This window comes from Saccopteryx bilineata, chromosome 2 (genome assembly GCF_036850765.1).
Source record: "Saccopteryx bilineata isolate mSacBil1 chromosome 2, mSacBil1_pri_phased_curated, whole genome shotgun sequence".
In the NCBI taxonomy this organism is placed as follows: domain Eukaryota; kingdom Metazoa; phylum Chordata; class Mammalia; order Chiroptera; family Emballonuridae; genus Saccopteryx; species Saccopteryx bilineata.
The window spans coordinates 227,123,850-227,266,908 of NC_089491.1; the positions used below are offsets into that span (position 1 = coordinate 227,123,850).

Here is a 143,059-nt window from a genome sequence, read left to right on the forward strand (position 1 = left end):
ATTTAGCCAATCTCCTACTGTGGACATAGGGTGTCTACAGCTTTTGCTATTATCAATAATATGCTACAATGAATAACTTGTACATGTCATTTTGCACATATGTATGTATGTATAGCAGACAAATTCCTGAATTTAGAATTTTGGGGTCAAAAGATACCTCCATTCATAGTTTTGATAGAAATTGCCAAATTTCCTCCACAGAGCTTGTACCAATTTGCATTTAATGTAGGGGGGATCTTGTATTCACTGATTACTAGTATATGCTGGAATGGTCAGTGAATAGTATCTTAGAGCAATTTAAAATTTTTTTGTCATGTAAGGTGGGACATTTTTTTTACATGTGTAAAAGCCAGATGTTGTAGGTGTATGTGTATGTGTGTGTACTCCCTGTACATATCCTTTGTCCCTTTTCTATTCTTTTTCTTTTTATAGAAGCATTGGAGAAATTGGTCCATGGTAATATGAATCTCAAATATTTTTTCTCAGATTTTCATTTGATTTTTTATTTTTTTTTTACAGAGACAGAAAGAGAGAGTCAGAGAGAGGGATAGATAGGGACAGACAGACAGGAACAGAGAGATGAGAAAAATCAATCATTAGTTTTTCGTTGCAACACCTTAGTTGTTCATTGATTGCTTTCTCATATGTGCCTTGACCGTGGGGCTACAGCAAACCGAGTAACCCCTTGCTCAAGCCAGCGACCTTGGGTCCAAGCTGGTGAGCTTTGCTCAAACCAGATGAGCCTGCGCTCAAGCTGGCAACCTTGGGGTCTTGAACCTGGGTCCTCCTCATCCCAGTCTGATGCTCTATCCACTGTGCCACTGCCTGGTCAGGCTCATTTGATTTTTCACTTCTTATGATGATTTTTGTTATGTAAAAAATTTTACATTGTGAAAATTATTGAACTTTCTCTTATGGCTTCTGGAATTAATGTTTATTTACAAAAGATCATCTTCATTCTTTGTTTGTATAAATATCCCTCTCTTAATTTCTCCCAGAATTATTATAGTTTCATTATGATTTCAATCTCTAATCTGTTTGGAATTCATTTTAGTGAAAGATGTGAGGTACGAATCCAACTTTTCTCCCTATTGATTACTCAGTTATCCCAATACCATTTATTTTTATTTTTTTAAGACTAAATTTATTCAATTTTTTTTTCAGAGGAGACAGAGAGAGAGGGAGAGAGAGAGAGAGAGAGAGAGAGAGAGAGAGGAGAGAGAGAGAAGGGGGGCAGAGCAGGAAGCATCGACTCCCATATGTGCCTTGACCAGGCAAGCTCTGGGTTTCGAACCAGCAACCTCAGTGTTCCAGGTTGACGCTTTATCCCACTGTGCCACCACAGGTCAGGCCAAATATCATTTATTTAATTAGCCATTTTTCTTCCTCCTTTGGATTTAAAGTGTTCCTTTAATCATATACTAAATTTTTCTATGCCTTTATGTCCACTAATAATAGACTTCCTGTTTTATTCTATTTATTTCTTCTGTATTCCTGCACTGGTACCAATTATTTCAGCTTCATAATATGTTTGTAGATCTGCTCAGGTTAGTTCTCTTCATTATTTTCTTTTTAAGAAAATTTCTGGCTGCTTTTGCCTATTTTTCCTTGCACTTGCACTTTTTTTTTAAGCGAGAGAGAGGAACAGGAAAGGAGAGGGAGGGTGAGGAGCATCAATTTGTAGTTGCTTTCACTTTGGTTGTGCATCGATTGATCTCGTCCGTGCCTTGACCAGGGCTGAGCTAGTGTCCCCTTGTTCAATCCAGCAACCCTCAGGCTCAAGCCAGCGAGCCCTGGTGGATGATTCTCATGCTCACACTAGTGACCCCATGCTTATGAGCCTGAACTCAGAGTTAGCAACTTAGGGTCTTTGGGCCAATGATCCCAGCATTCTGGGTTGATACTTTATCCACTGCACCACCACCATTCAGGCTCCTTGTATATTTTTAAATGAGTTTATGTGGTTCAAAAAACAATCCAAGTGTCGGTTTCTTGGGGATTGCATTAAACTTATAGATTAATTTACAATTCACAATTTATGCTGTTGAATCTTCCACTTCAAGACCTAATAAATGTTTCCTTTAGCTCCATGGCTTTACTCCTTTGGTAGTGTTTTCTTCAAGAAGCTTGTATGAAGTTTTTCTTCTACATATTTTATTAGTTATTGTAAGTGGAATTTTATCTCATAACTGATAGTTTACATACATAAAGATATCGATGTCAAAGTCTACATGGATGTATACATATTCACTTTTTTTTCATATTAACTTTTATTGAATTTGATTGCCTTTAAGACAATCATCTGCCTTTTATTGAATTTGATTGCCTTTAAGACATCATCTTCAGTTGGCCACAAGATCCACCACCCCCAATTACATTAAATGATTCATCTGCTTCTAGAAGGAATTTAGATTGCTACCTTGGATTAGATTAAGAACAAACAAAGTAATTGGAAGAGAAACATGTGGAACAATATCTAATCAAATGCCAGTTGGTTAACATGGTATCTTTAATATCACATGAGGAAGGAGCTCGAGTGCAGAGTGTGCAGTAGTGCACAGTCACGTGCTCACCCTCTGTACTGTACTGAACAGTGTGTGGCTGTCCAAGTTCCAGGAAAAATTAAGGATGACTCCAGTGAAGACCCAATGGGCTGCCCTGGCCGGTTGGCTCAGTGGTAGAGCATCAGCCTGGCGTGCGGAGGTCCTGGGTTTGATTCCCGGCCAGGGCACACAGGAGAGGCGCCCATTTGCTTCTCCACCCCTCCCCCTCTCCTTCCTCTCTGTCTCTCTCTTCCCCTCCCGCAGCCAAGGCTCCATTGGAGCAAAGATGGCCCGGGCGCTGGGGATGGCTCCTTGGCCTCTGCCTCAGGCGCTAGACTGGCTCTGGTCACAACAGAGAGACGCCCCGGATGGGCAGAGCATCGCCCTCTGGTGGGCATGCCGGGTGGATCCTGGTCAGGCGCATGCGGGAGTCTGTCTGACTGCCTCCCCGTTTCCAGCTTCAGAAAAATGCAAAAAATTAAAAAAAAAAAAAGACCCAATGGGCTGTCTTCTGATGCTTCAGGTAGATTGAGCTGACTCTATGTATCAAGAAGTTCTGGGAGCAGCAGGAAGGAGTGGTGAAAATAAGCCAAGCAGAGCATCCTCATGGGCCTAAAGAGGGTGGTCAGTGGAACAGCATGAGCCTCAGGAAGGTGCTGAGAGGGATAGAGTCCAAAGTTGAGGTAGAAAACTCACTCCTCCCTCAGCCTCCCCGTCCTGAACCCTGTTTAATCCTACAAAGTAATTTATTCAAAATTTGGTTCAGGAACAAGGCAGGGGTGCCCCCTTTCACAACTCTTATTCAACATAGTTCTGGAAGTCCTGGCCACAGCAATCAGACAAGAAGAAGAAATAAAAGGCATCCAAATTAGAAAAGAAGTAAAACTATCATTATTTGCAGATGATATGATATTGTATATAGAAAACCCTAAAGTCTCAGTCAAAAAACTACTGGACCTGATAAATGAACACAGCAAGGTGGCAGGATATAAAAGTAATATTCAGAAATCAGAGGCATTTTTATACACCAACAGTGAACTGTCAGAAAGAGAAATTAAGGAAACAATCCCCTTCACTATTGCAACCAAAAAAATAAAGTACCTAGGAGTAAATTTAACCAAGGAGATTAAAGACTTGTACTCAGAAAAATTATAAAACATTGATAAAAGAAATCAAGGAAGATACAAACAAGTGGAAGCATATACTGTGCTCATGGTTAGAAAGAATAAACATCATTAAAATGTCTATATTACCCAAAGCAATTTATAAATTCAATGCAATACCAATTAAAATATATACCAATGACATACTTCAAAGATATAGAACACATATTCCAAAAAATCATATGGAACTAAAAAAGAACACGAATAGTCTCAGCAATCTTGAAAAGGAAGAATAAAGTGGGAGGTATCACACTTCCTGATATCAAGTTATACTACAAGGCCATTGTACTCAAAACAGCCTGCTACTGGCATAAGAACAGGCATATAGATCAATGGAACAGAACAGAGAACCCAGAAATAAACCCACACCTTTATAGACAACTGATATTTGACAAAGGAGGTAAGAGCATACAATGGAGTAAAGACAGCCTCTTCAGCAAATGGTATTGGGAAAATTGGACAGCTACCTGCAAAAAAATGAAACTAGACCACCAACTTACACCACTCACAAAAATAAACTCAAAATGGATAAAAGGCTTAAATATATACTGTGAAACCATAAGCATCTTAGAAGAAAACATAGGCAGTAAGCTCTCCGACATCTCTCACAGCAATATATTTGCTGATTTATCTCCACGGGCAAGTGAAATAAAAGACAGGATAAACAAATGGGACTATATCAAACTAAAAAGTTTTTGCACAGATGAAGACAATAAGAACAGAATAGGCCTGACCTGTGGTGACGCAGTGGGATAAAGCGTCAACCTGGAACACTGAGGTTGCCGGTTCAAAACCCTGGGCTTGCCTGGTCAAGGCACATATGGGAGTTGATGCTTCCTGCTCCTCCCCCTTCTCTCTCTCTCTCTTTCTATCCCCTCTCTCTAAAAATCAATAAATAAAATATTTTAAAAAAAAAGAATCAGTCTGAAAAAAAAAAAAGAACAGAATAAAAAGACAAACTACACAATGGGAGAACATATTCTACAATATGTCTAATAAGGGGTTAATAACCAAAATTTATAAGGAACTTGTAAAACTCGCCTGACCAGGCAGTGGTGCAGTGGATAGAGCGTTTGACTGGGATGTGGAGGACCCAGGTTTGAGACCCCAAGGTTGACAGCTTGAGGGCGGGCTCATCTGGTCTGAGCAAAGCTCACCAGCTTGGACCCAAGGTCTCTGGCTAGAGCAGGGGTCTCAAACTCAACTCAGCATGTGGGCCGCAGAGCAAGATCACAGCCATTCGGCGGGCCGCACTAGGTCTACAAAAGGCAACTGTTACGCAACACTTTTCTCACTGCAGTTGAAAACAAAAAAAAATCAGTACAACAAGCACAATCGTACATGCAGTTTACTCAGTGTCACAAAACGACCAGAAACTGTAGTTCACATCACAACTGCTGTTAACTAAGCTAATACCTAGCTAGGATGCTAGAGAAATGAAAAATACAAGTAGGCCCCTAGGCTTACTTAATTTTATCCAAAATATTTTGAACTTCGTGGATTAGTCTGTGGGCCGCACAAAATTGTTCGGCGGGCCGCATGCGGCCCATGGGCTGCGAGTTTGAGACCCCTGGGCTAGAGCAAGGGGTTACTCAGTCTGCTGTAGCCCCACAGTCAAGGCACATATGAGAAAGCAATCAATGAACAACCAAGGTGTCGCAACAAAAAACTGATTGATGCTTCTCATCTCTCTCCATTCCTGTCTTTCCCTATCTATCCCTCTCCGTCTCTTTAAAAACAAACAAACAAGAAGAACTTGTAAAACTCAACACCAGGAAGATAAACAATCCAATCAAAAAATGGGCAAGCCTGACCTGTGGTGGCGCAGTGGATAAAGCGTCGACCTGGAAATGCTGAGGTCGCCGATTCGAAACCCTGGGCTTGCCTGGTCAAGGCATATATGGGAGTTGATGCTTCCAGCTCCTCCCCACCTTCTCTCTCTGTCTCTCTCTCCTCTCTCTCTCCCTCTCTGTCTCTCTCTCTCCCTTTCTCTCTCCTCTCTAAGAAAATTTTAAAAAATGGGCAAAAGAAATGAATAGACACTTCTCCAAAGAGGACATAAAGATGGCCAATAGGCATATGAAAAAATGTTCAACATCACTAATCATTAGAGAAATGCAAATTAAAACCAAAATGAGATATCCCCTCACACCAATCAGAATGGTGCTCATCAACAAAACAACACAGAATAAGTGCTGGCAAAGATATGGAGAAAAGGGAACCCTCCTACACTGCTGGTGGGAATGCAGACTGGTGCAGCCACTGTGGAAAACAGTATGGAGATTCCTCAAAAAATTAAAAATCGAACTGCCTTTTGACCCAGATATCCCACTTTTAGGAATATACCCCAAGAACACCATAACTCTGTTTCAAAAGGAGAAACACACCACCATGTTTATGGCAGCATTGCTCACAATAGCGAAGATCTGGAAACAGCCCAAGTGTTCGTCAGTGGACGAGGGGATTAAAAAGCAGTGGTACATGTATACAATGGAATACTATGGGGCTGTGAAAAAGAAAGAAATCTTACCTTTTGCGACAACATGGATGGACCTGGAAACTATTATGTTAATAAAATAAGCCAGGCAGAAAAAGAAAAATATCACATGACCTCACTCATTTGAGGAATCCAATGAACAATGTGAACTGAGAAACGGAATTAAGACAGAGGAGAGAGCAAAGGGACCAGAGGAAAAGAGGACAGAGGGAAAGGGGATGATAGGATGGGATAAAGCTGAAGGGAAGGGAGGATGGCGCTATGGAGAAGGGGGCAAAGGAGATGTTGAGGGAAATACGGGGGAGGGGCGATGCATTCGGGGCCACACTAGAATCTATGTAAACACAATAAATTAAAATCAATAAAAAAAAATTGGTTCACTATCTTTCCAACACTGCTTTGGGAAAGTAAATCAATCTTTATACTCTTCATTTAGCTATTTACTGGCTGTTTGCATTTGCCAGGCACCAAAGGAACTGAAGATACAGGCTCTGTCTCTTCTATAAAAGTAGTGCTTCCCTTTGGCCAGGGATGGGTTTTTATCCAATTAGGTGCTCTAATGGGGGCCCTGGCCGGTTGGCTCAGTGGTAGAGCGTCGGCCTGGTGTGCGGGGGACCTGGGTTCGATTCCCGGCCAGGGCACATAGGAGAAGCACCCATTTGCTTCTCCACCCCCCCCTTCCTCTCTGTCTCTCTCTTCCCCTCCCGCAGCCAGGGCTCCATTGGAGCAGAGATGGCCCGGGCGCTGGGGATGGCTCCTTGGCCTCTGCCCCAGGCGCTAGAGTGGCTCTGGTCGCGGCAGAGCGACGCCCCAGAGGGGCAGAGCATCGCCCCCTGGTGGGTAGAGCGTCGCCCCTGGTGGGCGTGCCAGGTGGATCCCGGTCGGGCGCATGTGGGAGTCTGTCTGGCTGTCTCTCCCCGTTTCCAGCTTCAAGAAAAGAAAAGAAAAGAGAGAGAGAAAAAAAAAAAGGTGCTCTATGGGGCCAAGCTGTGACTGAGTGTCTCGCTGTGCCTGAAGAAGTGTAGAAAGAAGCAACAGTGAAGAGTTAGGCTCTCCCATCTGTATATTTGGTAAATAGACCAACAAATGACTTGAGTAGGACTTTGCTGGGTTAAAGGAGAGGAGAGAATCGTTACTAAGCAGATAAAGCAGCACAGTAAGAAACGCCAGAGATAAGAATGGTTGGAAAAGACAAAGAGACACTAGAGAGGCCTTTCTGAAGAAGGCCTGAAAGCTCTATCAGGCCCCAAGAGTCATTATTACAATTTCAATTTAGGGTAAGATAAGTGACTTCTTTTTCTAGAGCCAAGACATTAAGGGCAAATTCCTCCTCACTTTTCTACATACATTCAGCTTCTGGCTGACTTTAGGGGTGGGACCCCAGTGTGGGATAGGTGGCTCATTAACCAGATAAGGGGGAGCCTGGCTATCTCATTTTATACTCACCATATTGTTTAAAAAATATATTGTGGTTGCCTGACCTGTGGTGGCGCAGTGGATAAAGCAACAACTTGGAATGCTGAGGTCCCCTGTTTGAAACTGTTGGCTTGCCCAGTCAAGGCACATATGACAAGCAATCAATGAACAACTAAAGTGAAGCAACTATGAGTTGATACTTCTCACTGCCCTTCAACTCCCTGTTAAATCAATAAATAAAATTTTTTTTAAAAAAATAAAAAAATGTTATTGTGGTCCTGTATACAGAACACAAAATGTACTATTTTAACCCTTTTTGAGTGTACAACTGACAATAATGACATTTATGTTGTTGTGCGAGCATCACCACCACCCATCTCCAGAACTTTTTCATCATCCCAAGTGGAATCTCAGTGCTCATTAAACACTAACTCCCATCCCCCCCTTGCAGCCCCTGTCAACCACCATTCTATTTTGTTTCTGTGAATTTGACTACTTCAGGGACCTCATATAATTGGGATCATACAGTATTTGTCCTTTTCTGACTGGCTTACTTCACTTAGGATAATGCCCTCAAGGTTCATGTGTGTTGTAGCATGTATTAGAAATTCCGAGCCCTGGCTGGATAGCTCAGTTGGTTAGAGCATTGTCCTGAATCACAGCAGTTACCAGTTTGATCCCCAGTCAGGGCACATATAGGAACAGATGTTCCTGTCTCTCTCCTGCTCTCTCCCTTTCTATAAAAGCAAAAAAAAAAACAAAAAACAAAAACAAAAACACTATAAAAAACCCAAACAACTCACAGATTTTAAGCCAATGCTCTCAAACTTAAGCATGCATTAGAATCAGTTGAAAGGCTTTTTTTTTTTTTTTTTTTTTGTGGGAGAGACAGAGAGAGTCAAAGAGAGGGACAGAGATAGGAACAGACAGACAGGAAGGGAGAGAGATGAGAAGCATCAATTCTTCGTTGCAGTTCCTTAGTTGTTCATTGATTGATTTCTTATATGTGCCTTGACTGGGGGGCTACCGCTGATCAAGTGACTCCCTTGCTTGAGCCAGCGACCTCGGGCTCAAGCTGGTGAGCCTTGCTCAAACCAGATGAGCTCACGCTCAAGCTGGTGACCTCAGGGTCTCGAACCTGGGTCCTGCACACCCCAGTCTGCTGCTTTGTTCACTGCACCATTGCCTGGTCAGGCTGAAAAACTTCTTGAAACACAGATTTCTGGGTCTTAAATCCAGAATTTTCTATTCTGTAGGTCTGGGGTAAAGCCTGATAATTTGCATTTTATTTATTTTAAATTTTGAGACAGGAACACTGATCTATCTGTTCTTGTATGTGCCCTGACCAGGGATCGAACCCACATCCTCTGCACTTTGAGGTGAAGCTCTAACTAACTGAGCCATCCAGCTAGTGTCCTTTCTTTTCACTACTGAATGATACTCCACTTCATGTCTCCACCAAATTTGGTTTATATTATACATTCATCTGTAATGGCCAGTTGTGTTCTTTCTACCTCTTGGCTATTGTGGATAATGCTGCCATGAACACAGGTGTACAAATATATCTTCAAGACTGTTTTCAGTTCTTGTTGGTGGAATTACTGGAGCATGTAATTCTATATTTAACTACTTGAAGAACTGCCATACTCTTCCTAAATCCATGGTATTTTAAAGTCCATTTCCTTTTTTCCCTTGGTTTAAAGGTGGGCTTTCTTTGATTTAGATGGAGAACCACTTAGAAAGAGCTACTTGTATAACAAGAGAAGCAGCCAACAACCTTCCATCTTGCTGGCATCCTCCTTGTTTCCATGAGAGCCCTCCCCTTTGTGATTGCACTGCTCTGAAAACCAGCATTTCCCTGAAAGTGGCCCAGGAGCACTGACATAAAAAACAACTTGTTACAGATTCCTGAATGTCACCGCACCTACTGATTCACACCCTGCGGAGAGAAGGGGAGGTATTCTGCAAGTTGAGCAAGTTCTCCAGGTGATTCTTGTGCACACAGGTGCGAGGGCCCCTGCCAGGAACAGCTGCTTTGCTCGATTCTCGCTGCAGCACATACAAGGTAGGGCACATACAAGGTAGATTTCTAACTGCAGGGTTCTCCTGATCACCCTGAACAAGGCCTGGAGGGTGCGCTTCACTCGGAACTGTGAGCCAGCAGAGCCAGGAACTGAAACCTAGGTTGGTCTCGCTCTAGAGCCCTGTGTTCTCAGCCCCAGTGCTGAAAGTCAAACAGGAAAACCTCGAGATGGCTGCTGTTGGGTAATGCATGGAAGACAGTTTCTGAGATGACCCCACCCGCCTGACTTCCTGCTAAATCAGCTTGTGCTTGAGGGCCACAACACAGAGGGGGTGGCTCCTACCTCAAGGTGTGGCGAGGTGTGTTTTAAAAGAGAACAGGCTATATCTTCCAGTATTTGTATGTTATACCCCGTTAAATTAGGAGCTGAATTGGCTAGATTTGTGGAAATAGTTGATGAAGTTTTGAACAAGGAGCTGGGAGACCAGACAGAATCGTATGTCCTTGGAATTAAGTGCTCTGACATAAGATAGTGCCTTCAACCAGGTTCTATTTGCAATTTAATGAGACAGACACACAAACCAGGGAATGTGCAAAACACCATCAAAGAAGAGGTGGTGCATGTCCTTCATGTGGACATGGACCAGTTAAGGAGCACACCCATCCTATACCAAGGGGCAAGTGGACCTTGGCGAAACCACTGTATTAGTATTTTATGTGGATGACCAGGGTTACATATTTTGTTAAACCATAATCATTCCATACCATGAATTCAGTCATCTTTGACCAGACTTTGTGCTGTCTCTAAAGTTCAGAGTGAAGAGAATCCCTTCGAGCCTTGTTCAGAGTGGTCAGGAGAACCCTGCCACTGGAAATCTGTTGCAGTGAGACTTGAGCAAAGTAACTATGGGTGCAGAAGAGCCTCCAGTGGAAAGTAAGTAAAAAATATCAGAAGTGCTAATTTTGTTTTTCCTCATAGGTTAAAATCTCCATTTCCTCTTTTATGACATACACAGTGTATGTTGGTATTGAGGTAATATCTCCATTTCCTCTTTTTCTAAAAAAGTTTTTATTTGACTTTAGAGAGAGGAAAGAAATGTGAGGAGCAGGAAGCATCAACTCGTAGTAGTGAGTGCTTCCCATATGTGCCTTAACGAGGCAAGCCCAGGATTTTGAACTGGCAACCTCGGCATTCCAGGTCGATGCTTTATGCACTGAGCCACCACAAGCCAGGCTCCATTTCCTCTTTTATGAAATATATAATGTATGTTGGTACTCGGGTAAGCTAATGTAACATGCAGGCTTATAGATATTGGGGGTGAGAACAGGCTTCATTTTTATAAATGGGTACATGATTAAAGCTATTTATATAGATCATAGAGGTGGCAGAGATGATTAATTGCTATAACCCAAAGAGGTAGTTACCATTGATATTCCCATTTTACAGGTGAGAAAACCTAAGCTAGGACATGGGGGAGTTGACATTGGAGCCTGTGTCCTCAATTACTGTGGTATACACTGACAAAAGAGATTTAATGTATGCCACATCTGTAAGACTTCTTCAGTGTCCAATGAGAAACAGGGATGCGTTGTTGAATCCCTTCTATTTAAGATTTCTCTTGAACAATTAAGGATTAAATTACGTATGGTATTATCAGAGACCACTAAGTTGTTTTAGATACTGGAAAGAAAAAAAATGAAAAAACCTGTAAATCTAAGTACAGATATAAGAGCTGCCTTCCGTGGCACTAATGATATGAATAAGCTCTTAGTTTGGTTGTAAATTTTGGTATATAAACATTTAAACCCACTTGATGTTAACTATTTATAAATGAGTCCATGGTAACTCCTCACAACATGAATTATAGGGAAACGCATAGTACAAGCTACATAGAATTCATAATTCTATACTTAGACACTTAAAATGTTAGTGGCCAAACTTGCAAATGTTTTCAAAGCTATCTCCCAACACACAATTTCCATGTAGTTTTTAACACCTGTTTGTATGAATATTCATATGGTGCCTTCCGATCCTTATATTTAGTTCTTATTTGGGAAACCGAGTGGTCCTGCGCTCCCCAGGTCCTCTGTGGGGCTTAGGACACAAACTGCTCCTGCTCTGCACTCAAAAGGATACACAGCAGGATGTCAGGAGAAATGTAACCCGCTGTGTCAGTCAAATCCCCAACACTGTTATCTACACAAAGGACGACATGAGAGCACTCATGAGGATAGTAAGCATCATCTGGCCAGGAAGTGATCTCATGCTCTGGTGGCTGAAAGGGGACTGGAGACAGGCAGGTCTAGAAGGCAAACTGCAGCAGAGGCAGGGCACCCAGCCAGGTGCTAAATGGGGCAGTTGGCAGAAGACGAAAAGGCTAGGAAACAGTGGGGTGACACGCTGCCAGGCTAGAGAAGTCTGTGCCTAGAAAGGGATTACTCTAATGAGCAGTGATGTGTGCACAGTGGCAAGGAGATCCCAGAAAGGAGAGGGGAGAAGGGAAGAGTCCCAAGAATGAGTTTCCCTGGTGGTTGTTTCAGGCACGCCTGTCTCTGTGACCACGCTGACTGATTTACGATAAATGGAAAGTACTGGCAAGGTGCGTTGTGGAACATACCTAAGGTGACAGCTGTCAGAGCTCTGAAAACTAGGTGTTCTTTACTCGGCTGAACAGTGCAAACACGTGATTTTAATGGGAAAGAGTTAAATATACTCAGATAACTTCTCCAAGCGCCCACCACTGCTAAACAGTCCACTGTAACGGGCAATTGTTTTCAGAAAATATAGTTTGGTTTTAAAATGTAGCACTAAAATAATCACTTTAAAGGACATACATGTGAGGCCCTGGCCAGTTGGCTCAGCGGTAGAGCGTCGGCCTGGTGTGCAGGGGACCTGGGTTCGATTCCCGGCCAGGGCACACAGGAGAAGCGCCCATTTGCTTCTCCACCCCACCTCCTTCCTCTCTGTCTCTCTCTTCCCCTCCCGCCAGCCAAGGCTTCATTGGAGCAAAGATGGCCTGGGAGCTGGGGATGGCTCCTTGGCCTCTGCCCCAGGCGCTAGAGTGGCTCTGGTCGCGGCAGAGCGACGCCCCAGAGGGGCAGAGCATTGCCTCCTGGTGGGCAGAGTGGCGCCCCTGGTGGGCGTGCCAGGTGGATCCCGGTCGGGCGCATGCGGGAGTCTGTCTGACTGTCTCTCCCCGTTTCCAGATTCAGAAAAAAAATAAAATAAAATAAAATAAAGGACATACATGTGAAAGGTTAAAAAATAATATTCAGCAAGTTAAAACTTTTAGACAAACATCCTGAGACAGACTTGTGTGCTTGCATCAACAAAGAAAACCTCACTCTCTTCATACTTTACTTTGACTTACAAGTTTTTTGCTATCATTAGATGATATATTAATTTTATTTTCTTTACACAAATTGAGGAAGAAACATATAATTCAATACAAATATATTACAAGGCATTTAGGGAGGTGTGTTTTGTTGCCCAGCAGAAAACTGTCTGAAATCTGCTTTCAGAACTGAAACAGACTTGTTTGTAAAAGCGTGCCCGGCTCTCTCCTTGTTTAGAATACATCCTGGTTTCCGCTGAAGGGTCAGCAAACGGATCAAATTGTCTTACAAGGTTAACATTCCAGATGTTCCAAAAAATCACATTCAATGCACTCCTCCAGTTGTTTCAAGACCCTTGGGCTGTCTGTGACAGGAAACTCTAAGAATGGAGGTCCACGAGTGTCGGTGGGCAGTTTATTTTGGGTCTTAAAAGCACAGTTTAACGTCTTGAAGAACGGCATCAGTTGCCTGATGCTGGACACAGAGTGCTGGCGCAGAAGAGGAAATTCACTCTTCATGGTGATCTCGTCAGAGCCACTAACTTCCTGCAAAGAAAACCCCCCAAAAGCCCCATAAAAACAATATGGCTTTGCTAAGGGCTTGAAATTCAAGGGAAGCCCGTGCAGGTGGCAACTCCTAGGAGAAGGATCTTTATGAAAAGTGCGTTATCAGCACTAAGGACAGCAGCATAAACGCAAATGCTAGGTCTTCAACTGATCTTTTCCATTCAGATTTCATCCCTCCCACCTCCCGAGGCCCCTGCCATTCCTCCCACAGTCCCTTCCTCTAAGTAATAAACTTCTATACAGTGTGTTATCCAGGACGCCTTACCTCTTAGCAACTGGGATGAGAATGTGACATACGAATAAAAAATAAAAGTGAAATTCATAACTATCCCCAAGTTGTAACATGTAGATGAGAAAAATTTTGAAAATTATTCCCGGCTACTAAATTCAGGTGGCATCTTGAATACTTCACTGACCTCTTCTCCCTTCTTCCATGAATATGTACAGTTAAGAGGAAAACACTTACCCCATATTTTAACTTTAGAAGCTCTAGAATCCTGACAGTGTGGGGCTTGCACTCCTGGTGACTCCCCTCCAGGTCGGACAGGAAGGCGGGGCCCTCTGTGTCCACTTCTGGAACGAATGCCCACCTGTAACTGAAGGAGAGAACCCAACGTGTCAGCATGCTGGCTCAGAGCTCACTTAAAAAAGATTCTCCAACAGTTTTATTGGGATATAATTCACGTATTATACAATTCACCTGTTTAAAGTGTACAATTCAATGGCTTTTAGTATATCACAGAATTATGTATGCATCACCATAGTTAATTTTAGGATATTTTCTTTAAACTTTTTTTTTTATTTTAGAGAGAGAAAGAGGAAGAGAGAAAGAGAAGGCAAGAGGGTAAGAAGAGGGTGAGGGGAGAAAGAAACATCGATTTGTTGTTCTACTTATTTATGCATTCATTGGTTAATACTTGTATGTGCCCTGACTGGGGATCAAACCCACAACCTTGGCATATTGGGACTATGCGATAACCAACTGAGCTACCTGGCCAGGGCAAAAATATTTTTTCTTTCTTCCTTTCTTTTAATTGGTTGATTCCAGAGAGACAGAGAGGGGAGGAAAAAGAGAGAGAGAGAGAGGAAAAGAGGGAGGGAAAGAAGGAGAGGGGGAGGAAGAGAAGGAGAGGGGGGCAGAGGGGGAGGAAGAGGGGAGAGGAGAGGGAGGGAGAGAGAGAAAAAAGAAAGGGAGAGAGAGAAAGAGAGAAAGGGAGAGAGACAGATATTCATTTATTGTTCCACTTAGATGTGCATTTGTTGGCTGCTTCCCGTATGTGCTCCGACAGGGGATGGAACCTGTAACCTTGGCGTTTCAGGACAACACTTTTACGGACTGAGCTAACCAGCTGGGGCCAAGAATATTTTCATTACACGCAAAAGAAATTCTGCTCAGATCCCCCCCTTAATCTAGGCAACCACTAATAACATTTCTGTCTCTACAGATTTTCTTACTCTGGGCACTTCCTATAAACAAAATCACACAATATGGGGTCCTTCGTGGCTGGCTTGTTTCACTTAACACAATGTAGTCAAGGTCATCCATGCTGTAGTGAGTCAGAGCTTCATACTACTTACTGCTGGAGATTTCATGCCATGGACAGAACACGTTATTGATCCATTCAATTGATGGACAGTTGGTTTGTCTCCACTTTTTGCCTATTATGAATACTGCTATGCATATTCAGGTACATCAGAACCAACTTTTTAAAAAAAGCTTTCTTTTTAAGAACAGTTTTACGTTCCCAGCACAGCTGAACATAAAGGACAGAATTTGCATACACCCCGTTCCCCCAAAGGCACAGCCTCTCTGCTATCCTTACAATCAACGCAACTACACAACACGTCATCATCACCCACAGCCCACAGCTTACCACGGGGCTCACTTTTGCCTGCTGCTAAGCATTCTGTGTGTTTGGACTGATGGTATAGTGACATGTACCATCAGTATAGCAACACCCATAGTCGTTTCTTCTCCCCTATACAGAGCAGTTTCACTGCCTTAAAATTCCTGTGCTCTGCCGTCCTCTCCCCTAACCCCTGGAAACCTCTAATCTTTTTACTGCCTTCACAGTTTTTCCTTTTAAAGAATGTCATATTATTGGAATTGTACCATATATAGTCTTTTCAGATTGGCTTCTCTCACTTAGTAACATGCATTTAAGGAGAACACACTTTTTAACCACAAATACGTCTACATGATTACTCTCTTTTGTGGAATGGGATAGAGAGAAGTGGCATCAGGGGCCAGGCATAAAATTAAACGTATGAGCAGCTACGTTAAGCCTACAGAAAATGTAAGCCAACAGGGGCAAAGTGAATTGGAGGTGGTATGTTCCACTTGTTTAATTAAAAACAAAGACAAAAAAAGTCTACACAAATGCAGCGAGGCTCACTAGTACATCACTCCTATTTTATAAGCATTTGGCTGCTAAAAGCACCTAAACACACACACACAACACACACACACACAAAAGCAGCACCTAAACACACACACACACACACACACACACCCATAACACACTACTATGTGCCAAATTCACAAAATCCTCGATGTTGCGAGTCATCTGAACCTTGGTGTGCTGAGTGGGCTCATCGGCCACTATATAACTGTACTGTAGTTTCTCAAATACTGTGCAGGAAAAGACAGTGTAAATGCTTAATGAGAAAGAAAAGTCACCCACTTCAAAGAGATCACATGATCTTATCTGACTTACATCTGAAATAACGGCATCTTGTCAGGTGGAAAAGAGAGTGCTGTGTCCAAGAATTTGCAAGCTGATAAATATAAGACGAGTTCACTCTGGGACATCTCCCCTATCGAGGGCCCATTTGCATCAGTGACTGAAACTTTCAATCTGTTGACTTTGTTGCTGTTTCTATAAATTTGCAAAGAAACTCTTGTTATAAACTCATTCACATCTGCTGTAGTCCATTTGCCTATGCAAACTGGAACAGCATGAAAAGCTGAGCCTCTCCAACTCCATCTTGTTCAAGCCAGCCTTGTTCTCATGGCCTTCAGGCAAACAGCTTCTTACATATAGAAATACCAATCTTTAGAGGAATCCTGTTTGTGGCTTGAGTTTAACAAAAACAGCCCTTACCAGAAATTGCCTCTCCCAGGAGATATGTATTGTTCATCAATGATTTGCAGGAATCTGGTAACTGGACTCACATCAACTAGTCAACAGTCTAAGCACAATCTTTCTCAGACCCCTTACGGTGCCCAGATGTCTACAGTTTCAATCGCCCCTTGCCCCACCCATTTCCCTTCTTGACATAAAAGAAACCTGAAATTTGTCCTTTCTTAAGACAGATGTATTTGAGGCACCAGTAAGTCTCCCATCTTCTACGTTGATCTCTTAGTGATCAATAAACCTTTCCTTACTCCAAACTCTGATGTTTTGAGTTTTGGCCTTATGAAGCACACATACTGTGAACTAGTAACATAATGACCAAAAAAAGGTTTTCCCTTTTAAGAAATTATCAAAATAGGTGGTCCCTTCATAAGAACTTCAAAAAAATGGTATTTGGTTTTATGTTAGGTAACCCTAAATCATAGTGATGTCCATGAGCCTTCACAGACGTGCACAGACCCTCACCCACTTACCTCAATGAGTCATCGTCCTCTTTCAGATAGTCCTCAAGCTGTATGAATGTCTGAAGCTTAAAAATAAAATGTGAATTCAAGTTACTATTTGAGAAAGATTAAGCCTAGCTTAATTTCTAAAATTTGTATGTCCATAAAAAATAGCAAATAAAGCAAAAGAAACAATCAACAAATGAAAAGACAACTTAATGTTAAAGAAATCACAGGTCCAAAGTGGCATCACTTATGCTAAAGTCCATGACACCAAACTTTGATTTTTATTTATTTATTTGTTTATCCATTGACAGAGAGGGAGAAGGGAGAGTAGGGAAGGGGGAGAGAGAGGGGGAAAGAGGGGGGGAAGAGAGAGAGAGAGAGAAGCATCCACTCATTGTTCCATTCAGTTGTGCTCTCATTGATTGCTTCTCATACGTGCCCTTACTGGGATTGAAACTGTGGCCTCAGTGCACCAGGATGATGCTTTATCCACTGAGCCTTAGATCTTCATCCCAAAACTCCAAGGTTATGTGTTTGATCCCTGGTCAGGGCATATACAGGAAGCAATCAACGAATGCAGAAGTGGAACAATAAATAAATGCTTCTCTATCTTTCTACCTTCCTCTCTATGTCACTCTAAAACCAATCAATTTAAAAAATAAATAAATAAAAAGATATAACTGCAGTTTCAACCTCTTCCAAAAACATAATCTCAATCAACCAGTCTAGAATTTTCTGGTCCACAGCAATGAGATACTCTGTCACCAGGCAGTCTACATTTCCCAGAAGAAGAGGCGATCTGCTTGATAAAACTCATTCTATTCTGTGTCCTGGAATCCTTTCTTCTCTTTTGCTAATAGCTTCCTTGCCCCACCTTATTCCATATATAAATCTTCCATTTTGTATAATCCCTCCAGAGGTATGTCTACCAAATTGATTGTCTTCTGCACTGTTAAGAATTTCTAGAGATAATGTCTGGTTCTTCCTGGTCCAGAGAGGAAGACACCCTTACAAATAAGGATTTCCCCTACGAATACAAATGCCTTTTACAAAAGGTAACTTCTACTTGGTTTTCAGAGCTTCTCCCCTGTTAGCTGCTTCTTAAAATTAACTTGCCTAAAATAATACTGAGGACAAATATTTTGTAGTAACAAATTCTGTTCCCTTATAACAACATGACTCCAATTAACACCACTGTGTGGTATATATGAAAATTGTTGAGAGGAAATCCTAGGAGTTCTTATCACAAGGACAAACTATTTTTTTTTTTATCTATCTGAGATGGAGATTAACTTAACTTACTGTGTTAATCATTTCACATATATCATTTTACAACATATATAAGTCAAATTACTATGTTGTACACTTTAAATTTATGTACTGCTGTCTCCCAATTATATGTCAATAAAACTGGAAAAATATTGAAATAGCAAATAATGATAGAAATGTACACCTAAAAACTATGTGATCTTATTAAGCAATGTCAACCCAATAAATTTAATAAAAAATATATTAAAAAGCAAATAAAAATACAGTACTAATTAATTGGAATAACTGACATTTAGGAGATAGAATATGATTACAGGGCAAGATATTCTTTTTTTTTTTTTTTTTTTTTGTATTTTTCTGAAGAGAGAAGCAGGGAGGCAGTCAGACAGACTCCAGCTTGAGTCCAACCAGGATCCACCCGACATGCCCACCAGGGGGCGATGCTCTGCCCATCTGGGGCGTTGCTCTGTTGCGGCCAGAGCCATTCTAGCACCTGAGGCAGAGGCCATGGAGCCATCCTCAGTGCCTGGGCCAACTTTGCTCCAGTGGAGCCTTGGCTGCGGGAGGAGAAGAGAGAGAGAGGAAGGAGAGGGGGAGGGGTGGAGAAGCAGATGGAAGCTTCTCCTGTGTGCCCTGGCCCGAAATCGAACCCGGGATATCCACATGCCAGGCCGATGCTCTACCACTGAGCCAACCAGCCAGGGCCTACAGGGTAAGATACTCTTAACCAAGAGCTGACTAGTGCTACCAACTTGACTGGAAATTCTGCAGATAAAATTAGACGTACAGTCATGCCCCCTAGCAATGTTTCGGTCAATGATAGATGCATACACAAAGATCCCTCTCACCCTATTGTCCTCATACTCATCATAATGTTGTAGCTCAATGGGTTAGTTTTTGGGTGGTTTTTTTTTGCAACTCAGAACAATTTTATTCAGTGGACTCAGAGTCAAGAAGTCACCACAAGAATTATTGACAGCTTAATAACTGAACGATGACCAGATCCTGGTCCATGGCAAAACGGTTCTTATACTCTGAGTGCGGATGCTGCATCTGGTGGTGAACAGTCACTTTTACGGATCTGAGGAGTAAACAAACTTACTGCCCTGCCCACTGGGCAGTAAAGAATACTTAATTATAATACACAGCTGGGCTACAGGTATAGGTATTTAGTATGCCCTACCTCTTATTGTTAGAGTCCTCTTCCTACTTATATAAACAAGTTCACTATAAACAATACACTGTGGTACGCCAGCAGCAGCCTCATACATCTTATGGTCACTGCGTCTCTTGATGGCATAATTTTCTCTTGTGCTTGATCTAATCTTGTGTTGTTTTATACCATAAAGTGCTGTATAGGCTTGTAGCCTGGGAGCAATAGGCTATCCCACACAGCCCAGGTGTACAGCAGGTTACGCCATCTAGGTTTGTGTAAGTGCCACTGTGATGTGGTTCACACAACCATGAACTTGCCTGGTGACTCATTCTCACAACGGACTCCCACGGTCAAGCAGCGCATGACTGTACATGACATAATATTATTCCTGAAAAAGCAATTTTAAAAGCTCCAACTTTGCTTTCAAGAATTAAAAACTTTGGCCCTGGCCGGTTGGCTCAGCGGTAGAGCGTCGGCCTAGCGTGCGGAGGACCCGGGTTCGATTCCTGGCCAGGGCACACAGGAGAAGCGCCCATTTGCTTCTCCACCCCTCCGCCGCGCTTTCCTCTCTGTCTCTCTCTTCCCCTCCCGCAGCCAAGGCTCCATTGGAGCAAAGATGGCCCGGGCGCTGGGGATGGCTCTGTGGCCTCTGCCCCAGGCGCTAGAGTGGCTCTGGTCGCAACATGGCGACGCCCAGGATGGGCAGAGCATCGCCCCCTGGTGGGCAGAGCGTCGCCCCTGGTGGGCGTGCCGGGTGGATCCCGGTCGGGCGCATGCGGGAGTCTGTCTGACTGTCTCTCCCTGTTTCCAGCTTCAGAAAAATGAAAAAAAAAAAAAAAAAAAAAAAAAAAAAAAAAAAAAGAATTAAAAACTTGTGCCTGACCAGGCGGTGGCGCAGTAGAATAGAGAGTCGGACTAGGACAAAGAGGACCCAGGTTCGAGATCCCAAGGTCACCAGATTGAGTGTGCGCTCATCTGGTTTGAGCAAAGTTCACCAGCTTGGACCCAAGGTGACTGGCTTGAGCAAGGGGTCACTCAGTCCGCTGAAGGTCTGCAGTCAATGCACATATAAGAAGGCAATCAATGAACAACTAAGGTGTCGCAATGAGAAACTGATGATTGGTGCTTCTCATCTCTCTCCGTTCCTGTCTGTCTGTCCCTATCTATCCCTCTCTCTGACTCTCTCTCTGTCTCTGTAAAAAAAAAAAAAAGAATAAAATACTTGTACTTACTAATTCAGAGACCATTATTGGCCACAATGAAGTCAAATGCTGGGGAGATATTCTTAGCAGCAAAACTCTGAAAAAAAGAAACATCTGAGCAGCAACTAGGGGTGTCTGTCCAACTCTGAGATTGTCTGTCAGGCGTTCTAAGGAGAGAAGATTTTAAAACGTCACACAAACAGGCAGTTTGCTGTTTCTCAGCAGACAAAAAATTTAACACAAAACTGGCATTGTTTTGACATTTCACAACCACCCAGTTTAAGAAGCGGGTTTTGGGAGAATGCCTTTGTGCCCTGGTCCACCCCAGCCCTCCTCTCTATTCTCGGCCTTTGCTCAAGGAAGTGATTCCCAAGTCCCATGGTTCTCACTCCCTTGCCACAGCTGAGGAGACAGACAGGAACTTTTGGATTAAGCCAGAAATCCACTGGGTGATCAATGGCCATCTAAATTTTCTTCTAAGAACATAAATTGCCTGACCAGGCGGTGGCGCAGTGGATAGATCGTCGGACTGGGATGCGGAGGACCCAGGTTCGAGACTCTGAGGTCTCCAGCTTGAGCGTGGGCTCATTCGGTTTGAGCAAGGCTCACCAGCTTGGACCCAAGGTCGCTGGCTTGAGCAAGGGGTTACTCGGTCTGCTGTAGCTCCACGGTCAAGGCACATATGAGAAAGCAATTAATGAACAACTAAAGTGCCACAATGAGAAACTGATGATTGATGCTTCTCATCTCTCTCCATTCCTGTCTGTCCCTATCTTTGTCTCTATATAAAAAAAAAAAAAGAACATAAACTGAGACATAGAAACCAAAGACAGTCCTTGGCAAATGATGGGACCTTGCGACCATGCAGATTGGTTGGCAATGGCACCACATTTTGGTGGTGGAAAGGAAGAAGTGGTGTGAGTGATCAAAATAGATTTATTCAATAAAGTTTCTATTTGATGGCCTTGACAAAAAATTTAATTTCTGCAGGGAAGGAAATGTTGTGGGCTAAACTCTGTAGCGACTAACAGTCTTTCCCACTTGCCTACTGAAATAATTGAATAATTGTACAATGTGATTTTTCCCCTATAACTTAAGGTTCCTTAGGAATATCAGTTGTCACAGCAAATAGCAGACCTATGGTCATGCCAGTTAAGATTCGCTGCAGCCCATTAGCAGTGAACTCTTTCTCTATTTTGAGCTTGCTTAATTGGGTTTTTGCTTCTTGCCTTTACAGGCACTCTGATAAATGAAGGACCCTATATAGCTCAAACACTTGACAAACACATTGGCATTTTAAAAATAATGTTTATTTTTATTAATTTTAGAAGAGAGGAAGTGGGAGAGAGACAGGAATATCCACCTGTTTCTGTATATGCCCTGACCAGGGATTGAACTGGCAACCTCTGTGCTTTGGGATGACACTCTAACCAACCAAGCTATCTAGTCAGGGCAAACATATTGGCATTTTTAAAGAGTAGCTAATGCTTCTGGTTCCAAACAAGATGCAATTAAGTATATTACATCCCATTTTTCTTTCTAATGGGAATTAAAAAACAAAAAACACCCTTGAACAGAATACATAAACCAACTATCAGCAAACTAAAAGGTAAAGGACATGTGGCAGGACTGGCCAGGAACCTTGGGACTTAAGGAATGACCTGAAGGTAAATTCCCTGGCTTCTTCTTTGTAATTTAATTGTTATTTCATTCTGTCCCGAGTATCTGAGAAGGCCGTAACCTGGAATGCCAAAAGTCTCAACTAGAATATGAAAAGGTAACCAAGAGACACCAATGAGAGATGACACGAAGGTTGGACTTACTAGAAAAGGATTTTTAAAGCTGCTGTCTATACATACTCCAATAATCAATTACAGACACTTGAAACAAAGAAAAAACAGAACGTCTCAACAAGGAAATAAAAATACAGAAAAGGGCTAAATGGAAATGTTAAAAGTGAAAACTATCACCACTGAACTAGAAAAGCTCACTAGCCCTGGCCGGTTGGCTCAATGGTAGAGCTTCGGCTCAGCATGTGCATGTCCCCAGTTCGATTCCTGGTCAGGGCACACAGGAGAAGCGCCCACCTGCTTCTCCACCCTCCCTCTCTCGGTTCTCTCTCTCTCTCTTATCTATCTACCTCTATCTTCTCCTCCCATCCTGCATCCATGACTTAATGGAGCGAGATGGTCCTGGGCGCTGAGGATGGCTCCATGGCCTCCGCCTCAGGTGCTAAAAAAAAATGGTTCCAGTTGCAACAGAGCAAGGGCCCCAGATGGGCACATCATCGCCCCTTAGTGGGCTTGCTGGGAGGACCCCAGTCGGGACACATCGCCCCCATCACTAAAAAAAAAAAAAAAAAAAGGAAAAGAAAGGCTCACTGACGAGCTCCGGGCCATAATGGAGATGACAGGAAAGAGAGAGGGTGAAACAGTCAAGAGAAACATCAAAACTGAATAGAAAAAAAAGACTGGGGAAAATGAATAATAAATCCTAACATGCCAATAATTACCTTAGAAGCAAGTCGTCTAAACATGCCAATTGAGGGACTGGTAGAATGAATTAAAAGAAAATGACCCAATTATACGCTGTCTTACACAAAATGCATTTCAAATATAGTAACAGAAGTAGGTTAAAGGTGAAAGGATGGAAAACGTTACACTATGCAAACATTTTAAGAAAACTGCAATGGCTTTAGTAATATAAAACAAAATAGACTTCAGAGCAAAGAGAAGTACTAGGGTCAAAGATGGATACTACATAGTGGTAAAAAGGTCAAGTCAACAAGAATATGTAATAATCTTAAATGCACCAAATGGCAGAGGAGCAGAATACATGAAATAAGAACTGCCAGGACACAAAGGAAAACCGGCACAAACAGCTGTCGCTGGGATGCCAGGTCTTCAACACCCCCATCCTGTAACTGCCAGAACTGCCAGAGAGACATCAGTGAGGACAGAGAGGATGAGCAACACCAACGTCCACTAGCAGGATCTCGTCCACATGACAGGACGCTTCACTGGAGAGCAGCAGAACATGTACTCATGAGTGCTCACAGAACATTCACCAGGACAGACTGGATTATGGGCCATGAAACAAACTTCAATGAATATAAATCCTATAAAAAGTGTTCTTTGAGCATACTGAATCAAACTAGCAATTAATAACAAAGATATTAGGAAAGTCTCCCAAATATTTGGACATTGACAAACAACTTCTAAATATGGCACGGACTTAAGAGAAAATAAAAACACAAAGAAATGCATGAAAACAAAAATACAATACATCATATTTTGTGGGACACAGTTAAGGTACTGCTGGGAGGGGAATCTGCAGTGCTACAGTGGTTACATTATAAAAGAAAAGGCTCAAATCTATAATCTAAGCCTCTATCTCAAAAGGTTAGAAAACAAACAAAATAAACCCAAAGTTAGTACAATGAAGGAAGAACAGAAACAAATGAAATTGAAAACAAAGCACAATAGAGAAAAATCAATTGAACCAAAAGCTGGTTATTTGAAAAGAACAGTAAAACTGATAAACTGCTAGCAAGATGGACAAACAACAACAGAGAGAAGGCTCAAATCAATTAAGAAGAAAGGCTATCTCTATAGATCCTACAGACATCAAAAGGAGAATGACGTTTGAATTATTGCTTAAATAGGAATGCAAAATGGTACACCCAGTCTAGAAGTTTGGTAGTTTCTTATAAAGTTAAATGCACATTTATTGTAGGACCCAGTAATCACACCCTTGTGTTCACACTAGAGAAATGACAACTATATCCACATAAAAATGTGTATGTGAATATTTATCAAGCTTAATTCATCATAACTGAAAACTGGAAAGAACCGAAACATCTACTAGGTAAGTGGGTCAACAAATTGTAGTACGTCCATGAAATGAAACATTAATTACCCATTAAATAGGATCAAACTCTTGATACACCCGGGGATGTGCCCCAACTTCCCTTTGGATGGACTCAGAGGCATTATTATGCTAAACGAAAAAAGCTAATCCATAAAGGTTACATACTGTATGATTCCATTTATGTAACATTCTCAAACTGACAGAATTAGAGTGATGGAGGACAGATCAGTGGGTGCCTGGGATGAGGGTTGAGTAGAGGGTGTGATTCAGAGATAGCGACACAGGGAGCTGCCTTGTGGTGATGAACGTGGACGAGTTCTATACCCTACCTGTGGTGCTGGCTACAGGAATTTGTAGATATGATACTTTCAAACAAGTACACACACACACACACACACACACACACGCACGCAAACATACACCAGAAGAGAGCATGTAAAAACTACTGAAATCTGGATAAGTTTCTGGCTGAGTTATGGTTATAGCCCCATGTCAGTTTCTTGGTTTTGGTAAAGGGCTTTGCTTATGTTAGAGGTCATCCCAGGGAAGCTGGACAAACATCACACAGGAAACTGGTACCATCTGTGCAACTTCTTGTGAGTCTGAGTCTGTTTCAAAATAGAAAGTACTTTTAAAAAAAGTGGTTTGTACATATAGGGCATATTCCTCAGTGGTACTTCATATAAGAGCAAAAATCATGAAATATTCTTTAGCCAAGATGATCTATATGTTTTAGAATCCCTAAGTTTCTTCAATCTCTAATACCCCTTCCTTGACTGGGGATAAACCTTACAAGCTTAGGGAGTCTTTGTGAGCAGACAGCTGGAGAACGCCCTGAGCCAGACTCCTTGCACACCAGCTCAGGCTGTGAAACCTGCTTTAATCTCACCATGTCTCTGTTTCCCACCTGTGAGACTAGTACTCAACCTGCCTCAAGGGGCACCTGCTGAAGACCACAGCCCTATCACTGGGCACAGGGCTCAAATCTCAGTCCAGGTTTTGCCAGTTAGTGGCAATACAACGTTAGGCAGGTGCTCGCCTCCAGAGGAGAAACGTCGGAACTCCCCTGTTTATGGCCTTGTGGGCCAGGCCTACACTGTCACCGTGGTCTGCAATGTGAAGCTTTGGGACGCAGTTACTCCCTCCATGGGCATCGCTGCTGCAAGGAGATCAGCCAAGTGTCACAGGACTCTGTCAGAGATTGCTGTGAACCCTACTCACCAGGACCTTCAGGAGGCTGGTCCTGTCAACAGTCCTGGGGACAATGACAATCCAGAGGAAAGGGGTTTGCAAAGTGTCTGTTCATAAAAAAATGAAAGAGGGTAAAAATGCCTGTTTTCTTAAACATATAGTAGTTTGAGAAATTCAGCACTGGACCTATCCAAAATGGAGGGTAGTTAGAGAATACCTCCTCCACTAAGAGCCCAAAATCCTCCTCCTGTTTTAGTATTATGCTGATTTTATATACACACATAAATATATATTATATATGTTGTATGTACAAATAGGATATATAATATAAATAATATTATATTGCCCCTTCTTCTCTCTCCCTCTCTGAGGCATGATTTCTTGGAATCATTGGACACTTAAACCCTGCCAGGGTCAATCTTCCACACGCCTGTTTGAGAATGGCTGTTGTCTGTCTGTTCTTATTCTATTCACCCCGTACTGCCTCTTTAGCTCTCTGGGCCTCACCTCAAATTTCAGGGGTGTGTGTAACAGGAGAGAGGGGATAAGGAACAGGTGTTTGCTCTCAGAGGTACCCTCCCCGACATGCTCCCTCCCTCCTGCATCCCTCCTCTACTGAGAGAGCCGACTCCATGGGGCCCGCAGCCCGGTGCACACAGCAGGGCCACAGACATGGCACATGTACTCTAGGAAAGCGGTTCCCTGTTCTTTTTCCCTCCATACTGTGCAGGACAGCAACAAAGTTCAGCTTAGACTCTGCACTCAGCCCAAGTCTTTAGAGGGCTGCTGTTCCTTTAGCTAGCATGCCCAGTCACTCCCTGATCAAATCAGCCTCCTACCAGCAACTTGAGAAAGGCTTTGTCCAAACCTGAATTTTCACTTTCGTAGACCTAAGGCAGTCAAGACACAGTGATGTGACAGTCTCCTCTGTGTTTTGTGTTGAAATCATGTCAGTTGAAGTGTAAAGCTATTTTATTATTAAAAATATAAAATATCATATTAATAACTGTGAAAGCTATTACTGTTTTGAAAGACCTTTCAAATAGTTAATCAAGTAGAGAAGTAGGCTGACAATTAGTACTATTAGAGCCATTAAAATGACTTGAAGAGCATGTACTCTGTGAGCTGACAGATATTTATAACAATTTTTTAAAAGGGCAGAGTAAGAGATTTATATCAAAATTCTTCTTGGACACAACCCAAATACCGTTTCATTGGTGAACTGGTAAACAAATCACAGAATGGAATATTATTCAACAATAAAAAGGGAATAGCTAGTGATGAATACAATAGAATGAATGACTCTCAAATATATTACACCAAGTCAAAGAAGCCAGACTCTAAGGTTATCCACTATCTAAAGACGGAACCATATAAAGAGAAAGCAGTTTAGTGGTTGCCAGGGGCCAGAAGTCAGGGGAGGGGATGACTACAAAGGGGCATGAGAGAACTTTCTGGGGTGATGGATATGTTCTGTCTCTTGACTGTGGTAGTGGTGGTTACATGAGTGTGTTTGTAAAAACTCACAGAATTGTAGAGCCAAAAGGTGATTTTACAGTATGTAAATTATCCCTTAATAACCTGACACCCCCAAAAAAGGATTTACACTATAATTCTAATATTTACAAAATTGTTTGTTATACTAGCCTACATAATAGCAAACAAAAAAATCCTTCCAGCTCTGGCCAGAGAGTTTGGTTGGATGGTTAGAGTGCCATCCTGATACACAAAGGTTGCTGGTTAAATCCCTGATCAGGGCACATGGAAATGGACTGATGTTCTATTTCTTTCTCTCTCAAATCAATAAAATTAAATTTTTAAAAAATCCTTCAAGAATCATATGAATTTATTTGATTCCATATAGGGCTAAGTGTTTTAACAAATACACATTCCTACTTTCAAATCTTGGAAGAGGATGAGTTAAAACAGAGTGTCTGCTTTGCCACATCATTATTTCATAAGGAGGGAACAAGACCTTCACAATACCTTCAAAATCATATACAATATCCACAATAATTCATTTCTGAGGCAAACGATACAGTGAGTATGAAGAAGAAAATAAACTGTTATGGATCCCTTCTAAGATGAATAAATAATAAAAAAAATTAAAAAATAAAATAAACTGTTATGGAAAAATGAGGTACTTTTTCAAACTCTCGCTTGCTCCCTGGCCTGCGCTGGTGTTGCAAACTCGACATATCCTGCCAGCAGGAGGAAATCTAGCAAAAGGCACTGCTGAGAAAGTGCTGTCAGACTTTTAAAAACTGCCTAATAGAAACTAACAGCATTATAATCACTGATTTTTAAAGTAAAAGTTCAGATCTACTGATCTGTTTTTGAAGTTCTTTTATAGTAATCCCACTGAGTACTTTGCACCATTCTGCCAGGCACTGTGGCCCATCTGAGCCCCTCATGTCTGTGTGGGTGGGGGTGGGCTGGGGGGGCTGGCCTTCTTACCTTGTATCACGGGAAGGTAAAGGTGGTATTGATCGAGTTCGCCACTGAACACGGCAAAAGCCTGGCGCTTTAGCAGCATGGCTTTCTGCTCAAAACTTGAGAATAGTTTCAAGGAACTGCTCTGCATGTCTAGAGCAAATATAGGAAATAAATTCCGCTTAGTGTGAAAACTACAATGAAAGGTAACTGATAAGAAATTTATACTAATGTAATTCTTATTTTCCCTGATGAAAAAACTACGATCTTGATTAAAAAAGGGTATGTAGTTATTATATTTATTTGTTTATAAAAATACTTATTTCTTTAATGATACTTAATGATAAGGGATTAGAAAAAGATGAGACATTGAAAAGCTTTAATGAATTATGTGAAACTTATCATAACTTTCAAAAGTATTTCTCCACGACAAAGTTATAGAACAGCTTGCTAAGACATCCTGCCAATGGATGGCACTGCAAAGGCTCCCTCCTCTAGTCCTGGCAGGTTCCACCCAGCACAGCACTGTTTGTGGCGTGAAGGCACCACGAAGGTTGAAGTGCAGTTCTGAAGTACATGGTCAAAACTGATTACGGTGGTGGCGTTGGGCCCTTCAAGTGTGACGTTATGTGCTAGTAACACAGAACTTACTCATTAAATCTTTGAACATTGTTTTCTCATGAGTCAGAAGATGGTCAATAATGGACTTCCAACTGGATATTAAAAAAAAAAGGCAAAATTAGTTAAATACCCAAAAGAGGACAGTCTGATTAAAAGCATCAAGAAAAGACCATGCCCCTTTAAGATCTACTAAAAACTACTTTCTGAAAAGCTAGTGAAATTAATAGCTTTTATAAGAGGGAAAGCTAAGCAAAATCTTTTCATTTATAACTGTAACACAGGGAATAAATAGCGGAATGAGTAACACAGGGAACAATGAGTAAGTCCCAGCTGGCCATAAAAGAAAACATAAACTGTCAAGGCACTCTGGCTTTTCCAAGGGTTGCCCTTGCACATGCTCACACAGGAGGATGTTCACACACTCGTGTTGACAGGAACAAGTGGGAGGCAGGGAAGACAAACATATCTTCAAGTAGACTCCCTGGGAGGTGAGCGGGGTGAGAGCCATTGGGCTCTGGCATGGCAGGGCAAGCTTCCAGGTCACACACAAAAGCTGAACAATCCCCACTCTCTACCCCTGCCATGAATAAGGCCACATTCAGCCACACCCGGAGGACAGTCACTGTGGTATTGTTGCCCTCAAAGGAAAAGGCACAGATGTTCACCTCGTGGCTGTATCTCATTGGCTGCAAGGTCTCAAGGAGAACTCGTGAGTGCGAGCTGAGAAGTGAGACAGGGACAGCAGTGCCAGGCCCCCGTCATGCCAAGGTAAGCAGTGCTACACCAAGACCCTCCGGTGCCCCGCAGTGAGCTCCTTAGGAACAATATGCTCTTAATGGAAATTCTTTTGATTAAACAAAACAGCACCTCTGTATTTTTAAGACTTAATTCCTTCCCTATGAACACACAGCAAACACTGGACTCTGACAGAGATGTCCTACTAATGCTAACTCTGCTCCCTTGCAGATATGAAATTATTTATGGAACATGAAACACTTTCTCCAGTTGGAGATTCTGGGGACGTTTTTTCGGGACAGCATTTCTTACTGCATGCAGGACGTGTCCATCTGAAAGAAAGCAGGATCCAAGAACAGTTCCACGACTTCTTTCTTCCAGGACCGTTTCGTGTAGGCATAGCCGCTCAGAGAGCTCAGCAGCTGAGCGCCGGCCCGGAAGCTGGGAGCATTGTAGGTGCTAATTGTGGATGGGAAGAGAGAGGGGGCTGGTCAGACTCTGCCCAGAGTCAGACGCTGCCCAGGGTCAGATGCTGCCCAGAGTCAGACGCTGCCCAAGGTCGGCTGCTACCCAGAGTCAGCCAGTAGGTGCTTCTCCCACAACCTGCTGTCCTGTACATGGGTGGGATAGAGTGGAGAGACATTACCTGTGGTTGCGCAAGTAAGGAAACACGTAATAAAGCAGGCGGGAGATCAATGGCACGGCTTTCTCCTTTTCGTCACTTCGATAAACCATGTCCAGGAGAGATGCCACAACCTGGAAGAATGGGATCGCAATAAAACAAATCTTCTGAGCCAAGTGATGGTAAGACATTTAGTTCTCAAGGTATATAGCGTCTAACAGAAAACTCCACAGTGCAGCTTGAGGCCAAGACTGACTTGAGCTCACCTGGGACAGTGCGGCCCATATTCACTGACAACTGAGGAGGTGGGCCTTCCCAAAGATTCAGGACGCAGTCCCTTCCATAAGAGATGACAGTCAGGTGTGTACTCACCTCTGCCAGGAGAGAGAGAGCTTGCACACTGTACACAGAGGGGGCAGACGCAGACACCATGGTCGAAGCAGCAGTAGCAGCATCTGTTAACAGAAGAGGCATCTGTGTGGTAACCATGATGGACGAGTCATCATTTATGCCCTCATAAACATGAGTCATAAGTTTCTATCTTGTATACTTATACTAATTATGTATATAAATTATACATATTACTAATTATGTATATAAATATAACTTAGGGATTCCTCTCTGTTAACACGCTCAACTTTGGCAACTAATCATCTGTATATTTTGAATAAATAAGTTAACACCAACTCACTGTCTTCCTCCCCTTTTCTGTTCTCACCATCATTCTAGGAACATCAGCCTTTCCTTGGATGACCCATCTAACATCTGGCCTCTGAGATCCTTGACCTTTTCTCTTCCAACAATCGTTGATTCTGCTCTAGCTATTGGAGACTGCAAGCTGACAGGGTCCTTGCGGTTTAGATTTTGGGGGACCGAGGTGTGGGAGACTGGCAGTAAGCTGACAGTCTGCCAACCTCCACCTCGCTTGCTTAAGTTGCTAAAGCCTAAGTTTTTCCCCACACCTCCATGTTAGCTGTGATGCTGGAGTATTTCTACTTGATCCATCCCCACTTGTTTGATTAAGTTGCTAGAGGCAATTTACATGCCCTTCCTCTCACCTTTTGTTTGTTCTGATGTTGGTTGATTTCAGTTATGCATGGTGGGGGGATTACTGTTATGCCTTAAATGGATTCCAGTTAATGCCTCAGATGTGCGACTTTGTATCAGAGACTTCCTTATTTGCATACAGCTCTGCATTATATAATAAAGCAGACAGGGGGCTTTACTTTGCTCTGGCTTGCCATCAGCTTGCAGAGGCCTACCAATCCCATCCTTTTTTTCTCTCTGAGTGTATTTTTTTCATTCTGCACCATTCTCACTCAGGACCTGGACAATTACTAGCTGCGCTGGTCCACAGCATCCAGCTCTGGCAATTCTTGAACCCTTGTACAGACCTCCAGTCCCTGAGTCTACCACTTTAACTACCCATCAGTTCCTCCAGGCCTTCACTGCTCTACCTCCTCATCCACCCCCAATGGCCTATCATCGACCTCGCACACATCCTTAACTCTTTCTTCCCTCCCCCTCTGAAGTTCCTACCCACACAAATGCGATGCTGGCTGACCCCAGAATCTGCCCACGTAGTTTGGTTGTTTTGTGTGGCTAAATGCTCTGAAACTGATCCTGCTTTATTTCATGAGCATGAATCTTGAAAGAGATCCAATGCTACAAAATAATCCTACCACATACCCTTCAGCAGTATGCTGCTTTTCTCTCTGCAACATAATTCTTTCCCATCCTCTCTCAGTAACCAATACTACCCCTCCCTTTTCAACTAATAACCTCACTTCCTACTTCACTGAGAAAATTACTGCAGTAGAGTGGGAATGCCCTCATAGTTTGACCACTATGAGTTATTAACTGGAAGCATTTACCACATGCACTGCACCTTGTGTCCTGTTGTAGGAGACCTGTCCCCAGCTCCTGTCCAAGAGCAGTGACTCCATTTCTGATATTAATCTCAGCTCTGTGGCCACCAGGGCTTTGCGTTCTCATTACCCTTTCTCTCTCTGGGATTAATTTCTTCCTATCTGATGTAACATTTCATCACTACACAAATACGCTTTGGCATGCTCCCAGTTAAAAATGAAAACACAAAGAAGGGCGTTCTTTGGTCCCCAGTTCTCCTTGGTCACTGCCCTACTGACAACTGAGCTTCAAGGATTTAGTGCAGACCCTGCCTCCTGTTCCTCGTCTCCCCTCCTCTCCCCCACCCCCTCCAATCTAGGGTCCACCCCAGTGACTGCCACATTAGCAGGTAAGGACAGTAGTCTCTGTCCCTATCTCACTCTCCTTCTCAATAGCCTTCTGCTGTGGTCCCCCTCCCCCTTGAAATACTTCCCCCACGGTTTCTGGGACGCTGTGTTCTCAGCGTTTCCCACACCCCAGTGAGCGTGTGTCTTTTCTGGTTACTTTTCTTTTCCAGATATCTCCAATGAAATCTGGGCAAAACCTGGCTCAAATTCACTGTCCAAAGTGTTCTTGCTTCAATCTGCTCCACCTCAATAAACTGCTTAAGACAAAAGCCTAAGTCATCCTTGAAGGTCTTTTTTTTAAAAGACCATGTCCACCTGCAATCCATCGGCAACTTCTGTTGACTCTGCATTTAAATCAGTCCACCTTTTCCCTACTGCCACAGCCTCCAAGCTGAGCCGACAACTTCTCTTCCCAAATCACTGTGAAATCCTTTTAATTGGATTCCAGTTTCCGCCCTCACTCCATACAGCCTGTATGTTCACCGCAGCCAAAGTGATGTTTTCTGAAGACTAAGACCCCATCACTGCTCTACACACCTGAATGGCTTCCCACAGCAAGTAGGATGCAGTCCAAGCCTGTGACAATGCTCGATGTCAAGCCCGACAACCTCTGGCCCCCACTCCCTCCCTGACCTCTTCCACTAGTCATTAAGCTCTGGCCACGTTGGTTCTCCAGTTTCCTGGTCTAAGCCACTCCCACCTCAAGGACCTGCCATCCCCCTCCAGGCAGTGTCTTCCAGGGTCTTTGCATGCCTGCCCCCTCACCCTTCTTGGGGATATGTTCTATAACATCTCAGGTGGCCCATGTCCCCCTCCCAGTCACTATTTATAATATTACTTTGATTTCCTTAGACTAGAAAGAGACACCTAAAATTCTCTTGGTAATATACTTTTTAATTTTTGGTCCTTAAATAAACTTTTGTTTGAAATAATTTTAGATTTTTCAGGAGAGTTGAAAAGATACCTTTGTTAATTTAGCTTTGGACTATCCTCTTCCACGCCCCCCTCCCCAAGAGCAGAGGCCCCGCCCACTGTTTGCTGCCGTGGTGCCTGTGCCCAGAACAGTGTGTGGCTGCACACCAGACATGTGCTTACAGGCGAGGACCAGCATATCCACCGCACACAAAAGCTTTCAGATGAGAAAGACATGCCACTGTGAAGTCCCATTCCGTATCATGAGTTATGAGGCTAATATGTATACTTAGTTTGCTCAAGACGGAAACAACATATAGTTGTGATACAAACACTCAGGTTTTTGGTACTCTATAACTTGTGAACTAAGTCTTACTGGGAAATTCAAAAGTCATCTCAAACTTTTGAATGTTATGATTTCCTAAAAAAAAAAAAAAAAAAGAAAAAGAAAAAATCAGGTAATTACTACAGTATTATCTTGAAGTAAAAGTTAATTACTGCACAAAAGCCAGGCCAATCACCAGATTGGGGACAGTGAGCACAGCAGGCTGGTGGTAGAGATGAGGTCAGTCTGCATCCATACACATGACAGAAGCACCTGAGGGCAAATCAGCCAAGGGGATGTAAGAGCCCTTTTTCTAGACCCACAACCAACAGCATAACCATAGCCTGAGAAAGCCTAATGGTTGGTTTATACCAGCCAATGACAGTATACTAGCTGCAGTATCTTCATTACAGAGTACAGTTCTTTTTCTTATGCAAACCACTAAACTGGCTAGCAAGCAAACACAGCAGAAGTGATGGACGGTGCTACCATGGTTTGTCTGGCACACCACCCTCTCTCCTCCTGAGAGAAGGGCCCCCTTTCAGGTGGGAGCCCATTTCTCACAGCACCGAGTACCAATCCTTCCTCCACTGCTTTGGTCAGCCGTGTGGCCCCGCGAGCCAACCGGAATCTCTGCATGGAACTTAACCTCATCTGAGCACTGGTGCCTGCTATGCCTAGAACCAGATAGCAACACGTGGGCTTCTCACAGGCAAATGGTCTTGTGTTGCTTTTGTTTCTGTCAGTCTAAAACGGGATTCTGATACTTGAAGGAGCAAAGAGCCCTGACTTCTCCATACCTCTTCCCACATATAGTAACAATCACAAGTTCAGCTTTGTTTCTGCTGATATAACTACTGCCAATGATAGAGGCAGAGGTAATAAGATAGAATCAGTTTTTTACCATCTACTTTGTGGCAGACATTGTGCTATTGAGAACATAAAGGTTTTGGGGGGTTTTTGTTCAATGTAAATAAAACTGAGACCAAACTAATTTTCTCATCCGGTGTTAAGCAATATTGGACTGGATATACTTTCCTGTCCTGTGTTAAATAATACCGAGAACTAGCAAGGATAATTACTTGCTCCAAGATAGACTTACTCCTGAAATAATAACTATAAACCAATAAAAATAGTTGGCCCTGACTGACTGGCTCAGTGGTAGGGAATCAACCCAGCATGCGGATGTCCTAGGCTCACTCCCTGGTCAGAGCACACAGGAGAAGGGACCATTTGCTTTTCCTCCCCTCCTCCTTGCCCTTCTCTCTCTTCTCCTCCCACAGCCATGGCTTGAACCACATGGTTCGATTGAGCATGACGGCCCCAGGCGCTGAGGATGGATTCATGGAGCCTCTGCCTCAGGTGATAAAAATGTAGCTCAGTAGTGAGCATGGCCCCAGATGAGCAAAGCATTGGCCCAGACAGGGGTTGCTGGGTGGATCTCAGCTGGGGTGCATGCGGGAGTCTATCTCCCCTCCTTTGACTTAAAAAAAAAGTTAACGTATCAAAACGAGTAACGTGCTTAGCAAGATTCGCTCTGGCTCCTCACCTTGTGCTGTGCCCACAAATCCAAAGGTGTTTTAGAGATTATCTTTGTCCATCCCAATCAGTGCCCACACTGAAAGACCTGGCACAGACAACTCAGTCTTTGCCCTACTGGCCTATAAATATCCTCCTCTCCCAATCTCCCTGTTGAGACACACTCCTGTGACTGCCAAGTTTCTCCCTCACTGCAGGTCTAACAACCTCAGGTCTGCCTGATTGACAGACTTATCTGGTGATCTCTGGGGCAATGGCAATGGACAACCTTGTAGACAATTGCATTTAATTCAGGCTCTTCAAGAGTATCTGACTGATCAGTGGATCTCGGAGTAGACAGGCAAGTCTCCCCACGACTTTCCTAGGAAACTTTACCTCGTAATAAAACTGGGTATGCCTCGCCTGACCTGTGGTGGTGCAGTGGATAAAGCATCGACCTGGAAATTCTGAGGTCGCCGGTTCAAAACCCTGGGCTTGCCTGTTCAAGGCACATATGGGAGTTGATGCTTCCTGCTCCTCCCCCTTGTCTCTCTCTCCTTTCTCTCCCTTCCTCTCTCTCTCCTCTCTAAAAAAAATGAAAAAATTAAAATTAAAAAAACAAAACAAAAAACTGGGTGTGCCTTCCCTTACAAATCTTCACATCCTGGGCAATGATGAAACACTGGGTCCCGAGAGACAAGGGTGTATCAGCCAGAAATGAAATACACATGTAGATGCCTGACAACAGTTTGTTGGTTTATTATTTCTTTCCACAGTTCCATTAAAAACAAACAAAAGACAAAAAAAAGCAAAAAAAAAATCCTATACATTCTCTCTTTTTTTTTGTGACAGAGACAGATAGGGACAGACAGGAAGGGAGAGAGATGAGAAGCATCAATTCTTTTTTTTATATATATATATATATATATAAATAAATTTTTATTTTAATGGGGTGACATCAATAAATCAGGGTACATATATTCAAAGAAAACATGTCTAGGTTAACTTGTCATTCAATTCTGTTGCATACCCATCACCCAAAGAGAGATTGTCCTCCGCCACCTTCTATCTAGTTTTCTTTGTGCCCCTCCCTCCCCCCCTTTTTTTGTATTTTTCTGAAGTGAGAAGCAGGTCAGACAGACTCCCACATGAGCCCAACTGGGATCCACCCAGTGTGCCCACTAGGGGGCAATGCTCTGCCCATCTGGGGTGTTGCTCCGTTGTGGCCGGAGCCATTCTAGAGCCTGAGGTGGAGGCCATGAAGCCGTCCTCAGTGCCCGGGCCAACTTTGCTCCAATGTAGCCTTGGCTGCAGGAGGGGAAGAGAGAGACAGAGAGGAAGGAGAGAGGGAAGGGTGGAGAAGCAGATGGGCGCTTTTCCTGCTTGCCCTAGTTGGGAATTGAACCCGGGACTTCCATATGACGGGTTGATGCTCTACCACTGAGCCAACTGGCCAGGGCCAAGAAGCATCAACTCTTTGTTGTTGTTCATTGATTGCTTCTCTTATGTGTCTTGATCAAGGTGGCTACAGCAGAACAAGTGACCCCTTGCTCAAGCCAGCAACCTTGGACTTGAAGCCAGTGACCTTGGGATTCAACCCAGAGATCCCACACTCAATCTGGCGACCTCGGGGTTTCAAACCGGCATCCTCTGCATCCTAGTCTGATGCTCTATCCACTATGCCACCACCTGGTCAAGCTCTCCTTCCTTTTTTTAATCCCACAGGTTTTTCTATCCCTAAGACCTATCCTGGGCAATTCCTTCTGCAGACTCTATCTAGGCTCAGTGAGGGATTAACACAATAGCATGTCACTAGCAACACTGCTAGTGGAATCCTACTGTTTATCATACACATGACTAATGTTGTGAGAAGTAAAAGCAGACTCTACTCTTCAGGGAAACCCTGCCGGCCAGCAGTGGCAGTGTCTGCCCCTTCCACACCTACCACACAGATCTTCCTCGGTGTCCGAGTCCTCCAGAGAGACCTGCGGCTGTGCCTTGACCTCCAGGTTTCTGCTCAGCCAGCTGGTTTGTTCCAAGGAAGAACCCGCAATGTTCGCCACGGCTTCTAGGATTTTTTGAGTGACTTCCTGAGAAGAATCAGGAGCAGGAGGGAAAAAGGTTCGTTGAGAAAAAGAATGCTAAGTGCCTAAAAGAGCACCACCCAGTAGAAATGCAATGCAAACCATCACTGTGAGCCCTCTGGGTAATATATAAAATTTTCTAGGAGCCACATTAAAAGGTAGTTGAAAGAAACAAGTTGATAATATTAAACCCTATGTATCCAAAACAGTACTAACATGTAATCAATAGAGAAATTATTAACAACATTTTGCATTCTTCTTTTTGGTACTGTCTTTGAAATCAGTGTGCATATTACTTAAAGGATATTCAGCTCAGATGAGCCACATTTCATGCTCCGCAGCCACATGTGTCTGTGACTACTGTATTTGTTGACCAAGATAAGAGACAGAGTATAAAGAGAATTTCACACTGTACACTGCAGATCACTTTTCTGGTTTCTCTAGAACCAGGGGTCTTGCTAGAACTGTTCCTTTCAACAAGACATCAAGGAACCTTAAATAAATTGAACGGACTCCAAGGGGGTGAAGAATAGTCATCCACATCAGGAGAGCTCCATCAGAGAAGGATTTGCTCAAGTAGCCGGAATAGAGACCAGAACTCTAGCCAGTTTCTCAGGCCAGCGTCACTGAGCACCACCAGCTAAGAGCAGCTGTCGGTCTGTGATACCTGAAGGCAGAATGATCCCGATTCCCCTGTAAGCCCAGCAGCTGTGTTCGGGCATGAAGAGAGAGCACGCCTGCCTGCTGGGTGGTAGGGAAGGTACACCCTGAGGTCAATGTCTGAAGGGGAAGTCAGCCTGTATGTAACAGTCCTCACAAGGTTTGGTCAGGCACGTGTTACCCAAGTGCTGGGCACAGCGCCTGCACGTTCATGACGCTTCTCTTCTATTACAAGGAAAGGCCGAAGGAGCCACCTCACTTTCTAATGAAGCTCCAGTGTACCTCACTCAGTACTGGCTCAGAGATGGGGCCTGGACAGACCTTTCACAAATCCAGGGATCCTAACAATCAGCAGTAATGCCACCAATGCCACAAAACATCCATCCCAGCTTATATCAATCAAAGCCTTTGCATCGAGAAGCTCTTCCATCAGTGACTAAAACGGCTGAAGGGCAGGGATTTTTCTAACTGTATCATCCCATCTATTTTTAGTGGCATTTCACTCTAAGGACAAGATCTTCCTCTCCTTTGGGTAAGTTCACCTTTAATTTTTAGTACTTTTAAAATTCCCTATGAGTATGTATTGCTTTAATCAGGGGGTGGGGGAGAAAATGTTTAGGGAAAGAAATCCAGGTATAGAGATGGACTCATCCCAATCATATTTCGGGCAGGTCCACATGTGCCTGCGCACAGGGGAAGGGAGGGTGGCTTGGAAATTCCTCAGCAGGTGTGCAGGCTGAACACAAGACCCTTCCCCATGAGAACATCAAGCCATCTGTTTCTGAAGACAGAAATGGAAGAAGCAGAGATCCAGTTCTGCCCAGTGCTAACTACCCCAACGCAGCCCTCTGAGGGTGGATGCCACTCGGGGGGCAGCAACAACGGCTGAGCTGCTCACACACTGACCTGCAGGTCCTTCTGATCCTTCTTGCTTTCCAGGCTGGGGGTTCGCGTCACAAAGTCGTTCAGCATGCTGCAGAGAGACAGTCAGCTTCAGGCTGGGAACGCTGCAGAAATGCAACATACTCCGGCAGGAAATGCGGCCATGCAAGTGCTGGGACAGGGTACCTGAGCAACAGGAAGTGTCCCGGGGGAGCCAGGTTCAACTGCACGGACTCCTTTAACACACCCAGCAACGAAGGGAAGTTCTCCTGCAAGGCTGGTACTGGGAGCCTAGTTCCAAGACACAGGAAAAACACCCACTCGTGAAGAAGTCAAAACAAAATGTTTGTTTATAAGCAGATTTATGTCCGGACAGTTGGGAAGCAGAGGGAAGATGGCACATCTGACTGATTTGTTTATTCTTTTTTCAATTATAATAGACACAAGCTAAATGTTGGTTTTCTGGCAAGAACCTGGAGTCTGGAGACTCAAAATCCTGGGGCTAACAGGCCAGATGTTCCTAGCTTCCTCCCTACAAAATAAAAGTCTTAACCTAAAGGGTTGTCTCTGATCATTTAGGCCTGTCTACATCTAACATTTGGCTTCTCCAACAATGTTGGTGACACAGTCACCCACCTGAAGGTGGTGAAGTGATAGGCCAGGAGTCACCACCAGGAGGCTGATCTTCAGCAGCCTCAGGTCAGCCTTCATGGGGCAGGAGGAGGATTCAGGGTTGTTGCCATTGCCCCAGGCCGCAGGTTCAAGTCCTGGTCCCAGACTTAACCCTGAGCGACCTCAGCAGTGGCCCCTCTGCAAAGGGAGAATGGTAACATCTACCCTGCAGCTGCTGGGATAGCTCACGTCACTTAGGCCACTGGAGCAGACACTCACTGTGGTCACCGCATGTCAGCTATCACGAGCCGTGACCAGCTCCTCTAACTCCAGGAGGAAAAAACTGCAATGATGCTTGTGGGTGAAGAAGGGTCCAGACCTGGTTTGAACTTAACCCCAGACGCAAGGACCCGTGGGATGATGAGCCTTCCCGTGACTGCAAGATGTGGTGAGTGGGAAAAACCATGGAATATGAACCAAGGAGCCTGTACCTGGTTGTCAGATTTACTTACTGTAAAACTCGTGGGCTTCCCTGGGAAGGGGTCTCTGCCCCCTTCACACTTGCAGCTGCAGCAGAGAGTGCCCCACCCAGGGGAGGGGTATGGGAGCTGCACCCTGGAGGTGCCACTGTAAGATCTGAAGGAGGGATCCCCTCCCTCTCTGGAGGAAAGCCTGGGAAACCTGCTCCAGCACCTCCTGTGGCTGAGACAGCCAAATGTGGAGATTAAGCTCAGACTCCCAGGCAGAAGCCCCCCAGCACAACACCCAGGAAAGCCCCACATGCAATCACTTCTCCTTTTTCTGAATGGATTCTTGAATACTTTCCTTTTTCTCCCTGGTATCAATTTAATGCACACTGCCTCTTTGAATGTTTACCAGGCCCCACATGAAGCTTTGCTAACGTCCTGCATTCAGTACACGGATTTTAATATGTAAGGTTAGACATCTGGGGAAGGAAAAGTCAGACTGTCAGCGCGTTCCCACACCTCGGGAAGAAAGGAGGACACCGTAAGGTATTTTCTGAACTAAGACTCTCCAGCAGTCACGGCGAGGACTTGAGCTTATCACACAGTAGCATCTGTACTGGGGAGTGGTCTGGGGCCGCTTTACCTCTGGATGAACACCTGGCAGAACTGCAGCACAGGGATGTCCACAAGCGGTGACTTCTGAAAATCAAAGCAAAACCCATCACACCACATTGGTAGGAGATGAGGCTAAACAACAGTTAGAATTCAAAGTGAAACCTAGTCTGTGTCCTAACAAAGCGAAGCTTTTTAGCCAAAGAGTCTTTAAAATATAGTAACAGACATGAAAGTATCCCCCATGCAGAACAAAAATAAGTGACTCCTTAAGGCCCCTAATCATTAGTGCCCCTTGTATCAGATGTTCGGAGCAATGCCCACCATGTTTACCTACTGTCACTTCAGGCTCTTACCAAGCACACAGGGAAAATTTGCCATGATTAACTAATCCCCCCAAACAAAGAGGGGGGGCAATGTTGACCCGTCTGAATACCTGCAACTAGCTATAGACAAGAGACAATTTAGACCACTAACTCAGCACAAGGAATTCCCCCAAACCCAGCCCAGTAACTTTTCCAAATCTCAAGTGGCTGGAATTACTCAGGCATTGGTTTCCTCCTTGCTCATTAACAGATATTTGTAGAAATTATAGAAGTAGAGCTAATTAACTGACCTGACCACAAAACGTAATTTTGTTATTTGAACAGCCAAAACCCAGTCAGGCTAAGATCATGCTTATTTTTTTAGGTTGGAGGCAGAAGTTGCATGCTTTTGAAGAAACTCGTGATGTGAGGGAACAAAAGCCACGAGTGCCTACTCCATCCATACAAACGCTGTCGCAGAGACTGCTGGCTGCTCACTCGGCAACGCTGTTCATAGGGACAGCCCACCAGCGTGGAAAGTCACCCTCCTGCCCCAAGACTTGCTCAGTCACCATGTGAGTCCGTGCAGGATCTGACGGTCCCTCTATCTCTGCCTGGCTTGTCCTGGGTCAAGTGACTTCCAAATTTGTGTACCAGGGCGAAACGGAACAAGACTACCAGAAGCTTGTGGAGACCTGGGGCCGACCTCCAACTAAACACCGGAGAAGTCACCATGTTCATTTTGTGTAGATTCCTTAAGCCCTTAGGTGGTTCCATAACCTGGTCTCACAGTGTTAACATTCAGGTTGGCTTTTGTCCCCTTTTCCCAATGAGGACACAGGCTGAGGGAGGGCAGGCCAGGATCACTGACACACAAGGCTGACTTTGAGCAAGCAGGTGGAGTGAAGGGCACCAGGGCCCCATGCGTCACTGAAAGGGGAGAAGACCAAGCTCGGCCAGGCCTCCCAGCATGGACGACTCTGCAGAGGGCTTTCCTGGCCACAGGAAGAGGCCCCTTCACAGGAGAAGCCCCTAAGGAGAGCTCTATGCCAAGGCAGATAAGGCCATAAAAACTGCTAAAAATATTTGTGATTGGTTTTCTCACTGTGAAAACTGGCCAAAAAAATTTCTGATTCCAAGGTTCAGCTTTTGCTCACTACCCTGAGTGTGATGTTACTATCTAAAGACAACATTCCTTTTTTTCTTATAAATGTTCACCATGGTAAATATACATAAATTTCCATCAGTGATATTCTGTATATTCACTTTCACATTTTTTGGGCAACCATCACCACCATCCATCATCTTCCCAAACTGAAATTCTGTTCACATTAAACACTGACTCCCTCTCCTCCAGTCCTGGGTGACGACCATTCTACTTGCTATCTCTATGAGTTTGACTACTCTGGGGGCCTCATAAATGAAATCATGTATTTGTCCTTTTAGTGACTGGCTTCACTCAGCATAATGTCTTCAAGGTTCATCCATATTGCAGCCTGGGTCAGGATCTCCTCCCTTTTCAAGACTTAGTAATATCCCACTATACTTATGTAATACCTTTTGTCTACCCATCCATCTGTTGGACACTTGGATTGTTCTACCTTTCACTGTTGTGAATAATGCTGTTGCGAACACTGGTGTATGGATATCTATTTGAGTAAAATATTTTAATAGTCACTTTGTCCATTCCATTTATTTTCACTTAGGGAATCTTTTTTTTTCCTATCTGTATAATTTTAGATCACTTGATAGAAGGCAATTATTTCAAGGTTGGAATAAATCCCTGGTTTCTGTCAAATTAATTATAATTAAGAAAACAGACTGGATTCTACTTGGGCTCCTTCAAGCCCTCTTCACGATGAGGCCTCACCCTTGGCCTGTGAGGACTGAACCTTTCAGCACAGATGACTTGGTCCGCCCCCAACAGCGGGAGACGTGAATGACTCCAGCATGGTTTCTAGCAGCTCAAGGCTGTGTCAAGGCTGAGTTCCCAGGATGATGGGCAGCCCCAAGAACGCCTGCCGAGGAAGCTCCAGGCTGCCAGCCGCTCCCAACCTGCCTTCCAGCATTTATTAAGAAAGTGAGTTATAAATCCTTCCCCTGACCCTTTGAGATGTACAAGCATCTCCTACAACCCAGGAATGTCTTTGTCAGGGGCCTGGGAGCCTCCCTCTGAAGTACCATAACGACAGGGCCCCGTCTCCCAGTCTCATGGGAGGATAGGAGCTTACCTTCCGCAAGGGCACTAGCAAACCCTGATGGCCTAATCACACTGACACTGACGGACTGCCCCTTCGGGGTTTTGTAATTTTTCTACTTCCCTGACTTTGCTGGAGCCCCCTGTTCGTTGCCCCTCCCTGCACTACCATGCAGTTTAAAATTCCTGGTTACCTTGGCACAAATCAGAATTAAGCTCAGCTCTCTCCCCTACCATAGCAGTTACTGAATAAAATCAGTCTATACCACCTCTAACTAGTGTCTGGCATTATCTGTGATGCATTTTAACTGCAAGTTCCTTGAAGCTAGTACCACTTCCTCTTTGTAAAGGTGTCATTCCATTTGTAGCATGGCAGGTACTTGATTGGAACCCAGTACTGGGCAGGGCGCTCTGCAGCAGGGAGCCAAGGACAAGAGAGTGTTCCCACCTTCACAGAGGCGTACCGAAGCCTATGGGGAACATTACACATGCCCTCCCCAAAGCCCAGTAAGAACACCTCTGTTTTACAGCCCAAAGTCCCAGGTGCTCTTGCGACCTATTTCCTTTCCAAACACAATTTTTAAGATGGGCAGTTGAGAACGGCCTGCATTTGTCCAGGGCTCCCGGGCTGCTGACCTGGTCCCCGCGCATCTGCGGCGGCCTCCTCACCACCTCTTTCACCAGGTGGAGCACCGTGTCCGCCTGTAGGGTGCTGAGTGCACAAACCAAGTCGACGAGGGTTAGCTGGGACACACTTGCTAGCGGGACAATCTGCCAAGAAAAATATAAACAGAGAGAAAACAAAAGTAAGAATGATGCACAGAAAGTATTCTGTAACAGCAGCCCCTGGAAAAAGAGATTTGTTTTAATCTCTTAAATATTTAAATGAAAACTGGGTAAAGGACTCGATCAGTGGGAACAAATAGTGAGTTAACCACTTAATCACAAGATAATCAGGATCTAATACAAATTGGAACCAAGAGGTGCATTTGATGACAGGACAGTGAGATGGGTTAGGCTCAGGATTAGATGCCTGTGAGAAATAGACACACTTCACTGGAAGGAAACAGGCTGGCATCAAGACATGGCACCCAGCCTGACCAGGCGGTGGCGCAGTGGATAGAGCATCGGACTGCGACGCGGAGGACCTACATTTGAGACCCCGAGGTCGCCACCTTGAGCGTGGGCTCATCTGGTTTGAGCAAAGCTCACCAGCTTGGACCCAAGGTCGCTGGCTCCAGCAAGGGGTTACTCGGTCTCCTGAAGGCCTGCAGTCAAGGCAAATATGAGAAAGCAATCAATGAACAACTAAGGTGTTGCAAAGCGCAACAAAAAACTAATGATTGATGCTTCTCATCTCTCTCCGTTCCTGTCTGTCTGTCCCTATCTATCCTTCTCCCTGACTCTCTCTCTGTCCCTGTAAAATAAATAAATAAATAAATAAATGCAGAATAGAATCATCATTTAAAAAAATTTTTTTTCTTACCATCATAGAAAAATGTTTTTATAAATTAAAAAAAGCCTATTATTAGATAGCTCAGTTGGATAGATCATCACCCTGAAGCACAGAGACTGCCTGTTAGATCCCTGGTCAGGGCACATACAGGAACAGATCAACAGTCCTGTCCTTCTCTCGCTCCTTCCCTTTCTCTACAATCAATCAAGTAAATGTTAAAAAAGAAAGCCCAGCATTAACTATGGACTTCGGGAGATAACAGTAAACAAGTGGGGGCGTGGAAGGCTGTGCACCCAGGGGAGGATGTGGGGACTCAGTACCTCCTTCCACTTTGCTGTGAATCTAAAACTTCCCTAAAAAACAAACTCTTTTGAAAAAATGGTTGTTTTTTTGTTTGTTTGTTTTGTTTTTTTAACAGAGACAGAGTCAGAGAGAGGGACAGACAGGGACAGAGAGATGAGAAGCATCAATCATTAGTTTTTCGTTGCGCATTGTGACACCTTAGTTGTTCATTGATTGCTTTCTCATATGTGCCTTGACTGCGGGCCTACAGCAGACCGAGTAACCCCTTGCTTGAGCCAGAGACCTTAGGTCCAAGCTGGTGAGCTTTTGCTCAAACCAGATGAGCCCGCGCTCAAGCTGGTGACCTCGGGGTCTTGAACCTGGTTCCTCGGCATCCCAGTCCGACGCTCTATCCACTGTGCCACCGCCTGGTCAGGCAAAAAAAAAATGTGTGTTTTTTTAAAAAAAAAAGCTGTAAGATGGTACCACAACCAGGGAAGGGCCCTGCAGGGGTCTTCACAGGTAGGATAATGAACCACTCCTTATGCAAGGTAGTGGGTTCATGGCAGTTTATTTTCTGAAGTGTACATTTAATAGACACTGTCATCTGCATGCTGTTGAGATGTTAAATTTAAGAGGTTAAACAAAGTACTCTGTGCTCATTATAGAGATGAATAAACAAGTTGGGGTAGGCTCCCTACCCACCCAGCACACAAATTCAGTTGCACTGGGACTCAGCTGCGGCATCTCCTGCAGTTAAAACAGTGAAACTGCTTCCATGCTTTCCTGTATTGGCCTTCAATGTCATCTTTGATTACACATGACTTTGCGCTATTTTCTTTTTTTTGTGACAGAGACAGAGAGAGAGAGACAGAGAGAGGGACAGAGGGACAGACAGACAGGAAGGGAGAGAGATGAGAAGCAATAATTCTTCGTTGTGGCACCTTAGCTGTTCATTGATTGCTTTCTCTTATGTGCCTTGATGGGGGGCTCCGCAGAGCGAGTGACCCCTTGCTCAAGTCAGTGTGACCTTGGGCTCAAGCCAGTAACCATGGGGTCATGCCCATGATTCCATGCTCAAGCCAGAGACCCCGCGCTCAAGATGGTGAGCCCATGCTCAAACCAGAGACCTCAGGGTTTCAAACCTGGGTCTTCTGTGTCCCGGTCTGACACTCTTATCTGCTGTGCCGCCGCCTGGTCAGGTGACTGTACTATTTTTGTCAGGGTTAAGTTTAGCAACTACTTTACATTTTTAACCTCACCTTTGTCTTGCTGTGGCATTTAACTTTCTTCCTGCTCCACACTGCTGCCACGGCGGCTGTTAACTGAACTCCCAGATGGGCTGTCAAAGGGTTCAGAAAATCTAAAATCTTCTGTTGTATAGTCTAAGAAAAGGGGGAAAGGATAAAACAGTTGTGGCAGAGTTGTGGCAGGGATCTCATGTACCTGGCACTTGACCACCTCCACCTGTAAACCCTGGAACAGGGTCATGCCAGTCAGTGTTCCCTACACCAGAGGGAACTGGAACTCTTCCTGGAGGACCGGGGTGTGCGACAGCTCAAGATGCACGGTGGGCAGATGGGGGGACACACAAGGGGACAGATGGGAGGCAGACAGATGGCTAGCTCAGCAGAGCAGAAAGAGACTATGGGATGCGAACTGCCACCCTTGAGCAGACATGAGCAGCCATGAGCAGGGCCGGGACTGGAAGGGAGCCACTCTGTGCATTGTAGGGAATGAAAGGGAAGACCAGCAGGCAGAATGGGCACTGTCCCCATCTGAACCCCTGGCCTTCGCTTGTTTCAATCAGCCTTAGAAGGGCTTATATTCATTTGGAAAGATGTTTTTCAATTTCCAGAAATAAGTACCATGTAACCAATTTTATTAATCAATTCAAAATACACCTGCAACATAGCCCTGGATATCTCTCACTGCTCTCCCTGTCATGACATGTGGATTTTTCTCAGCTCCTGGGGCTGCCATGCTCCTCCCTCTGCAAATCCTGTGGGTCTCCCAACCAAATCCCTCCAACCCGGGTCTCAGCTGAGCCCATCTACCATGGCAAGGCCTCCGCAGGCCTCAGATCAGGTTAGGCTCCTTGGCTGCATACTGTCAGAGCACCCTGCATTTCCTTGGAGCATGATCATCATTCTTTTTAAATTGCTAGTTAAAGCCTGTGTCTGCCATAAGGCAAGGACCTCTCCTATCCTGGTTTATAACAGGGTACGGTCCAGCAGCAGACACACAGATGTTCATCACATGCATGAATATGGCCCTGGCGGGTAGTTCAGTGGATAGAGCGTCAGCCTGGCATATGGATGTCCTGGGTTTGATTCCTGGTCAGGGCACACAGGAAAAGCAACCATCTGCTTCTCCCCACCCTCTCTGCCCTTTTTCTTCCTCTTCCCCTCCCATAGTCAGTGACTCGATTGGTTCAAGCATGGCCTGGGTGCTGAGGATCATTCCATTTGAGTGCATCAGCCTCAGGTGCTACAAATAGCTCGGTACTCAAGCATTGGCCCCAGATAGGGTTGCAGAGTGAAACCTAGTGGAAGCGCATACAGGAGTCTGCCTCACTATTTCCCTTTCTCTCACCTAAAAAATGCATGAATATACTGAACATTTACTACGTCCCCATTGCCTATGTTTAGTGTCACATGAGATACTGAGCATGGGACAGAGATGTCCCCTCCATTCCACCATGGTTTCTGCTCTAGTGAGACTATTGGGATCCTTGCCCAAAGATTTTGTCATTCAGGAAGACCTTAGAGTTATGGGCTCAACAAATGTTAGCTATCATCAAAATGAATCTTTCCAAAAACCCATGAGGTAGGATACTAATAACAGATCCATTTTACAGATAAGGAAACTGAGGCTCAGACAGAGTAAATACCTAAGTGTTTTCTTAACTTTCTTTTTGGAAAAGATCTGGTCTTTAAACAAGTTCCTATAGCAGCTTAAGATACAAATTTCCCTTAGAGGGCACCCCTGAAACCAATAGACATTCTGGAGGCCTATGCATCATAGTATCTAACCTGGGCGTCAGGGTCTAATCCTACTGTTGCTGCTTATCAGGTGTACCCATTCTCTCTGCACCCCAATGTCCTCATCTGTTACTGGGAATAATAACAACTTACTTTGTGGATGAGAATTAAATATGTTAATAAACAGTGTTTTTGGATGCTACCTGGTATTGTGCTTCTAACTGAAGAAACACAGGGAGGTTAATAAACTTGCCCCAGGCCTCAGGGAGCCGCAGAGCCCAGGCAGTCTGGCTCCCTGTGCTCTAAACCATTCCACATAAGCTCTGGCACACCAAGGGAGCTCAGCTGACGTGAGGCATGAGCTTCACACACAGTGATGTGGAGACTAAGTTGTAGGACTGGTTGCTTCTGAGACAGAGATGACTGCAGGAGGGTGAACTAGGCACATTCTGGGTTGTATGTCTCTGGTTGAACAAACCTACCTCAACCCCACCCCCCCAAACCTCAAAGACACCCAATATTCCAATGACAAAGTCTTCTGTTCCACAAAGAGAAAAGTTACTTATAATGAACAAAGTGGAGATTTTCTCTTTTAACTTACTTCAAAGTCGGGTCCACTGTGTACTGTACGTCTGTTTATTTATGTATGCATTCATCTGCAGGGCACAACACAAGCCAAAGGGAATAATGAGACCACAGAGGGAAGGTATCTCACCTTGGTGGTCTTAAAGTAAACAGAAGAGGAGCCCTTTGTGGCTCCGAGGAGGTCCACGGGTCTCTTTTGTGTCTCCTCCTTCCTGAGAATGTTCCAGAGAAGTGCCATGGTGTTCATGATGCGAGGCAGCTCCTCCATAATGGCATTCTTGGCGTTTTTCAGGTTGGTGGGGTCACTTATAGTGGTGGTCTGGAAACAGAAGTGAATGCGTGAGACATGGTCACAGCTGCGGGAGCTTCTCCCACTCCGTGAGCAGCGGCCAGTGCTGGAGGAGGAGGCCTGGCTGCAGGCTCATCTTAGCAAGTCCTGCATGTGCCAGTCTGGAAGGAGAACACTCCCCTGTGCATCTGAAACCACGGCCTTCTTTCAAAGGAAGACCACGTTACAGACTTTCAACCATTCAACCTCAGCTGCATTCTCAAATGCAATGCTAGGTTTGGGTACCTAACAGCTCAAAGGTCTCCCAACCCAGATTTCACCAACACCACCAGAGCAAGTATATAACAGTGGAGAAAAATGAATGCAAACCTAAAACACAGCATGTGGCTTTACATTGAATCCCAAAGGACCAGGACTAAAGGAGTGGCCAGGAGAACAAAACTGCACTCATGTTACACACATTTGCATACATATTTGCACATGTTTGCATAATATTTGCATTATTTACATGCACAGATCTGTCTACACATTTGCATTACTTACACACAACCATTTCTTACTTGCAACAGTCATAAACCAACGAGGACAAAAAAAATATTATGGAAATTGTCTCTAACTCAGAAAAAAATGTTTACCTTTTTATTTTGGTTGGGTTGTTCCAAAAGACAAAAATGACCAATGGCTGTCAGACCTTCCAAAAGAGTGAGAGGGTAATCCGGAGAGATGTTTTCCCTCTTGGAGGTCATGCTTTGGTGAAAAAAACAAGAAAGGAGTTTTGAGAATTTTTAAGAATACTAAAAGATTTTTAATCCTACAAACACAGGAGCCAGAGACGTGCTGCTATCGTAAATAAACTGGGGCTCCCAGTAGGAAAATATTGTTACAACATTGGTAGGCTTTGTGCAACTTTAAATCCATGCAGTCACTTTGGTAATATGTTTTAAAAATGCTTTTAGAATTTCTGAGTGGTTCATTTTTATTTGTTTTGCAAAAAAAAATAGCAGAGTAACTGACTTATCCTGCAACAGAGCCAGTCTGGGTAGCTGTGTGGAATTAAAAATATTCCTTGTTATCCCTCCTGACAAGCCTTCTGATTTGGCTCAAATACCCTCTTGCTGACTTTCACAGCAATCAACTCATTACAAATTGTCACTGACGCAGTATTAATAAATTAAGGGACCACCATACCTGACAGAGAGCTTCGCGGATTCGCTTTCATACTGTTTGACCAGCTCGTCCAAGTTTTTGCAAATCTGGACAATGAAGGGTGTCACTGTCCAGCCCAGGGACTTTCCAAAGTATGGCAAGGATTGCGTGACCAGGCTCACCCAGGCTGGGTGCATGCCATAGCCATAGGCCGGCTGCAGACCTCGCACCACAGCGGACACCAGCAGCCCTTGGGAAGTGAGGGGGTGGGGCTGTATATACTGCATGGCGCTGATGGCCTGCTGGAAGTTGAGTGCCCTCCGCCACTCCCGGGACAGGTCTGGCTGGTTGTCAGCCTCCTCTTGGAGCTGGCCCAGGTGATGCTCCAAGACAATCAGCACCTGCAAGAGCTTCAACAACTCAATCTGCAGGGGGTGCTCACTCCAGATCTGGTCCTGGCCCAAGTTGATGAGACTCTCCTCAAAGAGGCTGTCATCCTGTAGGGCCTGGCCTCGCTCCACGGTGGCCAAGCTGTAGCGCTTCTGGCTCGTGTACATGGATGCTGACAGGGACAGCAGGACAAACTCCTGCACTTTGCACCTCTGGAGTAGGCTTCGGATGCACTCCGTGGTCTTCTCTTCTGCGCACTTGGCCACTGAGACCAGCTGCGTCATTATCCTAATCAAAACCTCCACGCTTTTGACCTGGACGTCCCGGTTGCCCAGCAGGTCTCGGTGGGAGACCTTTAAGTAACAAGGGTAATAGCTACGCAGGAAACTCAGGCACAGGTAGGTGAGCAGCTCGATCAGCAGTGAGTGGGGGCACACGTTGGGGGACTGGGTCTGGAGTTTCCCATAGAAGCTCTGGCCAACAAGGGCCTCCTGGTGGCGCGCAAGGAGGTTGGAGATGAGGTTGAGGTGTGCGGTGGAGCTGGTGTCCATGCTGGTCCTGGATACGGCCTCAATGAACTCCTTAGGGTTGGTTTTGAGCACAGCCTCCAGCACAGAGAAGGCGTAGAGGACTCGCCGGGAGTCATAAGGCTGCAAGTAGAGCAGAATGTGCTTGAACAAGGCCTCGGCCTGCTCCTGCCTCTCCTGCTGCTGCTTCTGCAGCCTGGATGTGGTGAGGGCCTGCAGTTCCACATCGGCCTCTTCGTCACTGGACAGTGACTCTGAAGCCTGGGTCTTATCTGAGTCCACACGCAAAAGGCTTAACTTGGCGTTGGACTTGAAGCTTTCTGCCTGGAAGGCCGCCAGCAAGGCTGAGCGCTTGGGGTGAGCCCTGCCGCCCGTGGGGATGGGTGCACAGCAGCTCTCTTCGTTGCTCAGCTCCTGCAGGTTGTGGGACGGGGAGGACAAGGAGGATGTGTTCTCGCTGTCCGTGTGAGCGGAGCTTGTGTCTGCAGACTCAGTGTGTTCACTGCTGTCAGGAGCAGGAGCGCCACGGGCTGCCCCGTCCAGAAGGTCCATGTAGTAGGGAAGCTCTTCCTCGCTCAGCTCGCTCCCCAGCAGACATTTCTCCGGCTCCTTCTCTACCTCGGCCCAGATGGCTTCGCGGTCCACAGTGGTGAACTGGCTCAGAGGCACGCTTTCTTCAGAGCTGCCTTCCTGAAGTTCGGGTGCTCCACATGCCTCCCTGAAAGAGGTTTTCTTCCTGTTAAACCAACGATGCAAGTCTTCTGAAAATTACAAAATGACAAGTGGCTTCAGAACAAAGGACAAGCTATGATTATGTTAGTTTCAGGGTGATCTCTTAGAGCCAGACAGAAAGATCAATATTAATAAAATTTCTCCCTGAAACTACAGCATCAGAGTCTAGAGTACATGATGGACAAAAGGTAGACAAGTAAAGTGAACATGTCTTTTAAAATGTTCAAGCAAGCAGACAATTTATACATTGTCATGAAATACATAAATACCACAACTTTCGGGGTAAGGGAAATTTTAAAAATGTGTATTTTGTCCCAGGAACTTCCTTTCAAGAAATGTATTCTACAGAAACATCAGCAGAAGGTTTTAAAATTCTAGGAGGATTCATGGAAATGTTAAAGACAAAACAGAAAGCAAACAAAATGTCCACAATGAAAGAACACACACAGGCAATGGACTCCTGTTCCGGTCTGACAAGATCCATTCACACGCACTGACATGGAACAGCGTGCAGGACACATGAGTGCATTTAGGGGAGAGTATCTATAACATGCAGCTGTGGAAGCGTCTGGAAGACTATCTGCCATACCATTAATGTAACTAGCTCTGTCAGCTGGCACTATGAGGGACTCTCACTTGTGCTGTTCTTTATTATTCCAATTTTAAAAACAAACATGTTAGCCCTTCTGTAATCAGAAAATACACATTTAAAAACATTCAGAACTTTTGGCCTGACCAGTGGTGGTGCAGTGGATAGAACGTCAACCTGGAGCACTGAGGTCCCAGGTTCGAAACCCTGAGGTTGCCAGCTTGAGTGTAGGATCATCAACATAATCCCATGGTTCCTGGCTTGAGCCCAAAGCTCACTGGCTTGAGCCCACGGTCACTGGCTTGCCTGGAGTCCCCTGGTCAAGGCACTTATGAGAATTAGTCAATAAACAACTAAAGTGCCACAACTACAAGTTGATGATTTTCACCTTTCTTCCTTAATGACTCTCACAGAAAAAAATAAATAAATACATTCAGAACTTTTGAAAAGGAGCACAAAAGCCACTGGAAGTTCTCTGAACCCAAAGGCTTATTTCTTCTGCATTTCTGATTTTACGTTAACAGAATTTTCTAGTTAGAAAGAACCTTAGAGAGCAGATAGAAAAGAAACCATGCAAATTTTGACGGTCTGGTCATTCATATTTGAATGCACCCTAACCTATCTCAGGCTCAGATCTGAATAGGGACCTGGGGAAGTGCTGGCCTAGCCACCCCAGACCTAACTTCACACCAGACCTCAGACCAAAAGTCTCCCTTTCTATTGAAGGCACTGGCTTTGGAGACCTTTGGGTGGACGGTCTGTTATTCTTGCCTCCTGCCTTACATGTTATTGAACCACTTTCTCCAGCAAAAGAATCAAGAATCAGCTATTCTTATTGAAACATGGATTATTAAATTTTTTGTATTTTATTTTTAAAAACCTGATATTTTTAGTGAAAACAAACTCACTACCTAGCATTTCCTTCCTCTCTCCCTCCTCCCCTCCTTTCTTTCTTTTTAAATTTTACTTATTGACTTCGGAGAGAGAAAGACAAGAACACTGATCTACTCTCCATGTGCTCTGACCAGGGATCAAACTGGCAACCTCTGCACATCGGGACAACGCTGCAACCAAGTCAGCTGTCTGTCCAGGGCTACCTAGCATTTGTAAATGATGGTTCATCTGATCCTTAAATTTCAGAAGTCCCGACAAGTTTACAAAGTACCTTCACACTGTTTCAATCTGGCAAAATCACAAAGCGGGTCTAAGTGCCTTAACTGTCACACAAGCAGCAGAGTCCAGGTGCCCTTTCCTCCCCCCGAGACCTGGGGACACAGAGCTGGCGCAGCTACCAGTGCGGTGGGCTCACCCGCCAAGGTCTCCTGTTTGAGGCAGTGAATGGAGGTCCTCTGGGTCTTGGGCTGGAGCAGGAGCAGGAGCACAGGTTCGAGGATGCGTGCCACGTCCCCAAGGGACAGCGCCCGCACCAGCCAGCCCTGGGCTGCTGCGCTGATGGCGCCATCCGTGCAGGTCAGGCTGTCTAGCACAACAAACAGGGACCTGTGGGGGGAAGTGCGCCATGAGTCAGCGAGCTGCACCCTCTGCAGGACACCCTTGGGGAGTTTCGCCATGCTGGACTTGACCCCAAGAAGACAAGGACAATGGGCTTAAACCTTGGCGTATGCTTGGCGGAGCTTTTAAACTGTTAAGAACAGGTACACACTTGATCTTAGCCAGCAGGCCAAGAAGTAATAAGGAAGGCTTTTAAAATCCCAATCCCCAGTCCTCGGCCCAAGTTTATGAAATCAGACAGTGGGGGTGGCCTGGCATGCAATGAGCTGGCATGTCAGGCTGTGCTTCTGGCCCCACACCCAGAGTTTTGGAAACAAGGTAGTGGATTTTTATAAGACAATGTGCATTATAATGTATCTGCAATAAATTTACACCTCAAATTTATGCTTGATGACTTACTTTATGAGTATATGCACCCAGTGTGGCCACCACCCCAAACAAGACCTAGAACATCTCCATTTCCCGACACACATACCCTCCCCCCACGGGGCACGATCTGAAGGCTCTGCAGGTGACTCAAAGCAGCCTGAGTCTCCTCCTTCCCAACCACATCCCCACCATGTACTTATTCCCACATTCCAGCCTAAATCCACTTAGGGGATCATGAGACCATTTGTTGTGCATCAAGAATGTGAGGTCATGCTGTCCATGTCACACAGGCCACCTCCCCGCCCAACACGGTGACCAGGCATGTCTGCAAAGTGTCCTTCTGAAGCATTAAGGGCCGATGATAACAAAGATGACCTCACCTGTCAAAGGAGCGGTTGTGGGATGTCACTCGACTTCCTTGAATCTCTCGTGTCAGGTGCCAGAGAACGGAAAATCTAAACAGAGCCTCCAGTCTGGTTCCCTTGATGAGGAAACAAACAGGTGTGAGGAGCCTGGTTTCCTTACAGTGCACTGTTCTCAGTCACATTAAAGACAGTTTAAAAACAAACGAGAGCAGGACAGCAGCCGCAGCAGAGGCTGGCCCATCACCATGCCCGGTGTCTGACCTGCTCACTGTAACACAACACACGTTTAGTAAAGCGCACAGCCCAGACTCAGCACTCACCCCTGCCGGGGCCACAGGTAGGCCAGCGCTTGACGAAAAACACAAGAGAATGTGGGATCTTGTGCCCTTCCCTTGGAAGTGATAGGGTGCATGGTTTAGAGCAGTGTTTTTCAACTGTTGGTCTGTGGACCGGAGCCGGTCTACCAAAAATTAGACTTTAATCTCCAGACAACATCGGGGTGGTTAACTCTTTTGCAGACCGGCATGAAATTTCTGGCAGACCAACAGTAAAAGTACTGGCTTAGAGCACAAGGACACCACTGGACTGCAAAGGACAGCCAGGGCTCAAAGGGCCAGCACGTGCTTTATGACTGCAGATGGCCCCAGCCCTGCAGAAGGTTTGCAGGGTCCTGCAAACATCATGGGAGTTTGGGAAGATTTCCCTAGTGAGCCTAAGGTGGACACAAGCCATATTTTCAAAACTTCAAATGAAACAGCTTCTGCTCGTGGAGGCTTTCCCAATCTGACGTCTTCCCAACTTTGGCTCATCAGTGAGGCTGCCCACCGAGCCCGAGTGGCCTCAGCCAGATACATGTAGGTTGGTCCAGCAGTGGGGACCTCATGGATTGGAGGTCATGGCAACAGAGACTTGCCTTGTCAGGGTCCAGGAGGGCGTGGCAAATGATGTCCTCACAGATGCTGGCCGTTGGGGCCAGGCAGTGCAGCCGGTAGAACAGCTCCACACAGGTGACATGGTGCTCCCGGGTCTCCTTGTTCAGCTGGTTCCATAGCACACGGGCCACCCTCTGAGACCAGGGGATACTACGTGAACACAGGCAGCATGGTCCAGCCCAGTCCTGGTCCCAAGTACTGGTTCTACCTATGTTTGCTATGTGAGAATCCTTAATACACCAAGAAACATCACCAACAAACCCAAACCAAACCAGGAACCCAGCAGACGTCATCCAGGCAAAGGCAACGATATAGGTTACACGTGGAGCTTTGTGACTAGCTGAGAAACTCCACTTTCAGAGAGGAAATCAACCAGGTGCAAGAACCTACTGGCTGACATCTTCTTTCAAGAAGTACAAATCAAGCCTTACCACTTGCCTGCGCTGCAGTTCCAGACATGCGCCTCTGGAAGTGGATTTGCAATGGTCTCCCGTGAGGTGCACGCTGCGGCACCTCCCCACCTAAGGTGGGCACAACCCAGCTTTAATCCCACAGACTTGTTTGTTCCCATTTCCGTGGACAGTGCCATGGCAGTCACTGTCACGACATGACTTCTATCCAACCAAGTCATCTCCCAAGCACTGATCTCAGCTCTAAACACATGGGGCCTGCAGCCCTTCCCCACGTCCCAGACAGCATCCACAGGGGTGCCTGACCCCACGGGGTAAGACTCAAAAGCAGGGCTGTCCCCACTTCCGGGAGGGGGACTTCTGAAGGCATTCTTCCAGGTCACAGAAAAAGATGTCTCTGAGATTATATTTTAGGGACATCTTGGATCAAAGAACTCTTTTTGACCCATTTGTGTCTATGTGACAAAAATGTCTTCTCTGCACAGAGCAAATGAACCAACTGGCTCAAGCCCCTAACCAGTCTTTATATTTTACCTAAGGGAATGTGGTTTCCAGTTATCAAGTTACTAAACTCCTGATTCTGAAAACTTGCTCCAAGGGACAGAAACTGTGCCAAGAACCCAAGGCAAATCGAGGTCTCAGCAACCTTCTCTGGGTGCCACCTGAGCCACCACATTCCTTATCATGAGACGACAGCCTGAGGGACATTTTCCCATAAATGGTCTGGAAGAGGATCCCACCTACTCTCTTTCCACAGGAATACCTGATAGAAGTCTGTTTTCTCTGCAATGACCTTCAGTATTCCTGGCACAATGGGAGGCACCGTCACCATCTGTAGCTTGCCAAAAAATGGACTGTACCCGGAGCTCTTGTAACGCTTCATCTTGTCTTCGATGACAAGTGCAAGGGACTGGGAATGGTTGATCACTTCCAGCAGAGTGGAGATAGCCACGTTCTGCAGGTAGCAGTCCGTCCCACAGCAGCAAATAGTCATGAGGGATTTCAGCCACAATGGGAACACAGGATCGCTGGCTCCTGCAAGGAAGTCAACCAGAGAGGATGGGGACAGATAGAACCATGTGAGACTTGCACAGCAAAGTGAAGATTTTAAGACACCCTGAGATCCGGAAGGCCACCTGAACCTCCTGGTGGTGACATGGCGCACGGTCACCACTCAGGGCCAGAGGACAAGGGAGATTGAGCCTGGTTTCATAAGCTTGTCAAATCATTTGAGTTCTACCAATGTCAATCTCAGGGCTTTGAAATAATTCAAAATGTTTCTTTTAAAAATTTACATATAGTAAAATTCATATAAAGTAAAATTCACACGATTGGGTACAGGGTTCAAAATGTTTTATCAGGGCTCTCTTGGTGGCAGGGCACATGGCATTGGCTTTAAAGGGGCAAAAATAGATGGAAAACACCAATTTTCAATGCAATTCCCCGGCTTACGCGGCTGCTGGCAGCCAGAGCTGAGATGCAGTGCGCTGGGAACTTACAGTGAGGACTGCAGGGCAGAGAATCTCTGCCCTGTCCCACCAAACCTGGCTATTTTTCCTCCTTCCCCTTTTCTTCTTCCCTCCCTGCTGTTTCTTCTTTAAAGTGCTCACTATCTGCTTACAGACTCAATTGTATCTGTCTAAGATTCATGTTGAAGCCCCAAGCCCTCGTGGGATGGTTTGGAGCTGGACCCTCTTGGAGATAATTAGGTTTAGATGAGGTCCTGAGTGCGGGGACTTCAAATGGGATGGGTAGCCTTTAAAAAGAGGCATCAGAACCTGACCAAGCGGTGGCGCAGTGGATAAAGTGTTCGACTGGGACGCGGAGGACCCAGGTTTGAAACCCCAAGGTTGCTGGTTTGAGCGCGGGCTCACCAGCTTGACTGCAGGGTCACTGACTTGAGTCCAAGGTTGCTGGCTTGAGCAAGGGGTCACTCGCTCTGCTGTAGCCCCTGTCCCCCAATCAAGGCACATATGAAAGCAATCAACGAACAACTAAGGTGCCCCAATGAAGAACTGAGAATTGATGCTTTTCATCTCTCTCCCTTCCTGTCCATCCCTATCTGTTTCTCTCTCTGATTCTCTCTGTCTCTGTCAAAACTAAAAAATAAAAGTAAAATAAAGAGACATCAAAGAGGGTCCCCCCAATAACTGCAGGAAGTGAGCACCCAGTGAGAAGGTGGAAGGTGGCTATAACCAAGGGGACAGATGTCACCAGAAACCGACCACGCTGGCACTCTGATCTTGAACTTCCAGCCCCCAGAACTGTGAGAAAACAAAGTTCTGTTGTTTAGGCCGCTCAGTCTATGGTATTCTGTTGGGGTGGCCTGGGCTAAGCCACTGCCTACCATGGGTTGAACTGTGTTCCCCAACTATTCTTATGTTGAAGTCCTAATCCTAGGACCTCAGAATGGGACCTTATTTGGAGACATGTTTGATGTAGACATAATTAGCTACAGTGATGTCACAGTAGAGCAGGCCCTAACTTAACAGGTGTCCTAAAAGGGAAATGTGGACCCAGGCATGCATGAAGAGAGACGGACATGTAGAGACCAGAGTTACAGTGAGACAAGCCAAGGAGATACCAGGAGCCGGGAGATCAGAACACATCCTTCCCAAAACGTCTGAAGGGAGTTTGGCCTGGCCCACACACTGACCTCAGGCTCTGCGCCTCCAGGATTGAGAGAAAGCATTTCTGTTGCTGAAGTCACTTAGTGTGCGGTACTTTGCTATGACAGCCCAAGCAGACTAATGAACCTGCCTTTAACAACAGGTAAATCAGTCTATTTACTAGCTATTATGAAGCACCTCTTATATTCCAGACCTTTTAATGGGGTGACACCAAACACTTAAAAATAAAGACCCAGCCTTACCAATCTGCCACCTGCACACACAGCTAATTAGAAACAACAGAAGGAAACGAATGCAGCCTCGCTCCTCCCTGGCTAACATGAGCCCAGCTCCTTTGGAAACATCGGAAGCCTAAGTGCTAGGTGTCCCCGAGAGGGCTGCTGCAGGCCGCCCACTCACCGGGGAGCTGGAAGAGCTTCTCGCAGAGCTGCTCCGTCTCGTCCTCGGACAGGTAGACGGGGAAGGTGGCGCAGTCCAGCAGCAGGTGGCAGGCAGCAGCGAAGGCCTCCCTGCAACCCTCTCTGGAGCTCCCCAGGTCAGCAACCACCTGTTCCACGGCCCAGTCTCCCTCCTTTGTTTGGCCAGGGCTGCTGGGCAAAGGTGATGGCGGCTCCACACTTTTTGTCTTAAATGGAGACCCTCGAACTGTGAACCAGTCTGAGAGCATCTGCTTAAACTGGGGCACGCTGATGGGCTTGGCCTCCCATGAGTTCTTCCTGCCGCCGTGGCTGGGCTCCTCGTCCCGCAGGCCTGCAAGCTCTCCAGCCTTGCTTTCCTCCCCAGACGCCGTTAGCTGGATTCCAAAAATGTTCTTGTGGGCAAAGTTGGCAATTAGCTCCTGGATGCAAAAAAACGTCCTCTGCATACTCCCGCCCATCTTCCAAACGTCATCTTTTTCAGGAGAGACTCTCGGCACCCTCAAGTGCTCAGAGAGCTCCGGCGAGGACGCACTGAGTCCGATCCCACTGTCTTCAGATCTGAGTGCAGGAAACAAAGCGTCTTCATCACCTGGGACCACTGCCCTTGTGTCTAAAATTATTTCATTGTTTTCATCTTTTACTGGATTCTGCAAAAAATGGAAGTTTGTGATGTGCATCTTTTAAGAGCAGGGGATTCAAGTATTAGCCAAACAAGGCAAACTGTAAATGTACAATTCCCGGTTTTTAAAATCCCAATTCTCTGCACTAAGAGAACCCCTGTGGACAGTGTTTAATCAAGTGAAGGTGGCACCCTGGCGAATAGCTCAGCTGGTGAGAGCACTGTCCTGATATGCAAAGGTCAGGGCACAGAAACAGATCGATGTTTCTATCTCTCAATATTTCTCCCTTTCTCTGTCTCTGAAATCATTAAGTAAAAATATTTAAAATAAAATAAAATCAAGACCACACATAGATAGGAGAGAGGTGTCCCCGCCACACACTCCCAGGAGGAGGCAGGCAGACCACCATGCCCTTTGGATAGGCTGGTGGTGAGTTGTTTAGATTCTTCGGTATTAAAAAAGTTAGTGAAAAACAGTTTCTGACAGATTTAATGATGTGAATGAGGAAAGTGGGCTGAAGGTAAAGGCATAAAGAAACAAGAGAAAAAAGCCGGAATAAAGTTATTATACACACACACTTCAATAAAACACATATACACAGATGTGTATAGTAAGTCCTAACTTCATATCATCAGTAGGTTCTGTGACTTTAAGCAAAAATGACATATAAGGAAAGCAATCTTGCAATAGGCTGATTGATATAAACAACAGTTAAGTTCCTATGGCATCTCTGGCTTTTAAGATACCTAGAGGCAGAAAAAGCCCAATAGAGATCAGGGGAACTACCAGCTTTTAGGATATGCCCTTAAAGGCTCCAACGCCCCAAAGGGGTCTCCTAGGATACCATCTGGGTCCTGCTTCAATAGTGGAAAGGAAGGTCATTGAGCTAAAGACTGCAAGGCTTATATGCCTCTACTGTGAGGAAACAGGGACACTGGAAGGTAGGCTCACTCCTCCTCACTCCTCTAAGGGAGGGTTCAGCCCTGCTCCAGCCACCTATGACCTAACCTTGCCCAGAAAGCTGGGGTTTGCCACTGAAGGCTGAAGGTGCCCAGGGCCGTCGGCCCCATCTATGACACTGTAGACAAGCCCAGGGTATTTCTTCCAAGAAGCAGGTAAACTGATCTCATTTGCACAAGGGCCACTTAACTATGTTTGGCCTGAATAGTCAGGTTTTTCATTCTTCCCTCGAAGATCTCTGTTGTGGGTGTTGATAGCCCTATTTTCTGCTGCTTTGCTTAATATATAGTGTTTCCTTTATCCCTCCTATCTCAATGCCCCACTCATATTTCATGCTGGGACCTACTCCTAATTTAGAGCTCTCTTTCCCCCTTTTGCCAACTTCTATTATGAATCTACCTTTGCCACCCAGCTTAGTGTATCCCAAGGTTCTCTTTACCACGCCACAGTCGCAGAGCTCCAGGGAAAAGCTACCTGGTCTCATCTCTCCAGGCAGAGGAGAACAGAAGCTCCATATTCACCCATGCTGCAAATGGCTTCTCCAGTCTACCCGAATCATTACCAGCTAGAAGCAGCGGTCACTGGGACTTGGACATGAGCTGCAAAGTATAGAATGGTGACAACAATTCCAGTGCCATGCGAACTTTTCCTGGATATGGACTTTTCCTGGACTCCTGCTCCCTGTGACAGATCCTACAGACTGAACTGTGGTTGGGTTGCATTTTTCAGGGATTTGACATGGTGATGGGGCCAACTTGGACTTGGTGAACATGTTAAGGACACTACTCTTTTATGGATTCTTGCTGTATTGGCCAAGAGTTTGCTTAAAGGCTTTTAATCACTGTAAAAAAAAATAGAAGGCTGGATAAAGAAGATGGGGCACATATACACCATGGTATACTAGTCAGCTAGAAGAAATGATGATGACATCGGATCACTTACAGCAGATTGGTGGAATCTTGATAACATTATGCGGAGCGAAATAAGCGAATCAGAAAAAAACAAGAACTGCAGGATTCCATACATTGGTGGGACATAAAGTGAGACTAAGAGACATGGACAGGAGTGTGGTAGTTACGGGGGGTGGGGGGAGGGAAGGAGGGGGGGGAGGGGGAGGGGTACAAAGAAAACTGGATAGAGGGTGACGGAGGATGATCTCTCTTTGGGTGATGGGTATGCAACAGAACTAAATGACAAAATAACCTGGAAATGTTTTCTTTGAATATATGTACCCTGATTTATTGATGTCACCCATTTAAATAAAATTTTATTTAAAAAAATAAAATAAACTTAAAGCCATAAAAAAAAAAAAAAGTTCCTATGGCATCTCATCAACGTTATAACAAAACGTAATGCAAAGACCTGCTACTATTTTTGTGGCTTTTCCAAAGTGATGACATGTCAACCTTCCCTCAATCAACCTCTTTTCTTCTCTCACCTGTTACTTAGATAATACAACATTAAACTTAAAATTCCTCAGTACTTAACCCATGGTACTCTCTGGGAAAGAATGAAGAGTATTATGCAATTTTTGAGATCTTTTTTAAATTTGTAGATGACACATACTTAAGCTTTATGTCTTAAATCATTATTAAGATCTTTTTCTCCAATAGTTAGAACAGCTATTGGAGAAACCTAAGATCTTACCTAGCCACTGAAGTAGCAACCTGTCCTCAATCTGTGAGCTGAGACCCAGTGCCGTCAGGCAGACAGGACGCACGGCTCCCAGGAAAGCCTCGCTGTTCAGTCTGTTCACACACCTGCCTGCCACTGTACCAGGCAGATTTCAAGGGCACAATTTCCCAATCCCCAGACAGAGTAGAAAATAAAAATAATTCAAAGACCCTGGACCTCAAATTGCTTGTGAATCTGTGTTAGTCTTTTTGGAGGACAGTTTGGTGGCCTCTCTCTCAATTTAGAAAGAAAGCGGTTTGACTGCAACCCGCTGCTGGGAACTGATCCTCCCGAAACACTCACAGTTGGGAACAACTGTGAATAGCTGCACGGGGACGTGGACGGCAGCACTGCTCGAGAGCGAAAACTAGAAAAGCCTAAATGGCATCAACAGGGAGTGGCTGAAGAAATTCTAAAGCCATACCATGTAGACTACCATGCAGAAATTTAAAAAAGAGTAAGATACCTCTGCATACAGCAATATGGAAAAGTGTCCACTAGCAAAAGCAAAGTCAGTGTGTGTTATGGGTTGACTTGCGTTCCATAAAAAAACAATAAAGTGCTAACTTCCAGTACCTGTGATCATGACTTTGTTTAAAAAGAGGCTCCCAGCAGATGACCAAATTAAGATGAGGACTTAGAGTGGGACCCTAATCCAAGGACTGGTGTCCTGACAAAAAGAGGACATATAGGACATATGGACACACAGAGAAGACGCCCCGGGAAGATGAAGGCTGAGATAGGGGATGTGTCTACAACCCAAGGAACAGCAAGGACTGACAGCAACCCCAGCAGCTGGGAGGAGCATGGAACAGGACCTTCCCTCACAGCCTCAGACTAAATCAATACCGGTGACACGTCCCTCTCAGATTTCTTGCCTGCAGAACCACGAGACAGTAACTTTGTCATTCAAGTCACTCCGTGTGGCACTAAGTTGCTGCAGTCCAAGGAAACTAATCCCTAATCCCTCACTTATATTTTCAAATTATGTTAAGTGAAATAAGCCAGACAGAGAAAGAAAAATATCATATGACCTCACTCATTTGAGGAATCCAATGAACAATGTGAACTGAGGAACAGAATAGAGGCAGTGGCAGGATCAAAGGGACCAGAGGGAAAGGGGATGAGAGGATGGGATCAGAGAAGGGAAAGAGATTAGTGAAATTATATATACTTTTTTTTTATTTTTTATTTTTTTCATTTTTCTGAAGCTGGAAACAGGGAGAGACAGTCAGACTCCCGCATGCGCCCGACCGGGATCCACCCGGCACGCCCACCAGGGGGCGACACTCTGCCCACCAGGGGGCGATGCTCTGCCCATCCTGGGTGTAGCCATTTTGCGACCAGAGCCACTCTAGCGCCTGAGGCAGAGGCCACAGAGCCATCCCCAGCGCCCGGGCCATCTTTGCTCCAATGGAGCCTTGGCTGCGGGAGGGGAAGAGAGAGAGAGAGAGGAAAGCGCGGCGGAGGGGCGGAGAAGCAAATGGGCGCTTCTCCTGTGTGCCCTGGCCGGGAATCGAACCCTGGTCCTCCGCACGCTAGGCCGACGCTCTACCGCTGATATATATACTTTTAACACAGCGTTATAGAGAGCAGGACAGCAAATCCTCGATGGAAGGGGGGAGGGTGTGGGGGGGAGGGGGCAAGGGGGATGTTGAGGGGAACACGGGGGGGGGTGTATTTGGTGGGACACTTGAATCTAAGTAAACACAATAAATTAAAATCAATAAAATGTGCAAAAAAAAATTATTCACATACAAACCAGCCCATAGGATGGTCAGATGGTGGGCCGTCTTGAACCATGAGCTGTAGTTCTGCGCTTGGGCAGGGAACGAACAGGATGTGGGCAGAGGGGAGGGGAGTTAATGGCCATGCAAAAAACTTCTGTACAGTGAGGATTTGAGAATTCCTTTGTAGGTATTACGTACTCATCTTCCAGGCCTCATTCCTAGCTAACCGGCCGTGATTACCCTCCTCCCAGGAGGGCATGAGCTCCCTTCAGCTCAGAACCATTTCAACCGCTCCCAGCACATACTGAGTTTCCACTTGTGGACTCCGCATCCAGGTATGAAGGTGGCATCTGGACCTTGCTGAGCACTTTGAAACATGTCTTCAAAGCATGTGTGAGTTCAGATAAGCTCAGAGCGTCCGTTTCCTCAGCCAGAGGCTGCACCAGGCAGCTGAGCACCTGCGGGAGGTACTGGGTTTGTACCTCCGAGTACAGCTCCTGTGAAATAAAGACTCGATTTAATTAATGAGTTCTCAGTGCACAGTCACCAGGAAATAAGACACCTCAGAATGGCTTGTCAGGAAGTGCCATTCTCTTAAGAGTGTAAGGCAGGTTCCCGTTAACCCAAATCAGAAAAAAAAGTAATATTTCTTTTTGATCTGGAAAAATCAATGGTCTTTCATTCTCTCCTTTCAAGTGCCTTTCCCATTTCTAATAGAAAAATCACTGCCACATTTATTTCTACATCAAGGAAATCAGTTTCCTTTGAGGAAACTGACCAACTACTATAGTTTTAAATAGGAAATACATTTACTCTCACTCCTGAAGAAGAGCAGCCCAGGGTGGTGCCCCACTCCCCGTCTGGTTTACATACCTGCAGCTCAGCCCACGTGTAACTGGCCCGGAAGCTATAACCCTTTTTAAATAAGACACAGAACATACAAGAGGTTACATCCAGCTATGTCTTCTATGCTGGAAGGAACCTGAAAACTGCTGCGTGTTGTTGTAAAACTATTTTTTACTAAGTTTAGGTTTCTTAAACAGGCTGACAACACTAATAAAAACGTAACAGTAAGTGTAGGGCCATCCATTGGAGGCCAGGGCCTTACCAAGGGGATGACATCCAGAAGGAACACGAGCAGGGTGCAGAGCTCCGAGACCGTGGGTGGAGGGCTGATGCTGTTGCCAACGGCGTGACTCTGCTTCGTTGGTCTACAGCAGTGCCAGGAGAGAAAAACAGATCAATTCTCTCTCATACAATAATTTCAAGCATTTAATTTTAAATGAAACTACTTATTCTGCTTCAAATATAAGGAAAGACAGCTTCTACAGTGCCAATCACTAAGCTTTGGTGCTCCGAACCTAATATAGAAGTAAAAAATAAGTAGTGTCTTGAATCTGTTGCCTCTTAAACGGGTTCACTCTGACATGAAGTTCATCAATTCAGATGAGGGTGGTGCATGTCCACGTGGGACCACACCCAGCAGATCTGGAGCGCCGGCACTGGCAACCATTCCAGGCCGCCGACCCAGACCAGAGGCCTGTTCCCAGGGGAGGAGCCTGCTGGAGCTGGTGCAGGCTGCACACCCGTCAGGTCACTGAAGGAGCAATCTGAGACGGGCTCCATGAGACACCAGAGCTCATCCACATGGGCTGCCCGGACTCTCCAGCTTCCCCAGAGAGGCGTAACTCCACAGCTCAGTGCTGCTGGTGGCAGCATAACTTACACCTAAACTGAGCACTTCGTTTTAAAAGAATAGACAACTGGCCTGACCAGGTGGTGGCACAGTGAATACAGTATCGAACTGGGATGTGGAGGACCCAGGTTTGAGACTCTGAGGTCGCCAACTTGAGCGCGGGCTTCTCTGGTTTGAGCAAAGCTAACCAGCTTGGACCCAAGGTAGCTGGCTCGAGCAAAGGGTCACTTGGTCTGCTGAAGGCCCACAGTCAAGGCACATATGAGAAAGCAATCTATGAACAACTAAGGTGTTGCAACGAAAAACTGATAATTGATGCTTCTCATCTCTCCGTTCCTGTCTGTCTGTCCCTATTTATCCATCTCTCTGACTCTCTCTCTGTCTCTGTCAAAAAAAAAAAAAAAAAAGTATAGGCAACTGGTTAAACATAAGTGACAAAGAATATATTAGTCCTCAAAACAGAGTAATTTTTGGTTCATCTAGTGTTGGGAAAATAGCTGTATTATGCTTGCTTGCTTGTACTTTGCCTGATTAGTACATGAGTTCATGGCAACGCCACGTGTGTAGGGTCTATGTAAGGCTACGAGTGCTTGCCCTTAGGACGAATGTCGGATTGCCTGCCCGCCACTGTGAAGGACTATCTTTTTACTGTTCATTCACCTGAGAGGTGGCTTTCCCTGCCTGTTTGCTCGTCCACCGTTGCGAGACTCTATTAGAATGGCCCATTGCTTTCCGGCTCCACAGTTTCTCTACTGTCTGCCCAGATCTGATGTGGACCTGCCTGGCCTCAGTCACCAGCCTTACATCTAGCTATCACTGTACAACTCGACCCAAGTTCATTTTCTCCATTGTGAATTATGGCTTCGTTACATTGGAGTTTATCAGACCTTGAGAATGATGGAAGAATTGTAAATACACACAGCTTGGTGATTTCACTTCTAGGCATCTGCTCTATAGAAACCTGAGCCTATGTGCACAGACAGGACAAAGGTGGGCCCCACAGTAGCATCTGCACTAAAGAAAATTTCAGAGTTTAACACTGGGATGAATGGAGAAAAATGGTGGGGAGTTAGCACTATCCTGGCAGTCACATTTTATTCCTTTAAAAAAAAAAATCTGAAAAGCAATGGCCAACTGTTCTCTGTAAATTCAGCAATGGGTGTTGTGTCTGACATTCTTCCCTGTCCTTTCTTCTATATCTGAAATGTTTCATAATTTTTTCAAAGAAAGCAGACCCTGTAACTCTGAAATGGAACTAAGCTGACCACAATGTAGCTTCAATAACATGGCCCTGCTGTTGTCCACATCTGGTAGGCAGTTAGACATAAGCAGCGCAAGGATGATGGGCCAGGTACAGAAGGCCACCGGGGTGGAAAGTGCTGGGTGCCTAAAAACAGGCAAAACTGAGAAAACAAGAACCTCGCCCCAGGGTAAGCTTTGCCCCACTGGCATATTGCTGATCATGCAGTTTAGATCCTCCGATTTCATCTCACTGGTCATGTGATTTGGACCCTTCCCTGACCTTTCCTCCCCTAACATGTTGCTAGTCATGTGCCTTAGACCCCTTAGAGGGGAAACAAGGGGGCTGGAGAATAGTGCTCAAGCATTAACCCCCCAGGGATAACACCTAGGCCTCAGTTGTGTGTCAGCTCCAGGCCCAGAAAAGCAGCAAAACCAGACAAAGGGAAGCAAAAGCAGCAAAACCAGACAAAGGGAAGCCATGGCTGACCTCAGGACCAGCTGCACTGACAAATGACCTGTCCTGGCGCTGCATAATCAGTGGAGACCACGACCCTAAAAGGATACACTTGGAGAGCTGATGAATATTCTGTTGAAATCCTCCCCTGGAACCCCCCTAAGCTCTCCACTCTTAAAAGTCCTTAGGATAAGGACTCAGCATGTTCTCCCTTCTGGGAGCAAGCCTGTTCCTTCCCCTTCCTCTTTTTCCTCCCCCTCTTCTTCTTTCCCGAAGCATGTTTTCCTTGACCCCCTCTTTCTCCTAAGCAATAAGGGACCCCACGAGACTTGCAACCTGGGAAACAGTGGGCAGCAGCAGCAGCAGCAGCAGCTTGTCCCAGGCTAACCCCGTGAACCTGTCACGAAGGCCTCCTTTTCTTTGTTGGCTCAGTCCCTTCTGAGTGTATTCCTACATGGCCAGTAAGTTCTTGCTTTACTTGCTGCACAGTCTCCTGACTGAATTCTTTCCTTCAAGAAGACAAGAACTGAGGTCTCATGAGTTCACGGGTAACACATGGATCCATCCAATCACAATGAATGTAACCACCACAGGTCTGAATGCCTGCTGGCGCCTGGCTCTAGAGGCCAGGACAGCGTAGCAGGAGCAGCTAGGACGTCAGGTGTTCCTGGGCTCTACGTTCAGCTGCCGCTAACAAGCTGTGCAATGCCACACAAGGTACTTCCTGTCTCTGGGCTCGGCTTTCTGATATCACAAGAGTGGCTACTTTCTCTGGGCTGTCCTGAGGAGTTGCTGAGTATGGCCTGAAGACTGGAGGACGGCAAAGCTTCCAGGACAGCTGCTGGGAGACAGCTAGCACAGAGCTCTCCAATGGGGCGTGGCAAGGGTGGAGTTATGCTGCCTGACTCACAGGACAAAGCAGGGCTGAGTGATTAATCACTCCTCAGCAGGGAGGAGGATGTGGAAGGGGCTGGGCGGGAGAACAGGCTATTCCCAGATACACCACCCCCAGAAATTCTGAGCTGGTGCAATTTGCCAGCTTCAAAGTGACACAAAGCTTATTACAGCAGCTTAAAACATTAATGCTTTTATCTGATGAGTTATACCGGATTTCAGTAAGAATCTAAGGAGGCTGATGATTTCAAACACACACTATCCAGTCACAGAGCCACAAAAGCAAGCTTCTCTCAGAGGCCAAGCCTCTGGGAGAACCGTGTGATGGAAGCAGATTTCATCCGTGACTAGAAAATGCAGAGGATTTTCTAAAGCTCGACTTTAATAAAGAAGCTCCAGAATTATGCGGCAAAGATTACATGAACTGTGTCATGGCAATGTTCTTTTAAATTCTATTGTAATTTTAAGTGAACTTTTTCCAATCATGTAGTCAGCATCCAGCTAGCCAGTACATGTAATCTGACCACAATAAGCAGCTACAAAACAATGAAACCCTCTAATTCTTCCTAAATGTTCATTATCCTGACCTGGATACTCACCTAAAGCAATCCTCAAAACACCTTGTCATATAATCCCAGAGAAAGTCTGTGCTCAGGGAAGTGATCAGCAAATTCACTGTTTTAACAATCTCAGAAGCATTTCTGTTTTCTTTTATTGCACTGTAAAGGAAGAGAGATATTTGTAAATACATCTACAAAAACCCTGTATGACAAGAAAATCATGTTTGAATAATTCATTCTACCATTTATAACTTATTTCATCCTGGCCAGTTGGCTCAGTGGTAGAGCGCTGGCCCAGCATGTGGATGTTCTGGGTTTGATTCCTGGTCAGGGCACACAGGAGAAACACCCATTTGCTTCCCTCTCCCTCTCGCTCTCTTCCTCTCGCTACACCCCTCTCCCTCTCGCTTCTTCTTCCCCTCCTGCAGCAATGGCTCAATTGGAGTGAGGTGGCCCTGGGCACTGAGGATGGCTCCATGGCCACTGCCTAAGGCACTAAGAAGAGCTCAGTTGCTAAGCAACAGAGCAATGGTCACCTAGTGGGCTTGCCAGGTGGATCCTGATCAAGGCACATGTGGGAGTCTGTCTCTCTGCCTGCCCTCCTTCCATTGAATAAAAAAACAAAACATACCTTTTTTCTAGAGAGACTGGCAAACTCAGTTAAAGATAAAAATATCACCATTTTTAAATAGGAGTATGCATGTCATGCTAAACACTATGTTGATACATCTTCTTAGAAATAAGCTTAAGAACTGTAGTAAAAAGAATGTGATATAGGCCTTGGCCAGTTGGCTCAGAGGTAGAGTGTTGGCCCAGTGTGTGGAAGTCCCGGGTTCGATTCCGGCCAGGGCACACAGGAGAAGTGCCCATCTGCTTCTCCACCCTTCCCCCTCTCCTCCCCCTCTCTCTCTCTCCCCCCCCCCTCGGTCTGCTGAAGGCCCGAGATTAAGGCACATATGAGAAAGCAATCAATGAACTAAGGTGTCGCAACGAAAAACTGATGATTGATGCTTCTCGTCTCTCTCCATTCCTTTCTGTCTGTCCCTATCTATCCCTCTCTCTGACTCTCTCTCTGTCCCTGTTAAAAAAAAAAAAAAAAAGACAGGCATCTCTTTCTCTTTTACACACACACACACACACACACACACACACACACTGAAAATCTAGAAAGAAATATCTTTATTCTTGATACCTTCAAATATTGGTATATTCTAAAATCAGCATGTACTGTTTTCTTATTCAGAAAAACACACTACTTGGGGAGAAAAAAAGCAAACACTAAGAATTCTTGGTACACTTATAATTAATAAACCAGAAAAAATTTCCAAGTAATTTTTTTCTTCTTTTAAAATTTTATTTATTGAATTTAGAGAGAGAGGAAAGGAGGGATGGAGGAGAGAGAGATACATCAATCCATTGTTCCACCCATCCATGTATTCATCAGTTGACTGTTGTACATGCCCTGACCTGGGATTGAACCCACAACTTTGGCATATCAGGACGATGCTCTAACCAATAGAGCTACCCAGCCAGGGCCTTCCAACTGATTTAAAATTTCAATATACCCAATGTCAAAGAAATTATATCAAGAGAAAAGTAACAAGAAAGAGGTTGTACTATCTTAAAAAGAACAAAGCAAACCATAGGGCTGATAGATAACTAGACACTTTAAGTCAACATTCTGCCTCCCAAACCCCACTATCCCTTGCCCTAAGGGTCCTAGGGCACATGTCCTCAGGATTTGACACTGCACCCACCCACTCATCTTCTGATGACTGATGTCCCCTGGCTCCACTTCCTGACCCCCCCCCACCTGCCCTCCTCCCTCTAACTCACTACTTGAGTAATCTAGATTCAACTGCCTCTGTTGAACAACTTTTCATACTTGATCAATAGATATGGTTTGTACTTCCCAAGCTAGGGCAGAGACTAGATCAAACTCCTTTTAAACCAGTGTTTTTCATTTTTACACTTGGGGACTAGTGAAATAGGAGAATGATTTCAGGGATCACTAAGGCAAAAATCATCCTGAGCATAAACAAATTCAACTAAGATAATTAGGTCTAGCCTGACCTGTGGTGGCGCAGTGGATAAAGCGTCGACCTGGAAATGCTGAGGTCGCCGGTTCAAAACCCTGGGCTTGCCTGGTCAAGGCACATACATGAGTTGATGCTTCCAGCTCCTCCCTACCTTCTCTCTCTGTCTCTCTCTCCTCTCTCTCTCCCTCTCTGTCTCTCTCTCTCCCTTTCTCTCTCCTCTCTAAAATGAATAAAAAAAATAAAAATAAAGATAATTGGGTCTATAATCTTCACACAACATCAGGATGGTTAACTCTTTCATGGACCAGCATGAAATTTCAGGCAGACCAGTCCGCAGACTGGTGGTTGAAAAAACAGTTTTAATCTCTTCACAATATTAAACAGGGAACAGTCTGTTCACGGAAATAACCTGTGCTGCTTCTACACATTCCTAGCACTTCACAATTTCTGGTAAATGATGCAAGGGAAAAATTCATGGCATTAGGGAGGGGGAAGAAACAGAGGCCAAACCCAGACCTTATCAGCGAATTTCCACTCTGTGTGTAGCTCAGCTGAAGGCCAGCACCGAGGGCATCTCTGCAATAGTAATAAAAGGCCCGGATGACTTCGAGAAACAAATTCCCAACCACCTGAGGCCCTGCAATGAAAAAGAAAATGACCAGACAGAGATTAACAATCCACTTTTAAATCAGTAAATGGCATACACATGAAATGTATGGAGTGACTCTGCATACGTAGAGACTTTTTATACAGTCTAAAATGCACAGAAACATACCAAATTACAGCAATGACAACTTTAGCTGGGGATTAACATCCCTGAAAATCGCTGATATTTTTGTAGAGATTACTATGTGCTGGACACTGTTGTAAGCATTTTGTATCTATTAACTTGTTTAATCCTCACAGCAGCCACACAACCAGGTACTACACGGCTGTCCTGGAAACAGACAAGGGACTGAGGCAGAAGTTAAGTCACTTCAGCCAGACTCTACTGCGTGGAGCCGGACGTGTGCACGTTCCTGTGCTCTTTTATTTATTCATTTGTTTTTTAATGTCTATAGGATTTATTGGGGCAACACTGGTTAAGTATGCTTTAACTATGCATAAACTGCTAGGCCAGAAATAGTACTCAATATAAACACAACTCGGGATTCTCTTAGTCATGAGCTAGAACACCACACAGGAAAACACAAGTCCTAAAAAGCTTATAAAGGCGACAGGAAGAACCTAACAGGCCACGCGCCGGAGATGCAATGTGGCCAGTGAGGCAACTGCAAGGCGGAAGGAAGGACATTTCTGCTGCACAAGCAGCAGCTGGCAGGCAGCAAAGGGAAGGACTTTTACCCACATGCACAGAGGAGTGAGAACAGGATCCAGTTAGAGAGAAGGAGAGCTCTGTTAGGGTATCTGTAAAAAGTAATCAGCAGGTTCATCTTTTATCTACAGCATGAGAATGCCGAATACTTTCTACAAGTGAAGGCCAGTGAGTTGCCCCAGTTAGTGGAGGAGAAGAGGAGGCCGTGGCTGAAGCCTTGGAGCGGGAGGACAGACAAGATTGAATGCCCATCCTGTGCCATCTAGTTCTACACCGTCCACTCCCCAGACAACTAAACTGACAAAGAGAGCAAACCAAACGACCGTTATGACTGGGCAGAAACCTTCCACTCATCCCTTCCAGAAAACACAACCAGGAGCCCAAGCAAATGGCCTTGACATAAAACTCCCATCTCCAAAATGCTAACTTAAGATTTTTTTCTTTGAATACTTCAAGTTACAAAGCAAGCTCTCAAAAACAATTACATAAGTCATTTTGTGTCTCAGACCAAACCATGGCTTTTCTGAGCTGCAGTCCCTCCACATCAGGAGAAACCACTCCTGGAGCCATTGCTAGCTGACTGAGGGCAGGGAGAGGGAAGGGAGGGGAAAGGGGAGGGGAAAGGGGAGAGGAGAGGGGAGGGGAGGAGAAGGGAGGGGAGAGAAGGGGAGGGGAGGGGAGGAGGGAGGAGAGGGAAAGTCTGCACAAAGCACATGGACCTGTAGGTAGCACTTGAGGGCAAAACGCTTCATGCTTTGACTCTGGACAGCAGCAGCTAGAGCAGCCCATGCCACGCAACACAAGTTCATCTGTGCTCCATGAGTAATGTCTCAGGTAATTTATGTCTGAGAGCCATCAGGTAAACAGTAGTGTCTCATCAAGGACAGTGTAGGCTCTGGAGTCCCAGCTCCTGGGTGGCCTCAGGCAAATGACTTAACCTTGTTCAACCTTAGTCTCCCTATCTGTGAAATGGGTTTAGCAAAGAAACCCATCTCAGGGCTGTTGGAGGCTTGGAGGTACGTTTGGAGACATACATTAAATGATGCATGCAAATCACTTTGCACAAAGTAACCACTCAAAAAAATGTCAGCCATTATTATTAACAGCAGCACGAACACACAAGGACCTTCTGACTTGACCAGAAGACTTTTTTCCTTTGTACCATTAGAGCAGGGGTCCCCAAACTATGGCCCATGGACCACATGCGGCCCCCTGAGGCCATTTATCCGGCCTCCGCTGCACTTCCGGAAGGGGCACCTCTTTCATTGGTGGTGAGAAGAGCATAGTTCCCATTGAAATACTGGTCAGTTTGTTGATTTAAATTTACTTGTTCTTTATTTTAGATATTGTATTTGTTCCCGTTTTGTTTTTTTACTTTAAAATAAGATATGTGCAGTGTGCACAGGGATTTGTTCATAGTTTTTTTTATAGTGCGGCCCTCCAACGGTCTGAAGGACAGTGAACTGGCCCCCTGTGTAAAAAGTTTGGGGACCCTTGCATTAGAGTTTAGACCATCCCTACCATACCGAGGATGCTCCATGCCTGTCTCACATCCTGAGGCCACAGGGAAAAGGAAACAGCACCAAGAGCGGGCACAGCAAACAGGGCGGGCACATCCGAGCACTCGGACGACGCTATCAAGCTGAAATCCATGGAGAATATGAGGCTTTTCTTCTCCGTTATGGCGTTAAGATTGTACAGTGAATGGAAACTGCAGCATATTTCTTTACAGCAAGGAAGAGAGGTCACTTTTCTCAGCCAATGCTCACAGGACCACAGTGTGTAAGAGGCCCTTTAAAAGCCAAGCCCAGTTCACCCCTTTCATCTGAGAGGAAAAGAGAGGCTCACAAGACAGAAGCAACTTGCCCAGGGTCAGAAGGCAAAAAAGGTGGAGGAGGGTCCCTTGTTTTCTTGAAAATAAAACCAGAGCTCATCTGAAGTCTAACACCTGGTGGAAGAAGCGTTCCCACAGAGTCAGCACCGTGTGTGCTCTGCAGTGCCCCCCCACTCCGTGCCGCCACACCCAAGAGGAGGTCAAAGCTGTTTCCTAACAACAATGGTCACAGCTTTTAAGTGGTGCCCAGATAGGATAACTCAGTGGTTAACAAACCGCGGCTTGTGAGCCACATGCAGCTCTTTGGCCCCTTGAGTGTGGTTCTTCCACAAAGGGTACTCCACCCTAATTAAGTTAATAACAATGTACCTACCTATATAGTTTAAGTTTAATAAATTTGGCTCTCAAAAGAAATCTCAATTGTTGTACAGTTGATATTTGGCTCTGTTGACTAATGAGTCTGCCAACCACTGGGATAACTGAACTACATAACATGACTAAAGCACTTTGAGATTGTGAAATACCAAAGGTTAAATTATCTTTGGAATAATGTGCTATCTCACCACGTTTTAATTATCTAAAAACTGGTGAACTGTACAGCACACAATACATAACAGGGTTTCTAACAGTACCTGTTATCCATACTGGCACATGATGTATAACAGGGTTTCTAATAGTAGGTGTTATTATATGGCACACAGCATGTAAGTGTTACTTTTTTTTATTCAGTGAGAGGCAGGAGGCAATGACAGACCCCCCCCCCCGTGCGCTCTGACTGGGATCCACCCAGCAATCCTATACCATGCCATGCTCTGCCCAGCTGAGCCACAGCTCCGTTGCTCAGCAACTGAACTATTTTAGCACCGAGTCTGAGGCCATGGAGCCATCCTCAGTGCCCGGGGCCAACTTTGCTTGAATCATTCGAGCCATGGTTGTGGGAGAGGAGGGAGGGAAGGGGGGAAGAGAAGCAGATCGTCACGACTCCCGTGTGCCCTGACTGTGAATTGAACCCAGGACTTCCACATGCTGGGCTGATGCTCTACTGCTGAGCCAACTGGCCAGGGTCAAAACAAGATGCCAGAATAGGGACAAGAACTGGACCCTCAAATTAAAAGTCTGATGTTCTACCAACTGAGCTATCCAGGCTAGGGTTTCTAACAGTACCTATTTCTGGCTTGTCCAGCAGACTGGTGAGGATGCGGAAGGGCCTCAGGTATGCGTAGTGGCGTTCCTCTACATCAGCATCTGAGAACTCCTGGTGCAACAGCTCAGCCAGACCCTATTTTTTAAAAAGCCACATTAGGAGATTGTAATAGTGAAGTATGACAGTGCTAGCTGTTCTCCGGGACAGAAAGGAAAGCAAGTGCACAGCACTAAGTGAGCACATGGACTTTTCCTAACCGTGCACGAAGCAACGTGCCCTGTGTCTACTCTGAGGTCCCACAGAAAATGACACTGAAGCATATGATCAGGAATTGGGGTCAACTTTCCAGAAATGCTCCTTTACCTCAACTAAAAGATCCTTGGAATATTTTTCAAAAAAATATGAGGACTGGTCTTCATAAGAATTGGAGAGTTCAGATTCTGGCACAATGGTGTTTCCTTTGATATCTGAACCTATAAAAGAATAAGCAACATGAGCTGTAAAGAGAGCTGTACTGATAAAGTGCATCAAACTGTGCAAAGGCCTCCTCATGACGGAGTGTTTCTAAAAATGTAATTCCTCTGACAAAAAACAAAATCAGATAGAGCAAGACCAAGGCACAGCTCTTCCACTCTTCCAACATGCTCAGGATCAGACAGACAGAACACCTCAACACCGAGTTAGCCTGTCTCAGAAGTCAGCCCAAGCGTCTGACAGGTGGGATGGCCAGGATCTAATGGAGTATCATTTTGAAAATACCAGTGTATACTTGTACAGCGTTACTTGAATGCAAGACATTCCCATCTGTACGTCCTTATTTTGAGTCCTGGGCAAGTCTGTGAGGTCTACAGGGTGAGGAACAGCCTTCACATGGTACAAGCCAGGGGCCTGAGACTCCTGGGGCTGCGGCTAAAGTGGTTGGAGCCGGCACTGAGCCCGGACCCCGGGTCCTCTCTGTGCACAGCAGGACAAGCCCCAAGAAGGAGCTACACATGGAACAAAATCATCCTTTTGATAAAAAGGCTTGAAATCCTTGATGAGCTTCCATGCAATGACTTCCAGGGGAAGAGAGGGAAGAAAGGACTTCCTGACTTTGGTGTGATAAGTACTGTGTGTTGGGGGTTAAAAAAAAGCTGTGAAGCACAGAGGCTTTTTAGGGCAGTGAAACTACTCTAAAAACGCTGGTGGACACACCTCATTATACATTTGTCTAAGCCCACCAAATGCACTACACCCCGAGTAGCCCTAATGGAAGCTGTCGGCTCTGGGGGTGACAGATGCTGATGGAGGCTCATGGACAGTAACAAGTGCCCCACCCAGGGGGCATGCTGACGACAGGAGGCTGTGCCTGTGCAGGGGGTGTACAGGAACGTCTGTGCCTTTCACTTAATTTTGCAGTGAGCCTAAAACTGCTCTAGAAAAAATAGTCTTGAAACAAATAAAGGTGTAGAGTCCTTTCACAGTTGCTTTGCGTACCATCTTTCCATAGGTATACAAATACAGGAATTTTAAAACTCAAAAAGTGCTACACTTCCAGCCTCTGACTTCCTGGACTTCGTCCCTGGTGAAGCTTTCGAACTCAGAGCCAGGGGTTCTCTTCCTACAAGTTTACAGGCTGTAAAACACAAAACTCACGGTCACAGAGACACACGCCCTGGGTTCTCACGCTCTCCCCGAGATACCCAAATATGACCCAAGCATCGCAATGCCTCACACCACCCATCTGCACACAACATTTTACACACAGGCCGTGTGTGCAGGTATCCCCCTCAATCCTGTGAAACCTCTCCATGGCAACTGGCTTCTACCTGAATACGGTTTGGCTGCGTTTTTAGTGGTATTTCAAGCTTCTTAAAATGAGATCCAGTTAGCATTTTCAAAATTTTCCTTTATTGTTTCCTTGTTTTTAAGTAATAACTTCAAAATAACCAGAGCTGCGGTGTGGGCAGCAGAGCCCAGTGGCCCAGAGCCACGTGCATTGTGTTGTCTCCACAAGTCAGGACTCAGACATGCGCCACTGAGAGCAAAATTCACACCAACAATCAGCACTAACTATGAGGTGCCACCTGAACGTCCTGTGTGTATTTGGCAGTACCTAGTAACCACGCATAAAGCCTCCTGTTTAGAGACATGTCCCTTCTCAGCAAGGTCTGGGTGGCTGCGGAGAGGAGTTGCACGATGTCAGGTCTGAGCAGGGGAATGGCTCTCTCGTCAGGGTCCTGGAGGACAGAGGAGACAGAGGGTCAGTTATTGACTCCCTGACACACTGCTCTTCCTACCCGTCTCCAGAGCTTCCTCTTAAAAAGGCCATTCTCCACAGTGCCCAGGGGCATCATCCTCACAAAAGTGAACCAGGACTGTTCTGTGGCTGCAGGACAGTGGTGCTCACCAAGTGGTGCTCGCCTCCCCAGAAGGGCACCTGAGGTCTAGCCTGCCTGCCCGCCCCCTTGGGAAACACCAGTGATCCCCATAAGAACACCAGTGACTCACCAGGCAGGTATAAAGTGGGAAGAAGAAGAGGACGATTTCCAGATTATTTCTTTGCACCAGAACATTGGAATCCAACAGTGATGCACATAAAGCCTTTACCTATAAATGAAAAATGACACGAACATTTCACACCCAAGACATTAACATCACTTGCAGGCTGCCGTTCAGTCATAATAATGAGAGTAACTTTTCTGGGGAACTTGGAACTGCCGTGTTAAGTCATGAGAACAGAACAATAGATACATGAGTGGGAAACCCAGGTTCCAGCTCCAGAAACGAGGGGCTCTGGCATCAGGTTTTGGTCAGCTGCCACCCCACATTTTTGTCTCGGAGCCAGAGGGCTTTGGACTTGATGGTTGGGTTCTGAGACCCCAAATTCTGTGATTCCAGAAAGGAATGTCTGTAAGTTCCAACAGAAACTTTTGGCTAAACTCACGCTCCAAAGACATTCAGTCATACAGACTCCAAACCAAGTTAGGCCCTATTTCAAGTATCTTTTCTGAGCATAGACGGTGGAGTGCAGTTGTGTAACAGATGATGGAAGCTCTAAGACAGCAACAAAAAGCTACGGGGACTCAGAAGAAGAAAGGACGAGACCCTTTCTTTTGAGAAAACGTGGAAGCTTTGTGAAAAAGCTGAACTTCAAGGACACAAAGGATCTCCATCAAGAGCCCTGGAGAAAAGGGACAGAGAGTGAGTGCAGGACTGTGGGAGCAAGGACAGCATCCCAGCCATCTGAGGCCAGGTGGGCAATCCCTCTGGGAGCGGAGGGGGCTGAAGAAGAGAGTAAGACATCTGGTGGGCTGGGAGCAGACTGTTAAGAATATTCCTGAGTTTGGACTTTAGGCAACAGAAGCCAGGTATTTTTCGAGCACGGTGTAGACATGAGGAAAGCTATGCAAATCTTTTAAGCGAAGGGAGGGGGTGGTGGAGAATGGGAAGAGGAGAAACCAGTTAGAAATTACGCTATGGAAGCAAGACTTAAGAAGTTGGAACAGGGCCGTGAAAATGGAAGGAGGAAAGAGAAGTGGTGCTGACAAGGCAGGAGAGCAGGGGACGTACAGATGAGGCTCTCCTGTGTCCTGAGTGCTGTGCAGGTGCTTTTCATCAATCGCTTCACTTAATCCTCAGACCTATTATCTCCACTTTGCAAAGAGGAATGGACTTGGGGGGTGGGGTAAGTGCACACCAAGCTGCCAACTCCCTTACCGTGGAATTCAATTTCCAACATTGTAAGTTCAAAGCATAGGTACACCACTAGGTGGCGATAGCAAGCCATTAAACACACAACTGTGTTTGGAGGGGAAGAGACAAACACCAGGGAAGTTCCGTTTTTTAAGGTCACAAGAAAGCGTGTCACTGCCAGGGAAGAGAGCTGTCCTCAAAGGGACAGGGGTCGGACAGCTGAGCAATCCCAACAATCTAGGTCTGGGAGCAGCTAGAGGAGAGGATGTGGCTGGAGTGGGACCTAGGCAGTGGCCAGAGGAGGAGGAACCCAGGTGCAGGCGGTGGTCGGTGTGACAGAGGGCAGAGGAAGAAAACAGATTTTATAAAGCTGCAGAGTTCCTGTGCAAGGCCCTCCACGTACTGTACAGCAAACCGCACTGCTAAGGAGCTGGGGGCCTCCACAAGGCCCTCTTTAGGTATAAACATCAGTTATTTAAACACACAAAATGGTAACACATGTGTGAAAAGCAAACACCACCACCCTGGGCTTCCTTGTGAGTGATGATGCCGCCCCCATACCTGGCTCAGCAGATCATTACACACGCTCTGCCTCCACTTCCCCGCTGCTCCCTGATGTCCCTTTTGCAGCCCAGGGACCAGCTATGCTTGCATGCCCCAGTGACCCCCACAGCTCTGGCAAGGAGGTTAGCACTCACCGTGAGCTGGTAGTCTGTCCCCAACATGTACGTCTGCTCCTTGCCGGGCGAGTCCCTGCTGATATGGCCCACCACAAAGAGTGAGGCAGGCAGGCGGATGGACGGGCTCGCCAGGACGCTCCCCCAAAGGGCAGCATAAAACACCTCTTTGCCGACCACCAAAGACAGTCTCAGAAGCAGAGAGTCTGTTCTGTGGACAAGAAATGACAGAATTTAAGGGCCGTTTCCACGTGTCTGCGTCTCACTGTGCTGCTCTGTGAATGCTTTGGGAACAGTGAGCTCCTGCCTCCTGGCCACAAAACACCATCATCCTCCATTCTGATCTGCTGCCCTGTCTGGTTTTGTGGTGTTTGTCCACCTGTCACTGTCACTAAGATGAAATTTGCCAAAACACATATATCCTGAGAGTTACAGCTTCCTGGCCAACAGGCAGTGTGTGACCGTCTGCGTCACCATACCCTGAGATCCACATCCGCCTCTCACCTTGCCACTGATGGCGCTACTTTACAGGAGGGCTGCTCCACCACCAGGAAGAGGACGAGCATAGCAGCCACTTTATATCAAAGCATAAGGAGTCATTATGTGACCAACTGGAGACTTTACTTACTCCCAACGTGAGACCAGCTAAAAATGTGCCAAATGACAGCTGACTTCAGAAACACGGGGGACAGAATCTGGCTGGGCCTCCCACTCCACTGCAAGTTCCATGAAGCCTGGGATGGTGCTTTCTGTCACTGTGCCCACAGCAGCTCCACACACCGACCCTCACTCCAGGAGGTTTTCCAGCTGAGGCTGACACAAAGTCAGCTCTTATCTTTATCTAGATCTTTCCCATGACACCACATCAACAACTTCAGATGTCCTTTAGGAGAAGCAGGGTCATCAGCGGGTCAGGGCTTGTTCCCCCTGACGCCAGCCCTGCCAGGCCCTTGCTTGGTGCTGCACCTGTGGCTGACTAAAATGTCTTCCCTGTCAACAGTGAGAGCAAAGATGGCAGGCTGGGTGACAGCATCTGCCAGTAAAAGGCCTTCACTTAATGAGGGATCAGACTCAGAATCCTAAAGGGTTTCATTTCTCATATGCTTCCTATTTGCAAAGAAGACCGACACAGTCACAGAAGGAGAAGACCAGTGGAATGCGGTGGTCTGCCTGGGTTTCTGGTGTCTAACTCTCATGTCCACTTCTTGGCTGTGGTCCCCACGACAAATTTAACTTCTGTGCATATCAGCTTTCTGCTATGAGACAGGGAAAGATATAGAGATGTTGTGAGAAACATGTGAGTCTCGTGTGAAAACTCAGCCCAGAGACAGAGACGGGCTCAGGCGACATCGCCTACCGTTAACTGCTACAGCGGCTCTGTTTGCTGAAGTGTCCCTGGAGCCCAGATGAGCATCTGACACACAGCTGGCACTTGAAACTGTCAGACAAATGTCACTCTTCCCTTTATTATAACTCAAACTGTCTTCAGCTTAGTTTTCAACAATCAGTTCAGCTTATGCAAAAACATTTCAGACAAAAGTCTACTACCTTTTCATATTAAAAATAAGTTCTAGCCTGACCAGGTGGTAGCACAGTGGATAGAGTGCTGGACTGGGAGGAACCAGGTTCGAAACCCTGAGTTGACCAGTTTGCATGCAGGCTCATCCGGCTTGAGCACAGGCTCACCAGCTTGAGCACAGGGTCGCTGGCTTGAGCGTAGGGTCATAGACATGACCCCATAGTCGCTAGCTTGAGCCCAATGGTTGCTGGCTTGAGCCCAGGGATGCTGGCTAGAGCAAGGGGTCACTTGCTCTGCTATAGCTGCCCTCCCCATCAAGGCACATATAAGAAAGCAATCAGTGAACAACTAAGGTACCACAATGAAGAATTGATGCTTTTCATTTCTCTTCCTCCCTGTCTGTCCCTATCTGTCCCTCTCTCTGACTGTTTGTCAGAAAAAAAAAAAAAGAGTTTTAATGAGAAGCAATCAATGAAGAACTAAAGTGGCACAACTACGAGTTGATGCTTCTCATCTCTCTCCCTTCCTGTCTTTCTCCCTTTCTCACAAGAAAAAAATGAGTTCTAGTTTCCTTAAAACTAGTCTGTGCCCTTTTTTGTCTAATAAAATATTTGTTGCAAATGACACATGGTTTCATTTTCTCAGAAATAAAACAAAGACGAAGTAACAGCCAAGTGTTTAGGAACAGCATGCAGAACGCCATAGCTGAAGGTATACCCTGGACTTCCATCCATGCTGAGCAAACAAGCTATGGCTGCCCAGCTCTGGGCGACGCAGCAAAAGCCTAACTTGGGCAGAAACAACACTCAATGGCTACAGTTCCAGTACACTGGGAAAATGGTCACTGTGTCCCCTGAGCATACAAGACGGTTCTGAGCTAGGAAGAGATTCCTAGAGCAGCAAATTAATTTAGGAAGCCCCGCAGTGCTCCTCTCCTTGGGACCCCTCTCACTAGACTGACTCTGAGATAAAAACCCGTCATAAACACTACAGTGCACATACTATTACACCCTCCTTTGCTCACAACAGCATATTCCCAAAATATGTTCCACAGAACACTGGCCACTTGAGCTGACCCACATATGAGGGGTTCTTCTACCGCAAAGCCTAGGAAATGCCACATATGCTATCCCTTATTCAATATTCAGAGAATATTGTTCTCTTTATTAAATAAATGCAGCTTTAGGTCTCATTTTATTCTGAAAAAATTAATGGGTATTAAAATTTTAAGTGATGCTCCAGTTCCCCTCCAAAAAAACCTGGCAATTCCAACAACTTTGCAATAGAGAGTGGAGTAAAGCTGTGAGATAACTGGGGTTAACGGCTAAGTAATCTGCTAAATAAGAACTACTCTCATCACCATCTCAATTGTGAAACTCTAAAATGATCATGAACAGTTTAGAGCTCAGAACTCTAACCTTCTCTATTCAAAACCAATCAACAACCAAACACCAAACCAAACCAAATCCACTATTCCCAGCCTTCCTCACGCGTCCTGGCTGCTGAGCTCTGTGCTTCCTGCAACACAAGCTCATTCAACGCCACCAACATTCTTCTCAGCGCAGCTGAGACAAAGGAGATGTGGCACCATGTGCCGTAGCCACAACCTTGGATTGGGTAGCCACCTTGCCAAATGGACAGCCATAGAAAACAGAGCTTTCACAACACCAAACAGGTGGAATGGTGACAGCAGCATCCTGATTGCCACTCAAGTCAGATATTGTATCCAACAAGAGACGAAATATTCTAAAGCCAGCAAAACTCACCACAGTGCCTGGGATCAATAGCAAAAGACATCAATAAATATTTTTCATGCCTATTTAAGTCAGGCTCTCTCAGCCTTGACCCTGTGGACACTGGGGCTGGGTAAGTCTTTACTGCAGGATGGCTACCTATAACCCTGGCCTCCACCCACCAGATGCCAAAAGCACCCCTTAGCCCAGGTGTAACAACCAAAAATGTCTTCAGATTTTGTCAAATGTCCCCTAGGGACAAGTCACTAGGTTAGGAACCACTGATGTAAATGAAAATACCAGGTGAGCCCATTTTGCTTGCTTACAAACCATTTAACAGCCACCTGTCCTCCAACCTCTAAGAAGAGGATTTGCATATTTTCGCCCAGCTAATCCTGTCCTCTCAGGACAGAAAAACACAGCTATGTAGCTGTTGCGTGGCACTTTACAAAAGGAATTCTGGCCAGGAGTAATTTGCAGGCACCAAAGAGTTAGAAAACCAGCATGAACAAGAAGTCCTAACACTGGCCAAAATTCCCATTCCTTACAGTTCCCTAATGAACACAGACCAGGAACAGTCTCTGCCCCTACGAAATGGTGGGTCTCTGCCTTCGTGAGCTGCGACCTAACTCACCCCTCTTTGCATTTTCTGCCAACATGACATCATGACCCCCTGTGCACCCCCTTTCATGTCCTTGCACAGTATTTGCTGGGGGCATCTGACTCAATTCCTAAGCACTCTGGAGAAGAAACAATGGCCGAACTCTCTTGAACACCATGGGCCAGCTGCATCATTGCCTCACTGTCCCCATTTGTCCCCAGATGCTGTAACCTGTGGCCAGCGCCTCCCTTGGAAAGCTGATAGCAAGTAACTTGGGGCGCTGCTGACCCTGGACTCTGCTTACTGTCCCAGCACATGTACTCAGTGGTTCCTGCAGGTTCAGTCAGCTCGTGGTTCAATGTCAAGGAGTCACAGCATTAGGGGAAATATCCATGTCGAGAATCTTCACCAACTGTTCAAGTGACCCTTGTTTACCAAGTAAGAGAACACACAAAAACACCTCAACTATGAACATGCTTCTGGTGTGATTCACTCTTACAGATTTTAAAAAATCAATCCATTTTGGAAACTGGTGTATTTATCCATCACATGATAGAAAAAGCACTTATTGCCTGACCTGTGGTGGCGCAGTGGATAAAGCATCGACCTGGAAATGCTGAGGTCGCCGGTTCGAAACCCTAGGCTTGCCTGGTCAAGGCACATATGGGAGTTGATGCTTCCAGCTCCTCCCCCCTTCTCTCTCTCTCTCTTTCTCTCTCTCTCCCTCTCTCTCTCCTCTCTAAAATGAATAAATAAATAAAAATTAAAAAAAAAAAAAAAAAGAAAAAGCACTTATATGCATATAAACATACACAAATGTTTGGACAGCATGAATGGGTCAGAGCCTCTACAAAGAGCCTGGGTCTAGGAGTCAAGAGATAGTCTGTGAAAAGTCCTCTTGCTGACCCCTATGTGACCGTGACCTTTCATTAACCACACACCAGCCCAGCTTCACCATGTGCAGCCAAGGGCATGGTGGCCAGGTTTTACAACGGCAACAAGATAGACTGGTTCCTAAGAAAGTGGATCCCAGCAACTCTACCCTCTGTGAGCATGGATTCTGCATGGGGAATGGAAAGCTCTACAGTGTGCTCTGTGTGAAGCTGGAGTGGTCAAGTGCAAGTTTCTGCTTAGCTCTGTCAAATCCCAACATAGATGCTCGTGATTTAAACGCACCCTTGGTCACCAGCACACTCGCCCAAGTCATTCTGATTATTTGGTTCCCTTAAGTTCAGGGGAACACTCTAAGTGCTGGATTGATTCCTTGATTCCACCCCACCCTTCTGGTCAAAGGCAAAGGGGCTGTGACTGGGGACTCTGGCCTGGAACAATTTGGGCTGTGTAGTCAAACAGAAACTACTGCAAGTGCAGAGGTTTCGAAACCTCCCAGTCGGCTGCACGAGGGCTCTGAAAACGAATCACGTGAACAGAGGTTATTACTGTGGTGCCACGGAGACAGCTACTACACTGGAAATGTGCTCTCACACCAATTCTCCAGAGAAACAGGACACTGCGCATATCAACAGTCTGAATGGGTATTCACTCTCTCCCGTGCCCAAGTAGTGACCACAGAACTGGCGTGGACATTTACACGTTGGCTTTACAGACTCCCCAGATGTGGCTAGAATGTGTCGAGCTCTTCTGCTCAGCATCACCTTTTCAAGTCTCACCAGTCAGTGAGACTGGCCTTGCGCTCTACTGAGGAGCATCCTCGTGCAGTGGGAAGAAGAGGGACTTTGGGATCCACCATTCGTGGGTCACAACCCCATCTCTGTCACTGCTGAGACTCCGGGAAACTTCCCTGTCTTCTCACCTGTACATGCAGCTGCTCCCAGGAGACCACGATACCTGGTCAGTAGAGACCAGCACAGAAACGCACACCACCAACCCCACTTCTGCCCCTCGCCCTGCTTCATGCTTCTCTGCACCGTCCCCCAGATGCTCACACTGCAGTGACACGACACAGGCGGTAGGGCCCACCGGCCAGGATGAGGCGAGCTGGGGTGGAGCAGGCCGCACGCTGAGACCCACCTGTCGCAGATCTCCGAGCCCTCCTCCAGGCCCGGCAGCAGGCCGATGAGGAAGGCCTGGAGGCTGGGCAGGAGCAGCTTGTGCAGCGGGAGGAAGTACTTCTCATACAGGCCGAGCAGCACAGGCCTCACCGACATGGCCGCGTGCGCCAAGAGTGGGAATAGCCCACAGCTTTGGGGGAGAAGAGAGGAGAAGGCAGTGAATAAATGAGACACCTACTCAGAGGTTCCAGACACTCAGCCAACCCTCTCACTGGAGAGGGAGACACCTGCCTGTCCTCAGATGGTCAGGACGGACTGTTAACAAGAGCAGGCCACTGGGCAGCATGGGCCCTACACCCCTTACAGAACTGTCTGGGGGCCATGCTCCCGGTGGTAAGCCACAGCACTCCCCTTCAAGCTCTGCCAGTTTATTGATCACTGATCTTGTGGACTAAAGCACGGGTTACTTGGATAATGAATAGAAACGAGTGCTGGCGAAGCTAGCCTACCTGTACAGGAACAGATCCTTGGCCAGCCATTTGGTCCCCACAATTTTAAAGACAATCTCATAGGTTTCCAGGGCTTTCAAGTGCACACCACTGGGCAGGGCAGGGTGCAGGCATTGAGCCAGGCGCTTGCTGATGACGAGCCGTCGGGGCAGTAGGGAGTACCGCAGGTTACTCTGCAGAGCCTGGAAAACAAGAGGAGAAACACCTGAGGAAGAGGGTGGGGACGCTGACAATGGAGAGGAAGCCTGCCAAGGCTTGGAAGATGCCAGCAGGCCTCACGTGGCTGTAAGAGATGGGACATGACAGGACAGGATGACAGAGGGACTGTATGACAGGGCCTGGGGGGCCACGAGCCAGGCTCCAGAAATGGTGCTGGGGACATACCCAGTGGTACTGGGGATGAAGCAGGCTCCAGACTCAAGAGAAAGGGAAAACTGTCCCTCAAAGTGGCTCTGTCCCCATCAGGCCAGGTTCTCAGCCACACATGGGCACCTATGCACAGGTGAAGGTCACATGGAATGAGGTGGCCTCCCATCCCTATGAAGACTCTGTGCACCATGGAAGACCCCAGATTTCTGCCTATGGAGAGGATCAGGTCAGAATCACCCCACCATAGTCAAGTGGCTCTGAGTGGGGCACCCCTCAAGGCTGTGACTCCGGGAAATCTTCACCAGTCGGTTCCAGAGCGGAAACACAGACCCTTGTGGGCTCCAGGGCTGTGTGATCCCAAGCAGGACACAGGCCTTGTCTGTGCTAAAGCACCCCTGGCTATCTGCTGTACCGGGAGTGTGAGCAATTTACATGATCATCAAGGCACCAAGCGCTGGGTGGGTCCTCATGACTCAGGCTTGTAATAATACTAAGTGTCCGTCATGGTGTACATAACTCACAAATATTTACTGAAGGCCTATGGGGTAAAGTCCATGCTCTTAGGAAAGCCACTCACAGGCCTGCACAGCAAGAGTCCTGCCTGCTTCGGCTCCAACTCCAAAATGACACAGACCCACTGTGGCTCCTCGCTGTCCCCCTAACGCCGTTCCTTCCCACTCACCTCGCTAATGTTCCTCATATAAATCCCTCTAGGCACCCTCTCATGGAGGCACAATGGCCCCCCTCCCACATTTAGTTTCTTCTCCACTGGGTTCCATGTGCACATCTGTCATGCCTTACAACTCTGTCCTGATGATTCCATGCCTAACAGTCCGACTGGGACGGAGTCCGCTTGAGGGCAGGTCTGGCCCTCTCTATTGCCATCAGCCCTGTGCCCACAACACAGCAGGCCGCCCCACAGAGGCTGCAGACATGGCAACGCCAACAGCCCTCTGTCCGTGTGTCAGAGCCACTGGCCCTGGGACCATCTGGTCTTAGCACAAGACAGCTTTATTTTTTATAAACAAAACAATCCCACCTCTAAAACAAACACTGAGACTGTGTGGGAAGTAAGGGGAATAGAATGTTTTCCATCAGCAGCCTGTGGTCTAACTGAACTCTCAAACTCAATAAAACATTAAAAAAAAAAGAGAGAGTATCAAGAAATACTTTAAAATATTATAAGAGTCTAACATCTTAAAAACAAAAGTAAAGCCAACAGAATACTTAAATTGCTTATGTCAAAATAAAACCATGACACAAACAATCGAGGCAGGGGGCGACCTGAAACACAAGCTGTGACGGAGAGCGAGGACAAACTGACAGTGTGGACAACCTGGCAGACGGTCTGGCTGGGCAGAAAGGAACCGGGAGATGCCCAGGGAATGCCGCATTTTGTGTTGGGCATTTTCAATCATATGGAAATACCAGGTCCAACAGCAACATCACTATCATCTAGTTTCAACAAGGTCACCTGTTGCTTTCCACGGCAGAAACAACCCAAGTGCCCAGCAGTGGATGAACGTATAAACAAAATGTGGTCCAGCCCTGGCCAGTTGGCTCAGTGGTAGAGCGTCGGCCTGGTGTGCAGGAGTCCCGGGTTTGATTACCGGCCAGGGCACACAGGAGAAGCACCCATCTGCTTCTCCACCCCTCCCCTTCTCCTTCCTCTCTGTCTCTCTCTTCCCCTCCCGCAGCCAAGGCTCCATTGGAGCAAAGTTGGCCCGGGTGCTGAGGATGGCTCTGTGGCCTCTGCCTCAGGCACTAGAGTGGCTCTGGTCGCAACAGAGCGACGCCCCAGGTGGCAGAGCATCGCCTCCTGGTGGGCGTGCCGGGTGGATCCCGGTTGGGCGCATGCGGGAGTCTGTCTGCCTCCCCATTTCCAACTTCAGAAAAATACAAAAAAAAAAAAAAAGAAACAACCAAAATGTGGTCCATAGGTGCAATGGGATATTACTCAGCCTTAGAAAATAAAGACATTCTGACACACGCTGCAACATGGATGAACCTTGGAGACATTATGCTAAATAAGCCAGTGGCAAAAGGACAAATACTGTATGATTCCACTAACATGAGATCCCTGGAGCAGGGAAACTCACACAGAAAGCAGAACGGTTGGTGCCAGAGACAGGAGGGGGCGGGGGGTGTCAGAGAGTTCATGTTTATTGGGTACAGAGTTTCAGCTCAGGAAGATTAAAAAGTTCCAGAGATAGATGGTGGTGATGCTTGCACAACGGTGAGAATACACTTGAATGCCACTGAGCTGTACACCCAAAAATGGTTAGGAAGGTAAATTTTACGTGATGTCTATTTTATCACCACCAAAAGAGAAAAAAAGAAAGAAACACTGGGTTTCATGCAACTATTCTTGTCAGCTGAGCTATGAGAAGCATCAATGTGTGTGATGTTCGCACACTGGCTGAACTAAGAACCTCTCTCCTGACCAGAGAAAATGGAACTCCTTTGAACAAATTCAGAAGCAGCCCAGGGACTCGGCTCAGCCTCTGCTACATATAAGGCTTAACTCTTCATTAGCCAAGTAGTCATTGTGAACTGAGTCCCATCTTCTACCTGAACACCCCTGATTTTCTCCAACCTCTACCAGCTGTTCCAGAGTGGACGCAGTGGGGCCGGGGGCAGCCCGGGGTGCGTCCCCTGCCCACCTCCCCCTCCCAGCCTCCAGCCCGGCACTCTGCTTTGGGAGGACCCTTCTTCAGGAGGAAAAGTAGAGAATGGCTCCAGGAAGGCCCATTGCTGGAAACCAGAAACCCAAAGTGACTGCCCACTGAATAAAAACAACGTATGCACACACACACAGAACTGAGCCATGTTCTTCTGCAACTATAAAATAAGTATCTCAGGAGAACAAATTAATTGGGAAGGGAAAAAAGGGCCATGCTTTCAAAATCACTTTTTAAAGGGCTAAACAGAAAGGAAAAACTATCATTAAACTCCCTTATTTATTTCACTTCTGGTACAATACTCTTTTAAAAGCATTCCTTGAACTATAATTAATATATAATTATGCCCTGGCCGGTTGACTCAGTGGTAGAGCATTGGCCTGGCGTGCAGGAGTCCCGGGTTCAATTCCCGGCCAGGGCACACAAGAGAAGCGCCCATCTGCTTCTCCACCCCTCCCCCTCTCCTTCCTCTCTGTCTCTCTCTTCCCCTCCCGCAGCCAAGGCTCCATTGGTGCAAAGTTGGCCCAGGCGCTGAGGATGGCTCCATTGCCTCTGCCTCAGGTGCTAGAATGGCTCTGGTTGCAACAGAGCATTGCCCCCTGGTGGGCATGCCGGGTGGATCCTGGTCGGGCACATGCGGGAGTGTGTCTGACTGCCTCCCTGTTTCCAACTTCAGAAAAATACAAAAAAAAAAAAAAAAATACAAAACACACACACACACACACACACACACATATATCAGGTCTACCGGAAAGTTCTGTCCGTTTCTATCACAAGTTCCGACACATAAGTACATGTTTATTTGGCGCATATGTGCCTCTCTATTTTTATCACTTAATGTATACATACTGACATAGCAAATTAACTAAAACAAAGTTGATTCACGTTAGTCTTATGTGTGAAGCGATAGTGTACCCATGGCTACTGATAAAGTTCATTTACGCCACTGTAATTTTTACGAATTTCAACAAGGAAGAAATGCTACAGAAGCATGGAGAAATTTATTGAAAGTGTTTGGTGAAGGTACAGTTTCTGATAGGACATGCAGAAAATGGTTCGAAAAATTCGAAACAGGTGATTTCGACCTTTCTGATCTGGGTGACCGTCTTTGATTGATGACGATGTTGTTAAGACCATGTTGGAGCAAGATCCTTTTCTGACAACATCGAAGATCGCAGAAAGGCTTAATTCAGCTCAGCAAACCATTTCGGACCATATTTGGAAGATAGGATTGGTGTGGAAATATTCAAGATGGGTGCCACATAAATTAAGTCAGAAGAATTTGGATGATTGACTCGTCATACACACATCTCTGCTTGCTTGGAACAAAATCGAGCCCTTCTTGAACCGGATGATAACTGAGGAAGAAAAGCGGATTACCTACGAAAACATCATAAGGAAATAGGCATATTGTGAACCTGGAAAACCTAGCCCTTCCACCTCTAAACCAAATTTGACTCTGAATAAGAGAATGTTGTGTATATGGTGGGACATTCGAGGACCAATACATTATGAGCTTTTAAAATCGAACAAAAAGCTCAATTCGGAGATGTATTGTCAGCAACTGGATAATTTAAAGACAGCAGTCCAAGAAAAGAGGCCGGTGATATTCAATAGGAAGAATATCATACTGCATCATGATAATGCCAGGCCACATGCTGCTTTGGGGACTCGTCAAAAAATTGCAGAACTAGGCTGGGAAATTCTGTCACATCCACCATATTCCCCGGACTTAGCACCCACTATCACTTGTTTTTGTCCTTACAAAATTTTTTGAAGGGCAAAAAATTCAAAAATGAAGACGATATCAAACAAGCGCTAGTTCAATTCTTCGCACCAAAAGATAAAACATTTTTCAAAAACAGGATATACAAATTGCCCTCATGCTGGCAAGAAATCATTAATAATAATGGCAATTATATTATTTAATAAAGTTGATTGACGGTAAGAAAAATTTGTATTTTGTTTTATTCCAAAAATGAACAGAACTTTCCAGTAGACCGTATAATTATAACATTTTTAACTCACTGTATTAATGGGCTCAGCAGCTTGCCCTTTAAACAAAATAAGAAAATACAAGTTTAAAAAAAACAACAGCCTGAGCCACATCTGAGCTTCATTAATGAGACTGGGAAGTGTGCTCCTCACCCTGCCAGACAACACCTGTTTCCCTGTTTGCCTCTGGCCTTACGCAGTCTGATGCTCTCCAGGACTCTCCCCACAACTTAGTTCTATGTAAGAAACACGATTAAAAATTCCAAAAGGGCAGACCACGGATTCAAAAAAAGTAATTTCACACCCTTAAAATTATTCAAATGCTGATCCAATATATTTTCTGTTGTGTATATTTTACCTACAATAATTAAGATGATAAATGTATATTCTGTTACAATTAAAAAATTTTAAGAAGGAAAATTTACAATATGGATGTGGAGAAGTTACATTTGATTTTAAAATGCTTTAGCCTGCAATGGAAGATTGTAAATGTTTCCAAGTGCCCAGAAGAGCGCAAAGCACAGTGGCAGTGCTGACTTCTGAACGCCAGATGCTCGCCTACGAAGAAATGTACCATATGCATGCCAATTTAATAGCATGTCTCTCATCAAGCAAATGGTAAAGTACCAGCATGTCTTCTTTCTGCAAGCCGGTCAGCTTTACCAGGATGTTGGTTTCATGCCACAGAAGCGAAGCCGTGCAGTGAGTAAGGCTGGCCAGGTGGCAGCAGTTTGAATACTCATTACTAAGTACTTACTGAGGGCCACAATAGCACTCGTCTAGAAAGAATGGAAACAGAACAGACACTCGGCTGTAACAGGACGGGCCAAGACCTCCCAAATTCAAGAAGGCCAAGTGCCAATGGCAGAGGGTGCCATGCCTTACTTGAAATGGCAATGACCCAGCCACTGTGCCAAGTCAGGAGGGAGAGGGTGGGTGACAAGAGGCAGCTGGAGAAGCCAGTAAAATGTGGAGCTAGGTTTCACAGGTAGCCAGTGAGGTTAGCTCTTATCTAAGTGGGGTTGACACCTGTTTGACTCCTGTAAATAAGGAGCATCTGTCTCAAAAACGTCACCGACTGAACTGTCATGGTATTGCATGCCGAGCACCCTATCAGTTAGCTCTCAACCCGGTCACGACAGCTGTGTTCCACAATCCCAGCAAGCAGGGTACTCTGGTTACCTTTACCTTCTGCATCAGAATACATTTTTTTTTCTTTAAAGAGTTTATTTCTTTTCAATCAACTTTACCTTATTTTTGCAGTGAATATTAACTTGTACTTTCTGGGCAAACACCAGGCTAGAGCCCTAGGTGAAAGCATAGCCCCAGGGTGAGCACATCTACCTGCGGAAGGGTGACAAAGTGCTGACAAAAGGGACAGGTGGCCAGTTCCTCCAGGCCAGGTCACAGAGATGGGGGCAGCGGCAGCCGATGTGAAGCTGGTACCAACCGAATGTCAGGAGGAACAACCCAGAACCTGGCAGTTTCATAGACTCATTCTGACCAGTTTGGCTCTGCTGGTCTCGCACGTGAAAAAGAGCCCAGAAAGGCAATCCTGGAAGACACGACAGGGCAGAGGCTCCACATCAGCCAGGCCCCACCTTCCATCAGCTGCACAGCCCACCACAAGTAACCAGCACACACTGACACGCCAGCTTTGCACACAGAAAATGTTCTGCCACGTGCTCACCATCGGGCCGTGTGGGCCAGACTCAAAAAGGAGTTATATTTCCACTTCCCCAGGGCAGTAGGACACTACACGCACGCACACATAGGCACATGCACAGGCACACACCACGGGAACGTCCTGGCCCCTCCATCTCTTGGTTAAGATAACCCAGGAACCGACATGCTGTCCCAGAAGACTACCTGCAGCACAGGTTTGACACTGCTTTGTATTTTATCCCCTTCCAAATTTATCACAACATCCAGATTGTAAAAGCTACTCAGCCTCATTGACACCCGTGTTCCTGGTCTTCCCATATAGAAACCATGGACAGCTACTGTCACACTTCCCGTGTGTCCAGATTCACAGTTCACTAGCTTCTGACGGCAACACATTTGCTCAGGGCTCCTGGACACCTACATGCTCGCCCCTGACCTCCTGTGGGCCTCATAGGACTTGGCCGAACTGAAATGCTGTCCATGGAGCTGGGAGGCCTCCAGCAAATCTGAGCTCCAGTGCCTTCTTCAGTACAAGGGGTTATGGCAGGGACTGTGGAGAATTACAGATCTGAAAACAATGGATGACAAGCACGTGACAGGGGCTCACTACAGGGAACTACTCTGTTTTGGGGGTTACGGGCCAATAGGCTTAGAAGTAATGGAAAATGATGAGAGGAAGTCAAGATACTAAGGTCTAAAACACGTGAAAATGAATGTGTGGGACAAAGACACCCTTCAGAACATATTCTAAACCCTGAAACACACAATACAGAGAATACTGAAATACTTAAGAATTAACAAAAAATTTTTAAAGATTTTATTTGTATATCCCACATAGGTGGGGCTCGCAGACACTGATAGGAGGTAGTTATTGGGGGGAAAGTGAGGGTAGGAGTGAAGAGGACAAATAGATGGTGACAGAAAGTGATTTGACTTTGGGTGATGGGTGCACAGTGCAATCAACTGTTCAGGTGCTGTGGCAATGTTCACCAGAAACCTGTGTGCTCTTGTTGACCCATGTCACCCCATTAAATGATTTCTAGAGAAAAAGAGAAAAAAAATTTTTAAGATTTTATTTATTGATTTTACAGAGGAGGGGAGCAAGAAGTATCAACTTATAGTTGCTTCACTTTAGTTGTTCATTGCTTGTCATATGTGCCTTGACCGGTCAAAGCCTGGGGTTTCAAACTGCAGACCCCAGTGTTCTAGGATGATGCTTCATCCACTGCACCACCACAGGCCAGACTGAAATATTAAAGAATTTATAATCACAAACCAGGGATCCAATAAAAGTTAATTGTACCATAAAGACGCTACATGATGCAATGTATAGAAACATGCTCTGCTTTTGCTTAAACAAATTTGACTTCATATACAAATGATATATATATATACTTTTTGTATTTTTCTGAAGCTGGAAATGGGGAGAGACAGACTCCCGCATGCGCCCGACTGGGATCCACCCAGCACGCCCACCAGGGGCAACGCTCTGCCCACCAGGGGGCGTCGCTCTGCTGCGACCAGAGCCACTCTAGCGCCTGGGGCAGTGGCCAAGGAGCCATCCCCAGCGCCCGGGCCATCTTTGCTCCAATGGAGCCTCGGCTGTGGGAGGGGAAGAGAGAAACAGAGAGGAAGGGGGGGAGGAGTGGAGAAGCAAATGGGCGCTTCTCCTATGTGCCTTCTCCTATGTGCCCTGGCCGGGAATCGAACCCGGGTCCCCCGCACGCCAGGCTGACGCTCTACCGCTGAGCCAACCGGCCAGGGCCACAAATGATATTTTTAACAAACCAACCAAGAGTCTATGATTTTGGAAGTCAACTTGTTAAATTCAGAGCCAGAAAAGAGAAAAGAACATCTTGGGATCAGATTTTTATTACATAGCCCAAACAGCCTCCATTCTCCAAAACTCGCTCTGCTAGAAGTCAGTATTCTTCTGAATTCACATCTGGCTACATGAGACCAACGTCACCCATCCCTGCATAGAGCGGCCCTTCCCAATCCGCGGTGCTACAGTGGGCTGGGTTCAGAGTGGCTGCTTAGAGCTCGGGTCATGTTTTCCCAGGGTGCTCTGGTTCGGCCAGCCCAGGTCACGCAGAATGGAATGATCAGTTCCAGATCAGTTCAAGCCCAGGCTGGCCCTTCTCTCTAAACCCAGCAGCTATAGAACTTCCTGGACCCCGAGAACTGAGAGCCAGATCGCGCTGGCATAAGGTTGGCGCTGGAAGAACATGACCTGCTTAGAAATACAACAGAGGTTCTGTACTTGGGGTAGAGGCTGTGTAGACGGAGAGACAGCTAATCCTCTCTGCAGCTTCTCTATGGAATCCTGGCACCGGCCAGTACCACTCCTGTGCAGACGGCGAGGGCGAGGATCAGCACAGGACATCCTGCATCTTTTAAGGACACACAGACACCTTTACTGTTGAGAACCAGACACCTTTACTGTTGAGAAACAAGTGTGCCCGCATCAGCCCTCAGAGGAAACAGGCTTTGGCAGGTCAAGGGAGGACCAGGGTCACCAGCTCAGTGACGAAGCTTCCAACCATAAAGGACAGGCTATCCAACTATACAAGTCTGGATGAAGAAATGTGTTGCTCACAACTAGAAGTCTAGAGCAGTGATTCCCAAACTGGGGAAATTTTGCCCCCAGGAACACCCGGCAAAGTCTGGCGATGATTCTGGATGTTACAGTGGCGGCGGGGGGCGGGGGGGGGGGTGTCCAGCATCCAATAGACAGAAGCCAGAACACTGATGAACACCCTCCCGTGGACAGGGCAGCACCCCTGCCCCATCACAGATATCCACAGTGCAGAGGCTGGGCAGCCTGCTGTACAGCAGCATACGTGTGGTCAAGAGGGGCTGAGGGCATCATAAAAGGACCCAAGCGTTCTCGGGCTTATTTGCTGTCAGCGATGAGCTGACTTAACCAGAGCCTTTGCTCTCATGGCCTCAGATGTCTGCCACACATTCAGGTGCTCAATCCTCACACAGCTACAGAGAGGAGGGAAGCCAGTGTTGGTTCCTTTCCTGTCTCTCTGTTTTAGGGGAAATCTTTTCCAGAAGCCGCTGGTCATATTGCATGGATCAGGGCTGGTCACGTGCCCACATCTAAATTAATTCCTGCCTAGGACAATAGAATTAACAGGATTCAGTCCTAGAACAACAATATTTGATGCTGGGGCTGGGATGTGGGGGCCCCCACCCTGTAGCACATCACGACCTTATCCCTCAACACAGCTGGGTTCCTATGACAAGGAGGAGGAGTGGCTGCTGGGTGGGCAACCAGCATTGTGTGCCCCAAACTCAGAAGTGATGACCCTGAACATAAACCCAGGTGCTCTGCTGCCAAGTTCAGTGTTCCTTCCTTCCTGCCACATCTGAATCAGCAAACCTTCCAAAATACTGACAAGGCCCATCTCAGGCGTGGGGAGAATCTGGCTTGAGTACAGTAATCACCAAAACCACACGAGGAAAAGGTGAGGCAGAACTCCATTGCTTGGAAAAAAGCAATTCAGCATTTTCCAAACTGATGAGGCAATGAAATGGATGAAATACACTTCTTGTTGTATAGAGATAAGATGTTATTCGAGTTAGCAAGTAAGGAACAAAATGATCCTCAATGAGAGGAGCAACACTATGGAGCCTGCGGGGCTGAGATAGTGGAGAAACACTAGAGGCACGCCCATTAAAATGCACGCGTGCTGGTTAGGGGCAGAACCGACCACCCCAACCTTGCTGTCCTCCATGGAAAGGGTTGTAACTGGGATTGGATGCTCGGCCAGGGCATATTTTTCTTCTTTGGAGATAGGAGTGTAAGTAACACATCCCACGAAGGTTTATGCACGTTTCCCTCTTCCTGTGAAGGAGAGGGGTGGGGAAGGAGCAACCTAGGGAGCCATGTGTTAAAAATGCAGAGTCCCTGGTCTGATTCTGTTAGAATAAGCACATGGAACAGAACTGTCCAATCTGGAAAACTATGCTGAATGATACATGAGCGAGACATAAACTTCAATCTTACAGGTGGTGCTGAAGTTTTGGACTTGTTACAGATAATGCTGTAACAAACACTCTGATGATATCATTATTATTTAACACCGCTCCAGAAAACGCTGGCAAAATATGAGAAAAAAACACAGACTCTGGATTGGTTGATGATATGCCTGTCTACCTGAAGAACTCAACATGATCACTATGGCCATTTTCCAAATCTGTAAATTGATAGTTTCCTACATGCCAACAACCAGTTAAAATATATAGTGGGAAATAATCCCATTCAAAATAGAATACGTGTATAAAATACCCAATATATTTAAGAAACATGAAGAACTTACATAAGAACAATTAAAGTCTTAGGGACATGCCTGACCAGTGGTGACACAGTGGATAGAGTGCCGACCTGAGACAGAGAGTCCTGGTTTGAAATTCTGAGGTTGTCAACTTAAGAGTGCAGGCTTATTGGCTTAAGCCAGTAGTTCTTAAACTTTTTGAAGTTGGGGCTCATTTAAAATCCTACAAATAATTGTAGGTGTACTATATACAAATTTCTGAGAAATATTATAATAATTAAGTCAAATATTAAAGAAAAAATATAAAGTCCAAGTATGCTCTTATGGTAATTAAAATAAATACAAAATTAAATTTATTCTGACATTAAAAAACATTTTTATGTTACATTTTCTGAGTTTCGAATTCATAAAAAAGGGGTTAAAAAGTTAAAAATGACAAAAAAGTTATCTTTTTATATATATAGATACATTCTTAGTAAGATTTAGTAAATTCAGCAGGTCCCGGCGCGAATGTGTTAAGTTTTTTCATTCTTGTGTTTATTAGAAACATGAGCCTGATGTGTCCTCATGATTTCTTCAATGTTTGGGAATTTTTTGAAAGGCAAACTCTCATTTCCCGTCAATACACTGAAGAATTCCTCTCTTTTTACTCTTGTGTTGAGGGTAGAAAATCCTAATTCACATAAATAGGATGTTGAAAATTGTAGTAAAATGTTCAAAGCTTTTTTAGATATTGCTGCATATTCTTTTTTTATAGAAATCCAAAAGGCTTCAAGAGACAATTCCTATGTTTAATCATCAATCCATGATCAGTGGATATAGCTGCCAGTTCTTCTTCTTCTGTTAATGTTAAACCAAAATCACTTGGAGCTTCCATGGATGGGTTTCTAATCCAATGGTATTGTTCAGTGTTAAGTGACGGAAAATGCTATAAATTAAATTCTGCTCGTCAGCCTTCAAGTCCTATTTTATTTACACTTAACTTTTGCTCACTTCCAGAATTGAATTCTTCAATATTACGCTTCTTTTTGAGAAATCTATCCATTTTATTTGGGTGTATTTATCTAAAAGTAATACAATGATGTGTTAATAATAAATATAATAATAATGTGTTAACAAAAAGAGTGGTATTTCCATAATAAAATGGTATAATAGAGTAACTATATTTATTTTTATATCTGGGCACATGCCACAAACCAGCACAGCTAGTAATTCCAGGTCCCAAGTGGGAACAGTGCAGAATTAAGAAAATACATGGAATTAAGAAAATACGGGGTCGGGAGGGCCCTGTAATTGCTGCTGGCAAGAACAAAGTAAGCCCCAAAACCCCATCTTGCTTTATTTATAGGGCAAAGTGAGGTCATTAGCAAATCAATGGTCTCTGATCACATTTCCAAGGCAACCCAAGAATTTTACCAAGTGCAGAAAACCCCCACCATACATATCATCTTAACTTTACACCAAATAAAGGATAGAAGAAACTTGCCTCCAGTCTTTCTGGGGAACATGGAGGGTAGTGTTAACAATCCAGCACCACAGTTTAACAGCCTTTTGCAACCTAATCAGGCAAATGAGGTGGGGGATTGGGCAGACTGTCAGCTTACAGCCAATTCCCCACACCTCTGTCCCCCAAAAATCTAAACTCCAAAAACCCTGTTGGTTTTTTGGTCCCCAACAGGCACATATTTCTCTGGAATACCAAAGGGTGCACCTGGAAATCTTCTAGGGTGCACCAGTGCGCCCTAGCGCACACTTTGAGAACCGCTGACTTAAGCACAGGTTGGCCAACTTGAGCATGGAGTCACAGGCTTGGGCACAAGGTCACTGGCTTGAGTGGAGGATCACTGATATGATCCCAAGGTCACTAGCTTAAGCCCAAAGGTCAATGGCTTGAAGCCCAAGGTCACTGGCTTCAACAAGGGGTCAGTGGTTTGACCTGAGCCCCCAGGTCAAGGCACATGAGAAGCAATCAATGAACAACTAAAGTGAAGCAACTATGAGTTGATACTTCTCATCTTTCTCCTTCCCCTCTCTCTCCCTTCCTGTTTCTCTTTCTATTATAAAAAAAAAATTTTAGGGACATAAGTGAATTCTTTTTAATCAATGAAGAGAGCTACCACATTTCTAAGTGGGAGGGCCCAGCTGTGTAAGAAGGCATTTCTTCTCAAAGTATTCTATCTTGTTGGCCCTGGCCGGTTGGCTCAGTGGTAGAGCGTCGGCCTGGCGTGCAGAAGACCCGGGTTTGATTCCCGGCCAGGGCACACAGGAGAAGCGCCCATCTGCTTCTCCACCCCTCCCCCTCTCCTTCCTCTCTGTCTCTCTCTTCCCCTCCCGCAGCCGAGACTCCACTGGAGCAAAGATGGCCTGGGCACTGGGGATGGCTCTTTGGCCTCTGCCCCAGGCGCTAGAGTGGCTCTGGTCATGACAGAGCGACGCCCCCTGGTGGGCAGAGCGCCCCCTGGTGGGCAGAGCGTAGACCCCTGGTGGGCGTGCCGGGTGGATCCCGGTCAGGCGCATGCGGGAATCTGTCTGACTGTCTCTCCCCGTTTCCAGCTTCAGAAAAAATACAAAAAAAAATTTAAAAAAAGTATTCTATCTTGTTACTTAATACCAATCAACCTCCAAGAGACTTCTGAACCTTACAAATGACTCTAAAGTTGATGCGGAAGAAAACAACCAGGGAACAGTAGAAAGGTTCTAAAACAGACGAGTGGGTAGGCTGGGTTCAGAACCTGGTCCTGCCAGATGAAGACATTAGGAAGCACAGAAGTTTAAACACTGGAGCTCTGAATAAAGTCCACACACTGACTCATGTGTCCACAGGTTCAAATCTATGACCAATGACACAGGAACTCCACCTCTGGCAACCTACCTTGACAAACATCTCCATGTGCACAGAGTGTTCATAAGAGCATCATTTAGAATGATGGAAAACTGGAAGTGAACCAGTCCAACAATAAGGAGCTTCTAGCTTCTAGCACTTCCTACACTACACACACATACACACGACTGGGAGAGCTACATATGAAGCCTGCCTCTTGTCTGCCCCCTCAATTCTGCCATGAGCACTTTTTCATATCAGAAAGCCCACTGCATCTGGACAACTGCATGTTGTCATACTGCTGCACCCTGACCTATTCCGTGCCATGCCCCTCCTGAGAAGGGTTGCTTCTAGGTTCTTGCTGTTACATACAGTAAAGAGACAAAGATTCTTATAATTATCTTTGTGTTATATTTCTATAGGATTAGAACAAATTTACAATAATCACAAATTAACTCTCTGATCATTAGTCACCTGTGAAAAGCAAAAAGCCACAGGAGCTCTTACGCCCACACCCGGGGCTGGCGAGGATGTGGAAGAACCAGTTCTTGCACACTGCTGACGGGGTGCAAAATTATGCTACCACTTTGGAATACAACGTGGCCGCTTTTAAAATAAATATATACCTGCTGGAAGCAGCCCAAACTCTATTAACAGAGAATTGGATGAACAAAGAGAGCAGGTCCTCAGAATTCTACTCAGCAATAAAAAAAGAGTGAACTACCAACACATACAACTTGGATGACTTTCAAGATGGTTCTGCTGAGAGGAGTCAGATGAACCAGAGAGAAAAAGAGTACACACTGAATGATTCTGTCTATATAAAAATTCAGAAAATGCAAACTAATGTAGAGTGATAGAAAGCAGCTGAGCCGGTGCCTGGGGACAGGAACGGGGTAAGGGGGAGGCAGGGAGCAAGGCAGGGAGGGGGACTGCAAAGGGCATGAGGAAACCTTTGGAGGTGGATACATGCCCACCATCTTCCCGTGGTGATGGCCTGACAGGGAAATATGTCAAAACCCATCAAATGATACTCTTTAAATAAGTGTGGAGTTTATTGTATGTCAATAGAGCTGTTAAAAAAAAAACAATGCCTGACCAGGCGGTGGTGCAGTGGATAGAGCGACGGACTGGGATGCAGAAGACCCAGGTTCGAGAACCCGAGGTCGCCTGCTTGAGTGCAGGCTCATCTGGTTTGAGCAAAGCTCACCAGCTTGGACCCAAGGTCACTGGCTCGAGCAAGGGGTTACTCGGTCTGCTGAAGGCCCGCGGTCAAGGCACATATGAGAAAACAATCAATGAACAACTAAGGTGTCGCAACAAAAACTGATGATTGATGCTTCTCATCTCTCCGTTCCTGTCTGTCTATCCCTCTCTCTGACTCTTTCTCTGTCTCTGGAAAAAAAATAAAAAAAGAAAAAAAGAAAAAAAAAAGAAAGAGAAAGAAGAGAGAAAGGGAGACCATTTAAAAATGATAAATATAATATGGCCCTGGCTGGATAGCTCAGTTGGTTGAGCATTGTCCCAAAGCACAGAGGTTGCTGGTTCGATTCCAGTCAGGGCACACACAGGAACAGACTGATGTTCCTGTCTCTTTCTCTCTCCCTTCCTCACTCTCTAAAATCAACAAAATAAACATTAAAAATTGTTTTAAAAAGAAAAAAAAAATTTTTTTTTTAAAGATAAATAGGAACATCTACAGTTGGTTCAAATACAAACTTGAATATTGGTATTCATGTTGAATTGACTGTCCTTTTTAAAACACAACCAAATTTATTGTATTAGTAGTAGTCAACTTGGGCTGCAGTAACTAAGAACCATAGGCTGGGGGCCTGAACAACAGACCTTTATTTCTCAAGGTTCTGGAGCCTGGAAGTCCAAGTTCAGATGTCAGCTGATTGAGCTCTCCTCCTGCTTTGTAGATGGGCACCCTCTCACTGCATCCTAACACAGAGGAGTGACTGACTTTTCTGTTTCTCCCTCTTAAAAGGTCACAGTCCTATCAGATTAGGGTCCCACCCTGATAACCCCCCTTAACTTTACTTACCAACTGAAGACCCTAATGCCAGGTACAGTAACACTGGGGGTTGGGGTTTCAACATAGGGAATTTATAGGAGAGACACTCACATCAGTCCACAGCACCTGCCTTACCATGGCCTGACATGAAACTTCTAGCTTCATAACTTTCTTGACAAAACTTACAAAATGTAAGTGTACCTCAAAGTCCCTTCCCTTATCCATAAACTCATTTCTGCTGGACAAGATTTTGTCATTAGGTTACTGGAGAAATAATACATCTGTCCAAATCTGAACTATGTCCATCCCTCTAGCAGATCTGAAAGGAAGAACAACAAAATGATCCTTTGCCCACACACAAAATAACTGAACCATTCTAGCTGCAAATTACTGGAAGTACACCAGACTTCTCCCAGCGAAGACAGACGTTCCTCCTAAAGGACCGTGTCAGCCTCAGTGTTTCAGGGGCTCACAGGGAGGCACCTCTGCAACTTGAGTCAGCAACACCCTTGCTGATTTGGGGGGAAGCAATCATGCCATCTGAGCCCCAAGATATCACCTACCAAAAGAAGGGTGACAGTGGCTAGGATGCCACACATTAGAAGTGAGAGTGCCACTGATATCCTATTAGCTGTATCTTACAGAGTCTAGTGCCGAGAAAATGAGAACTCTGCTGGGAACAAATGGCCCTGCAGTCCCACTGTCTCCTGCAAAGGCACAGATCTGCTTTATCCCAAAGTGGAAGGGTCCACCATTGCCAAAAACATTCTTTCAGGTTGGTTTCCTCTCAGAAGGCATTAACGCCTGTATCATTCCAGTATGTCCCCAACACCCCACTTATCTGCTAACTTCCACCTGCAAGGTCACCACCCCAGACATTAAAAAGTTACTAGGAAATGACTAAAATAATTGTCCCAAACTGAGCTATCATACTCAAACAGATGGGGCCCTAAACGTGAGGTGACAGATGGAACAAGCATTACGTGGACAGAGAGGAGCTCAGGCCACACCCCAGGTCACCTGCTCATCAGTCTGGTCCAGCGGGGTCAGGAGCAGTAATTCAAATTGTGTCTCAGTAGAGGACTGAAAAGATCCTAACAAGGAGACACATGTGAAAGCTCTCCCTGCAGGGATGAGCGCCCAAAGGAACTGGTCCCGGGCTTGTGTGGTACAGTGGGTGGGGCACCAATCTTGGTGCTATGGTGTGAATACCCCTGCCCCTCAATGTGATAGTGTGAATGCCCATGTTCCCCGATATGATGGTGTGAATGCCTGTGACCTCCGACGTGATGGTGTGAATGCCCGTGTTCCCCGACGTGATGGTCTGAATACCTGTGTCCCCTGATGTGATGATACTTGCAAGTGAGGCCTCTGGGAGGTGATTGAGTCATGAGGGTGGAGGCCCCCATAAATAGGATGAGTGTCCTTATAAAAGAGACCCCAGAGAGAGTACACAAAGACTAGAACCAAGAAGCAGGATCTCACCAGACACTGGATATGCTGACACCCTCACCTTGGACTTTCAGCCCCCAGAACTGGGAGAAAGTCATTATTTTCTATGAAGTCACACAGCCAGTGGTATTTTGTATTTGTGCCCTGAATAGACTAAGACCACTGGGAAGGCTACCTTGAGCAACTAGACATTCCAGAGACATGGTATCACCACACGTGAGAAGTGAAGTTCTTCATGATGCTCCTGACCAGTAATAAAAGATTAAATAGCACTCTACTCTCCCACAAGGCATGCAGTGGAAAACCAAAGGGGCTCCCATTGAAAATGAGTTTTTAAAAAATTGGTATGTGGAGACAGAATTGGTATTTCATTGCCAGACCCTGGTATGAGCTGATATTCATCCCCCCAAATTCAGATATTGAAACCCTCTCTTCCCAGCACCTCAGACTGAATTTGGAGACAGGGCTTTTAAATTGGTGACTGAGACAAAATGAGGTCATTAGTGTGGGCCTTAATCCAACATGACTAGTGTCCTTATAAGAAGACAGATTAGGACACAGACACACACAGAGGGAAGAACGCAGGAGGACAAAACAAGAAGGTACCATCCACAAGCCAAGGAGAGAGGCCCCGGAGCACGGTGATCTTAGACTTCTAGCCTCCAGAACCACAAGCCAGTTCCCAACACTCAAGTCTGTGTATCTCGCTATGGCAGCCTGTGCAAACTTACCCAGATCCTCTACTTCACAGAGAGGGGCAGTTTGTTGGGGCTAGAGTAAAAATTAGGATTCAGTTCAGATTCATCAAGTTTTGGGGCAGAAGAGGTCTTGGAGCTGCCAGCACTGTCCACCTGCCAGCGCCTGCCCAGCTCTACCCAGCATGCCACAGCGCTAGTATGACAGGCCACAATGAGGAGGTTCTGCTTTAAAGAGGTGTAATTAAGTGGAGCTGAAACATGTAGCAACACCCAAGACCTCCCACTTCCTGTGCTATGCATGTTACCTGCTTTCTGATCATTTTGTGCAAGGGTGGGATACTGAATAAAAGCAATAAAAAAGGGGGTTCATTTAGGAACATTATGACATTTCTTAAAAAGGAGCTTTAGTGTTAATGTTCTACAATGTACAGAATGCATTCATCTGTACTGCCTTCATTTCCATAATCAGAGTTTTCATCCAGGCTTAGTACAGTGAGTGTTTGGGCTCACAAGGGTCCAAAATATACTGGATCTTAAAACATTCAGTGAAAGGGGATGGCCTGAATGAAGCCTCAGATACACAATTAAGCAAATAGTACCCTGTTCATGTGGCTATGCCTAGAAACTATAAAAGATAAACTTTTCTTTAATACAGGAAAATTCTAAAAATGACACTGAAAATGCAGCAAGTTTTAAAAATGATATAATTAGAACTTGTACACAGCCTGACAAACCAAGACCTTTGGGACTCAGTGTTCTCATCTGTCGAGGCAAGCCTTCTGTTGAGTGTCCAGTATATGTTTGATAACCTGCAATCATCTACTTTAATTACAAAGCATTCTGACCTAACCTTTGTAGACAATGTTTTTCTATTTGCATTGTAAAGATGTTTTACTAATTATGCACTGGATTTCTGTGTACCTGTGTGAGTCCAAGAAATCTAACTATCACTAAAGCCTTAGGAAATTCTTTCTGCACATCACCTCCTGCCAGGTGTCCTTGAACACAGAGGTAATCATGAACGCAGATGGAGGCTTGCTCCCTCCAGCACTTTCTCAAACCCCCCACGTCCAGGGACAACAATCTGGATGCTGAAGCTGCCCACTGCCGCCAGAGCAGGTTCTCACACTTGGGCTCATGCCCCACGCATCAGCCATGAAGGGTTCTCCTAACAGGTAAGGCACAGTCACCCTGCTCAAAACCTTCCCGGGGGCTCCACGGCTCTCCCTCCATCCCAGAACAAAACCCATGATCTGCCCTGCTATCTCCCCTCCCTCATATTCTGTCACCTCTCTGCCCAGCCACACCCTCCCCTTCTGTATCTTGGACACAGCCCCACACCCCAGATGGCCTCCCTGCCAGCTCACATGCTGCATCTGGGCCTCTGCTCAAATCTCCAATGTCACGTTATCAGAGAGCCATCTCCGTCTCAACTAGCACCCCATCTTCCTTCCTCACTACCCCACTTCCCTGTTTATTTTTCCACTCAGCATTCAGCACCGGACACCACCTTTTATTTGTTGTCTCCTGTCGCCCAAACCTTGTGCTCCCCGAGAGCAGGATATCTGTGTTCAGTGCAATATCCCAGCACCCAGGAGTTCACACCCTGACTCTACCCTGCGTCAGTCTGCTCGGCCTGCTGCAACAAAGCACCGCATGTCAAGCACAACACAAATGGACTCCCTCGGTCAAGGTGTGGGCTGGGCTGGTTCCTCCTGTGGCTAGGAGAGAGGATCTGCTCCAGGCGGCTCTTCTCGCTCCCAGTGGTCAGCTGGCCATCTTTGGTTTCTTGGTTTCTAATTGCATCACCCAGATCCTTGCTCTTTTCCTCACATGGTGTCTTTCCCATGTGCATATCTGAGTACCAACTTCCCTTTTCATAATTTCACCAGTCATACTGGATAAGGACCCACCTGAATGACTTCATTTTAACATGACTTGCTCTTTATACACCCAATCTACAAATAAGGTCACATTCTGAGGTGCTAGGGTTAGGACTTCAATATTTTTTTCTTGAGGACACAATTCAACCCACACAAATCATAGCCACGTGACACTGGGTAAATTAACCTTCATCTGTAAAATTGGGCCAATAGTTGCACCTTCCTTGTTTGGATAATGAAGACAGTGCCCCTTACAGCAAGAAGGTGCACCCTGTGCCCTTAGGTGAGCCACACAAAGACTGACATGAAAAAGCTCAGGAACAGGGCTCTGGAGCCAGGGGCCTGAGTGGAAGCCCTCCCTCTGGCACTTGCTCAGTCTAAAACTATCTCAGGATAGGATGTGGGTACTCTACAGTAATGCGTGTCAGGTCCTTAGCACACAGCATGCTCACTATGAATGTCACCTGTCACAGGCAGGGCCGAGGTAGGAACACTGTCACCCTCATCCCACCAACATCTTGCAAATTTTTCAAGGGAGTGGCTTGCACTCATTGCCTAATCCCAGCAGCAGAACAGGAAGTTTGCACTAAGAGAATACAGTTGTGGGATTACAAAGAATTGGGAACCAAGTATAACCTTTTTTTTTTCAACTTTTTATCCAGTATGATTCATATCCAACTGCTTATGCACACTTACAGGTGCCTCATGCTAACTTGTCCCAAAGTGACCCCTGGTCTCCCTGCCCACCCATGGAGACACCCTTGCGTCTTCTCAAACTGCAAGTCTAGGAGTCGTACTTGATGCCTGTTTTTCTTATCCCTCCTCTGATCCATGAGCAAATCCTTTTTTGGTATATTTTTTTTTATTCAGTGAGAGGGGAGGAAGAGAGACAAGATTCCTGCATACACTCCAACTGGGATCCACCCAGCAAGCTCACTAGGGGGTGATGCTCTGCCCACCTGGGGCATTGCTCTGTTGCTCAGCAACCGAGCTCTTCTTAGCACCTGAGGTGGAGGCCATGGAGCCATCCTTGGTGCCTGGAGCCAATTTGTTCCATTCAAGCCATGGCTACAGGAGGGGAAGAGACAGAGAGAAGTGAGAAGGGGAGAGGTAGAGAAGCAGATGGGTGCTTCTCCTGTGTGCCCTGACCAGGAATTGAAACTGGGACGGCTACATGCTGGGCTGACGCTCTACTGCTGAGCCAAACGGCCAGGGCCAAGCAAATCCTGTCAGCTGCCCCTGCGAAGTATATTCAGCACCTAAGCCCTTCCCCAGGACACCACCCCATTACAACGGCAGCTCCCAAAAGGAAGGGGTCCCTGTCTCTACCTTGCCTGAGCCCTCCCGTTTTATACCTTCAGCAGGGCAGCTGGAAAGGGGTCCCTGTCTCTACCTTGCCTGAGCCCTCCCGTTTTATACCTTCAGCAGGGCAGCTGGAAATGGTTCTGGCATGCTAGAAGGGCAGCAAGTTATGTCCCTCTGCTTGGCTCCCCCCAGGGATCCCTGCTGACTCATGGCCACTGTCAGACTCTAGTTTTAAAGGATCTACAAGATTAGGTTCTGGCATGCTAGAAGGGCAGCAAGTTATGTCCCTCTGCTTGGCTCCCCCCAGAGATCCCTGCTGACTCATGGCCACTGTCAGACTCTAGTTTTAAAGGATCTACAAGATTAGGAGCTTTCCCCACACCCTGCCTCTGTGGCCTCATCCCCTATGCTCTCCTCATCCCTCATTTGCTTCGTGATCTCACTGGCTCAGACACACCAGAGCCCCTGAACTTGGTCAAATGGTACCTTCTTTACAAGGCTTTCCTGGATGACCCCATTTATTATCACTATGTCCCCCAAACACTTACTGTCCTCTCCCTTCTTTACTATTCCCATAATATTTTATCTAAGATCCCATATATATGTGTATGTGTATGTATATGTATGTGTGTATATGTGTGTGTGTGTGTGTGTATAATGTTTATTTTACTGATTTTAGAGAGAAAGAAAGAGAGGGAGAGAGGGAGAGAGAAACAGGAACAGTGTATGTGCCCTGACTGGGGATCAAATTGGCAACTTCCATGCTTCCGGATGATCTCTAACCAACCGAGCTATCCAGCCAAAGCTAAGATCCCATATATTCTGTGTATCATCCAGCTTCACCGGATTCCTCACCAGAATGTGGGTGGGGTCTTGCTGGTTTTGTTCTCTGCTGTACCCTGATACTGGAACAGTGCTGGCCCATTGTAGGCGCTCAAATAGCGAATGAATGAATGAATGAATGAATGAATGAATGAATGCCCTGTGAGGACAGGTATTCAAACAAAAACTTGTATACAGTTGCCCAAAGGTGACAACCCAAATGTCATCAGTGGATGAACAGATAAACAAAATGTGGTCTATCCTTACAATGGAATACAGTGGTACTTTGAGGTATGAACAGACCAACATACGAATTTTTTTAAGATACGAGCTATGACTCGGTCTATATTTTTGTTCAAGATCCGAGTGAAATTCCGAGATACGAGTCGTGATTCGGGAAGCTGATGCTAGTTGGTGCGTTGGCACACTGGTCCAGTTTTGGCAGTTTGATATACGAGTTGACTGACTTATGAGCTTGGTTACAGAATGAATTAAATTCATATCTCAAGGTACCACTGTAGTACTTAGTCATAAAAAATAGTGAAGTGCTGGTGTCTTAAACATGGATGAACCCTGAAAACATGCTAAACGGAAGCAAGCAGACACAGAAGGCCACCTATTGCAGGATTCCCTTTATATGAAGTGTCCATAGACACAAAAAGTACATCAATGGTTACCAGGGTCTGGGGCAGGGGTGGTGAAAATGTTCTGGAACTAAAAAGTGGTGATACACAACATTGTAAATGTACTAAAATCCTCTTAATGATACACTCTAAAATGATTAAATGGTAAATTTTATGTTAGGTAAATTTTACCTCAACATAAAAATAATGAATACATGTCCTCCCAAAATAATTATGCTATTTTTAGATTCCAGGAGAGTTGAGTACTAAGACGGCATCTGGAAGAACCCGAGCACACCTAAGTCCCCCTTCAGCGCCTCTCCCTTACCCCAAGTGCTGTCTCATCTCGAGAATTCCCAGGTTAGAGCTGTAAAACCCAATTCTTAGGTTCTTATCTGCTCTTTTCTGACATCTGTCCAGCGGTCCATCTCAGCCAGCACCCAGTCATGACGTTCACAGGTTGTAAATATACCTTGCAAGACACCACGCAGTTTCCCAGCCACTACCTGTAATACCTGCTCACCTGCGAGTACGGACAGCTTTCGGTGGCTGGGGCTGAACTGCTGCCCAGGCATGGCACCATGGTCAGCCTGCTGGCATTCTTCACTCCCCGCCCTACTCTTTGAAGAGGTAAATGGAGAAATTCTTTCTCTTTAGTGAGGTCTGTTAGAATCTGCAGTGTCTGTGACCTTGGGACTGGAGAGCTGCAGAGCAGGGCTGGGCACCCCCCAACTCCCACATAGCACTAGGGCTCCAAAGCCAGGGATCCCAGCCAGGAACCCTGGCCAGATGGCCACAGAGCTGGAGCAGCCTCTTCGAGCTCAGGTGTCTCCTACCTACGGTCACAGAGGTCATCTGAGTGCTTGCCCATTTCTGTGTCATCCTCCTTCTGGGCAGGATGGGAAAATACAACAGTGCCATCTACAGAACACAAGGTCGAGCCTGCGTGGGACCAGTTTTGGTCTTCCCAAACCTGACCCCTTTTCCTTGTCCAAACATAGGCAGATTTCAATATTTATTTCATTCCTCATTGGTAACCAGGAGTTACCAGTCAGCAGTAAAATGGTCATAAAACTAGTCCAAAGAAGAAAAAGCCATATGAATCCTAAACGTACATAGAAAACAATTCATCTTTAAATAACTGACTGGACTATTTTATTGAGAAAAAGACTGTTCAGCTACTCTACTGACTATGTCCGCACGACATGCTCAGGAAAGAAAGCAGGAAGGAAGTGCGTACAATGACCGGTTAACAGTGGCAACTCTGGGTGACAGTGTGGGTGGCTCTTCTTATCTATATTTTCTAATTATTATAATCAGCATGTAACTGACAATCCCTTAGAAGAAGTAAAAGGAACTTGATTTGGGGTGGTGACCATACAATACAATATATAGATGATGGATTACAGAATTGCACACATGAAACCTATATAATTTTATTAATCAATGTCACCCCAATCAATTCAATAGTTAAAAAATATAAAGGAGAAGGACAGCTGTGTCCCTGCGTCCATGCAATACAAACACACTCCGCCCACATACCTTGTTGAGCTTGCCCAGTGAAGAGATAAGATCCGCCCACTCACTGGAGGACTCGAAATTTCTTAAAGCCTTTTCAATCACTGAAGAGTAAGTTCTGTATCTATAGTCATTAAGTAGTTCCTGCTCTTCTGGATCCATCTTACATTCTCACAGCAGAGGAAATATCTAAAAGCAAATTAAAAATAACAAGTGAGGCAGCTATTCAAGGACACAAATCATTCCCAGCACAGAGCTGTTGAGGACAGGCGTCCAGTGCACAGCACCGTGCACTCAGGAGATCCAGTTCAAATATTTGAGCAAGGTTTCTAGTCCAGGCACTGTCACAGATAAAAGATAAACAGTTCCCACCCTCCTGGATTCTGAGCTAGATGAATGGATAACGTGGGTAGAATCAACAAGGCTGGGGTTCTACCTCACTGACAAAATTAATTCTGGGAGGTGAACTCACAAAGCAGCTAACATATTGTTGCCAATGGATAGTGCTGAATGCAGATGGCCCCTCCCATTGTAGAGCATTTATAAAACCTAAGGAAACCTATTTGGTAGTCCAATGGTTCTCTACTACTAGACCAGGATAGAGGATTAGACATATTCTAGAAGAAAATCTGGCCCTGACCAGGTAGCTCAGTTGGTTAGAGGGTAGTCCCTATATGCCAAGGTGGCAGGTTCAATTCTCCCTTAGGGCACATACAAGAATTAACCAATGAATGCATAAATAAGTGGAACAACAAATTGATGTTTCTTTCTCTATTTCGCACTGTCTAAAATTAACCAATCAATAAAAAAATTTTAAAAATCTGGTGGGGAGAAAAAGTTAAAAAAACATGAAGATGTCAGAGTCTTCTGACAAGCTATTCAGTTACTGAGCTCCCATCCCCCTACAGGCCCCACCAGGTGCTTCCCTGACAGCTTTAGGCCAGAGTGTAGAGCAGGGGTCAGGAACCTATGGCTCATGAGCCAGATGTGGCTCTTTTGATGGCTGCATCTGGCTCGCAGACAAATTTTTAACTAAAAAAATAACGTTAAAAATATAAAACATTCTCATGTATTACAATCCATTCATTTCCTACCACTCATGTTCATGGTTGCAGGTGGCTGGAGCCGATCACAGCTGTCCTCCGGGACAACACCAAATTTTTATTGGATAATGTGTAACGTACAAGGGTCATTGTATGGCTCTCACGGAATTACATTTTAAAATATGTGGCGTTCATGGCTCTCTCAGCCAAAAAGGTTCCCGACCCCTGGTGTAGAGTCTAGATGTAGGAGGTTACACCAGAGCCCAAACTATCCCTTTATTCTTCTTGCCCTTGTACATTCTTTGATGGATTCTTTCATCTTTTCCTGTGGCTAGACACATTCATTATATATGAACCACTGCAGCTATTGCAAAGCCCAAGATGTAGACGGTCTAATCACAACTCTAGCAGCAATCATTTCCCTTTATTTTTATCTGCAATGAGACAAAAGGAAACAAAGAACAACAGGGAATGCTGCTGACTTGACTTTGTGAACACACCCATCGTTTACACATTGTAATGTATATAATATACATGCACACTTATGTCGTTTTGTTTTTATTCCTTCATTTAAAAATCTGTGAGAGTACTTAATGCTGACCCATGAAGTATTCTATATTTATGACCTCAGAGACTCATAGGTACTACAGGACACCCTCCCTCCGGTGTCCAGCCCCAACGTCCAACCCCAGAGGATGGGGCAAGTCTGTGTATTTATTTGTCCATTCTGTAGTATGTGTCCAGAATTCTCTACGGTTTTAGGATGCCTTCAATATAGACTTTTTTGAGGTAAGAATATTTCCTGTTAAAAAAAAAAATCTGAAGGTCATACCATCAGTCTATTTAAACAAATTACAACTCCAAAAAGTACTCTATAAGATATGGAAATGTTGACAATCCTGGCACCAAGCCTGGGTGCCTCTTTCTTTTTCTCTTTATTCTTGGTGATCTATATCTCCCCATTCCTATAACTTACAAATACCATCCCTGTGCTAGCGACCCATGGACTTATAACACCTGCCCAAACCTCCCTCTGATGTCCACAGTCATGCACGTATCCACTTGACCCCTCCACCTGGATGTGGCACAGGTGTCTCAAAACTCGGTGCATCCCAAACTAGGCTCTCCAGCCACATATATTTACTGGCCAAGTGAGGGAACATATCTCCTAACTGGCAGTGAGAAGGAACAAAGTACTGAAACAGGGTTCAGGAAGGATGAACCTGGAAAACACGCAGTTGGTAGAAAAAGCCAGTCATGAAAGACCTGTACAATTCTGTTTATATTAAATGCCCAGAATTGCTGAATCTATGGAGATGTCAAGGAGATCAGTGGTTGCCAAGGGTGGGGAGTAGGGATGGAAGAACTACAAATAGGCACAAGGGATCTTTTTAGGGAAATGGAAATGTGCTAAAATTGGCTTATGGCGATGAGCGCACAACTCAGAAAATTTACTAAAAATCTCTATACTGTATATTCGGGTGAATGTTATTGTCTGTATATTATATCTCAATAATGCTGTTGTTTAAAAAAACCTATCCTCTTAAGCACAGTAAAAAATTAACAATAGAACAATTATAAAAATAAATTAAACTAAGAAAACCCTCTACTCTTGATTCCATTTGCTCAGCATGCTCCTTCTCCAGTCTTATTTAACTCAGAAAGTAGCTCTACCACCCATGGGACCTTTGACATCATTCTAGTCTCTTCCTTCTCTTCACTGGCCACACTGCACCCTACTCCGGTTGGCTCTTCTCCCAAAACAGCTGTGGACTTGCCTCTCTCCATCTTGATTGCACTGCTGTACATGGCTCCTCCTCCCCCTGCCCCCCGCAAGCCTGTGGAGACTTCCTAACACTTCTGTATGTACTTTCACACAGCAATCCAAGAACCCTCTGCACATAAATTAAAACACATTTTCACTGCCCTAGCCAGGTAGCTCAGTTGGTGAGAGCATTGTTCCAAAATGCCAAGGTTGAGGATTCAATCCCTGATCAAGGCGTATACAATAGTCAGCCAATCAATGCATAAATAAGTGGAACAATAAATCAATGTTTCCTTCTCTCCCTTCCTCTCTCTCTAAAAATCAGTAATTTTTTAAAGAAAAACACATCTCGCCTGACCAGGAGGTGGCACAATGGATAGAGCATCGGACTAGGACACAGAGGACCCAGGTTTGAAACCCTGAAGTCACAAGCTTGAGTGTAGGCTCACCAGTTTGAGTGCGGGGTGGGATCATAGACATGACCCCAAGGTCGCTGGCTTGAACCCAAGGTTGCTGGCTTTAGCAAGGGGTCACTTGCTCTGCTGAAGCCCCCCTCCTTCATCAAGGCACATATGAGAAAGCAATCAATGAACTAAGGTGCCACAATGAAGAACGACACTTCTAATCTCTATCCCTTCCCGTCTGTCCCTATCTGTCCCTCTCTCTGTCTCTCTCTGTCACAAAAAAAAAAGAAAAAGAAAAACCCATCTTCACCATGTTTCAACTCTTCCCATTAAGCCTGACCAGGCGGTGGCACAGTGGATAGAGCGCCAGACTGGGATGCAGAGGACCCAGGTTAGAGACCCTGAGGTCGCCAGCTTGAGCATGAGCTCATCTGGTTTGAGCAAAAGCCCACCAGCTTGAACCCAAGGTCGCTGGCTCCAGCAAGGGGTTACTTGGTCTGCTGAAGGCCCGCGGTCAAGGCACATATGAGAAAGCAATCAATGAACAACTAAGGTGTTGCAACGCGCAGGGAAAAACTAATGATTGATGCTTCTCATCTCTCCCCGTTCCTGTCTGTCTGTTCCTGTCTATCCCTTTCTCTGACTCACTCTCTGTCTCTGTAAAAAATCAATCAATCAATCAATTCTTCCCGTTAAACTTACAATAAGTCCAAACCCCTCTCCCACTCATACTGTGGCCTACAGGGTTCCTCCAACCTCTCTCTTCAAGATATTCTGCTTAACCTAAGACTAACTCTTCCTACCACAGAGCCTTTGCACATGCTGGGCCTCTCCAAAAAATATACTGTACCCACACCATAGGCTCGCTTGCTCATTCTTGGGAAGGCCTGCCCCTTTTTCTGAAATAACCTTCACACTTTGAAAATATTAAATGGTAACAACGAGAGGTGGTAGTTTGCTTATTTTGCAAAGTAAGATGTCATCCAAATAGTCCATAAGTTTTTATGCTCCCAGGAAATTTACAGGTCTGAAATCCAGCATCTCTGAACCATTGTAATCCCCATGTGTAGTCTGTTAAATGTCAAAGAACTGAGAGAAGAAACATTAAAAAAGCTGGGTTTCACTCTCATAGTTCATAGTCCAATGAAAGAGGAAATACCTAAATACATAATTTCAATGTAACGTGGCACACAGAGTGACAGAGGGCAGGCTGAAGTAACAGAGTGATGCTGGCAAGAGGAAAGAATAGAGAAAGCCCAACTACCAGCAGAGGTTCACAGGTGTGGGCAGCTATTTAGCAGGAAAAGAGAAAGCCTTGTCAGTGATAACATGTGTGTTTAGTAGGTGGGTAGCAAAGGGGCATCACTGCTCATGACAAGAAGGGTGTCAGGGCCCTGGCCTGTTGGCTCAGTGGTAGAGCGTCGGCCTGGCGTGCAAAAGTCCCGGGTTTGATTCCTGGACAGGGCACACAGGAGAAGCGCCCATCTGCTTCTCCACCCCTCCCCATCTCCTTCCTCTCTGTCTCTCTCTTCCCCTCCTGCAGCGAGGCTCCATTGGAGCAAAGATGGCCCGGGCGCTGGGGATGGCTCCTTGGCCTCTGCCCCAGGCGCTAGAGTGGCTCTGGTCGCAACAGAGCGACGCCCCGGAGGGGCAGAGCATCGCCCCTGGTGGGCAGAGCGTCGCCCCCTGGTGGGCATGCCGGGTGAATCCCGGTCGAGTGCATGTGGGAGTCTGTCTGACTGTCTCTCCCCGTTTCCAGCTTCAGAAAAAAAAATATATATATATATAGATAGATAGATAGATAGATAGATAGATAGATATAGATATATATAAAAGGGTGTCAGTCACAAGAGCAGGTAGCTGGAGCAGTTCAATGTTGGCTATACAAAGAAAGTACTATTCCATAAAACTAACAGCACAATTAAGAAGTTTGGAAATAGTCATTCAAGAAAGCTCCTTTATTTCAAAATATGGGGCATTCAATATTATGCTATTAAGAAAGTCTTCTGGGTAGGCTTGGGAAATCCATCATTTACACATGCATTTATCTCAAGCAACACACAAGAGTCCTGTGAGATGGGTATCATGGACCTCCAGCTGAGGATATTGGAAATCAGGCCCTCCAAAAAACAGCCCCAGGCACACAGCAGGCAATTGGCAGATCAGGATTCTAGCTCAGGTGAGCATAATGCACAGAGCCTTCACTACATTATGCTATAGTCCAGCACTTAAAGCAGCAGATTTAAAATGATCTTGCAGCCTATCCTTAATACTTTTACTGTGCGAGACTTCTACAGCCTACTAACAATAATATACACAAGAGTCATCACTTAAACAACTGTATCTGACAAGATGGATCTGACTGAAAATCTAAGCTGTCAGCAGAAAATCTCTCTCCTTACCTATTCTTAAATGCCTCAGAAAAACAAGTTCAAGTAAAAAGTCAACAGCCAGAGCCAGAAGTTAATTGTAGGGATGTTTACATGAAGGAACAATTCTGAGTTACATGAAAAAGAAAACAGTGAAAAATAACAGCTACCCACCCACCTTCATGACCAAGAACATTTATCAACAGATAATGACCCTTAGTCTACAGCACAAAAACACTCCTCTGCAATTGGTTAAGTGGTTGTCAACTCTAGGGCACATTATATTTCATTTGGTCTTTCAAAACGGTAATTAAATTGTGGAAAATTTAAAGACAGTAATGGGAGCAAGCTGAAGGGGGCGGGGGAAGGGGAGCTCCACTTCCTTATTTAAAAAAATAACCCTACAGAAGTTTTCCAAGGTGTAGGGAAGCTGTCCCAGGTTAGAGAAGTACCTGCGGTGCAGTTTCCATAAGCAGCTGCACTACTGCTAAAGGGCCACCCACGTCAGCGACAGCCAGCAATCCTGTCAGACGCAGGGGACAGGCAGGCAGAGAGCGCGCACCGAGGCTAGAATCCCTTCTCCCGGGGACACTTTGGGGTCTTCCCTTAACAGGAAAGCCCTCATTTTATAAGGGTCTCAGTCCTCCTCCCTGCCTAGGTCCGCACAGCAAACAAAGGGACAGCTTCTCCAGCGTCGGCAAGCCGAGTTGAGGCCGTGACCCACCTGACCTCAACCCGCCGGCAAGGGCGTGGCCGCACTTCTCGCCCTACCGGGAGCAGCGAGAACAGAGGTACCTGCCCAGCCTCCTGGGTTGCCTCTTGGGGGTCCCGGGCCGGAACCAATGCCCACGCACGGCCTCGCTAGAACTGCCCCCGCACTACAGCAGTGCTGGACGGGTTTGCGCTCCGGAAGCCACCGACCCTCCGGGACCGGCGCCACTTCACCGCCAAAAGCCTGCGCAGCCCGAGGAGGACGCCTGCACCTCTCGCCACTCGCGGGCCGGCGGGAGACGCCTGGGCTCCCCTGGCTCCACGCGGAGGCCGAGGACGCGGGCCCAACTTACCCACAGCGGCGGCGGCCTTTTTCAGGGACGCCCCCACGAGCGGCGCGAGGAGCCGGCCGGACTGCGGCGGAAAGAGGACGGAGGATGCGGCGCAGTGGGAAGCCGGGACCGCGGAGGAAGCTGCGCCGGAGCCCGTGCGGCCGCGGCTCCGGGGCGGGGCGGCTCCGGGGGCGGGCCCTCGGCGCGCGGGGCGGGTCAAGGGCGGGACCTAGGTGCGGGAGGCGGGACCGTGGGCGTATCCTGCGCGCTCGGAGCTGGGCCGGGAGGTTGGGAGGCGGGCTCTCGGTGGGAGTGGGAGGATCCTGTGGGAGGATCCTGCGCTTGGACCGCGGAGCACGCGGCTTCGTCCCACAGCTTCCGGGCCATCGGCGGGCGTCGGTGTCAGCAGCCGCTGCCAGCTCGTGCCTTCGCAGTGGGCCAGTCCCCAGCAGACCAGGCTTCGCACAGCTGAGCAGGGGCCTCCGACCCTAACCTGGCGCTCCCGAGAAACCCAAAGAACGCGGACGGTTGGAGCAGCTTGCCCGAGGAGGGGCTTTGTAGTTAGAGACAGGGGAACCGTGGGAATCAAGCAAGGTAGGGACCAAGGCATCCGGCTCGCCCATTCTTCCGGTCACTCAAACGCTTGGGGAGGAGGCGGGCCTCAGGAGGCTAGAGGACTCCAGCTAAGGTGCCTCGCCCCTACAGGCCGCAACCATCCCGACCCTTGGCATCGGAGGAGGTGAAGAAGTTAATTCCTGAGATGAGTTTGGTTAATTTAAGTGCATCTTGGCTTGGAAAGGGGCTCTCGTCAACTCTAAAGAGCATTAATGTTTACAGATAAACTGTAACCCCTTCCTGTCATTCTCACAAACCTTCGGACCTGGGACAGTTTAGACCAGGGGTCCCCAAACTTTTTACACAGGGGGCCAGTTCACTGTCCCTCAGACCGTTGGAGGGCCGGACTATAAAAAAAAACTATGAACAAATCCCTATGCACACTGCACATATCTTATTTTAAAGTAAAAAAACAAAGCGGGAACAAATAGAATATTTAAAATAAAGAACAAGTAAATTTAAATCAACAAACTGACCAGTATTTCAATGGGAACTATGCTCTTCTAACTGACCACCAATGAAAGAGGTGCCCCTTCGGGAAGTGTGGCGGGGACTGGATAAATGGCCTCAGGGGCCCGCATGTGGCCGGCTGTAGTTTGGGGACCTCTGGTTTAGACCTACCCAACCTGACCTGACAGCTGCAGGGCAAGAGGCACCTTGAAGGATGGGAGTCAGGTGGAGTTCACCTGAGCAGCCTGGCTGCACCAGATGGGGTTAGGGACCAACCAAAACTATGCTACCTGTTGATTGAGGTTGTAATTTCTATAGAAGCTTCTACCCGTGAACCCCTTAAGGTCCCTTAAGAATGTTCAGGTCTAGTCTGGGGCTAAGGCAGTCATGAAAGAGTTTGGCATGAGAGTACCATATACCCTAAATTGTGCAGAACAGGCCCTGGTAGGTTGGCTGAGTGGTAGAGCGTTGGCCCGGCGTGTGGAAGTCCCGGATTCAATTTCCGACCAGGGCACACAGGAGAAGCTGCCATCTGCTTTTTCACCCCTCCCCCTCTCCTTCCTCTCTCTCTCTCTCTCTCTCTCTCTCTTCCCCTCCCACAGGCCCGGCTCCACTGGAGCAAGGTTGTCTGGGCGCTGAGGATGGCTCCATGGCCTCTGCCTAAGGCACTAGAATGTTTCTGGCTGCAACAGAGCAACGCCCCAGATGGGCAGAGAATTGCCCCCTGGTGGGCATGCCAGGTGGATCCTGGTCTGGAGCATGCGGCAGTCTGTCTCTGCCTTCCTGCTTCTCACTTCAGAAAAATACAAAAAATAAATAATTTGTGCAGAACATTTTAAGTATATATGAATGTTTTTGGAGAAAGACTATATCGTTTGTCTCAGATTCCCAAGGGGATTTATCTCCTTCCCCAAATCACCAAGAATATTTTAATAGTTTGGGTTGCTGGATCTCTGGCCTAGCTATCTCCATCTTCTTTGGCTATATACTAAATGCCTTGGATGTAAATCCTCCAATGGTCAATTCTGGGAATGGTCTTAAAGTAGAAGCAGAGGAAAACAAAAGGATTGAGCATTTAGCAAGAAAATTTATTTCATGAAAATTTATTTCCTAATGAAGAGATGATAAATTTCATTTTTACAAAAACAGAGTTGAGCCTGACCAGGCAGTGGTGCAGTGGATAGAGCTTCGGACTGGGATGTGGAGTACCCAGGTTCGAGACCCGAATGTCGCCAGCTTGAGCGCAGGCTCTTATGGTTTGACCAAGGCTCACCAGCTTGAGCCCAAGGTCGCTGGCTTGAGCAACGGGTCACTCGGTCTGCTGTAGCCCATGGTCAAGGCACATATGAGAAAGCAATCAATGCACAACTAAGTGCCACAACGAAAAACTGATTGATGCTTCTCATCTCTCTGTGTTCCTGTCTGTCTGTCCCTATCCCTCTCTCTGATTCTCGCTCTGTGTCTGTAAAAAAATATATAAATAAATAAATAAAAACCAGAGTTGACAAAATGATGAGATTTTTCAAATTATAGCCACACCCCACAGTGCATTGAACTGATGAGATAAAAGAACAGTTATACTCACCTTTAAAAAAGAGGGAGAACCAGTCTGCCAAAACCACCAGGTACAACTTTGTCCTAATAAATTTACATAAAATAATATGCATGCCTTATATTTATGTCACCTATCTCCAAAGAACTCCAAGTGTGTGGGAAGTTCATTTAAATTAACTTTGACAAGTTCAAGTATTAGTTATATTTAGATTTTACACTGTGTGGGAGGTTGGCACCCCTCACACACATGTTGTTCAAGGGTTAACTGTATTTTAAACCCTTAAAGTAATAACTCAGGTTATAACTAGGATTGACAGTAAACGTATAGCATTAAGATTTGAAAGTTTATTCCTACAAGAAGTGTTTCTTGGGTCAAGTCTTGTCGCACTTAAAAGTCTACTTAGCTCGCCTGACCTGTGGTGGCGCAGTGGATAAAGCGTTGACCTGGAAATGCTGAGGTCGCTGGTTCGAAACCCTGGGCTTGCCTGGTCAAGGCACATATGGGAGTTGATGCTTCCAGCTCCTCCCCCCTGTCTCTCTCTCCTCTCTGTCTCTCTCTCTCTCCTCTCTAAAATGAATAAATAAAAATTAAAAAAAAAAAAAGTCTACTTAGCTCTGCTCATACTAATTAGGGCATTTCAGGTTTAATTGAAATCAGAACTTTGTTACCTCTTCTAATCATAGAAAAGGCATTATAAGTCAGAGGTGACTACATTCTCTGGCTCAAGCTAGCCCACCCATTCGCGAGATTGGCCAGATAAACATATTCTGAGTTTCTGTATGAAGATACTGGTGACTTTTTAAGTGTGTCTCTTCTATAAACTTGATTTTACTCCACCCATCTGGATAGAAGTCCTGCACAGTTCTGTATTTGATGCTGTGCCCACCTGTGGTTGACTTGCAGGAACAAGTAAACCTTTGTCAGGATCGTCATTATCACTGGTTTCATCTCCACACTACATTACTGTTCGGCTTTTTGCTCTGTCACAATCCTTGTTGCAGTTCTGTAGGTGAGCGAGAAGTCCAAGGTCAGGTCTAAGGCTGATATTGTGTGGGGGTTTCCCACACATAGGTCAGCCTAGAAAGTGTGTCACAGAGAAGCTGATGTAGACAGGATCACTGGCTCCATCTGGTGTCTGAAGAACACATCTGATAGATAACCCATTTAAACTATATTTTATTTATCTACCTTATGGAGATCCAGTTTGGGGATCCAATAACCACATGGCTTACAAATCACCTACATTCATTATATAACCTCCCTTCATTTTTATACCAAGAGAGTTTCCCATTGTCTCTACACTCATAGTGGTAAAGCTGAATGTGACAAGTGTGAGGTGCCAAGTAAAGCTAGGGAACTCCACGCCAAGATAGTCCTAGAGACGATCCTGGCTCTCGGCTCTTAGCCATGTGATCCTGGCAAGTTGATCAAGTTCTCCAAACCTTTACTTCCTCACTTGAAAAATAACATTAGTATCTACCTCAAAGGACTGTTGTGAGAACTATGTAAAACAGTGTTGGGAAACTCTTAGTATGCCATGGATTCTCAATTCATGATTTTTTTTTCGTTTTCCCTTCTGATTCCAAGCCTAATCTATTTTTCACTATTGCATACCATGAAACATTTTTATGCACTTTTATTAGACTCCTTTGGTTGCAAAAACAAAAACCCAATTCACACTAGCTTAAGAAAAAAGGAACTTTCTTTTAAGTTTACAGAAGATCATGGAGCATGTTTTAGAACCAGGTGTCTCAGGAATGGTCTGAGGCCAGGAAAGGTTTGCCACCATGGGGCGGGAGCTGTCTCTCTTTGGGCTACTCTGTAACTGCTGCTTTTGAGAGTCAGTTGTCTCCTTCCCTAGCAATGCCTGGCTCCCTCTGCTCTTTGGACCGCATGGGGTGGACCTGCTCACAGTAACAGCTCAGAGCTTTCCCGGGTTCTATTGCAGTTGGTCCCAGGGCTGGAGTAGTCAACTGAGGCTAGCAGGACAAAGTCATCTTGTGGTTGCTGCAGCTGTAAACTTGGGGAAGAAGCAGGGGGTGGGGAGGCAAGAGGTAATTCTTGGGGAGAGGGTGCTGGGCAGATCATCCAATAAGGGCCCTCTATGCCTTTTTCTTTCTTTTTTTTTTTTTGCATTTTTTTTTTTTTTTTGCTTTTTTTTTTTTTTTTTTGCATTTTTCTGAAGCTAGAAACAGGGAGAGACAGTCAGACAGACTCCTGCATGCTCCCCACCGGGATCCACCCGGCATGCCCACCATGGGGCTACGCTCTGCCCACCAGGGGGCGATGGTCTGCCCATCCTGGGCGTCGCCATGTTGCGACCAGAGCCACTCTAGCGCCTGAGGCAGAGGCCACAGAGCCATCCCCAGTGCCCGGGCCATCTTTGCTCCAATGGAGCCTTAGCTGCGGGAGGGGAAGAGAGAGACAGAGAGGAAGGTGCAGCGGAGGGGTGGAGAAGCAAATGGGCGCTTCTCCTGTGTGCCCTGGCCGGCAATCGAACCCGGGTCCTCCGCACGCTAGGCCGACGCTCTACCGCTGAGCCAACCGGCCAGGGCCTTTTTTTAAAAATGAGAAATGCCATTCATATCAGCAGTTTATAATTAAGAGTCTTCTAAGTGGGCTACCTGCTGACCCAAAAATGTCAAGGTGAGATCTGAGTAGAGACAATAAAGGGGACAGGGATGAAATCAAAGGGATTGGCCTGCCTGTTTACTTGTGCACTTCCTGTCTGTGAGTCCATCAGGCCATCCTGAAAGTGATCCACATCCCTGTGCTACTGCCCATTATTGGCAGGACTCAGGAAGCCCACGTAGAGGAAGACCAGAATGTAAAAGGGAGGCAGGAAGTGTACAGAAAATCATTAAAATGTTTTTAGAGCCATAAAAGAAATTAAAATGCCTTAGGAGCTATGGTCCAAGACGAACATAAGAGCATGTGGGATTTAATCAGGCAATTGAGAGATAGAGGAAGGAAGTGAAGTGCAGGCTGGGTAGAATTCGGACTTCCCTTTGTCCAGAGAGGATGAAACAGAGCTGTGAGGGCTGAGAGAGCCAGAGAGGCATTTGTTGTGCTGCTATGTAAGTTGGAAAGTCAGGAAAAATAAATACCCTGCACCCTGTGATAGACCAGAAATAACAGGGTCACCTAGGCAATCCTATTCTCCAAGATAAATGAAACCTTGAGTATTTTCATGCTTTACTGATTTCCAAATAGAAAACAGTATTATCACCCTGGCTCTGTAGCTAAGTTGGATAGAGCATCTTCCCAACACACCATGGTTGTGGGATTGATCCTGCAGTCAGGGCATGTACGAGAATCAACCAATGAAGCCTGGATCGTGGTGGAACAATGGGGAGAGTGTCCACCTGGAATGCTGAGGTTGCCAGTTCAAAACCCTAGGCTTGCCTGGTCAAAGCAGATATGACAAGCAATCAATGAAAAACGAAAGTGAAGCAACTATGAGTTGATACCTCTTGCGCTCCCCACCCCTTATATCCTCTCTGTAAAATCAATTTAAAAAAAAAATCAACCAGTGAATGTATAAATAAGTGGAATAACAAATTGATGTTTAATTTTTCTCTCTTTACCTCTCTCTAAATTAATAGAATATTTTATTTATTTATTTATTTATTTATTTTGTATTTTTTCTGAAGCTGGAAACGGGGAGAGACAGTCAGACAGACTCCTGCATGCGCCCCACCGGGATCCACCCGGCACGCCCACCAGAGACGATGCTCTGCCCACCAGGGGGCGATGCTCTGCCCCTCCGGGGCATCGCTCTGTTGCGACCAGAGCCACTCTAGCGCCTGGGGCAGAGGCCAAGGAGCCATCCCCAGCGCCCGGGCCATCTTTGCTCCAATGGAGCCTCGCTGCGGGAGGGGAAGAGAGAGACAGAGAGGAAGGAGGGGGGGTGGAGAAGCAGATGGGCGCTTCTCCTATGTGCCCTGGCCGGGAATCGAACCCAGGTCCCCCGCACGCCAGGCCGACGCTCTGCCGCTGAGCCAATGGGCCAGGGCCTTAATAGAATATTTTAGAAATGGCATTACCCCCTTTTTTTTTCTTAAGTGAGAAGCGGGGAGGCGGAGAGACAGACTCCTACATGTGCCCCAACCTGGGATCCACCTGGCAAGCCTCCTACTAGGTGATCTGCCCATCTGGAGCTCTTGCTCTGTTGCTCGCCATCTGAGCTATTTTAGCGCCTGAGGTGAGGCCATGGAGCCATCCTCAGCGCCCGGGGCCAATTTGCTTTAACCAAGTCATGGCTGCAGGAGATGAGAGAGATAGAAGGGAGAGGGAGAGGGGTAGAGAAGCAGATGGTCACTTCTCCTTTGTGCCCTGACCAGAAATCGAACCTGGAATATCTACATGCCAGGCCAGGGCTGCATTACCCCTTTTTTTTCTGCAATATTATTGTCAGATGTAGTTTTGTTGTTGTTGTTGTTTTTACAGAGGCAGAGATAGACAGGGACAGACAGACAGGAACGGAGAGAGATGAGAAGCATCAATCATCAGTTTCTCGTTGCGCGTTGCGACTTCTTAGTTGTTCATTGATTGCTTTCTCACATGTGCCTTGACCGTGGGCCTTCAGCAGACCAAGTAACCCCCTGCTGGAGCCAGCGACCTTGGGCCCAAGCTGGTGAGCTCTTTGCTCAAGCCAGATGAGCCCACGCACAAGCTGGCGACCTTGGGGTCTCGAACCTGGGTCCTTCCGCATCCCAGTCCGACGCTCTATGCACTGTGCCACCACCTGGTCAGGCTCAGATGTAGTTTTTGTGGTCATAATCAAGTTACAGTGTTGCTGTTCCCACTGTGAACAGCCCACCTACACTTGGAAAATGTATTTTCTTCCCTTTGCATGTTGTCCATTGGACATCTGTTGTATTTGTATTGTCCAGCTAATCATTCTGACTAAGGTCTTCATTCCTTTCCAAGCTTTCTTCACAAGTATATATTTTCTCTTTAGCAATATCGTTTGGTCTTCGAGTCCTTTTTTCTACAGAGTATAACAGGAACCAGTCCCCTTTGAAAGCAGTCAATGTGGAGTTGCCTGTTGTCCGCGAGACCACAGCAGGGGCCGTGGAGGCATCTGAGTAATCATACCGGGCTGTAAACCAGAGGGGAGCGCGGACAGGTGAAGGGGAAGACACCTGCATGTGTCAGAGCAAGGAGATGGTCTGGACAAAGTTGCCCAGGCATGAACAAGATGACAGAGGTGGCAGGGAAACCTTGCAAACAATCTGGGAAGAACACAGAATGCAAAACCTAAAAGAAAAACCCATTATGGAAGAAATCACATCCTGAGGGGTGGGGGAGACATTTCTCCTGAGTCCTTCAAGCTACATAAACTACTTAAATATAAGAACCAATTAAAATGTACTCAAATATAGTAAAACTGAATGAGATGCAATGCAAGGGTGCAGAGCTAAGGAAACAGAGGCAAATCATCATCCCTATAGAGTTAAGAACCAAGAAACAGCTGAGGACAGCTAGAAAACCGCTCCATAGTCCTAGGACCTCTCACAAGACCACTGTTTCTAAAGTACCCTCTGAACACCAGCAGTGCCTGGGAATTTGTGACAAGTGTTCACTGTTGGGCCCCAGTTCTGGGCAATGTTTAACATGCCCTCCAGGTGATTCTGATGCCCTCTAAAATCGGTAACCACAGACTTGCTTCCTCTCAGGCTGGACTTTGGGTATAGCAAAATTACTCAGCTCTGTTCCAGAACTAGAAACTTCCTCACTGAGAGATCCTAGCTGACACTCCTGAGGGACAGAAACAGACTACAATACCAGAATTCGTTCACTCATTCCACAAACATTTATTAATCTTTAAGCATTAAAGAAGGCATTCACCAGTTTTGGACGACTTTGTCACGGACTAGCTGGCCGTGTGGCTCAGTAGCATCTGGTGGCAAGAGGGCCAAGTAGACAGGGGTCTCAGCCCCCTCCTCCACAGTCCTGGTGCCATAATCTCCAGCCATGTCTGTCTTCACCCACCCGGGGCAGCAAGCATTTAGCAGAATCCTATCTGCTTTTCTCTTCTCATCCAGACGCCGGGCCAGGATTCGTGATAAGACCGTGACCCCCAACTTGGACACGCCATAAGCGAAGTTGGGCCAGCCTTCTCTCTCATGCACTTCATTCTTTGTATCCTCCACAAACTTTTTCATGAGGTCCACCAAGTCCTCCTCCGTGAGGGTCTCACAGCGAAACTTCTCCTGCAGATCTTCACTGCAGTTTTCAAGAGCTTTGGAACCCTGTAGACTACTGATATTCACCACTCTGCCTGAAACAGAATGATAAGAAATATGAAAGCATGTCACATAAACAATTGTTGGTTGACTTTGCCAACCCTGCGATTGAGTTATGGTGCCAGTTTAACTGCTGATTAAAAAACATGACTTGCCTGACCAGGCGGTGGCGCAGTGGATAGAACGTTGGACTGGGATGCCGAGGACCCAGGTTCGAGACCCCGAGGTTGCCAGCTTGAGCGTGGGCTCATCTGGCTTGAGCAAAATTTAAAAAAAAAAAATGCTCAACAGCTTAGACCCAAGGTCACTGGCTCAAGCAAGGGGTTACTCGGTCTGCTGAAGGCCTGCAGTCAAGGCACATATGAGAAAGCAATCAATTAACAACTAAGGTGTCTCAATGAAAAAACTGATGATTGATGCTTCTCATCTCTCTCCACTCCTGTCTGTCTGTCCCTATCTATCCCTCTCTCTGACTCTCTCTGTCCCTGTAAAGAAAACAAAAACAAAAACATGACTCGCCTGACCAGGCGGTGGTGCAGTGGATAGAGCGTCGGACTGGGATGTGGAGGACCCAGGTTCAAGACCCCGAGGTCGCCAGCTTGAGTGTGGGCTCATCTGGTTTGAGCAAAAAGCTCACCAGCTTGAGCCCAAGGTCGCTGGCTCAAGCAAGGGGTTACACGGTCTGCTGAAGGCCCGCGGTCAAGGCACATATGAGAAAGCAATCAATGAACAACTAAGGTGTTGCAACGCGCAACGAAAAACTAATGATTGATGTTTCTCATCTCACCCTCCCCATATACCCCACCCTCCCCATACCCACTCCAGGGGCTTCTGAACCTGCTTTTCTAGGGGCAGGCCCTCACCCTGAGGACCAAAACTCTTATCGATTTGCACAATTTCCTAGGGCCAGTCCATGGCTTGGGGATGAACCCTGTCCATCCTTAATGATGCCTACTTTCACATGTGGAGTGCGTTGATTCTCCATTCTGATTTAATTTTCCTTACATTTTAAGCGATCGTTAGTAAAAAAATTATAATTAATGAGTTAATATTCATATTAACAATAATTCACGGCTACTAAAGACACAGCTCTCTGTAAACATAGATATGCAGGCCAAACCTATATTTAAAATTTTGGCCTGACCTGTGGTGGCGCAGTGGATAAAGTGTTGACCTGGAAATGCTGATATCGCTGGTTCGAAACCCCGGGCTTGCCTGGTCAAGGCACATATGGGAGTTGATGCTTCCAGCTCCTCCCCCTTCTCTCTCTCTCTCTCTCTCTCCCTCTCTCTCTCCTCTCTAAAAATGAATAAATAAATAAAAATTAAAAAAATAAAAAAGGAAAAAAATAGTTTAAAATTTTTTTTGAAGTATTGGTGGAAATAAAAAACAGTACACATATAAATTTATACATTTCATCCAATATTGAAAAACAGCAATTTATGGGGATTCTTTATTTTTTTTTAGTATGAGAGACAGCGAGGAGAGAGGGACAGACAGGAAGGGAGAGAGATGAGAAGCATCAAGTTGTTGCGGCACCTTAGTTGTTCATTGATTGCTTTCTCGTGTGTGCTTTGACTTGGTGGGGGCGGGGGGGGGGCCTCTAGCCAAACTAGTGACCTCTTGCTCAAGCCAGCGACCTTGGGCTCAAGCTAGCAACCTTGGGCTTCAAGCTAGTGACCTTGGACTCAAGCTAGTGACCTTGGGCTCAAGCCAGCGACCATGGGGTCATGCCTATTATCCTATGCTCAAGCTAGCAACCCCACACTCAAGCTGGTGAGGCCACACCCAAGCCCGAGACACCATGCTCAAGCTGGCAACCTCAGGGTTTTAAACCTGGGTTCTCAGAGTCCCAGGTCGATGCTCTATCCACTGCGTCACTGCTTGATCAGGCGGTGGGTGAAGGGTGGGGAATTATTTTCTTACATATTATTCTGAATCGCACACCCTCTGCATCCAATAGGATAACTGGATTTTATTTCCTTTTCTGAGTGGCACAACCCTGTTAGGAGGTCCCCTCACTCAGCCCCTGAACAAGAGCACCCACTGATCCCCCAGGTACCTAAGACTCTTCGGTATTTTCTTTCTTTCCATCCTTCATTACTTCCCTCTCTCTCTCTCTGGTAAAATCTTCATCCCGATTTTAACTTTTATTTGAAACCTACAGAGAAGTTGCAAGAACAGGTCAATAAACACCCATATACCCTTCACCTAAGTTTACCAATTGTTAGCACTTTGTCACGCTGAAGACTTTTATCATGGTATGACACTATTATCTAAAGCAGTGATTTTCAACAGATGCACTACAAAAAATTTTAAAACATGCACTGCCCCCTCTTCCCTTAGACTGTCAAGTAAAGAAATGACCAGAGCCAATACAACAATAGCTGTCTGGTGTAAATGCCTGTCTTGAACCATAAAGATATAGGCCATGTAATAGAGTTGCATCTTATTTTTCATGTTGCATAATAAGGTTGTGTCTGATGGTTAATTCTCGGCACCAGAAATATTTATGTATAAGTATAGGCACCTGGTTTTTTAAAGTTTTTTTTAAAAAAATATTTTATTAATTGATTATAGAAAGGATAGAGAGAGAGAAGGGTGAGGGGAGGAGCAGGAAGCATCAACTCATAGTAGTTGCTCCTCATATGTGCCTTTACTGAGCAAGCCTGGGGTCTTGAACCAGCGACGTCAGAGTTCTAGTAGTCTGTCCACTATACCGCCACAGGTCAGGCTATGTACCTAATTATTATTATTATTATTATTTTTGTAAATAATAAAAGTTATACTTATTTGGTTTTAAGAGTAAGTTTATTAAAGCTGGAGACAATGAAACAAGGAAGGGCCTAGAATAGAAGAAACAACAAAAGAGAGTGCAGGCAGGCTGCCTTGGCCCTCTAGAACCCTTATGGGAAAGAAATGAGCCTACACTGGGAAGTCAGAGCAAAGGGCGCCTTGGAGACAGGTGCAGGGGTTAGTTCCAGATAAACTGCTGCTGCCCATTGCTCCCCTGGTTGCAAGTCTCATGGGGACCCTTAAAGTTTAGGAGATAAATGTCTATGGGGGAAGAAGAGGGGGGAGGGAAAGGCACGGGAGGAAGAGCATGCCTTATACCTATTTTTTGTCAGATCAGCAGTAAGTACATTTTTTGGTGTGCTGCAGAATTTTAGTAACTAGTTTATATGTGCTATGACATGAAAAAGTTTGAAAATCACTGATCTAATGGATAGTCCAATTCAAATGTCCTCAACTATCTCAGTGATCTTTCTTTATAGGCTTTGTTTGTTTTCATCCAGGATCCAATGTGAGATCATAGATTGCATTTAGTTGTCATAGCTTTTTAATCTAGAGAAGGTGAATATTCTAGGCCATTATTTTGCAATATTTCCCTCAACTTGGATTGGCCTGATTTTCTCATTATCAGATCCACTTCAATATTTTGGCTGGGAGTATGACATCAGAGATGTTGTGCTTGTCATTACTTTCTAAACAGTTTTGTTCTCAATCATTTGGCTGCTACAGGGAATTAAATTTAAAAGGAAAGGAAGCTGGAAAAGAAAGACAAATTGTGGAAGCTACTCTATGCCTCTGATGGAAATAAAATACCTAAGAGGAAGAAGTGTCTTCTTTGACCTGAGAGCACACCTCTGGGAGAGGCCACAAGGGACAGTCTTAATAGCAAATGGGTCCAGTCAGCCCTGAGAAGAGCTGCACCCATACCACCCCACCTGCTCTGCTGAGGTCAGGTGGCCTCACGGGTCCAGAAACACACCCTCTTTTTAGAAAGAGTGGGCAAGCTGCGCCCCCTAGCGGCTGGACACTTGCTTAACCTATTTACTCAGAATCTTCAACAAATAAGCCAAATAACTTTCTTTAGAGTGATTATTATAAACCTGAATAAAGAGTAGTTTTTAATTCAGGAGGACAGCAATTCCCTACAAATCAAGAGGCAATAATACTCAGCATTTTTTCCTCCAGGCAAACGTGAAAAGTCACAAATATTCTCAATGTGTCGTAAAGCAGACATTCTGCTTTGGGAAATACTGTTGAATGAATTAAAAAGTGTGATTCCCCTTTTCTGGGTTGATCCCTAAGCCCCACCTCCCCAGAGCCTTCTCTTCTCTTTAAAAATGACTTGGTTTGCAGTCATTTGGGGCTGCAATCCTTACTTCACTGTAACTAATTACCCCGATTTGACTGAGGGGTATAGTCAGGAAACCTGGGATTGTATTTCCAGTTCTGTTACCACCTGGCTGTATTCACTTCACTGGGCATCAATTTCCTTCCTGAAAGTGAAGGTGTAGGAACATAAGTTTTCTCCAGTACCTTGCCACTTTCAAATTCTATGACTCTAAAATCCATCAGGAGAAGACCTCCTGGTACTTGGTACAAGACATCCCTACAATGAAAGCTTTTGTCCCAATAGGGAAGGAGCCCCAAGTGGACTAAATGAAGAAAACAAGGTGGCAAACATTATACTTAATGTCCCCTTTTATGTAAAAACAGGAGCAAAAAAAATTATGCATCTAGATTTGAATTAATACTCCCATCACCTCAGCCCCAGGCACTCACCAACTCCAGCAACCTGGAGACCTAAGGCTTCCTTCTGTCAATACCTGCAACTCTACCAGTGAGTTTTCCACTATCCCACCCCACTAAGAAACCAATAAAGATAATTGCCTATGGAGGCTGGAGACAGGAATTGGGCAAGTTGGATGAGCAATTCAAGTACAACTCTCACCAAGCAACTTTTTAGATTTTAAGATTTTTGCACTTATGCCTGACCAGGCAGTGGCACAGCAGATAGTGCGTCAGACTGGGATGTAGAGGAACCAGGTTCGAAACCCCGAGGTTGCCGGCTTGAGTGCAGGCTCATCCGGCCTTAGCGCAGCGTCATTGGCTTGAGCATGGGATCATAGACATGACCCATGGTCGCTGACTTGAGCAAGGGGTCACTCGCTCTGCTGTAGCGCCCAGTCAAAGCACATACAAGAAAACAATCAATGAACAACTAAGGAGCTGCAACGAAGAATTGAGAATTGATGCTTCTCATCTCTCTCCCTTTCTATCTGTCCTTATCTGTCCCTTTCTCTGTCTCTCTGTCACAAAAAAAAGAAGAAAAAAGATTTTTGCACTAGAGATCATCTTTATTCTAAACATTAACTTTTTAAAAGCACATTTCTAATAAGAACCACAGAGTTGTTTCTTAGAATCACAGCTGACTTCTTGGGAAAGAAAATCTTCAGGGAAGCAAGGCTTCCCCCCCCCCCCCCTTGCTGAGGGTGCAACTTGACAATCCACACACTAGACTCACCATGAGGTTTTATTATCGGCAGTAACTCAGTGCAGACATTTCTTGTGGCAAAGAAGTTTGTCTTCAGTGTTATCTCAGCTTGAATGTCAAAGGGTGTTTGATCATCAACTTCCAAAAAGAAGGAAACAAAGACAAAGTCAGGCATTTTCCCCTGAAACTAATATGACAAAGTGAATTTTACCTCTAATTAAAGGGGGGGAGCTAACTTTACAACAATTTTAAAACTACTTGGTCGATAGTTCTTAAACTTCATGTATTGAGTCACCTGCAGGGCCTGTTAAAACACAGCTTTCTGGGCCCCACCCCCAGAGTCTGGATAGGTAAGGTCTGGGGCGGGGCGCCAGCATTTGCACTTCTGGTGAGTTCCCAGGTGACTACAGCTACTGGTCCGTGCGCCAGGCTGGCTGACAGCTGCTTCTCAAACTCCAATGAGCAGAGAGGGCAGTTAGGGGTTGTATTAAAACGCATACACACATTCTGATTCAGCAGGTGTGGGGCAAAACCTTAAGTTCTGGGAATTCAGCGAGTGCTCAGGGTTGCATGCGGTGCTGTCCACTGCCCACACTTAGCCGGACAAGGCTTCCAGCCTATGTCAAGGTTCCCTCATGCGCAGCCCAGGAAGCGGGGTGTTTATCCACCTCCCGCCTGCGCTCCCAGGAAGCGGGGTGTTTATCCACCTCCCGCCTGCGCTCCCAGAAAGCCCGCAGACTAAGTTGCTGGTGCGGATGCATAACAATGAATGAGTAGCCAAGGCCAAGAGGATGAAGATTCATGCTTCACAATAGTTCCTTTTACTCAGTTCTTCTCTAGGTTTGTTTCTCTTCTCCACTAGGCCTGTTACTTCTTTCTACCCGCAGCACGGAGCAGTTCAATAACTTTGTTAATCGAGTAATGGAGTAAGGAATCGCCTTGATACGCCCCTACACACACCCAAAGTTTCAAAGATGCTACTTAAAACTACCCTTGCACGTTTGATAATACACAAGTTCTCTGGGGGAGGGAGAAGGCTCACTTCCTTTATGTTAGAGCCTATCAAAGCTCTCCATTAAACAGTGTCTCGAGTCCAGTAATGTGCAAGTGCGCGCTAATCGTGTCCGAGAGAATCATTTCCTGTCTGGGGCAGATGTCTCTGGGCATCTGTGAATGCGCCCTTTCAAGAAAGCGAAAGCCCACAGTGAGCCAAGAGACCCTTCTAAGAGAAAGTGATTTTTACACGACAGAATGCTGATCTGCCGAGCGGGGCGTAGCCCCTTCCCAGAGGCCGTTTACTTGAAAGCCGAAGCTGATGACAGTTTTGCTAGGGTCCTGGACTGCTTACAGGCCGGCACAGGCCCGCGGGCGGGCGTGGCGCACTGTGCTCGGCGCCCCGGCCCACTCGAAGCTGAGCAAACTGCTCCTCCAACTCCGGAAAACGAAAACCCGCTACGGGAGGCGAGAGCAGAGAGCATCCTGAGGGACGCATACTGCTCTTCCCGGTCACTCAAGTGAAGGGGTGGGGATGCCTGCGGCTAGCAGCCCCTCACCCTCGGGACACCCAGGGCCCTCGCACTCCCGCACTTACTCTTAAAGGCAATGCCCGCGTTGTTGACTAGCACGTTGAGCCCCCGGTACTCCTTGAGCAGGAAGTCGCGCAGGGCGCGGATGCTCTGCAGGTCGTCGATGTCCAGCTGGTGGAAGCGCGGGCTCAGGCCCTCGGCCTGCAGCTTCTGCACAGCCGCCCGGCCCCGCGCCTCGTCCCGCGCGGTGAGCATCACATCGCCCGAGAACTGCCGGCACAGCTCCCGCGTGATGGCGAAGCCGATGCCCTTGTTTCCTCCGGTCACCAGCGCCACACGGCTGCAGGACGACATGGCTGGGGGGAGGGGGCGTGCGGGGCACTTGTGGGAAGAGGGGATCGCGCTGGAGGATATGGGGGCACCGGTTGCGGAGATCTAGCCTTGATCAGAGAAGCCGCACAGACCTGAGTTCTAGGATTCAGTTATGCGATTTTGAGGAACGAGGTCCCAGCCTGGGTCCCTCCCTCCAAGGAGGGGCCTTCTGTTCCCGAAGCTTTCGTAATGCCCCATTCCTGGGTTAGCGCCCTCCCCGCGAGGCGTCCTCTGAGAGCCGCCTCTGAGCCAGGCCATAGTCTTCGGGTGGGGCGGTTGTCGTTCTCTCAAAGCGATGCCTAACCGTGATGGGTTGATCGGGTCTAGAGATTCTGGCAGTTGGATTGAAGAAACTACTTATTTAAGGAGAACCTCAAACAGAAAAACAAGTGTTGAGTGATTTTCTTGGGTGTGCACCCATCACCTCTTACAAGATTCAAATGTTTGCTTTTCCCTTAAAATGAAATGAAACTATTTGGTCACAGTAACTGCCTCTGAGGACATTGGTCCCATTGCTTGCTTAAAAGATACTCAAGAGAGAATTAAGAGCAAAAACGTCCAATGAGTAGGTTAACAGGTGTGCCCAGGGTATATTGCTGTGTGATTCTCTGTGTGCCCCCAAGTGGGAGGGAGTGTTTATGAAGCACTTGGCACACTCTTGTGTGCCAAGCCTTTCACTGGAATAATATTTTTATTTCATCTTTACATAACTCCTACAGGTGCTAAGTGTCTGCATTTTAGGTTTGTCCAAGGTGATATACTATATATATATATATATATATATATATATATATATATATATATATGATTTTCCCCCTCCCAAAGAAAGCTGTGCACCCACAAAGTTCAACTGAAAAGGAATTCCTAAAGGTGTGTGAAGGGTGGCTGGGTAATTAGAACTCCCCACCACCTCTATTAGTGTAATCTCAATGTGTTTGACCTCAGGGTATTCCATGGTGACTTGTAGATTTATGGAGAGTTTCTATCTCATCATGACTCAGCTTTTCTCAAGCGGAGCTAAGTGCGTCTGCCACTGTGCCTCCACCTCAATCAAGTCAACAGGTGAGGTCAGGGAGGTGGGCACCTGTTAGGTGTGCTCTCCTACTGTGGATCAACCAATATTTTTCCCCAACAGATTATTTGAAACTCTGCTTTAAAAATATTCAGATTTTCTGTATCTTCTCATGTGAACTTAATTCGTTTTTCAAAAAATTAGTATATTTCAACTAAGTTGTTGACTCTGTTGATATGAAGTTGTTCATAATATGCCTTTATTAATCCTTTTAATAGTGGTAGCAATGCCACCTCTCTCATTCTTATGCTGATCATTTGTGCCTTTCATATTTTCTTTTCCTGATCTGTCTGGCTAGAGGTTTATCCATTTTTCTCAAGGCAGCAGCTTTTGGTTTCATTGATATTTTTCTCTGCCTGTATTATATTTTTGTTCTAATCATTTTTTTATTTTTATTTTTTTGTGACAGAGACAGAGAAAGGGACAGATAGATAGGAAGGGAAAGAGATGAGAAGCATCAGTTCTCAATTCTTTGTTGTGGCACCTTAGTTGTTCATTGATTGCTTCCTCATATGTGCCTTGACAGGGGACGGGGATTGCTACAGCAGAGTGAGTGACCCCTTGCTCAAGCCAGTGACCTTTGGGCTCAAGCCAGCGATCCTGCACTCAAGTTGATGAGCCCACGCTCAAGCCAATGACCTTGGGGTTTTGAACCTGGGCCCTCTGTGTCCTAGTCTGATGCCCACTGCGCCACTGCCTGGTCAGGCTAATTTTTTTTTTTTTAACAAATGAAGTTTTTGTTGTTGTTGTTATTTTATTGATCTTTTGGGGGGGGGAGAGAGAGAGAGAGAGAGAGAAAGAGAAAGGGGAGGAACAGGAAGCATCAACTCCCATATGTGCCTTGACTGGGCAAACCCAAGGTTTCGAACCGGCAACCTCAGCGTTCCAGGTCGATGCTTTATCCCACTGCACCACCACAGGTCAGGCTGGTCAGGCTAATTTTGTTCTAATCTTTACTTCCTTGCTTTTACACACTTTGGGTTTTATTTATTTATTTATATTATTATTTTGTAGTTTCTTGCCATGGAAACTGAGGTCATTGATTTGAGATCTTTCTTTTTTTCTAATATAGGCATAAAGGGCTATTAATTTTCTGGTCCTGGTCAGGTAGCTCAGTTAGGTAAAGTATTGTCTTGATACACAATACTTTAAGATCGAGTTCTCAAAGACTGTGTGGATGAATCATGTGAAGGGGACAGGAAATCTTGGTGTGGAGGAGGTCAAGGGACAAAGGAGCCCAGATACTGGATGGATCCTGCACATGGCTACAACTCCACCAGAGGTGAGGACAGGTGTGGAGAGAAGAAGACATTGAGCCATGAGCTGGCCTCAATCCTGGGGTAGGGAAAATAGAAGACTTAACCAATGAATGTATAAATAAGTGGAACGACAAATCAATATTTCTCTTTCTCTGTCCCTTCCTTTCTCTCTAAAATCAATCAAGAAATAAAAAAAACAACAACTAGGTACTATGTGGCCTCCTATAAACATTGATATGTTGTGTTTCAATTTCAATTTAAAATATTTTCTATGTTTTGGGATTTTCCAGATATCTTGCTGTTATCACGCCTAACTTAATTTCATTGTAGTCAGAAATGTATTTTGTGTGAGCTGAATTCCCTTTAAAGAGTTTTAAAAGCTGGGAAATATTAAAACATGTTTTTATACAGTGGTCATAATCGCAAAGAGATAAAAACTGGTGAAGGGGAGAGGAATAATTCAAGAACAATGTGTGTTTGACAGCAAATACAGATGGAACCGTGGCTCGGGTGGGCTTGGCCCTGGAAACAGGCAGCTGTAGTACCAGGAAGGCCAAGTGTGGGTGGAGTTGCAGGCAAATTGGGTGGTGCTCCTGGAGGGCGTTATTTTCTCTAGAAAGGGTGAGCAATTTGAGGCCTTTAGCAAGTGGGATCAGTTTGGGAGACAAGAAGGAATGTAGCCATGTTGCAGAGCGGGAAAGTGAATGTGTAGAGGAAACGAGGCAGCACTAACTTGCAGAGTTGGGGGGCCATTTGTGATCTGTGGTCAGAAAGCCAAGAAAGCATCATCAGCCTCCTGCAATCTCCCCCCAGCATCTCCAGCGGCTAATGCCACCTGTGGCCCCTGTGAAGTTCGAGGGTTGGTGTTTTGCCAGGCTCACAGGACAGTGAAGGCTGTCTGTAAGGAAAGACGGTAGTGTAGGGCTGTGGCCTGTATAGATAGAAGGAAGGGCATAAGGAAGCTGGAGATTTATAACCAAGGAAAAACAGCTGAGTGGATGGACTGGAAGTCCCAGAGGGCAGGACACCCCTGGAGAAAGCTGGTTCCTGAGGGTCAGTGTGGGATGCTTTAAGATCGAGTTCTCAAAGACTGTGTGGATGAATCATGTGAAGGGGACAGGAAATCTTGGTGTGGAGGAGGTCAAGGGACAAAGGAGCCCAAATACTGGATGGATCCTGCACATGGCTACAACCCCACCAGAGGTGAGGACAGGTGTGGAGGGAAGAAGACATTGAGCCATGAGCTGGCCTCAATGTGTACACCCTCTGCAAATTAAATAGCAGGTCTTCACAGGGGCATGCAGGGGAGTTTGGGGAGGTCTTTGCTCATATCAGTGGTCCCCAAGTTTTTCATATTATAATTCCCAAGGACATATTTAAAAAAAAATTTTTTGTGAGTTTATTTGAGCTAAACTGGCCACATATGCTGAGAACAAGATAGCAAATGCTTTCCTGTGGATATTGTTTATTTATTTATTTATTCCTTTATTTTTATAAAAACAGAAGCATGTTTTATTTTAATCTTGTTGAGTGAGTGCGACTGAGGATATTTTAAAAAAATAGTAGTGATGCCTGGCTGCATCGGAAGGTATTGTGGTTTAATTGTGCTGTGCTATGACCCAAGCCCTAGGAGTTTTAAAAGTTTTCCTGGCCTTTCCAATGAGCAGCAAAGGCCAGGAGCTGTTGGGTTACAGTAACGAGGAGGGTTAATTGGTTTAAAGCAATACAACCTTTGACAGTTGGATTTTCAAAAGAGAAAAGAGGAGAAAGGGTTTGGAAATGGCAGAGGTCCTTGTGGTGGAGTAATGACCTCGCTGCCCAGATGTTATGTCCTCAGCCGCAGAGCCTGCGAATGTTACTTTACCTGGTAAAAGGGATTTGCAACTGTGATTAAAATTGGGAATCTTGAGATGAGGAGATTGCCCTGGATTCTCTCAGTTTGTCTGATGTGATCACAGGGTCCTTATTAGAGGGAAGCGGGAAGTTCACAGTCAGGGCAAGAGATTTGAAGATGCTCTACTGCTGGCTTTGAAGATGAAGGACAGGAACCCGGAATGCAGGTGCCTCTGAAAGCTAGAAGAAGCCAGGAAGTGGGTCTTCCCCTTGAGCTCTGCTGATGTCTTTTCTGATGTAGGACTTCTAACCTTCAAAACTGTAACATGATAAATTTGTTGGTTTTTTAAAATTAATTTTTAGAGAGATAGAGAAACATCAATTTGTTGTTCCACCCATTCGTGCCATCGTTGCTTGGTTCTTGTATGTGTCCTGACCGGGGATCAAACCCGCAACCTTGGCATGTCGGGACAATGCTCTAACCAACTCAGCTATCTGGCTAGGGAAAATGTGTATTGTCTTAAGCCACTAAGTCTGTGGTGATTTGTAACAGTGGCAATTGGAAGCTAATACAATCAACACGGAGTTATCCCCACCTCACCTCCAGGATAAGGTAAGACACCTTTCAATGGTACCCAGTACAGTGTCGCACAACAAATTTAAGTCATGAACAAATCTTTGAAAAAAGAACTGGTTAGGGGAATAAACTTTGATATGTTTCTTGCGGCTGAGGAAGAATGAATTAAAAGGGGAAGAGCCACCCGACACCATCTGTCTCCTGGAACACCTGACGTGGAGGGTGACTCCGTGTGGACTGAGACAGGCGATGAGCAGGCTTCAGAGCCGCCTCATTCTCCCTTTGTCTGAGCAGCCAGTGCTGATTCAGGAGAGTTATGGTTTCTGGAAGTTTTTAATAGCTGCATTTTTACTGGCTTTGCTCTTATTCCATAAGACTACTATCCCTTTGTGTTTCCCAAATTATTAGGGTTAACACCTGAAGTGTTCACCAGCAACATGGCATGTTCGGAGTTCTCATTTAGAAGGCCCGTTGGGATCTGGGGGACTGGATGTCCATGGCATTCATTCATCCACATCCTCTGGCAACTGTCTGAGCACCTTGGGTTCCAGGCACATTTAGGAAGGAAGAGATGGGGAAATCTCCCTGCCCTATGACTGCTCTTAACTTTGCTGCTCTGGGCCACATAGTCTTGGACAAGGTTCTCAATCTCTCAGTGCTTCAGTTTGCTTACTTGTAAATTGGGAATAATTGTGGTGTCTAGCTCTTGTGATTGCTGTAAAGGTGAAATGAGTTAATTGTAGGAAAATGGCTGGAGATTAGACTGCTGCCCTGAAACAAGTCGTTGGTGCAGACTGTGGAACGCCAAGACCTGCGGGAGCAGAACACTGCTCAGTCAAGCACTAATAAAACTGTTTAAAGGAAGCAGCTGATCCCTATAGCCATTTCCTCCATACCTGAAAGGTATTAGTTAATCATCCTTCTCTGCACCTGAACCCATGCTCCACTAATTTAACCCAGGCTCTGCTAATTTGTTTGATGATTAAAGAAACGAATAAATACAATGAGGCTGCAGAGATCTGGGCTCTCAGTCCTAAAGGCTGGGAGTCCCTTGTACCAATCTTTTCTCTATGTTGTGTCTTTTCTTTTTTTTAGATTCTTTATTTTTATTTTATTTATTGATTTTTAGAGAGAGAGGAGAGAGAGAGAGAGAGAAGGGGAGTAGCAGGAAGCATCAACTCCCATATGTGCCTTGACCGGGCAAGCCCCAGGTTTCGAACCGGCAACCTCTGTGTTCCAGGTCGACGCTTTATCCCACTGCGCCACCACAGGTCAGGCCTCTTGTGTGTTTTTTCTTAAGTCCTGCAGTGCCTTCCTTTTGTGCACACCCATTGCCGAGCTGGTCTCAGCAGTTAATGTTATGAAAGAGCTGAGAGCAGTACATACTGGCAAAGGGGAGCGCTATGGAAATGTTTGCTGCTATTACCTTTTCCAGCGAGAGGAGATGGACAGTTGTCTAAAGCCAGCATGTTGATTTGCTTGCAGCCCCTTCTGGTCTTCCTGGATAGCAGCCATGACTCTGCCACTTCTTTGCTGGAGGCAGATGACACAGGCGAGCAGGGGTGGGAGATGAGGAGAGCCCTTCTCCAGCCCCACCTTGCAGGCAGCACCCTTGACTCCGACCCCCATCAGCTCCTACAACACTTGGGTTGCCAACGGCAGGCCCAGGCTGGAATGGGGCCCACTGTCTTCCTGGAAGCAAGATTAAGGTCAGGTTCCTGAGTCAACTGAAGAGGTGAACAGAGGGTTGGTAACAGCCCTCGTCCTTAGTTCAGCCCCAGCGCTTCCCAGGGGTGAGCAGTGAAGTGGTTGAGGGTCAGAACCATGGTTCTGTGAGTGCCACAGAATGTGGCAGGGAGGAGGCAAGTCCTGCAAAAGCCCCATTCACTTCCCTGTCCCACCCCTGCCCCTCCTGCCTGTATTCTATATTTCCTTTCTCTGACTTACTTCACTTAGCATAACGCCCTAAAGGTCCTTTCACGCAGGTACAAGTAGCAGCATTTCCTTCTTTTTATTGGCTGAATGATACTCCACTGTATATATAATATATATCACCTTTATTCATCCATAGATGGACATTTAGGTTGCTTCCATGCCTTGGCTATTGTAAATAATGCTGACATGAATATGGGAGTGTGTGTATCACTTCAAGGTAATGATTTTATTTCCTTTGTAATTCAAAAGTGGAATTGCTGGGTCATATGGTAGTTCTATTTTTAAGTTCTGGTGAGTATGTAACATTATTTCCTCAGTGGAGAAGAATTAGATCTTGACTATTGAAATTTAAAAATATGTATCTCTTCCTGGAAAGGCTATTGCCAAGGATGGGGGTGGGGTGGGAGTGGGGATCTGTCCTACAGATACCCTCAGATCCTGGCCAACTTGTTGCAAAGACCACAAATTATCCAGCTATATGAAAATGGTTGTAAATTTTTAAAGTGATAAATAATCACTTGTTGGCCCTGGCTGGTTGGCTCAGCAGTAGAGCTTTGGCCTGGCGTGTGGAAGTCCAGGTACAATTACCCGCCAGGGCACACAGGAGAAGCGCCCATCTGCTTCTCCACCCCTCCCCCTCTCCTTCCTCTCTATCTCTCTCTTCCCCTCCGGCAGCCAAGGCTCCATTGGAGCAAAGTTGGCCCGGGACCTGAGGAAAGCTCTATGGTCTCTGCCTCGAGCGCTAGAATGGCTCTGGTTGCAACAGAGCATCGCCCCCTGGTGGGCATGCCGGGTGGATCCAGTTGGGCGCATGCGAGAGTCTCTCTCTGCCTCTTCGCTTCTCACTTCAGAAAAATAAAATAACTTGTTTACCATCATTAAAAAGAACACAAGTGGCCCTGGCCAGTTGGCTCAGTGGTAGAGCGTTGGCCTGGCGTGCAGAAGTCCTGGGTTCGATCCCCAGCCAGGGCACACAGGAGAGGTGCCCATCTGCTTCTCCACCCCTCCCCCTCTCCTTCCTCTCTGTCTCTCTCTTCCCCTCCCGCAGCGAGGCTCCATTGGAGCAAAGATGGCCCGGGCGCTGGGGATGGCTCCTTGGCCTCTGCCCCAGGTGCTGGAGTGGCTCTGGTCGCAACAGAGCGACACCCAGGAGGGGCAGAGCATCACCCCCTGGTGGGCGTGCCGGGTGGATCCCGGTTGGGCGCATGCGGGAGTCTGTCTGACTGTCTCTCCCCGTTTCCAGCTTTGGAAAAATACAAAAAACAAACAAACAAACAAAAACAAATGTTTAAATTTTATCTGAACACTATTTGTATGGTGTAATGCTGGTGGCCAAGGCCAGGAAGGTTCACTTTGGATTCAGACAGACGGTAGAAAAACTGCAGAGCCAGAAAGCGTTGGGCCACTGTTTAATAAAGTCTCACAACAGCGGACAAGCACACAGGCAGGGGAAACCGCCTCTCAGGCACACAAACAGCAAAATGGTCCCTCACAGAGGCGGGCAAGCAATCCGCCATCCACAATCCCCCATCTCTCTCTAGCGTGCTCACCCATAGCCTTACATAGGCCACACACACACCAATCAGGCAAGTGCTTATAGCCAGTAACCCTGTGAGCAAGCCTAACACAGCTGCCCCACATTCCACCCGTTTAGGGTTGCTCACCTCACAATCTATATGACAGGAAACAGACTACAACAGCAAAAGTTACACAATAATTACAAAGGTGCCCTTCACAATGTCTCCCTGAGCACTTTGCCCAGGGTTCACCTAGAGGCCCACCTCTAACTGCCTACCCTATGGTAGGTAGGAGGGCCTGTATAGTCCAGGGCTGTGTCCATGGAAACCATAAAGTGTCCTTGGTGCATCTCTGCAACTGGATGAGAAAGAACCAGTGCAAGAGGGCCTCCACAGGTGGCACGGGCGCCCCCCATCAGGGTCTCATAGTACTGTCCATGATCGATGTGTTCATCCATCAAGGGAGCTGGTGCCCCCCCTCTGGTTGCAGTCCAAGATAGACAGCCCAGCTGTCTGTAAAAGGTCCATTACGGGCAACTAGCCATACAGCTCTTTATTAACAGACCTCAGCACCTTTCCATAGTGTGCTGTCCGTTCCCACAAACCCCCTCCAAACCCCTTAACAAGTTCACAGGGCCTGGCAGGTCAAACACATTCAAGGCCTGTGTTGCCTTAACCGTTCTCTTAGCTGCTGTTATAAGAAAAAGCACCTATTATCTTCTAATGTCAACACCTGCTGCACATTAGAAGGGAGTCAGAGGACTGCTAATTTCACATGAGGCCTCTGGCCCCCACCCTTCCTGTCAGACGGGTCCCTTGCCCTCCCCCTATTCAAGCTGGGACAACAATTGGGGATCCTGTAACCTGAATGCCAGCCATTTTCCTGGCAGATGCCAGGGCCACCCGCTTCCCCCACTTTTTCAGTGGCTGGAACCTCTGTACTGACTCAAACTGCCACCAAAGCTCCAACAAGACTTGATTAGGTTTGCCATCTAATTTCTCCCTACCTGCCTCGGCCACAATCAAATCTACCCACATCTGTGTTCGGGTAACCTTCACAGGCCCATTTTTCCTGTTAGTCAGGGGGCAGCATGGGCAGTGGCTCTCACAGCTTTATGGTCCTTCTCTGTTCCAAAGAGCATGATGCTATCCATCCTTTTGTCCTGCAGCCACACCAAGTAGGCTTCCAGGGCTCAGTGGGTTTCTGCCTGAATTTCACCCCCAACTCCATCAACTCTGCCTGGGCATAGGGCCGGACCACAGAGTGCTCCACTACCTGAGGAGGAGGCTGTGTCCCCTGAGGGTGTACTGCTGCTAGGTCTTTACCGTCTTGGTGATCACTGGCCAAGCTCTGAGTCTGCGGATGGCAGTTGCAGCCTGAGCCTCCCCTTCAGAAGAGTCGGAAATGCCTGCTCCTGCTGACTTAGAGCCACTCTGCTGGCAGGAATGTAGCTCCATCTTCCATGCCCACTTCAGCGCCTGTGGCTGCTAGTTCTCAGCCTGAAGCTGATAATTCAGCTCCTGAACCTGCAGTTCTTTCTCCTACAACTCCCAGTGCCAATGTTCAGCTTCCAGGACAAACTGCAACTCATGAACCTGCAACTATTTGTCTAGAGACTACTTCAGTTCCAGATACTGTTGGTGCTCAGCCTGCACCTTCCTCTGCAACTCTTGGACTTGGTTGGCCTCCAGTGTTTGCTCAAGTTCACACTGTTGTTGTTAGTGCTCAGTATGCAGCTCATCCTAGAGCTTTCAACCTTGCTCAGCTTCCCGCACAGAGCTTTTGGTTTCTTCTCACAGGATTGTAAAACACCCACCAGGGGAGACCAGCCCACAATCTCCACCAGGAGAGCCACTGAGAATAGCCACTCCTCTACCCCACCCCTCAAGGGTGTCGGTAGCTCCATACCAATCTGCTTCGAATCCTGCCCACTATGCCAGATATAATGCCAGTGGCCAAAGCCAGGCAGGTCCACACTGGAATTGGGCAGAGGGTAGAAAAACTGTGGAGCCAGAAGGGTTGGGCCATTCCATTTTTAAAAGTCTCACAACAGCCTGACCAGGCAGTGGCGCAGTGGATAGAGTGTCAGACTGGGATGTGGAGGACCCAGGTTCGAGACCCCAAGGTCGCCAGCTTGAGCGCGGGCTCATATGGTTTGAGCAAAGCTCACCAGCTTGGACCCAAGGTTGCTGGCTTGAGCAAGGGGTTACTTGGTCTGCTGAAGGCCCACAGTCAAGGCACATATGAGAAAGCAATCAATGAGCAACTAAGGCGTTGCAACAAAAAACTAATGATTGATGCTTCTCATCTCTCTCCATTCCTGTCTGTCTGTCCCTATCAGAGTCTCTCTCTGTCTCTGAAAAAAAAAAGTCTCACAATGGCAGACAAGCACACAGGCAGGGGAAACTGCCTCACTGGCACACATACAGCAAAATGGCCCCTCACAGAGGCAGGCTGGCAATCTGCCCTCCACAGTCCGCTATCTCTCTT

The 143,059-nt window shown here is 46.0% G+C and overlaps 2 protein-coding genes and 1 non-coding gene across 6 annotated transcripts; all 3 read right to left on the reverse strand.

The window, feature by feature from the left end:
• Positions 1-12,893: 12,893 nt before the first annotated feature.
• Positions 12,894-116,491, reverse strand: DOP1B (DOP1 leucine zipper like protein B). 4 transcript variants are annotated; one of them, XM_066259418.1, is made up of 37 exons: positions 116,344-116,491; positions 109,723-109,887; positions 85,564-85,745; positions 85,074-85,244; positions 79,211-79,400; positions 77,328-77,426; positions 76,933-77,056; positions 75,201-75,310; positions 74,858-74,972; positions 71,061-71,181; positions 68,545-68,664; positions 64,768-64,870; positions 63,965-64,156; positions 58,656-59,322; positions 56,390-56,661; positions 55,198-55,350; positions 54,300-54,400; positions 53,348-53,538; positions 49,843-51,478; positions 49,290-49,401; positions 48,496-48,684; positions 46,059-46,181; positions 43,695-43,829; positions 40,588-40,643; positions 39,052-39,156; positions 38,890-38,956; positions 37,185-37,329; positions 30,602-30,684; positions 30,254-30,363; positions 29,920-30,066; positions 28,903-28,964; positions 28,276-28,404; positions 20,788-20,924; positions 17,155-17,210; positions 16,262-16,423; positions 14,011-14,140; positions 12,894-13,523 (listed from the first exon to the last, which is right to left on the reverse strand). In XM_066259418.1, exons 2-37 carry the CDS (start codon positions 109,858-109,860, stop codon positions 13,272-13,274), a joined length of 6,885 nt encoding a protein of 2,294 aa, XP_066115515.1. In that variant the 5' UTR covers positions 109,861-109,887; positions 116,344-116,491; the 3' UTR covers positions 12,894-13,271. The 4 variants fall into 4 exon arrangements, with proteins under 4 accessions (XP_066115515.1, XP_066115517.1, XP_066115519.1 ...); XM_066259420.1 differs by lacking the exon at positions 116,344-116,491 and adding an exon at positions 115,732-115,967; XM_066259422.1 differs by lacking the exon at positions 109,723-109,887.
• On the reverse strand, positions 53,546-53,731 carry LOC136327719 (U2 spliceosomal RNA). Its single transcript, XR_010729861.1, has one exon. It is a non-coding gene; the product is annotated as a U2 spliceosomal RNA (small nuclear RNA).
• An 8,246-nt stretch (positions 116,492-124,737) lies between the features above and the next one.
• LOC136325290 (carbonyl reductase [NADPH] 3) lies at positions 124,738-132,634 on the reverse strand. Its single transcript, XM_066259436.1, has 3 exons — positions 132,069-132,634; positions 130,508-130,615; positions 124,738-125,228 (listed from the first exon to the last, which is right to left on the reverse strand). The coding sequence occupies exons 1-3, from the start codon at positions 132,355-132,357 to the stop codon at positions 124,792-124,794; spliced, it is 834 nt and encodes a 277-aa protein (XP_066115533.1). The 5' UTR covers positions 132,358-132,634; the 3' UTR covers positions 124,738-124,791.
• Between the last annotated feature and the right edge of the window lie 10,425 nt (positions 132,635-143,059).

What these genes read in the sequence shown, in the direction of transcription:
- LOC136325290 (XM_066259436.1), bottom strand. Translation starts at nt 132,357, where the DNA reads ATGTCGTCCTGCAGCCGTGTGGCGCTGGTGACCGGAGGAAACAAGGGC. An exon ending in CGCGGGCATTGCCTTTAAGA is followed by an intron (nt 130,616 to 132,068) that starts GTAAGTGCGGGA and finishes TCTTTTTGGAAG; the next exon opens with TTGATGATCAAACACCCTTT. An exon ending in GCCGATAATAAAACCTCATG is followed by an intron (nt 125,229 to 130,507) that starts GTGAGTCTAGTG and finishes ATTCTGTTTCAG; the next exon opens with GCAGAGTGGTGAATATCAGT.
- DOP1B (XM_066259418.1), bottom strand. Translation starts at nt 109,860, where the DNA reads ATGGATCCAGAAGAGCAGGAACTACTTAATGACTATAGATACAGAACT. An exon ending in AAGGATCTGTTCCTGTACAG is followed by an intron (nt 85,245 to 85,563) that starts GTAGGCTAGCTT and finishes TCTCCCCCAAAG; the next exon opens with CTGTGGGCTATTCCCACTCT. An exon ending in AGAAAACAGACTTCTATCAG is followed by an intron (nt 55,351 to 56,389) that starts GTATTCCTGTGG and finishes CCCTGGTCTCAG; the next exon opens with AGGGTGGCCCGTGTGCTATG.